This window comes from Aulonocara sp. 'chitande type north' Nkhata Bay, linkage group LG23 (assembly GCF_057382095.1).
Source record: "Aulonocara sp. 'chitande type north' Nkhata Bay isolate Kocher_YH1m ecotype deep benthic linkage group LG23, A_spYH_male_GT1.1, whole genome shotgun sequence".
In the NCBI taxonomy this organism is placed as follows: domain Eukaryota; kingdom Metazoa; phylum Chordata; class Actinopteri; order Cichliformes; family Cichlidae; genus Aulonocara; species Aulonocara sp. 'chitande type north' Nkhata Bay.
The window spans coordinates 4,693,794-4,795,819 of record NC_141365.1 but is presented as its reverse complement, the minus strand read 5'-3'; the positions used below and the strand labels follow the sequence as shown (position 1 = coordinate 4,795,819).

The following is a 102,026-nucleotide window of genomic DNA, read 5'->3' as shown; positions in this document are numbered from 1 at the left end:
CATGTAAACAGCACCAGCTTATAGGTGCGTTCATTTTTTTCAGTCTTTCACCATTCTTTTGGCCCGCTTCCTGTATTTTCCCTGTTCCTTTCTGCATGTGTCCTTCTCTGGCTTCGGGATGGAAGTTCTAGCTGCGTCGTCATGGGAGATGACTCTCTCCATCTGCCTCCGCAGCCATGAGCCCATCTCCATCACGCTTTATCCGAGGGACTTCCACCACCCCCACCCTCCTGGACCCCTCTTCACCATTCTGACAACCCCTGCCCCCTGCTCAATAGCCTACATAAGCCTGCGATGATAAGTGTTCTCCCTCTTTGTGCGGGTTGGGATAAGACAATGCCACAGAGCACTACAGAACATCATCCATCTCATAGCTCATCAATCTGGCAGACAAAAGATGAAATGTAGCTCAAAGTCCCTTTCGCAAAAGGGGTTTTCTCTTTGCTTAGAAGAGGCTTGTAGCCCAACTTTCTCGCTCCTTTTCACTGCTAAGTAAAGTTCTTCTCCTCATGGCCACAGAGGAGGAAAGTATGGCTGTCTTTTCATAAAACACCAGTGCATAATTACAACTGCACAAAAACCCAATCAAATATGTAGACACAATTTCAATATCAAGTGACAGATGTACTCAGTGGCAGCAAAATTATCTTTTAGGCATGAAAAGCCTGACTGGAAACATGCTGTTAACTCACTAAAGCATGAGGCCTCTGCCACATTTATAGGAATTTGTTTTGTGGTAAATGCTAATTAAAGCCTGCTGTCAAATAAATGACACCATCTACTTTTGGTTCCTTGATTAAGTTTACATTGTCTCATGGCCAGCGTGGGGCTCTTTGTTCACTCACTGTGGTCTTTGTTTTATTTATGTGTTTATTTGTTTCAGCAATACATTCCTAACAAGATACTCCTTTTATGAGTAAATGTAAATTTACTTATACAGCATTTAGATCCATGTGAACAATAGTGTGTTGTTTCACCTCTTTAACCAGCATGACAAATAACAAGAGCATCAGAATGTAACCACCAAAGCATTAACTGTAACAAATTACTGTAAACAACCAATAAATTGAGTATAGTAACGTGCTGTAATCAACTTTTTCTTCTTTTTCAGTCATCAAGTCATCTGACTCGAGTCTTGCTCTGTTGCTTGTTTCTCATCTCATCTGAGCAAAATCCTGTTAGAGAAATCATGGGCACCGTCTACATCATAGGTGTCAAACTCTGGCCCGCGGGCCAGTTTTGGCCCGCAGCCTACTTACATTTGGCCCACGAAGCCATACCAAATTATTATTAGAGCTGGCCTACTGGTATTATACAGCTAATATATATATATATATATTGTTTAGTATTAAGCTTTGCTTGTTCTATATTCAGTTTTTCAGCAAAACGTGTTTGAGTCCATAAGAAAAGATTCATTCTTATATCTGGAGGAATAAATATATTTCAATAAATATATTGTTCCAGTTTTGAATTTTGGCCCATTGTGTATTTGAGTTTGACACCCCTGGTCTACATCTTCCGTTATTGGTCTAAATGGAGTTTATTTAACCCTGTTTTCAAAAGTGTTTTGAGGAAGCAGTACGAGAGGAAACTTATCTTGCATTTAAAAAAAAGAAAATGAACTGAGAGACAAGAACACAGACTGAAAACCTTTTCTGCTTAAAAAAATGGCTTTTTTTCTACTTACTGATCTACAGTACAGTGAAACATCCTAAGCTAACCCTCGTTTTCCTTTATGTTGCTAGGGAAATTAGAAGCACTTACAATGATTTATTGAAATATGTTTCAATATAAATTGAAATAAAGTATATAAGGCAAAACCAGAGTTTATGCAATTCTAAAAGGCCTGAAAGTCAATATGTGGTATGACCACCTTTATAATCCACATGGCCTGAACTCTCATAGGCAAGCTTTCTTGTAATTTCTTTAAGTAGTCTTCAGGAAAAGTTCTCCAGTTTTTTGTTTCACTTTTGTCATCTTACATTGCTTCAATAATTTTTTGGCATACATCAGCCTTTTCTACCCATTTCCCTTCCTTAAGAATGGCTTTATGACAGCCACTTCTCCACTGAGACCATTTATGGTGACCCTTCAGTGAACAGTACATGGATGAGCTGAATGGCTAGCATCTCTCTGGTACTGATTTTTTTTTTTGGTCCACTGTTCCTTTGTCCATTTTCCTCAGATTTAAGGAAACATTGCACACCATGCTGCAATAACAACCCGTTGTGCAATTCTAATAGCCAGTGGGAATTATTTTTATAGAGCAAAAGTACTATTTTATGTCTGTCAAGTTGTGCAGTCTTTAGCTTTTTTTTAATGAATTCAACTCAAGAGATGGAAACAAAGTATGTGTTTCACAGGCTGCTAATAGTAAAGTAACAAAGACTGGTTTCATAACGGGTTATTGTTTTATTCTAAGGGATTTTGTGAAGAATTAACAACAAAAAAAGCTTGTTGTGAGTGTGTTAAAGTGGGCATAATATTCAAATAACATAGTGTTCCTATTCTGCTGTGTGTTATTTATAGTGGCAACATACACTGTTTATATCAGCTGTTCATATTTGTATAAAATATATGTAACTGCTTTACCTGTCCCAAAATTACACAGGGCACCCTTAATTATCATCATTTCTACTCTGGTGTTCATTTAAAATTACTACGAATATTTAAAAAAAAATGTATTAAGTCTGTTTCAAACTTTAAAAAAAATTAGCAGAGCATCAGCATGAATGGTGCATTTCAGACAAAGGGAGGAGATGTGTTGTAGCAGCTTGTACACCAACAGCAGCAGCAATATGACCAAAGCCTCTAATCCATTTTACATAAATGTTCTGTTAAACCATTCAGCCAACATATCAGGTTAACCTGTTAATCTGCTCTTTGTGTCTGGCTCTCAGGGGCTTTTCTCACGATCAATATTATAAGTCCCAAACTGTCCACAGACTCCAAACAGACATGCTTGCATTGTTACCATAATCAAGACACCACAAAGTTAGCATTTTGAGTTCTATTAATAGTAAAACCCTAGACTGGAACCATAGAGAACTATATCCTGCTAAGTAAACACAATATACTTTTAGACGTAGATGACCTCAATGTAAGTCTCCACCTTGAAGTATTAGGTTAAAACCAGTGGCTATTTCTTGTTGAGAGAAGCTTCAAACCAATCCAGCAGGGAATCAACCAGACCACCTCAGGTTAATCTCACTACGACCTGAAATGCCCATGAAGGATTAAGTCCAGTGTACACCTGCCGCTGATTTTTAGCACACAATGTCACTTAAAGTGACTGCGTTATTTTAAAATCACAAATTATAAACATAACTCTTAAGAGCTGATTAATTACCCGCGTTATTCAACGATACATAAATCTCTGATGCAGGACTGCTTAGAGTTTAGCTACAGAACTGATGACCCTTAACTTGTCCATATTTGCAGAGCACATTTTTAATGTCTTAACATGCTTTTTTTCCTTGTAAAATTGGAATGATTTTATATGATCTGATTTACGTCCACCTCTAAAAATAAAGTTTTACTTACAAAACTAGAAATAGGACTGAAAATGCACTCTAACATCTAGCAGAGTCTATGCGTGTCCAGCTATTATTGTAGCAGATATAATCTGTGTGAAGAGTTGTGTAGCTGTCAAGGTGTGTATGTGTGTTTTAAAAAAAAGCTTCACACCAAGATGAAATCTCTGACACTCAAGTACAGTTCACATCAGAATGGACCTGCACAGCAGCACAGAACCCCAGGAATTGGACAGAGTGGATAGATTCTGTCCATGCAATTCACACCTCCTCTGACCATTATTACAGCCAAGTTTGGTTGTCTTAAGAACGCTGCCCTATCAGTAGCTAGCTGGGGTAAAATGACCAGTCTAAACTGAGGAATCTGTCTTCAAAAAAATACCTTTATGTGTTTGTTTGTTTTTTAAAATTTCTCTCCCACAAAACTGACTCTGGCTTCAATAAGACCCAACATATGGGAAGTATCAGTGAAAATCTGGTCTGATTAGATATCACTTTTCACCTTATTTTTTGTGTTTCTGACAACTCTCATGTGACTACCATGTGCATGTGGCCTTAATGACTCATGGTGAAACATCATCATGTGCATGAGGCAAAAGGTTCCAATGCCTTGCCTCTCTGTCAAAAAAAGAGGGGGGAAAGCGAGAAAGCTGGCGGTGGATGTCAACTTAAAGTAAAGAACTTTAAACTAAGACGAATTACTGAGAAGAATACACTGGTGTCTACCACAAAGCAGACTGCGTTTTGTATATACACTTTGATGAACAAGATATTTTTGTCTCTTAAATGACCCCTTATGACCCCTTGCCAAAACATTACCTTTATTTAACCATATTCGGCCAATACAGGATTTTTTCGGTTTTTTTAAAACTGCAGAAATGCAGGTGTAGTCTTTAAAATTACTAGTTTGCTTTAGAACTTAACATAAGTGACTTACTCAACTTCTGCCTCATGATCTCAGCTCCTCCGTGTCGACAGAAATCAGCGTTTGAACACTAAACATTTCACGCCGTACCGTGGAGCCTGCAGTACGATCCTGCTGCCTAGTGGCGCAGTTAGGAACCACAAGCTGCGATGTAAATTTTCCAGCAGCATTAAAACGGTTGCAATTTGTAATACTTTTAGTGTCTTTGTTTAATGTCACTGTCGCTCTCGCATTGTTTGTTGTTGTTTTTGTTCATTTTTTCTTCCTATATATGTGTGTGTGTATTTATATATATACATGTCTTACTTGTAATTCTTTTAAGATCTCTTATTTTGCTTACTGTCATTTAGATAGCTATAACTCAGTCTTCTGTTCTGTGTATCTGTTACTTTTTTTCTGTTTTGAGAATCAGAGAGCAATAAAATAAATTATTACAATAAAATTCCCAGCTGCGCGCCCATGCTCGCTGCGCGACGGGTCCCTCGGCGGCACCCGTAGACTGACGGTAAAGTCAGACGTGTATCTAAATGGGAAGTTCATCCCTAAACAGCCGCTTGATCAACAGTGGTATGATCGCGCTTTGTTACAGTGTGATAATATACTAATGAATTCAAAAGAGGATGTCATCCGACTTAACGTTAGACTTCGAAAATCATCGGCAATACCCTGCGATGGATAGTGAGGCAGGCATCATCTCCATCGATCAGGAGGGAGAGTGGGGTAAGCAACAGCGGAGCTCACATATTCTAGAAAGACCTATAGAGAGAAGCAGTGTAGCTGACCCAGGATATCAACAGAGACAACACGTATAAAAGAGGAGTGTTTATAAGTCGGTTGTTTTAAAGACACAAGTAGGAGGTTTATGTGTTGTGCTTGTTGTCACACTCCTAAGTCTAAGTTAGCCATTTAGCATTAGCCATGATGCTGTGATGATGTAACAGCAGGTAATTGGAGTTATAACCAGCACTGTAACTGGAGACAGGGCACACTTCACACTGCATTGTCTGATCATTATTACAGATATGTAATACTAAATATTGATAATATATAAAGTGCACAACTTACCCTAAAAAAACAAAAACACGAAGATTGTAGATTTTTTTTCTCATTTTTACTGATTTATTTTAATAATCGCTTTTAAGGTCTCGAAAAGTACAACTTGTTAACAATTTATATATTTATTGTTATCTATTATTATCATTATTAATGCTATTTTTTATTAGGTTACTAATAATAGACTTGCTGTTTGCACTTACTTGTGTTTTATGCTGAATTGTGTAATAACCCGAGGAAGAAAATGTAGAAGAAACAAATAAGATGTTAAAAATGAAAGTGAAACAGATTTGTTAAAGTGTGACCATAATAAACTTGTTTGGCCTGTTAGAGTTTATGCTTTGAAAAAGACAAAAAACAAAGATACATTTTTAAGGGTACATTTTTTGGTGTTAGTAGTTTTGTCTGTAATTGTGTTATGCTGTGTTGTGCGTGTTGAGCATGCATGTTTTTGTGGCACAGTCTGAACTGTATTGATTACTTTTCCAAATTACACATTGCCTGTATGGGCTATTTATTGAATATGGCAGAACTAACCAAATACAGTAAATTTGATCATACCAGCTTGTCTCTTTTACTGGCAGTTAACCGCAAGAAAAAAGCAAAAGCCAAATGTGCCACTTACTTATTTTGAAGATATTTTTTGTAATTGTTTTGTAATTGTCTTCTTCAATAATCTCATGATAAAGATTTCTAATGGAAAGCAATTGTCTGTGTTCTGTTCTCATTGACATACAGACTTAAGCCTGTTCGATGAGCTGGAGAAACTAGGCGATGAGCTGCGGGATGCAGATGAGCTGCTTGAAGCTCTTGATAATGCTGGCTATGTGAGTAACTCATCCTCTTAATATGCAAATACACGGGGAAGTGAAAGATCAGCCCAGTGGAAATCTGAAAAAAATTGACTGTGTGGTGCTGAAGGTAGAGCCTAAGATGGCTACAGCCACATTTTGTTATGCAAGGATAGATCATGCACCAAAAAAAAAAAAAATTCCACCTACATCGTGCATGCAAAAAAAATACTGTAGACTCAAATAAATGTCCCAGAATTCAAACGTGTTTAATTTTATCAGCTATAAATGACACATTGATTGGATTTCCCTACATGCATTTGCTTCCATTCTGCTTTCTCAGGAAGTCCATTTTTTTCAAAACCATATGTTTGATTTCTCAGGCCAATGGTGTTCCAGTTCTGGACTTTGACATCGACATTCCTCCATGGAATGAAATGGATACATGCAGCATTTCCACAGGTACGTGGTGTCACACTGCAGCACAAAATAAGGACTATATAAATAAATCTAAAAGGGATATTACTCAGGGATAATATAGCTGTTTTACTACATGCATGTAACATTGGTGCGTCATTATTTTTCAAACTTGTCCACCATGCAGTAGGTTTAATGGTCCAACAATACAAAAGTATTGAATGGTTCAATACTTGAGAGACGCATTGGCTTATGCTGAATAAGACTCGCACATATTGCCCATTGTTTCCATGTCCTTGTGCATCCAGATGGTGAGGTGAGCGTGGACTCTCTGTCACCTGCCCACACTCTGAGCTCGGTGCCCTCTCCTGCCTCAGTGGAAGCTTTGTCTCCGTGTTCCTTGCAGGTAAGACACGGTTTTCAACTCTTTGTCCTTCCTGGTTTTTCTGCATTTGAATTTCATTTCCAATGCAAATTGCACTTTGTTTCACAATGTGATTATTTACATGCTTGCCCCTCCTTTGAGCAGTTGCAGCAACAAAAATTTTCATCCAGATGGCGTTCAAACAATGACAGCTGCTCTTTCCTTTTGGATGGTCATGCACACACTTGAGACACTTATTACCAAAAGCCTTAAACACCTTGTCAGATTAATAATTTGCCATCCATCTGAAATGTGCTCCAACGTCTCGTTAAAAACAGAAAAAAAGGTGCTGACAGCTTCAAGCATATTAGCATAATTTAGCAGGCAGATGTTTTCACAGCGTGTCAAAACAAGGACAAGGGTTACATCTTTTTCTGGCCTCAACACAGTCTGCACGCATTTGTCTGCTAAAAGAATCGTCCTGACTTCTCCAAGGACACATTTGTCTGCTGGAGTCTTTGAGTACTGATAAGGACTCTATCTGTTTTTATCTGGCGTGCCTTGAGCACACATAGAGTACAAATGGCTTCACAAATTAATTTATAGTGTCACGGGTGAAACGTATTTAAACAGTGATGTGACTACACTGATCATGTCCTTGAAGATACACGATCTAAATCTCATTTGTTTCTTCATTCAGGATGAGGCCCTGTCTCCACAATCGCAGCCGTCTCCTCTTTCAGTCTGCTCAGAGTCCAGTGGCTTTTCTGAAATCTCTTCCCCACCTCGAAAAGCTGCAAAGAGGACCAATCAGGTTGTACGAGGTGAGGCAGCTTCTGCCACCACACGTCTGCTAGCTATTCAGCTTTTCTCAATATTTAGATATTTGATTACTAAAACAGGGAAGATTTGCTATTTTTGCACCACAGTATGGGTTTGCAAAACTCTGGGATGTCGAGTCCTGAAAAAAAAAAGTCCTTTAAGAATAACTTATAACTGTAAATGCATATTTGTTTTCCTGAGCTTAGGATATTTATATGAATACCGTTTCCTTGTCTAACTACTTCCATCCCTGTCCTTTGACATATGCACACATGCACACCAGCCAAGCCAGTGCAGCCGGTCAAGAAGCCGATTCAGATTGGCCCAAAGGTTTCCATCCAGCCCAAACCACTGATTACAGCTGTGCCATTGGCTCAAGCAGCAGCTCCCATGCAGGCCAAGACAATCATCATCCAGCCCCTGCAGACCACTGTGCTCCCTGTGGTAAAACCAGCTCCAGTCAGCATCAAACCAGCACCCCCTGCAGGTCAGGGCTCACACTGCAACACATCAAAACATGCTTCTCCCTCCCTGCACTGTATTGCATCAGACCAATGCATTAGTCATATTAACTGGAAATTTGATATGTCTTACTCATAATACTTTGTAACTCATAATTTAGAGATGATATTCAGGATTATGTTGTCAGTGCTACTGAATCTTTTGTAAGCAATAATTTAATTGTTGTATCTTTGCCAGTAGGTGGTGCTTTAACAACAGTTTTTGCTCTGTGTGAGGCTGTTTCTCACTATTTTGCTTGATGATCAATACATAAGAATGAAATTAGACAGTAGATTATCTTAATCAAAATATGTCCATATTTGCCTAACATTTGGAAAAAAATATGCTCTTTTTAAATCATTATTTTTTAATAAATAGCCGAACAAACTTGCTTTCTAACCAAAAAGTGAGACTGTTTATGGGCTGCTATGTGTTTCGTGCATTAGAGTCATTATTGCTGTTGTTTCTTTCTGGTTTAGCCTTTCTGGGTGACCAGTCAGGCCCTCTGTGTTTGTTACATCAGCAGCATCTAAGCCAATGTAAATACTTATGTCATTGCTTGGGTCCCAAATGGGTGGAGCATCTGACCTCTCTCGAAGTGAATTTGAACTTGGCTCCGCTGTCTGCCTTGTAACGGCCAAGATGGCAGATGGTTAAGGCCAAGACATTCAAATGCAAAGCCCCAGATGGAAATTTATTCAAGCGTGCTCAGTGCTATGAAGGGTATTGTTTTATGAGCTCATCAACATTCGCAGCTGAGGAGTAAACCTCCTCAGCAACGGGACGATTTGAAAAAGGAAAGAAAGGAAATGAAACTGTTTATTGATTATTTTCCAACAAACAAACATGCTGAACCAAACGTTTGACGTTTTTTTTTAGGCCTATGACTTCTTACACATGGTGAACTTGGGCGCAGGACTTGGTGTTGGCACTGCACACATTCATTAGCAGAACTGGCAAACGCTTGCACAATTAGCATTGACAGGTTTAGCATTAAAGGGGAAGGTGGCAGGGTCAGCTTGATGAGTGGTTCCTGGCACACCGCTCTGGGAGGCTTCTGCATTAGTAAGACCTTAATTTATAGTGACAGTCTCGCATTATGTTTTCCTTGTTTATTGCATTTGAGCTATGTTGTACTTCAAGTGTGGGGACACGTGCACATTTATGTCTGTTTAAGCTGATAAGCATCACAAACCTATCACGGTGGAATGTGCAAGTTTAAGACCATGGGTCAAGATGGCAAACACCTTCTCCACCTGTAATTTAACAAAAAAGTCCTGTTAAAGAGAAGGAGGTGTATGTGGGTCACCAGAGGCAGGGAGGAGTTTGGAGGAACCTGCATCTGCATCATTTTTACAGGGCACATTGGGCTCATCTTTCTTTTGTGTATTGTCACTGTACAAGACGAAGGCTGGATGAAAAAATAAATGCGAAAGCAAAGTAATCTTCATTAGTCTATGTTAATCACACAATAAAAATATGATTAGCGTGGTTAAGACCTTTAATTTGAAAAAGCCTGTGTCTCTCTCTCAGGTCACCCTCTTTTGCTGTCTCAGCCAAGCCAGCTACTGCAGATCCAAACACCACAGGCCATCTCTGGGAGCGTGGTCACTATGCCAGCACTCAGCCAGGACTGGTCTGTACCCGTCGCTGCTCCACCAGTGGTTTCGGGCACACTTTTGACCCCATCCTCAGAGGATGATGTGAGTTCTGAGCATTCTCTAAGAATCTTCTTTTATGAGAGTTTCTATATATCACCCAACACTGAGATGTTACCACTTCTGGTTTAAAAGCTCTTATCCATAAAATATACAGGGAAAAAAAATTCTTTCTTATTTTGTGTGTCATGATTATTCATCTTTCTCTGTATGCTGACTGTTAACTTGTTTTTGTGGGGATTTGTTGGGTGTTTACTCTAAAATCAGGTGCATTAAATGCAGGCACATGTGGTGATATAAGTATAAGTAGTATAATTCTTATTTGTTCCACTTTTCATCGACAGGTTACAAAGTGCTTTACAAACTATACAGAGTTGGAGTTAAAAGTAAATATAAAATTAAAAGAAAGCACCGGAGTAATATATCTGATTATCGTTCAGAGCAAGTTTACCAAAATAAATAAATAAATTACAAGCTTGTAAAACATTTTTATTTTTACCCTGTGTGTTTTAGAAGCATGCAGGCCTTTAATGAGTATTTCAACGACAGTGGAGGAGTATCTTAAGGATAGGTAGGATTTTTAAGCTCACGAAACGCTGTGATGGTCGTAGTCTTTAATTTGCTACCTAACTAGCAATGTGCCCAAGTTATTCACAGGAATAAATGGTGCCTTCAACACCTGTGTTTGTGTGCACGTGTGTGTATCGACATGCAAGTACTTGCCTGTGTGCGCTTGCATGGAGCAGCATTGTTTTGCATCGTGAGTGTGCGTGCAGTTGCTCACTTTGTGATGCTGTGCTCCGGGTGTTTACGCTTGAACTGGATCCTGTCCAACCCAAACTCCCCCATTTAAACCTTTTTTTTTTTGTATTAATTTTAATCTCACAAACCATTAACTTTGATTTTTGGCTAAAATGGTGGAAATGAAAAAGCATTTATAGCTGTTGTTTATAATAATGAATCCATTTTTCCACACTGAGAGAAAAGTTATTACTCTGCATGGACCATGCCAGTCACCGAAGACACAAATTGCTGCTTTTTTTTTGCATAGAGAGTGAGTACCAGGCACGTTCATTTACTTTATACCAGGGGCACTCAAAGTGCCAGTGTAGGGAGCCAGTTTATGATGGAGGGCTATAGAAATCCACACGTGAAACACTTACTTTGCAATGTCACTGCTCAGAGGGTGGTTTGTCTTGGTGGTTGTCATTTTTGTGCGAGTTTTGTAGTTTTGGAGGGTTTTGTTTTGTTTTGCGGGTTTTTTAAACCACTGATGAAGTGGCATTTCTTGAAACCAACTCTGTTTCTTAAGACTTATGGTGGCTAGAGCAGAACTGAAAGTTACATGAACTTTTTCTTATGCAGCTCTTTTCTACTCTACATGAGCATTTGAAGTGCTTTATAGAACATGCATTCGCACAAGCACCTTTTTCTGTGCCTTGCCTCTAGACTAGTGCTTTCTCTCTAACGATCGCATACACCTACACTCTGGTGAATGCATCGGGAGCAACTCAGGGTTCAGTATCTTGCCCCAGGATTTCTTGGCATGCAGATCAGTACGCTTGGGCAACGAACCACCAACCTTCCCATTAGGAGACCACCTACTCTATCTCCTAAACCACAGCCACCCCTAAGAAGTTAAAACAGAAGAAAACTGTTCCTTTTGTCTCATTTTGCACCATTATACATAGTATGAAATGTAGAGAATCACATTCTTTCTTTGTTGTGCGCAGGGGCCGAATAAAATGTTAACAACGGCCACCATTTGTGACCACAGACCACACTTTGAGAACCGTGGCTTGAGACCACGTTATGATCTGAAAGGAATGATTTTCACTTTGTAATCAGAGATAAATCTTAAGGAATGCTGCAGAGCACTGAGACGACACAAACATGTAAAAATACAAATAGATGATGAGTGGTTTTTTTTTTAAATTTGCTACAGTAGAACAGATTAGTTTGAAAAGGACGGGACATTGCTTTCAGTATTAATGGCAGAGGGTGTATTCTTTCGTGTGATGGGTTCAGGGGTGATGCCAGGACAGCTGCGCTTTCCCCACACGCATTCGTTTCTCCCTGGTTGATTTTTACGACAGCGTATACATGCAACCGAGGCCCCGTTAACTGCAGCAGAGACTGCCCCAGCAATTTAAAAGACATAAAGTAAACTTGTAGTATTTTTTATTGTTTATGGCACATTTTCTTGGTCTCTTCATAAAGGGTCACCAACTTTTACAAGTGCTTGTCTTATTTTGTGTGGGCATGTTTGTCGTGATCTTTTAAAGACCTGAGGCTAGCGACTCGCTGGGACTTTTAGCAAATTCGCTGTTGTTTCGGGCTTCGGTCTCCAGCACAGCAGTTACTCATGTCTTGTTCTCATCTGACCTTTATTGGGTTGAGAAACATGTTCTCGCTCTGTCTCCTCTTTCAGACTTGTTTGTTTTGTTAGCAGGACTTCCACATTCCCAGCATGTCTCCTTAGCATTAGGCTGAACAGCAAAGTTGCAAAATTGAAAAGTTAACATATTTTGAACCTTTGTTAATTATGGAAAACCATGTGTCACATTTGTGGAATGTCTCTAAAACCATGTGTAGTGATTTCTGTGGTGACAGTGGGAAAATGTATCCAGATTTCTGCTGTTATTATCTCATGGGGCAGTGATATATGTGAACATGGAAAAACAGTTCACTTCATCTTAATTAATATTAACTTGGTTAATCGGGTAATTAAAAAAAAAAAAGATTCTGAAAAGCGTCTGGGTTTGTTGTGTTTTTTTTAAAAATAAAATGTAATGGTTGACCTCTAGCTGTAAAAGCCGCCCACCCCTAAAAGGGCGTAGAGGAACTTGTCCAATTATCGCGGGCATAATTCAGTCGAGAGAAGCACTTTTTGTGCCAGACATCGAGAGAAATGTCGAAGAATTCCAAACCTCAGAGGCCAAAACAAATACTCCTCTCAGCCATTTGTAAACCCAACCAAGTCAATAAAGTTTATAATAGGTGATTAAAAGAAAGGGTCTGTAAACATTTAATTATGCTCGTTTTGAGCGAGGGAACCCCACAACCACAACCAAAGCAGACATGACGCCAGACCACCAACCTATGACTCTCTCCCCCACCGATGTAGGAGCGGTGCTGAGCAGGATCAATGTCCACAAGGCTGCAGGCCCTGATGGCATCCCCGGGCGTGTTCTCAGAGCGTGTTCTGGGGAGCTTGCAGGAGTGCTCACAGACATATTCAATCTGTCCTTGGCCCACGCTGTGGTACCGGCCTGCTTCAAATCCACCTCCATCGTCCCGATACCCAAAAACTCCAACCCATCTTGCCTCAATGACTACCGCCCAGTAGCACTCACCCCCATCATCACTAAGTGCTTAGAGCGACTGGTCCTAGCACACTTCAAATCCTGTCTCCCCCCCACCCTGGACCCCCACCAATTCGCATACCGCCGGAACAGGAGCACAGAGGATGCAGTCTCCATCGCAATGCACTCTGTCCTCTCACACCTGGACAACAACAACACCTACGCCAGAATGCTGTTTATAGACTTCAGTTCAGCATTCAATACAATCCACCCCTCACAACTCATCAGGAAACTGACAGACCTGGGTATCAGTTCCCTCATCTGCAAATGGTTACTGGACTTCCTGACCAACCGCCCCCAACATGTCCGGCTGGATAACCGCTGCTCATCTACCATCACAATGAACACCGGTGTACCACAAGGCTGTGTGATGAGCCCTTTCCTCTACTCCCTCTTCACCCACGACTGCAGACCTGCTGATGGTTCCAACACCATCATTAAGTTTGCAGATGACACCACGGTGATTGGCCTCATCAGTGACAACGATGAGGCCGCCTACAGGGAGGAGGTGGATCGTCTGGCTGAGTGGTGCGACAGAAACAACCTGCTGCTTAACACCGAGAAGACCAAGGAGCTCATCGTGGACTACAGGAGGAATGCTGACCCACATCCACCCATCCACATTAAGGGGACGGCTGTGGAGCGTGTGAGCAGCTTCAAGTTCCTGGGAGTCCACATCTCCGAGGATCTCACCTGGACGACCAACTGCTCCAAGCTGGTCAAGAAGGCTCACCAGCGCCTCTTCTTCTTGAGGACTCTGAGGAAGAACCACCTGTCCTCAGACATCCTGGTGAACTTCTATCGTTGCACCATCGAGAGCATCCTGACCAACTGTATAACAGTCTGGTACGGGAACTGCTCTGCCTCGGACCGGAAGGCGTTGCAGAGGGTCGTGAAAACTGCCCAGCGCATCGCCGGAGCACCACTTCCTGCCATAAAAGACATCTACAGGAAGCGGTGTCTGAAAAGGGCTGGGAAAATCATCAAAGACCCCAGTCACCCATCACATGGACTCTTCACCCTCCTGCCCTCTGGGAGGCGCCACAGGAGCCTCCGGACTAAGACCACCAGGTACCGGAACAGCTTCTTCCCCACAGCTGTCAGACTCCTGAACTCTGCCTCCTGATATCTGACCCACGTTAACTCATGGACTGAACATACACACACCCACAATGGACAACTGTACCCTCAAACACAATAATAACATGGACTGAACCACCACTCACAACCACTAGCACTTTATATAGCCTCTGTAGAAACTATCTACACCCTCACTTATCTTAACTGCACTACTGTATAGCTCTGTGTAAATAATCATTCTGTACATTCGATAATCTTTAATCCTACAACTGTTTACAACTTGCATAGTTCCCATTTCTGTATAGCTGTATATCCCAGATTCTGTAAAGTTATTTATTTCATTTCATATTCTGTATAGTTTTTCATATTTATATCCTGTTCATATCCTGTACATAGCTTGTACTCACTACAGCCTGTACATACTTATAGTTATAGAATATTCACAACATACTTCATACCGTGTACATTATAACATACCATAATAGACCCATTTCTGTAATATACTCACATATCTATATTATTGCTAATATATATTGTAATATATCTATATCACTAAAGCACTTCTGGATGGATGCAAACTGCATTTCGTTGCCCTGTACCTGTGCATGTGCAATGACAATAAAGTTGAATTCTATTCTATTCTATTCTATTCTATTCTATTCTATTCTATTCTATTCTAATTGTGAGCAGGACAAAGAGATCCAAAGTTTTGAAGTTCACCTTATTTACCAAGAGAAAAAGGTAGTGGAAATTTAAAAAGCTCATCTGAAGAGCCTTTTAAAGGACAACTGGGGCAGTTTTTACACATTTTTGTTAAGGATGGAATGTTTTTATATTTAGAGCAATTTCAATGGAGTTGGTTGTTTCTGTGGCACAACAAGGAGAATGTAAGAGGCTCGACTCTTCGTGAGAGAGCACTGCAGCTGCGTTCACTCATCGTGGTTTGGCTGCAGCAGAGTGGTGGACTTGATAGGCTTGTGGATGTGTAAAATGCCTGTTAAAGATGGCATGCTTGTGCCAGGTGTTGCTGCATGTTGTACAGTAAGTCTGTGTGTGTGTCGCTGATTCTGGTCTCCACAGTGCTGTATTTTGGCCTGCGTAAGCCTGGATGTTAAACGGCTGCAAAGGATTACATGCTTCAGACAGGTGTTGTGCAGTGCGACAGCTGTAAATAGCCATCAGGGATTGGGTCAGTGTAGTGTAATGGGCTCCCAAATGGCAAGGGATTTAGATGTATGTGAGTGTGTGTTTGTGTGCATGTGCATGCATGCAAGGGAAACCAATCCCGTCTGAAATTGCAGGCCTCAACAAAGGTTCCCATTAGTAGGATGGAAGGATTTACAGGGGTGGGCCCCAGGAAGGCCTGGTGGTCCCTGCGTACAGCTAACTCAGATATTTAGGCATGTTTAACTTCTTTTCATCAGAAATATTTCTAAAGCTGGACAGCTGAGACTGAGCTTGATTAAAAACATTGAATCCACTCGCTGGCCACTTTTTTTAGGTATACCTTTCTAGTACTTGGACCCCTTTTTCCTTCAGAATGGCCTTAATTCTTCATGACATGGATTCAACAAGGTGCTTGGACCTATTCCTCTGAGGTTTTGCAGCAACATCACACAGTTGCTGCAGATTTGCTGGCTGCACTTCAATGTTGCAAATCTCTTGTTCCAATACTTTACGTAAGATGCATACACTGTGGTAAAAACATGTTCAGTAACAATAGTGTGGTAGGCTTAGGCATTCACACTTGGTACTAACAGGCCCACAGTGTGCCTCTGGCCTCTGACATTAACAGGGCATTTCCACCCAGAGAACTGGCACTCACTGTTTTTTGGACCATTCTCTAAAAACTCTAGAAATGGTTGTGTGGGAAAATCCCAGTAGGTCAGCAGTTTGTGAAATACTCAGAAGTCACTTAAATCACCTTTCTTTGCCATTAGCAGTTGAAGAAAGTAGGCAGTGAGTGAATAACACATGAACACTTAACTTAAGACCCCTTTTTGTAGTCTCACCGTCCAAGCACTGTGCACTTCACACTGCATACTGCTGATGGGGAAAAATAGTAGTAGCTGTTATATTTTTTTCAGAAGCACAGCACGGTTAATCGCTCACTGTTTATATATAATTCCAAAATTTTGTCCTTAAACTGCCAGAACTCTGATCCAGGGTTATTATAGTAACTAAACTAAAATTGATGTGTTCATTGAGAGTCAACTGAGTTCCAAAGGTTCTACTGCCTGTACTAATTTTCCTAAATCTTGCCTCTGGCTCATGCCCTCCATACAATAATCATTACTAACTAAATTAAAGCTAAACATTTTTAAACAACAAAAAATCAACTGAAACAACCAAACGCACTCTGGAAACGAACTCAAACTAAACTGAATTAATAGACTTAAAGAAGTCAAAACGAAATAAACAAAAATCACATTAGAAAATACACAACATAATAATGATCCACTCGCATCCTATTAGCAAACTTTATGGCTGAAGTAGGTTCATCATTCTGCTTGCTCTTTGCTCAACATATTGCAACCACATTGGCTACGACAGATCTGTAACTCATCACCTCTCTCTCCCGGCTTCCTCCTGCATTAGCAAAGATGTTTTCTTTGTTGGTACTGTGCGCATCCTTTCGACTGTTGGGGGACTTGTGATCTCGGCGACTGTCTGCGTCACGCTCGACTGAAATGTCACCTATGGAAACCATTTCACAGTTATGAGGGTTTATGACTCACAGTAAAATCATGAAACATTTACACCCTGACCCGTTAGAGGAAGCCACTATCATCTGGATAGATTAATGGTTAATCACAAACTTCCTTTTGGAATAATCCTTGAACTGTTGAACTGAATGAGGGGTTCCTCACTTGCATTGTGGCGATCAGACTCCTGTATGCTTTTCTCTCTTCACCCATATTCATCTGTTGAAGTGCTGTTGACCAGGAGTTGGGATGATCATGCAATTAGATGCATTCACACGGCGCTGATCAGTAAACCAACAGCTGTCTGCAGCTGTTGCTGTATGAGCTGTGCTTTGCTAATGGGCATTTTCCCCCCTTGTTTGCATTTCCCACTGGCATTCAAATAGTTTGAGTGTGAACAAGTATCACTGTTAGCCTCTCAACCCGCCAAGCTTCTTGAGAAATGCCACTCAGCCCCCTTTTTTTTGCCCCTTGCCCCACATCTTCCTCCCCAGCCTCATTGTGGACGCGACGTGAAGTTCCCCGTGCTCTTCACTCCCTGGTAACTGCTTACTTGCAGTGTTCCCAGGCTCGGGCTAGTGGCACGGCTCCCAGACCTCGGCTGGGAGACAGAAGAGTTTCTCAGGAGACAGAACACAAATACAGGGATCCAAATAACTTAATCACCAGCGGGGCTATTAGACCCTGGATCTTAGAGACTTACCCTTAGGAGGACGTTTGTGTTTGGAGAAGAGGGGCGGCGAGATGGCTGGGGAGTGGGTGGACAATGAAGGTGTTTGGGTAATCTGTGCCACTGGTTCTGCTAATTTGAGAGAGGTCATGTTAACATATGCACTATTTGGGTTAGCATGCGAGACTTTGATTTCAGTTCTCATCTTACTGACGTCAAGTGGAAAGAATCTAACAACTTGAGCGTGTCTTTATTTATTTATTAATTTGTTTATGTTGATATTTTTAAAGTCTTGATTCACACAAACGCCTCAGATAAACAAATCTGAACTGAAAAAAATGCCAGAATTGTATTTATTTATTTATAGTTTACCTTGAGAGTTAAAACAATAGATGCTGGCTGTGGCCGTTCTTATGTTTCCACATTTAGACCACTAACATATAAACTGTTTCTGTGTTTATGTGCCTGATGTGAACCCATTTATCAATGAGTGACACCTTTTCTAAACACACATATAGAATAGAAGCATTGCAGGTGACCTTTTATGCCCCTAGACGATCCTGGTGTAAATATTTTACTTAAAGCATACACTTAAGGGCTCTTTGGAGCGATGTTAATGCCAGGATTTGCTGAAGAATTGTCATTAACCTTACAATACATCCTTAATGTGTCTGTTTATTATTCTATCACTGAGGTAAACTAGAGCACCAGCAACAGAGGGAGTCTCTGGGTGAGAATAACACAGTCGGCACCGGCTTTTATGTTGGGTTTATCTTTCCTGCTTCCATTTATTTTCTGCGTTTCCTGTGATTTCTTTTTTCTCATGCCAATCTCTGCAATTCAAACCTCTGCCTTCTCCCACCTCTCCTTCCTCAGTATTTTTCAATATACCTCATGTGTTCCAAGTGTTAATGAATGAGTGTTGGTTCAAGAAATGGACAGAGCAGATGTCGGAGCACATGTATGTGAAATGAAATGGCAGTAAATACAAATGAATATAACATACGTCTTTAGAATTGACTGTAAAATGATGTTTAGTTTCCCAGAGACGCTGTGGTCAGAGTAATTATGTTTATGGGCAGTTTTTTTTGTTTTGTTTTTATTTTGTGTGGTTTTTTTTGTTTCTTTTTTTGTTAATCCCATCCTCGGTTCTTGTTTGGACTTGATGGTCGACGTCACTGTGAAATCACAAAGCACACGTTCACACGCTTATTTCCCATAATTATCAAAAAAAAATACACTCGAAAGATTAAAGATCAACTACTCTGGGAAATAATAATGTTTTGCCAGCGGTATTCAGCATGATCACTCTGGAACAGAAAGTAAGTTCTGTACTGGTGGTGACTCAGTAGAGATGTAGTGATTGAGTGAATCTCCTCTGATGCTGTATTTATGATATCTGTAATGCATATTGGATGAGACAGCCGTAACCTAACTTTTTGGAAGCACGAGATGTTTCTAGTTTTCTCCTCATTCCCAAGACACTTTTGGATCATTTTACTAAAAACAACTGCTCATGTGATTCAAAAGACTTTTTATTTAAGTCAGAAGAACCTGTGGTCTGCAGTCCAACGGGTGGCTTAGGAAGTAACTGCTTCTCTTTCCTGTTTGGAGTCGAGGAAGGATAAAATATTGGCGTAACTTCAATAATAAATGATGTCCTTGTTTCTGTTTTTTTCTCACATTCCCACTGTAGTCCAAGTTGTCCCAGAGACAGCAGCGCATGATAAAAAACCGCGAGTCAGCATCCCTGTCTCGGAAAAAGAAGAAAGAGTATTTGCTTTCGCTGGAAGCTCGCCTGAAGGTGGCGCTGTCTGAGAACGAGGTGCTCAAGAATGAGAACGGCAACCTAAAGAAACAGCTGGAGGGCCTTCTGAGCAAGGTGAGATACGACCAGCGCTTCCCTCACAGTACAGGCACATGTGCACGTGTTGGAAGTCGTTTTTACTACAATGGGTTTCCTCGCTTTCTCTGCAGAACACAGTGCTGAAAGCAACAGCACCCAAAAGGAGAGCGGTGTGCCTCATGGTGGTCGTGGTGTTCCTCGTTCTTAATGTTGCACCAATGAGGTGAGCGTGGGACACTGAACAGATGAATGCTTTCACTTGCCATAAAAAGTCATTTGATACAGTGATCGATGGCTGAAATTCAATTCAAACCAAATGAGTGCTGATGACGCTGATATTGTCAGGCTGCATGAATATTTCTGCCATGATTATTGACTGAATAGAAATGGGAAGCCCCGTGACTCACAGTGGGAAGCACGCCCTACATGTAAGATATTATGCAAAAAACGTTTTCCTTTTCAGACGATGTCTTCAACTTTTTAACCGCCCCACTCCCTCAAAACGAAGAAAAATCTCTTTTATCAAGTATATTGAACAAAAAGTAAAAGGTGATCATCGGTTGAGCTAATATTTGTGTATATTAAAAGTCATTGACTTTGCATGGTAATACTTTTGGGGGTTTCCCCGTAAGACTTTACTACTATGCTCTGGAGCCAAGCACCAGAGCATAGTACTGAGTAGTATGTAGTCCATTAATGCACATGCTATAAAAGCCCACCTTTATCCTGACCAAAGCCAATCTCTTGGAAAAGAAAGTGGCGATTAATAGTTCATATGTGCCGTATTGTTCTTGTGTGTACAGTTCAGTCCTCTGATGTTGCTGCCAGAGTTTATAGGACTTCTTGACTAATGGATGAATAACTCTCAAAACACTGTGATGGGCTGGGGCAAAAGTAAACTGTTACCACTTGTGAAAGTAAAATAAAATCATTCTGGCTTCAAACATAAGAAAGAAATGCAAAAAGCATTTGCACATGGTCATTTTTCTTATCTCTGCTTGTAATATTAACAATTGGGACAAATTGTAATGAGTTATATAAAACTACACCAAAGGGGGGGGACTTGATTCCTCTCAGCTAGCAGATGGAGGGGTTGTGTAACTCAAGAGCGCAGTTCACCTCCAAGTATATTGAAAAATTTTCTGTTCTCATTTTATAAAAATGTTTATTTCCTACTGGGAATTTCATTCTCCACGAGGATCCAAGCATATCTTTTCTGGATCTGAAACTTCTCTTTACTAAAATCCACTTTTTTCTTTCCTTTTTATCTAGAGGTTAAACATGGAAACATGCGAATGAGTTTGCTTTTGCGGTTGCATTCACAGTATCTGAAGTGTGTGTGAGCCTCTACCTGTGCTCACATCTGTGGCTTTTTGTGTTTGGGCTCTCCTCTGGAATGTAAAAAATGCCCGCTTTGAGGTTAGATCCCTTTGAAATGAAAATGCCACACAGCGTAGTAATACCACTCAAAGTAACTGTGTGTATTTTTGCTTGTGTGCATGCGCCCTTTGGGTAGTGCAGTCGAGATCAGAGTTCAGATTCTGCTCATGGCTAAAAACAAAAATCCCTCCTGTGCACAGGATGTGGGTCACGTGCATTTCAGTCCAGCACCAAGTTCTTTTTTTTACATTTCTTTTCTAACTCAAGTGTCCTGATTTTACCTCACCTGCGGGTTTTTTGTTTTTCTTAACTGACTTTTTTCTTTGTCATCAGTCTGTTTCAGGGTGGCCCGGGCTCTTCGCTCGAAGTTGCTTCCACGCAGCACAGTGGCAGACACCTGTTGGGTTTCTCACCAGAGGCAGAAATTGAACGCCTGATGGGTCCTGACACTCTTGGCAGCAGGCCGTCTGAGATGGGCGACAGGTAATGAGCTAAACCCCCTAACTGCCTTCACAACAGCATGTTTATCCAGTATGTAACTAGACCAGGATGCACCTGTGCTCAGTCTGAACCGGTGAAGCTCATTAAGGCCCATGTAAACACAAGTGGCAGCTGATCACCTACCTTGTCCAAACAGCCGTTTGAATGCCTCCAGCGTCCTTGCTGTAGTCTAGTAGTTGCGCTTTGAACTGCAAGGTGAGAAATTGGGGTCAGTTCTTGTTTGACAGAAAGCTGTATATTGTTAATAGTTTATTTTTCTATGTGCTTATGTATATATTCTTTGTTTTTTCTAAATGCACTCCAGATCCTGCAGTTACATTTGTAAATTGCATGAATAACATTCCTGTTTGGTACCATACCTGACTCCCCATGTCATGAAAATTATGTTTTGCAAGGTGGTCAAACATCTAACGTCTCCAAGGCATCCTGCGTTGTGTGTTAGATCTCTGCCTAGGCTTTGTCACATGTTAATGCAGACTGTTCTTGTGTAGTATCAAGTTTCTCAGCAGCATTAAACACAGCGCAGGCAGGAAGGAACACATTAGCCTTTGAAAAAGGGGTGACAGCACCAAACCCAGCAGTGAGAAGAATGATCTAATCTTAGGGTCCCACTGAACAGGAAGCTGCTCATGTGCTTGAAGGTTAAAATGGGCCCCTCTTTTAAACTTACTATCAGGCCTCTTTGGTCTGACATGTTGTCTCATGGAACCATTTCCAGGACATTAAGAGACGGGAAAATGAGGCATAGTCAACAAATTGGCTCACGTTGGTGAGGCCCAGGGGAGGGATTACGTCGCTGACTTACATTTTTCTTAACAAAGCCCCGCACAGGTGGGCACTTTCTTTGGGTAGTCTACATCGGCACCTCGAGAGTTACATTCACTCTCTGTAACTCTCCAACCAGAGTCAGGGAGTAAAATCTGCAGAGTAAAGTCAGGAGGTGCTGCGTGGTGCTAATCATTTGAACTTAAATGTGGTAACGTTTGATTGTTTTCATCTGTCTGTGCTCAGAGTCAGACTATATGTGACCATTTGGGTGGCAGTGCTCAACTCTGTAGCATGTTTATGATAATTGTGCGCAGGATTTACAGCAGCATGCGTCGCTGCACTCGCCCCTTTGATGCAAGTATATGTCTTCATGCATGCATTCAGCGATTGGATCACTGCCACCTCTGCACATGTTGATCAAAAAGAACCAAAAAAATTTTTTTATTAGTTCCTAGTGTAATTATCACCACATTAAAGCCAAGATGAATTCCAATTTGGTGCCACTTTGTTCCCTGTTACTTATTCCACCATGGGTACTTTGCCTGCAGTGAACTGCATGCAGCCGTATTAGTTCTTGCTCTTTATTCACAATATTTTTAGCAGGTTGACGTAGATTTTTGAGTATCTTAGTGGCTGTGCAAAGATTTGGCTCTTTGGTTATTTCACATCTCTGTGCTTTTTATTCTGTTTTAGATCTGAAGATAAAGCCCTGATGGTGGTAAAGGATCCCATCTTTGTCAGACCGTCTCCGCCCTGCCAGCCTTCTGTCAACAGGACCAAGTGCATTGAGTAAGTAACTTTATTTCATATACAGCTTACTGTCCATATGTTTCCCCTCATGCTAAAATGCAAAGACGCACTGTGTTAATTTGGCAGGCTGGCCCATGAGTTGAGGGGTTGGGTCCACCGTCACGAAGTTCAGCAGACCAAATCGAGACGAGAGAATAACAGCAACCACAAACCCACCAGGACGATTCTGGTAAGTCACAGCAGTGTGTTTTGCAAAACAGTAAAACACACGTAATGGTCCGTGCACAAATTTACGTGATATTTGCTGCTGGCAATACATATTGCAAACTAAACCTCATTTGGATTTCAAGCCATTCCACTTTAAAAGTCTCTTGGCAACCCAGAGCCTGTCTTTCACCACTGTTTCACCTCCAGTCACACCTACCCCTTTTTCTGCCTCTCGTTTCTCTTTATTGGGCTGAATTTAATCCGGCAGCCCTGAGAAAGTAAACATAACACTTAGAGGGGAGCTATGGGATTAGTGCCCCCTGCTCCTTTTTTCCATATTTTTTCTTTTTTTTTCAAAATCTGTCACAGCAGGTCCAGTCTACTAAAGCCAACCATCTGCCCACTTCATATATACACACATTGTTCTTATCTGTATTAACAGAAAAGGTGGAGGTGTTTATTGCCTGTCTGTATTCAGCTGTTTTACCCTTTCGGCCTTTGGAGTTGAACAGTAAATCTGCTCACTCTGATGTAACATGTGCCTGTGGATCACCACCTGAGTCTTTATTTCTTCATGACAGCTGTAAAATTTCTGAACGAGATGTAATTTATCAGGAGAAAACCTTGACACATGTGTGTGTGTGTGTGTGTGGATCTCTAGGAGTTTTGAAAGGATAGTCTGCTTTTATGTAGGCAATACTGTTTATTTTTACTGTTCTCTTTCATGGGCATTGATGTGGTTGCACAGATTATAGCTAATTGTCTGGTTTTTCCCTGACAGAAAACAGGAAATAAGGAGGATGAAGGCAGCCAGATTGTGACAGTTCAATACACAGAAACTACTGCGGAAAAGTAAGTAAAGGCCGGCTACAGAAAATTTCAGGTGTTTGTGTTTTGTTTTAATGAAGGTTGATTAGTTGATGCACCTGTAGACATAATAACCTGCCATGTTTTGGTGTTTTAGTAGAATTTGACCAAAGCGTTGCTTTAAATAGAAACTGGAGCGTTTTTGGCATTTGTCCCCTTTTTTTATATTTTACAGTTTTATAATATTCGATTTATGATGCAGTGATTTTTAAAGGATGACCCTTGCACACCGCTTTAGAAGTTTGGCGATGAACGAGAAACTTTTCTGCTGCACAGTTTAGATCACACAGATGGTGTCAATGGCTTTTTGGCGCTTTTAAATCTGGCTACAAAATATCTGAGTTCATAGGAAAATGAAAGAAAATCACTTTCAGAAGTTAACCTCTTTAAGGCCAGATGAAAAAAACATAACACCAAAAATAGGAGGAAGTACTCAATGCTGCAGTGAGATAGCGAAGTAGCAGTTTTTAGGCTTTACTTTGTGCTCCAGCAGCAAATTACTGGGCAAGTCTGTTATACTGAGGCACAGACCACTGGGATGTTTTAGTAGTTGCTGTTTGAGTTGGTGTTTGAACAAGCAGAAATCAAATAGGACGCTGTGATATAAATCATATAGTTGAAATATGGATATATTACAGATTATCCTACATTTACTATCTGCAGTTAATTACAAGTATGCATGCTTGAATGTTTGTAGGTTTCATTGCTACCATATTCCTCTGACGAGTGTTTTCATAATTATCTGCGTTTCTTCCACAGGAGTCCTGGCAGTGAGCTGCAGGTGTACTACGCCCCTCGTCACACGTACACCGACTTCTTTGATGAGCTGAACCGCCGCGGCGACACCTTCTATGTCGTGTCTTTCCGTAGGGTAAGTTTGGACTTGTTTCTAGCTGAGGTGAATGGGGGAATTAGGCACATGAAGCAAAATGCAGCTGGAAGTTTTTACACATCAACACTAAACCGATTTCATTCTGTTTGAATCTGGTCAGATTTGTGATTAAACCAAAATTAAGCAAGGGATTCAAATTTAGTGCAATGTCTCTCTTCTTCAGCAGAGAGGTTTCTTTTGAACCAAAGGCCAGTTTTGAATTTGCAATATTTGTTTATACTCAAATATTACTGTCAGTTATCTTGATCTTTATTAATTGTTGCGCATTTGAGACTAAGTGCCAGGGGGGTACTGGTTATTACTGTTACCTCACAGCAAGAAGCTCTGCTCAAACCATTCTGTGTGGAGTTTGCCGGTGCCGGTACGGGCTTCCATCGGCCATTCCAGTTTTCTGGAAAGCGTGCTTGTTTGGTTTTATTTGTTTTAAATTGGCCTGCAAGTTTATAGAACAAAGCACTATATAAATGTATGGTTAAATGTGGCTTGTAGTCTTATCTTGATGATATTCATATCTGCCTTTCATCCCTTCGTTCTAACCAGGAAAAAGGGAAATTAGTTTGGTTCACGGTAAACTTTTTGCTTTGAGTTTTACAGGAGTTTTATTCTTTGCCATCTCACTGAACAACAAAAACGCACAGCGGCTTCCAAAGTGATAGCGCTGAGATATTATTAAATTTGCTATCAAAAACTCTTTTGAAGCTGGAAAACACTTTTTTGTTCTCTCTTTTCATTTTTTTCTTTTTTCTGTGGTTGGTGATAATTAAGCTGGACTGAGTCTAACTGGAAAGGCTAAGAATGTTCCTGCTCTAGACTGCTGGATAATCTCGGTGAAGGTAAGCTCAGGGTTAGTCAGGGCGGTGAGAATTTTGACATATGTATCCAAAGATCGAGACACAAAGGTTCGGCTTTAGGTTGGCATAGTGACGACAAGGACAAAGGGAACAATGGTGTACCCGAGGTGAAGGTCTTTGCAGGTCAAGTAGCCAGCCTTTAGTTTGTAGCAGCTTTGTGATGCAGGGGGAGGAGGGTGGTCTGCTTTCTCCAACTTCGTGTCAGAAACCATTAACATTACAGGTAATAATCTCTCTCCCTCTCTCTCTCTTTTTAACTTTCATTCACAAAAGTTTTTTGGCAAAAGGAAACTTTGTGGATATTTTACAAACAATTGAATAGTTCAAACGTAAATTTAGGGCAGCTTTTTAGTTTGATTAACCAGTCATTCCTTACAAAAAAAAGGCATTAAAAAGACAGAAAATAACAATAATGAAGCGCTTCAGTGGATTTGTTAGATTTAGGAATTTGTTTCTTAGATTTTGAACTCTTTAAAGGTGAATTGCACTTTATTCAGGTGTTTCTCTTACACTTGCATTTTCCACATTTTAGCCCGTTCCTCTTCTTTCTGTGTGTTATCTGATCTTATCTTGATTTTATTCAACTGGAGATAGCATTCAAAAATACTTTTTTTAATGAATATGACAAAAACATAAGGACGAAATGATAAATAGACACTTCATGTAAAGTCTTTAGTTACAGGCCAGGTATTCACTGTGACCTTCTTTTAATTCTCACAGACCTCGTTAGCTTTTCTCTCTCCGTTTATTTGCCTGTATTTGGTTTCCTGGGTTTCGGGGTGTGTGTGTCTGACAAAGCAGGAATGCTTTTTCTTTTTTTTTGCTCCAGTTGGTATGATGTTATTACAAGACTGCCAAAGTTCTGGATTAAATTGTTTATATTTTAAAGCCAGTCACAAAATTTTTGAGTTTTGTCCCTTGAGACAAAAGTATTTTTTCATTATGGTCTGTTCTTGCACCTTCCAGCAGTTGAAGTCACTCTGTGCAGTATGTTGCAAAAAGGTCACGTTTCGATCAAGGCAGCTTACGGCCGTGCAGATGCGTTACCACCTGTGTCTTAATTTAGGTAGTAAATGAGGTAAGACAATGGAAAACACAACTCTCAGCGAGCTAAAGAAAGAATCGTCCAGGTGTGTCTTACTCTGCCGTCATTGTGTGGCCCTGTGTCACTTCTGATGCTGTTGTGGCGCCTGTGGCTTTATGTAAGTGTGCATTGGGGCGACGTGATGGAAACACTGCCAGCTTTCAGCCATCGCTATGGCAGCATCAGCTGTCATGTGGACTTGTCAAGCCCCTGATGAGGAGCAGTAATGTGGCTGGTGTTTTCTGTTTTTCCTTCCACTCTCCAATCACAGACACGCCGTCATTTTAACACATAATTTCACCTTTTCAGCTTATATTTAGTTCCCATGAGCACAGATCACAACATACACTTAACCGAAACAAAATTCTTTATGAATTTTTGCACCATTTTGATGAAACGTTACAGAAACTACGAAGCACATTCTCGTATTCACTGTTATGAAATAGAAACTGTCATTGCCCTATCCTGTTTATTTTCTGTAATCCATCTGCTGGACCCATATTCCTGTCTACCGTCACCTTAGCAACCTTAATTCTTCATGTCACTCACACCAGAACCTCACAGTTACCTGCTCAGGTTCACTGTTGTTAACGTTACACCGGTCACATGATATTGTCTTCAGCAGGCGTCGATGCAGCTGTTTAGGTTTTCTCAGCCTCTATGGGTTCACAAATATGTTTTTGCCCCACAAACTGGGAAAAGAATAAGAACCATCTTTTGTCATCCTGTTTCATTCTTAGACTCTGTTTTGTCTTAATCTCCTCATTTTCTTTGTTTTTGTTATCATTATTATTAATATTAATTAATTAATTTGCTTTGCTAGTTTTACTCATCTGTTAAAATGTGCACTGGATATAGATTAGTTTTACACAGCAGTGGTTCTAATAGCTTTAAAAGTTTCAGCTTGGAGTCATTTTGTGGAACAAACGGCTTCATGCTCTGATAAATAATACAAGCAACTTGTAACGTCTCCCAGCTTCTTCCACCTATTATCTTGCCCGTGATGACAGAAGCCTCGTTAAGCTGCTGAAGCTGATCGTGTGTATTCTTTAAGAAAAGGCTCTAAACTCATTGTGAAAGGCCTCTTTATCATTAAACACATACAAGTCGGATGTTTTGTTTGCTTTGAGTTTGTTGCGTTCTCCAATTTCCAACCTTCTCTTCTTTGTTCTCAGGATCATCTCCTACTTCCTGCCACCAGCCACAATAAAGGAAGTCCACCCAAGATGTCTGTCGTGTTGCCAGCCATGAACATAAATGGTAAGAAGTGCAGCACAGACACAGTTTGGAAGTGCAGCGCGATGTGGCAGATAAAAGGCAGCCCAGGTTCACATTCTCAATCACGTTTGCCCACAAGAATGCATTACTTGTGGCCTCAGACATTTACAGAAAAAAAGGGTTAGAAATTCTATTAGAACAAGAGTTTTGTGTTTTACTTCTGTGGTTGTGTTTTCAAGGGTTTAGTTTAGAAGCAAATTAAACAACAGGCAGCAGTTAAGCAAAGAAATAAGTGAAGAACATTGGTTTCTTGCCTGGAGTGCATCAGTTGACTATTAAACCTACTTGAAAGTCTAAGCACTTTGCTCAGAGTACACTGGTCAATTCATTCATTGTTACTGAGTCACATAATAACTTGTCATTTCATAATCAAATAACTTAAAGCAAATTTCATGTCCGCTTCAGATGGGAGAGCAGAGACACAGCTCATCTGACTCAATTTACTCTTGAAAACGCTCTTGCGGTCCACAGCTGTGGACAGAGTGGGTGGCAATCAGAGCGCGCTTGGTTGCGTTCTGGGGGCTGCTTTCCAGCTCATGTAGTCGCTCATTTATTCTCACCACCTGCCTTCAAAAACAAACACTGGATCAGCAGAAAGCGTAGACTTGCACTTGTGCATATTCTCAAATGATTGACAATTGGTGTATGCGTGTTTTTGACATCCATGACGTTATCGAGACTTTGCTTCACGGCTGTCAGATCTGCAGGATTATCAGTGCGTTCTATCAAAGTCAGGTCATTAGATGCTTCAGTAACAGGTGGCCTGATTTTCACAAAGCACGTGTAGAAGTGAGCTGAGAGAGAACACGCTCAAGAGGGGCTGTGTTTATGTCTGATGTAAGCAAATAGGAAGACACCACACTGTTGTTAACAGTTGAACTGTCATTTTTATTTGAGAACCTTTTTGTTTTCCTGTTAACTTCATACTTGTGAGTGGAGAAGCATCCAATTTGGTTAATGTTTCAGCAGCTAACCCTGGGAGGAGTGAGTGGGTGAAATGTGAGCCGCTCACTCAGCAGGAGAGACGAGGCCATTTAGATTTTTTTTTCTGTGAGATGGGTGTTAGGTGAAGATAGATGAAGGTAAACATTGTTCTCGGTTGGTCTTGTCAGGGAGGAATGTTAAGGTCCAGGCCAGTCAAATGAAACCATTGAAATAAGCAGTAAATAGTGAAATCCAAGATGTGCTTGTGAGCTAATTGTTGAAATGGCCAAACAAAGGTGGCATTTATAAAGAAACGTCAGGTCTGGAAAGATTCTCGATTGCTCAACAAAGGTCTCAAATTTGCATGATCTGTCATGGACGCTTGAATTGAGTTACAAATTCAAAACAGCGGGTTAATGCCTGTCTGTTCGTGTCTTTGCGTGTAATAAGTTGGCTCGATGATGTGGTAGTTCCTAGGGAGAGGGCTAACACCCGTTTTATGTTCAGAAATAACACAACTGCTCCTGCCTTGTGACTGAAAAGTTAGGACTAATGCAAAACCAAGACAGGGAAGGCTGACAAAGCAAAGGTTGCAGTAATTCTCCTGAAGCACAATCTCCACACGGCCCTCTTTCCTTTTAGATATGGAGCCCCATGTGCTGCACAGATAGCAGCCTTCAAGTAGCATTTTAGATTTATGCTGTCCTTGTTTGGACCTTTGAAGTGATTAAGTGCAAATGTATGCATATTTAGTTGGGTGAGACCCTTAGAGAAGGAGAAACACTGTCCTCTTACTGGAGAGTAATACTGTACTGGAAGATAATTCTTTCCAGCTCCCTGTTGCTGCTCTGCTTTAAGAATGCCTTCCTTCTCTAGTCACTAAATAGTTTTCATCTGGAGGAGATGGAGAGGCTTGGCTAATCTGGAGTGATCATTTAGTCTGTCTTGGTCAATAACTGAACATTAAAGATGGAGTTTTTGATCTAACGTCCACACGTCATAGAGTTATTTAATCTAGACATATTTGGTTTTCTCTAAAAATGTATCAGCCACAGCAGTGGCTCCTTATAAGGGCTGTGGGGTGTGTTTATTCAGTAATCCTCTGAGTTTGAAAGTAGCTCAATCAATTGAAAGCGACGTGTTTGAAAGGGGGGAATTTTTCAGGGTTGACATCACTTACAGGTGGATGGACGTATGAGACGCACTGCAGTCTATTTTTACTTCTGTGAGATTATACATGCGCACTGTAGCCAACAGGCTGCCTTTCACTGGGGGTTCAATGTACAGCTCTATACTGCTGATTGACTTGAGGGTCAGATTTTCCTACTTCCCTAATCTAAACAGCAGGGCTCAGAAATGGAGTTCACTCTCACCAAACCAAATGTTTAACTCAAGCCACTCCAGAAAAATAAGACTCCAGTGACTATAGTGATTATGTGCCTTTAGAAATGACTTGTTTGGTCCATCATTGAGCGCTGCGGTTCAGATGAATCTTAACCACTTGTTGGTTGAATTCAGTAAGGCTTCAGTCATAGAGACCAGTCAGTGATCCCCCTGGAAACCTCTGGTTGCTAGGGAAAAATGTGGATTCCCCAACTTGAAAACTTGAAATATTAGGAAATGGAGAACATTTCCCTTCAAAATAAAAGTTTTGCTGTCCCACAGCAGCCAACACATTTTGAAAGGTGCAGCTTTTTTACTTTGAATGCAGACAGACTCTGTATCCAGGGCGGTTGGCAGAAATGGCATTTTCTATGGAAATGACCGCAGCAACCTGCTAGCGGGTTAAAAAGGAGGATTTCGCTGCAGCACCACCACAGCACTACCAGCAACCACTCACAAACCAGTTGCAGAATATAAACGTTTCCCTAGTGATCAACAATGGCCAAGGGCTCACAGACTGCAGGCCTCCGTGATCGGGGCTTTAGCAATTGATTTTGCAGCTACTGCTAGCAACTTCTCACCAGACAGTTTTTCCCCCTCACAACTGGCAGTTACTAAGTCAAATCTAAGCGTATTATTCTTTATTTCTAATGGTGAGCATTACTTTTTTTGCTTCTAATTGGCTCTTACATTCTACTGTAGAATGATAGCTTGTAGTTTAGTAAGTTAAAGCCGAACATACTGGAAAAGTTCATTAAAACTGGACTGATGGTTTGTGTGAATGTGACCCTCCATTTATTTTCATTGTCCCAAATCACATTATTTAGTTTGGGACCATACTTACTGATGAATAATGCTTCCTTTTGATGTAAACAAAATAAAAGGCCTTCCTTCATGAACATATCCTTAGAGTTTGTTCCAATCTGGCAGCCAACGTCCTCCTGAGATGCACTCTCAGGTTTCCTCAGATGCACCGCTGCCAGACATCGGGCCTTTATCAGCGTAGACCAGCTCGCTGTGACGCTGAAGGTTTCTGAAACAGATCCAGATGGTACCAGTATAAGGAGGAAATGAGACCACGCAGAGCAGGATGGCAGATCTGGCAGCCTCTTCAAAGACTTGCTATTTGAAAGCTGTGTGTTTGTGTGTTTCCTCTTTCACTGTTCAGGCCTCACAAGCTGTTAGTTAAAAAGACGTTACACAGTTTGGCATTCTGGTGAAAGACTGATGTAAACAGAGTCGAGTATTACATGTAAGTCCTGAGTTTGGATAATGGTTTAGGCAGTAGCCCAGAAATGACAGGGTCATTGCTGTACACTTAAAAAGTATTGATTTCATTAAGGAATAACAAAGTGCGACTGAAATAGTGAGTATTTGTATTTACAGGAGCACTATTTGGCAAATAGAACTAAAATGGTAAACACAGCATGTTAGCAGGCTGTTTTTAGCATTTAGCTCAAGTAACCGCTTGGCTGAAAAAAAAAAAACTTTATTTATTCATCTAATGTCTGCTAACAGCAGCTGAACTCTGCAAGCAAGTGGTCACATAAGTCCAAGTGTAGCAGCAAAAGCCGCGTTCCTTGCCATGGGTGGATTTTATTGCTTTTGAACGTAAAAGGCGAAAAATGTGTAAACTCACTGTGATAAGTCCAGCCTCTCAGAGGCACGGGACCTTGAACCGATCCAGCCGCAATATACATGATTCATTTTTCCAGTCTCCTTCAGACCTAAATTGAGAGGGTCATAAAGCGACAAATCCAGATGCAGAGAATGACTTCCAGAGATGTCTGCTGAAACACTGAAGCTATTGGAAAAGCTCTGGTTTCAGTGCAGGTGCAAAATCGGAGGTTTATCAGCAGATGAAGTCAGAGTTACCGGTACTAGCTGTCTAATGTTATGAGCATCAGTGGAATCTTCCGTCTTGAGAAGGAGCTATTTTATAGCCTCTGTACAATCAGATGAACTCCCACTGCCTCCAAATGTATGTCCTGATGAACGATTAGGAAGCTGATGGCTTACACGGGTATCTGGAAAAATGACCAAAGCTTTTTAAAAGATCTTTGCAGGCTGTTTGGATTGGGTGTGATGCATATGGGGAATTTTATCTCAACCCCCACACAAAAGAAGCCGCAAGTTATTTGTTAGTGTGAATATATAAGCGATCCTTCAACATGTTTTAATTCCCATTTCTCCCCAGAAAAAGTTTATAAGAATGTCCACTTTAAAGGGTGTTTTTTCCGCCCCAGGCTGAGTGTAGATATCTTGCTGGATACCACAAACCATGAACCACTTGTGTGAAGTCCAGTATCTTTTTCCAAGTTTAAATTTTCCAAAATAAAAGCAGATTGCTTGTTTGTAGGTCAAGCTTTCAGATGACTCTGTGAAACATACAGTATTTAACGTTGTCTGCACTGTACACCATCTGCTTTCCCCGGGTTTCTTCTAACACAACAGCCTGACTCATCAGCGGCAAAAACTTTCTGACTTTTCAGCTTTGCCAAACTTTCTCTTCGTCTCTCAGCCCAGCAAGAAGCATAATGACTCATCATCTGCAATCACTCTTTCTTTCTCCCACACTCTCGCCAGACTTTTCTTCTTTCCAGTTCGCATGTCCTGCTCTTGTTTAGAGATGTTTTGTTTATCTCCACGATGGAGAAATCCAGCGTGTGACTCACCTCTGGACTCCATCTGTGTAGCCCAGCCTCCACCCAAACTCCCTGCAGTTATCCCCCCTACCTAATGTCAACTGTCTCAAACAATACTCGGTACACTTCCACTCGCTCCACTCGAGCAAACACCAAAATGAAGGTACGCTAACTTTATTTGCAGATTTATTTCACAACCTTCTTCTCCCTTTCTTGCCTTACAGACAGCATTATAAGGGACAAAGACTTTGAGGTGATGATGCAGATTGACTGTGTAGTAACAGACACCAGGATCCTCCACATCAGATCTTCCACCATCCCGCCTCTGCTCCGGGTGAACCGCTCTGACACGTTTTACCAGAACTCCCCAGCAGAGAACAAGGTTGCGCCTCCTGTCGGCGTGCTAATGGGGTCTGCGTAAGATCATCAGCGACTCCTGCGTTCTTTACACCTCCTCATTAAAACTCATAAACGGAAGCACAAGATAACACCTCAGTTAATAATTTTTCTCATTTTTATTTGTATGAATGTGCTCTGCAGAAAACTAGTCATTGGAGGTTACAGAGGAAGCTCAATTTGTCCTCACAGTTCAGCCCCTTCCTGGCTGATTTCTGGAGCTGGACTGTAATAGGGTCCAAGCAGCAGCAGACTAGCTCCTTGTGTGGCAACATTGACTTACCCGTGTAACCCCAGATGCTTTATGTAAGGGTAATTGTTTAGCGGCAGGGGGCAGAGCATTGAACCTTGAGTTACCCCATCATAACACAAATACTTTTACCCCTTACAGCTTACTTTCAGTCGGCTCTCTTTTTCTGCACAAGCTCCAAAGCTCTGTGTGTGTGTGTGTGTGTGTGTGTGTGTGTGTGTGTGTGTGTGTGTGTGTGTGTGTGTGTGTGCTTAAAAAACATTAAATACATTATAAAAATGCATTTTTATTTAAAATGACCTGTTTGTTTGTATCTGATTGCTATAAAATGGAGTGCTATAATCATTTCTTTCTGTCTCTGAATAAAGCAAATCTGATCAGTGATGTATCAGACATGACAGATGAGTTATCTGCAGCAACAGAGGCACAAACTCAGGAAGTTAAGTGATCTTTGAACCCTATCTGGCTAATTGTTCTGTTATCTGCTGGTTTCTATTGCTGTTGATGAAGATTTTCACTAGTTAATTTTTTCGGGTCTTCGCTGTGTTTCTATATTCATGGACAGGTTTGGATATTGTACATATTTATTGCTGTTATTATGTAACAGCACACATCTGTGGTTTAATCCAATTCCCTCATTTTTTTTCCTTTGAAAAATTCAGTAGTCAAGTTTTATTTTCTTTCATTTTTATTTTGGTGATTTTTTTTTAAAATAGCTTTTTTTGTTATTCCTGTTGACTCCAAAAAACATGTTTTTTTTATATATGAAATAAAAAATAGCAGATAGAAAATCTATTTATGCATAAAAACTAGTTTCTATTATCCCGGAGCATAAAAAAAAGCTTCATCATATCTTATAAAAGCTCGTTTTTGCCACTGAATTAAAAAAAACATTCAACAAGTTTCAGTTTTCTGTATCAAAATTTCAACTTACTAACTCGAACTTATGAGACGATAAATCCTAATTGATATAATGGCAAAAAATGCCTTTTTCAGTTGCATAAACACTTAATAGTTACACTAAAGGCCTGATGTTTAACCTCTGGTTTCAAAAAACAAACTGTGAGTACTTCTCCGTCCACACAGCTCCTGCTTTTATTTACTGCGTTTGAGAACAGTTGCATTTTTGTGCAGAATTATGATGGTCTATGATCTGTTTTGCTAATTTGAGGGTAAAATTTGCACTATTAATGCAGAACATTGGATGTACTGTTCTGGCTTTTAATTTCTTATTTGTTTTTTGTCAAGCTATGAATAGAGACAGATCTTATATAATAAATCACATATAATAAATATGGCGATAAAGCGAAGTCGTCTCTGTATCGCTGTGCGTTTCTTGTCGTTGCAGGATTGTGCTGTGCTTCTTTTCTTTCTTTCTTTGCAAACAAAGGCCTTCTCTTTGTCTGTAAATTCCTTTCTGCTTACAGAAGTACATTTGGGTCACCACAGTGTTTTCGCTGCATCTCTGCTGTATATGGGGGCAAAGAAAAAGTACAATAAAAAAACTTGTTTTATTTTTATTTTTTTGTATGTGCAGAAACCAAAATAAACACTGGATTTTCTGTAGCCGTGTGTTCGTACCTGTTGAGCTGTTAGGGAAACCCTAAACAGAATACGTTTGATTTTTTTTCCTCAGGTAGAAAAGCTGTTCCAGGGTATTTTCGCCCACAATAACTTTACAACCAGTAACAGTGGTTTAAATTACAGGTTTGAACAGTCATTCATTTTATGTCTGTATTTATGTTCTTTTCTTTTTAGTCCTTTCCTGCCTGGTTTCCTTCTATCCTCACAGCATTTGACTTTAATTAATACTTGCAAGCTATGATTAGAGCCAATTAGGTGTTATCCGTGTTTAGCCAGACAATGAAGACATTTTCTGTTAGCATCTCAAAACTTTATTGCAGTCTCCTCAAAGCAGTCTGATATGGAGGGAGTAAGCGCTTTCATGTGAGGAAGGATGTGTGGCGTATAAGGCTGAAAGTTCAAAAAGGATACAAAACCGTGTATGAATTCTGTTTCTTTGAACAGAGCTGTCGATCAGAAACATTTCGACATTATTCAGCTACTCTTTTATAGCATCCCGATGTTCATTCACCGGCCACTTTGTTAGGTACACCTGTTCAGCTGCTTATTAATGCAGCCGATCAAACTGCAGCAACTGAGTGCATTTAGGCATTGGGGAAACGACCCTATCCAACTGGTGAAACTGAACATTACAATGGGGAAAGGTGATTTAGGAGACTTTGCAGAACTTGGCGTGGTTGTTGTTGCCAGGTTGGCTGGTCTGTATATTTTTGCTGAACTACTGGGGTTTTCCCACATAGGCATATGTAGGCTTTATAGAGAATGCTCCAAAAAAAGAGGAAATATCCTGTTTGCAGCAGTTCTAAATGCCTTAGCGATACCAGAGATCAGAGAACTGTATGAGCTGTTGGACGGCATCAGTAACTCAAACAAACACTCATTAAAACCGAGCTATGCAGAAGAGCATGTCTGATTGCACATGTTGTATTTTGAAGCAGATGGACTACAACAACAGAAGACCATGCTGGGTGCTGTCAGCAAGGACCAAGAAATTGAGGCTACAGTCTCCACAGACTAATCGACATTTCACTATAGATAAGATTGAAAAGAACATTTCTTAGTCTGAGCCTCCATTTCTGCTGGAACTTTCAGATGATTGGGTCAAAATGTGGTGTAAACAACATGAAGGAGCCAAAAGGCTCTCTTCCACAGCTCTCTTCCAATTATGTGCCCCTGAGTATTATTACTCACCATATCCATCTCTTTATGACGCAGTGTACCCATCCTTTGGTGGCTGCTTCCTGTCGCAAAGTTCAGATGAACTCAAAGTAGTTTCTTAAACATGACAATGAGTTCACTGTTACTTCACTGCTCACTCGTTAACTTGAAATGGAATCAACAGCCACCAGATCGCAATCCAATAGAGTGCCTTTGAGATGTGGTTGAATGCCATCATGCAGGTATAGCTAATAAATGTTCAGCAACTATGTTGCTACCGTGTCAATATGGACCAAAATCTGAGGAATGTTTCCAGCATCTTCTTGAGTCTGTGCCATGAAGAATTAAAGCAGCAGTGTATACCTAGTAAAGTGGCTGATGAGAGTATAGAGCGCAACTTAATGTGTCGACTGAGGAGTAATTCTTATTAATTTATTTTAAGTAGAAATACAAAAAAAATCTTAATAAGAACAATTTTGAACACAATATATTGAATTTTATACATTTGGCCCCTCGCTTCTCTCCATACATGAAGCCATGTGGACTGATCTACAATCCATAAACCATAGTATTAACAATTACACTTAAAACAGATCCTTACTGAGCATCAACATAGGCAAACTTTATGTTGTATGTGACTTGGTGTCCATTGTCCCATGCGTACAAAACACCCTCCTTAGGATTGTAGTCAATCTGTGTGGTGTAGGTGTAGTTGTTGATGAAGGGCATTCTGGGAATCATTTGAGTGTTTGTGTGTGTGTCGAAGGCATATTCCAGGTTGGCGTCTCTTTGGTTATAGCTGTCAACAGCATACAGGACGCCACACACAACGAAGCAGTTCCCGAAGTGGTTTCGCTTGAGCCCCGTTCTCCAAGTGGTCTCCCTTTGCATGCTGAGGTCTGAGGGGTCCAGTCGACTTAGGACAACCACTTCCTGTAAGAAGCCCTCATCATCCAGTGCCGGGTAGATGATCCACAGGCCGCTCTCGTCCACAGCAAAGTCGATGTCCGAGTGGCTACGCCAATCCCAAGGCGACGATGAGTCTTCATACAGGGCATCGTGCAGCATGGTCCAGGCAGCCACGTAACGCTGTCGTAGGTCAAACTTGATGATGTCACGGGAGAAGGCGCGATTGTAATAGAAGGCCCCGCCATAGACCACATGGCCTGTGCCAATCCAGTTGTAAGGAAGCTTGTAGGAGTTACTGAAACGGCCTTGAAAAGATACGTAGACGATGAGATTTATTACATCTTATCAAAAAAATGTAAAATTAAAGCTAGTTCTAACTCCAAAAAGCACACATTCTTACCTTGCTTGAAAACTTCCAGGTTGCGGAATTCCAGAAGGTTGTTTCCGTAATAGAAGTTTGTCACATAAATTTTGCCATTATCAGATTTTGGATCCTTCATCCATGCTCCCTCGTTTCTGCCATAGGTGTTGTGAGTGACTGGCTCGGAGATTGTTGCCAAAGTGTCCTTGCACTCCTCTGTAAAGAAGACAGAGAGCTCTGAGGGAAGTTTTAAAGGCACTTTAACATCATCCAGACCTACGTCAAAGGGTCTGAAAACAATTAAAGGCTTTTGTTTTAACCAGCTTGAATCACGGAAAGGGGAGGGGTAACACAGAGAAGAGAGCCCTGTCTTGTAAAGTTCGGTCATTCACAAACAAATATCAGTTTCTGTTTCTCTAAATGAAAATGTGAGGTAAGTCCGTACATTTGAAGTGACATATGCTGACAATAATTTCTGGCTATACTCTGGCTCTGGCTGCAGGTGGACACAGATGGCACAACGTTCTTTATTATTTACCGGGTTTCTTTGGCCTGGATTCCTCATGCCTCTGCATCGGTTCGTCTAGTTCCATGTGTCCTTCCTCTTCCCAGCTGATTTTGTATCTCTGTTTGACCTGAGCAGCCTGTTTGGTAGTGGTAGTGGTGGTAGTGGTGGTAGTTGTGGTGGTGGTGGTTGAAGACGAGGTAGTTAATGCTGCAGGAAGCAAAGCTGTTGGTGTCTGTGGCAAATCTGAGCCTGAGAAGTTGGTGGATGTTGTTTCTTCTGGTTGTTTTGTAGTAGCAGCCTGTGTGGAGGTAGCAGTTGTGGCAGCTGTTGTGGGATGTACTGGTGCTGTGGTCGGGTCAGCGTGGGTTGTGAGGGTCATAGTAGACTCCAGGCTGGTAGTTAAAGGCTTTGTTGTTGGATTTAGTTCAACAGAGCCTGGATTAGCTGAAGTACTGCCAGCTATGGTTTGCAATTGGTCTTTTAGCTCCAGACCAGAGGGTTCCTTCACACTGGTGGGTGTATTTGTTGTTGTGAATGCTTGCGCATTTTCCTCCATCGTTGTATTTTCAGAGGCTTGGACTGAGGTTTTGTTCTTTTTCTGCTGACTAATACTTAAAGAAATGTTTGCTGCTTCAGTCAGCGAAGGGACTGGTCTGTTGGTGATTCCAGCAGTGACTGTTTGAGTGGTCTGAGGCACGAAGTTTGTGGTCCTTTGTTTGTTTTCTGCAATAGGCGGTCCAAGGCTGATGCTTCTCACTGTGGATGTGTCACTCGGTGCAACTGAAGACACATCCACTGATGTGGTTCCCATGGCACTGATAAACCTTTGATGAGTTTTTAAGGGCTCAGTTTCTTTTGTGTTTTTTGATTGGCTGGTCTTCTTAGGTGCGTGCAAAGGACCTGTTGTTTTTGTTCGAAACAATCTCAGTCCTTCTCTGGTCCAGGGCCGAGGAGATCTGGGTTGAAGCAGATTCTCTTCGATAAAGAGGTTATCTGGGCCGTCACCGCTCAAACCATGATACTCAAAAACTAAAAGAAAGAGAGGAAAAAGATTTGAGTACCACAAGAAAATGTTAGAAGCAGAGTTGAAATACAATCAGAGTTCTGCTGTTTGTTAGCTGAGAGCCAGCAAAGCTTCTGTGACCATCTCTCACTGCTACGACACATCCTGAACTGTACAAATGAATATAATTATACATCCAGAATAAACACTTCTCTCTTTAAACACTTTAAACACTAATAAACACTTCTCTCGTTGCTTTAATGCCGCTTAAGGTAACAGACAGATTGCACTCACAGTTCTCTCCAGGCTCCCCATCATCTGCCACCATCGGATCAGGCTCAGATTTATAAAAAGTCATTCCTCTGATAATCATTCCAGATGATCCAGCCTTTGACACCTGAGAAGCCTCCTTATTAGCGCTACTTTTGAGGGTCACCTGAGGTCTGACCTCAGTGATCTGACCAGAGCCGTCTGTGTGTAAGAAGGGTTGATTTTCCGCAATGACCTTCCCGTCAAGCTTTTCCTGTTAGACAAGGTACACACAACTTCTGAGGAAATCGTTCACTCTGTATTAAGAAGAGATCAATTACGACCCTTTGGCTATAAACTGTACAAACAGCTGTCAAGAATTTGGATTGGTGTAAGAAAGACATTTGTGAAATCTTGAATCATAACATGTTATTCAAAAAGTACGTTATGTTTTTTATTTTTTACTACCAGCAAAAGAGAATTTGGAGTTGTGTAAATAATGAGTCGGTGTGTGGCAAAGAAACTGTGTTCAGATCTAGTGAGGAGAATAGCATAGAAGAGCTGAAACTCCAACAAGCTACAATGATCCCAAATGATCCCACAGTGCAGAGGAAAGTTTTAATCAAAAACCTAATCTAAAACATTTGCCTTGTTTTACTGTCACTTTAATAACCTTGTTGGACGTTTCCTGTAAATTTTCTAGTGAATCAACTGTGTTTAAAGTCCAAGACCATGCAATCCTCCTGGATGGGCTCTCAAGTTTATACTCAAGCTGTCAGGGACCAGGGCCCAGCAGTATGCTCTGTGGTCTGAGGTCTGCTGTCGTCCTGCCAATCCTTTCAATTACATCAATAACTTTCTTTTACACGTTTCTGGGCCTTAATCATGGAGACAATGATTTTTATGAAGGACTTTGTGGAAAGAACACGTAATTGTTCCTTTTGCTTTGGAGGAATGTTAGCAGGCTAAACAGAAACATCTGACTGTGATCACTTCTTTGATACGTGTTTCCTTCAGCCAAAGCCTTGCATTCAATATGAAATATCAGTGGTGCAAATTAAAAGTGACTCCTGATACAATGTTATCTCAGTATATTACCCATGATGGCATGATGTACTGCAATCATGCAGTACTTGATGCAATACTTACTGAACCATGTAGGTATTCTCATTTTTAGTAACAAACATTTGCAGTTGAAAATAATTTTATTGTAGCTGTATTTAAATAGTTAATAAGAAAACAGTTATTTCACTAAATACAGGGAAATAATTACCTGTAGAACCCGGTAATTGTTTAGTTGCTACTATGTTATTACAGCGTCTCCATAGATTAAGCCTGTGATATCAGTATTGTCACACTTACCTCTGGGTCTTGATTGGCTGCTGCCCTGCTGACCTCACCAACTGTCTTCCCATCCTTATGCTGATTTGGAAGAGGAGTAGGTGGGCTTTCAGTCACACTTCCTTGAACAGAAGTACTTTCCCAAAACTTCACCTCATCCACAGATGGATTCAGAGACACCAACTGCATGCAAACATGGTGAAAGGTAAACAGACTGGTTCTTATAGAGCGCTTTACTCTCGAGTATTCAAAACACTTTATACACTTTGCCTCATTCACTTTTCTCTATTTTCTAACATTTACACACATCTCTCTACAAGTGACCTATTCATTTGCTATAAATGAAAATAATTGCTATGAATATAACATTAGATGTGCCTGAGTATAAGCCATCAGGCGAGTAAGCTGTTTGGGGCTGTATTTCTGGAGGTAGAGCAGGTCATCTAATTAAAAGGTTGGTGGTTTGATCCCTGGCTGCTCCAGTCTGCATGCCAAAGTAGTCTTGAGCAAGATACTGTACCCCAAGTTTCTCTTCGATGGGTTCATTAAAGTGTGAATATTAGACAGAAAAAAACGCTTGTGTGAATGAAGCACATCGTATAAAATGCTTAAGTGGAGTAAAAAGTGTTAGTTAGAGATAAATGTACTTTATGTAGGCAAAATTTGTTGTCTAATTTAATGACAAAAACTACAAACTTTCTTGGTTTGTGAACTGAATAGGGAATAGTTAGTTACAGTATTTTGTTTTCCCTTCGATAATATTCACATTTTGCACCAATTGTTACCAAGCAAAGACAGAGTTTGCTATGGTGCTAAAGACAGGCAAATACTTATCTGTGGAACTCAGTAGTTATGTAGTTACTATGTTATTACAGTGTCTCAATAGGTTAAGGCTGTGATATATCCATGTTAAGATGTTACACTTACCTCTGGGTCTTGATATGCTGCAGCTCTGCTAACCTCTCCAACTATCTTTCCATCCTGAGGCTGATGGGGAAGCGGAGTCGGGCTTTCAGTTAAACCTGTTTGACTAGTAGGACCTTCCCTGGGCTTCACCTCATCCAAAGGTGGATTCAGAGACACCGCCTAAATGCAAACATGGATACATCAAGCTACTAACATAAGTGTTATATTTTTGTTAACGATCAGCAATCATAACACTAGCAGAGGAAGAAAAAGTATTTTGTTAATATATTAATATGAATTAAATCAGGAAACCAATCAAAGTTTTAAAGCAGCAAAAACAATGACACACATAAAAAAACATCTTGTAGCCAGTTGTAGACCTCGTTTCAACTCTGTGGTTCAACTTTGGTAGGTGCAGGCTCCTATCTTTATTTTTTGGCGAACAGACTGACAGCACGCTCTGACAGGTGTTTTCAGTTATGAGAGTTGTACTCTCGTCTGCATAAGCACGCAACCCTCTGGTTCATTTTGCTGCACCTGTTCGAGGGGAAAAACTTGATGGTTTATGTTGCTATTGGCTCATTTCAGTATATGGAGTTCAGTGAGTTCAACAAACTCCCAACTGCTTCACTCGAAGTCCATGTGAGAAGAGCATAAACATTCAGGTAATGTATTAAATGTGCTGCTTTTAGGTAATTTGGAACTTCTATATGTTCGTGCTGTAATTACAGTTTTGCTCTTGTGTAAGTTTATAGACTAAAGCCCAACAAACACGTACTGTATAAAAATCTCTGGTAATTTACTGACTAAGAAAAAGGATCCAAAGATCCAAAGAAAAGCTCTGGCAGATAAAGTTCCACATGTAACAGAAACTCTGAGCACTGCTTCCTGGTCAAGCTTCTTGTAAATCTGAAAACAGCACCTAAGGGAGTCTTTAACAGGACCTCCAGAAGCCACCACTACACGCACACCTGTTGTGTTTTCTGTTGCGCTACCTTTTCGATGTGATCCACGCGATCAATGAGCTTGTTGGTAACGGAGTGCAGCTTCAGTAGATCCATGCCATAGAAGGATCCCTCCAGCAGCTCAAGTATGGTGGACAGCTAAAACAACAACAACAAAAAATGATCAAGTGAATTCCGTCAAAGTTAAAGAATTCATAACATAGAATGCATGAAGTAGGTACATCCCCAGTCCATTCAAACTCTGGTTGTGGTAAAATATTGATTATCCTTTTCGGAAATTGATAAATATCAGACATCCATGCCACCAGGGGTCCAGGTCCATCTACAAATCAACAGTCAGATGTCGCTGGAGCATGAACACCTGCGGGGAGGCTCTGGCATGATAAATGGTCAGGAGGAAACTTCACCTTGACATTTTCGTTCCCAGCTTCCCTAAGCTTTTTTAGCCTGTACTCTCCCTCGCAGGGGTTGACCGCTGATGGTGGGGCGATGCAGGCGCACTTGCACTCCGGTCCAGAAGTGATGGTCTCCACGGTGTAGAAGTCCTGCGCAGAGGCGCTCCCTTCTTCTATCCGTCGACAGGCGCTCCTGCTCAGGGGTCTGACAACACATTTACACCGACAGTCAGAGCCTTCCGACAGGGCTTTCACTTTGTCATAATCACCCAGCAGCTATAAAGAGAAGAGGACGGATGTATTTTCCACCAGCAATCGGGAACTTTTCAATTTTTGCGCACAAAGTGTAAAATGCAGGATATAAGGAAACACATTAAATGAGCTATTTATCCTACCTTGGAGAGAATGTTCTGTCGGCCTTCTATCTCCTCTTGCAGTCTGTCATTTTGCTCTGCACTGCTCTCAAGTTGGGACCTGGGATTTTCAGCCAGGGGCTTTGGCGCTCCAGATCCCCATGGAAAAAACGCGCAGCTTATCACGATGACAAAGCCTAACTTGTACATTATGTGAGGCTCACAGTGCGCAGATAAAAGAAATAACAAATAGCCCGTCACCAATAAATTCAGGTGCACGAAAAAGTCATAGCCTACCTCTGATTTTAAAAATCAGAGAGTGCGTGAAAAAATGACATCAAATATCCGGATTAGGTTCTATGGGTCATCTTTTTCAGAGTCACAATGAACGCAGACTGAAGAAAGAGTGCACCCTGTGGGAGAGCAGCCGGCATCTGGTGCTGGAGCTACGCTGACAGGAGGCGGGCCTGATCAAACTGGCGAGGAGGAGTTGAACTGCTTCAAAAGACTTCAGAGACATGATGTGCAGCTTGTTAGTGTTAGTCATGATTAAAATGCAACCCCCAAACTCGGATTTTATTTCAGGTTCAATTTAATTTGCAGTTCCAGATTAAAGAAGGTGTAGTTTGACTTCATATGCAAACTTTATGCTGCTTTTCAAAATGCCACCAAGCCTTTTCACAGACGCTGGAGACAAGTTTCAGATGTGGATTTGCTGCCCTCTGGTGGCAACAGTGTTCATTCCAGTCACAAAAGACATTTAAAATTCTTCAGCGTTTATTTTTTACTTTAAGGCACATATAATTTATGTACTTATCTTCATTTTTTATCCCGTAGTGTAACGTGTACATATACATATAGACAAAAAGGACTTTGTATGTTCAGTTAAGGCATGTTGGTGCCATGCAAGTTTCCGAATCACAGAAGACATTTGCAATAACAATTAAAAACCCCATTGCCGTGATACCAAAAGAATTGTTCTTCCTTCTATCTTGTGACTCCAAGTATTTATTAAAATGCAGAAATTACCTTCAAAATTTTAAATATAATGCAGAGACCAAATAAACTTACAATTATCTGTTCATAATTACATCTGATCAGAGAAATTACTTTAAATCCCATACCATAATGATTCTCATTCATTCTGAAAGTCCACTTCTGTATATTCAATATCCTTGAGGTCTACTACCTCCCAAATGATGAATTACCCAGCTTAGTGCCCAGATTAAAAGTTCAGACTAGAATGAATGCTTCTGCTCTCTAGCACCCTTCAAGCTCTATTCTCTGCTCTGCTGCCACGGGGAGGATAAGGTGAGAAATACGACTCCACAGTCCACCATATTTGTCCAGGTCCATCATGTCAAAAGACACTGGGTGGCCATGAGTGAGGAATTTTTTTTGAAGGTGGTCATCCACCATCTCCTCAACAGCACACAAGCTAATCTTAGCAGGAATCTCGTCTTCTTCCCCCAGCAGTACAGTGAAGATCAGAAAAGTTTTCTTGTATGCGGCATTCTCGTGGTCGCAATAACGATAAAAAATTAGCGTGGAGCCCGGAGGTAGCTCTTCAAAGCGATGAATGACGGCTACAGGTTTGTCTCCATCAAAAGCTCCCTGCAACTTCCTGTCAATGTCCAGTTTGACGTGGTCACTGTCCTGGCTGGCTTTGCTGGCTCCATCTATGTGGAGGACGGAGGCGTTCAGGGCAGAAGAGTAGGCGGAGGCCAGGTCCCGAGCTAGGCAGTTCAGCGTCTTCTCAGCTCTGAGGCCTGCAGTGAGAATCAGACTCACGGGCTCCGTGGGCTGTGTGGTCTGAAGGTGTCTCTTAAGGTGGATCCTGCCCCTATTCCAGAGCTCAGCACGCTGGTTAGGAAACAGAGTCTTTACTTTTTCCAGCTGCCTGAGGAAGACGTCTATCTTCGGTACATCATTCGTCTGAGGCGGAGATTCTGGCTGAAGAAAATGCAGCGCGATAGCAACAATTGCCACTACTATAGCAACTGCTAGCAAGTATTTTCCACTTCCTACGGAGAAAAGGCCTGTGTTATTTAAACATCTACTTCATAACAAAAAGAATTATTAAAAAAAAAAAACTATTACAAAAAAAAAGAACAAATGTACTCAGATTACCGCTAGTAACTTGTGGATCTTCAGTTTGACTAGCCTCTGGGGTGGTAGGACCGATGTTTTCAACATTATTACCGTGGTCATCTAACTGCTGTGTTGGGCTCTCAGGTTCTTGCCGTCTTTCCTCTGAAGCTGAAAAATTGTTCACGGGGAAAAAACAAGTTTACACAAATAAAAGAGGGTAAAGAAAAGAAAAAACTTACACACTTCCAGTTTCCTCGTGGAGTCATAGAAAGTCAGCAGACTGAAGCAAAAAGTTTAAGGAACAAATTCTAATCCGTGATGTTCCAAAAAGTTCTGACTCACCATCTCCAAATTTATTATCTGAGTTGTTTTTCTTTAGCTCAGGTTCCGGTTCATCGCCCTGGTCATTCGCTTTGTCATTTGGGATTTGTAAAGTTAATTCTGATGGTTTGTTCGTTGTGACGCGACTTTCATCTAACGAAATAAAAACAGTTTAACTTTCACAACATCCTAAGACTTTGGATCTTTAAATATTTCTGATTCTTGTGTCCCATAAGATTAAGCAAGTGCTTCATCTTTAAATATGACTAGAAAACTTTTATTACAGCAGTAGTTTCCTTTTTAATCTTAGAACAACGAGGCTAAATGTATGTTTTAAACCAAAGTAAATATAGACTTTGTCTTTCAAATAAATCCATAATAATATGCTGTCCTTATCGGGAGAATGTGCTTCTGCAACAGGTCGCACCTCTTTTTTAGACAAATCCCTGTCTGCAATAAGCACGTGACTCATTTATGTTAATTGCCCATGAAATCTGTCATATCTATTCAAGATCCCACACGTGGTCTCTGTAATATTCCTTCCTTACCTTGAATAGTATCGCTGAAGTCAGCAGGTTGAGATGATAAAGCTGTGGCTGATTAAACAGGATCAAAGCAATTTTTGATCAGTAGAAACATTTGGTAACAAATGTTCTCTTGACTCTGAACGGTTGAACAATTTACCTGCTGTAACTGTGTGTTCCTGAAAATGAGCCTGATCACTGTCTAAGTTCTCACAGGATCCGTCTTCACCTTCACTGAACTCTGTAAAAAAGAAATCACAGTTTTGTTTGTGGAGTCACAGAAAGTTAGCTGACTGAAGCAAAAAAGAATTCTAATCAGTGATGTTTCAGAAAGGTCAGACTCACGGTCTCCAGGCTGACAGTCTGTGTTGTCCTTGGCTGAGATTTCTTTTTTCTCACTTTCGCCTCCATCTATCCGATCATCTTGTTTATCTTGGGTTGGTGGAACAGTTGTTTCAGATGCTCCCTGTGTCGTGGTTTGACTTGTGTCTGTTGAAATAAAAATAGTTTAACTTCCATAGCAACCTAGGACTTCCGATCTCTACATATTTAATATTACTGTGCCCCAAAAATCATCTTGGATCAGGCATCTGCAGCATCCTTAATGGAGATTTCTTTTAACAAAGCCCAGGGCAACAGTAATTCCCCTTTTAATCTTGGAACAATAAGACTGACAATAGGTGAGATATGGAACATTCTCAGAAAACTTGACCTCCGACCTTGACCTTAAGTTGAGGTCACTGAGATTCAAACTCATCCAAGGTTTTATTAGATGCACCTATGGTACGAATTCCAAAATCCTATGTCGCCTCATTCTCGTTATCACATTCAAAAACCTGGGTGCTAGCCCCGCCCACCCGGCAGGGTGCCGATGATACCCCATTAGCTTTTTATGGCTGAGGGATAAAAATCATCCTGATCATTGAAAATCTGTTCTAAGTCCAGCAGCAACAAAAAGAAAAGCTGCGATATGTTGGAACACAGGAAGACAGAGTCCTGCTTTTTCTTCTTTTGTCTTCCACTTCTTCACCTTACAAGAACACACTACACACCATGCTGAGTATGCCAAGTTTGATCTCAACACTTCTTTGGGAATCACCTGTTTTAGTGCAAAATGCCCATCTTTAGCATATTTTAGAGCTCAGGTGGAAAAAAATTATATATTTTTAGCAAAGTAACAAAGATCCTAAAATACAATTCAAAATCAGTTCTTTGTTGTCTGTTACAACAGCGGCTCATCCTTGAAAATGAGTGAAAAAGCACTCAGTGTCCAAAGAAACGTTTTAAAACTCCTTCAGAAAGCCCGGAAAGCTCTGTCATTGCTATTTAACAATAAAGTCTGCCTCATTGGAAGAAAAAAGAAAGGAGGAAAAATGAGGGGTGGCTCAAGACTTATGTCTATAACAAGATTTGTAAAATGAATATGGCCATTTTAGGAGCACAGCAGTAACAAAACTTACAAATGACTAATAACTAAGACAAACAATGCTGGTTGATGATGTTCCAAAGTGGGGTATATAATATAACTGACTGTTGACTAATATCTGAATTATGTGCTGTAACACTTGGACAGAAACACTGACCTGAAGCCTCTGGGGTGGTAGGACCGATGTTTTCAACATTATTACCGTGGTCATCTAACTGCTGTGTTGGGCTCTCAGGTTCTTGCTGTCTTTCCTCTGAAGCTGAAAAATTGTTCACGGGGAAAAAACAAGTTTACACAAATAAAAGATGGTAAAGAAAAGAAAAAACAACTTACACACTTCCAGTTTCCTCGTGGAGTCATAGAAAGTTAGCAGACTGAAGCAAAAAGTTTAAGGAACAAATTCTAATCCGTGATGTTCCAAAAAGTTCTGACTCACCATCTCCAAATTTATTATCTGAGTTGTTTTTCTTTAGCTCAGGTTCCGGTTCATCGCCCTGGTCATTCGCTTTGTCATTTGGGATTTGTAAAGTTAATTCTGATGGTTTGTTCGTTGTGACGCGACTTTCATCTAACGAAATAAAAACAGTTTAACTTTCACAACATCCTAAGACTTTGGATCTTTAAATATTTCTGATTCTTGTGTCCCATAAGATTAAGCAAGTGCTTCATCTTTAAATATGACTAGAAAACTTTTATTACAGCAGTAGTTTCCTTTTTAATCTTAGAACAACGAGGCTAAATGTATGTTTTAAACCAAAGTAAATATAGACTTTGTCTTTCAAATAAATCCATAATAATATGCTGTCCTTATCGGGAGAATGTGCTTCTGCAACAGGTCGCACCTCTTTTTTAGACAAATCCCTGTCTGCAATAAGCACGTGACTCATTTATGTTAATTGCCCATGAAATCTGTCATATCTATTCAAGATCCCACACGTGGTCTCTTTAATATTCCTTCCTTACCTTGAATAGTGTCACTGAAGTCAGCAGGTTGAGATGGTAAAGCTGTGGCTGATTAAACAGGATCAAAGCAATTTTTGATCAGTAGAAACATTTGGTAACAAATGTTCTCTTGACTCTGAACGGTTGAACAATTTACCTGCTGTAACTGTGTGTTCCTGAAAATGAGCCTGATCACTGTCTAAGTTCTCACAGGATCCGTCTTCACCTTCACTGAACTCTGTAAAAAAGAAATCACAGTTTTGTTTGTGGAGTCACAGAAAGTTAGCTGACTGAAGCAAAAAAGAATTCTAATCAGTGATGTTTCAGAAAGGTCAGACTCACGGTCTCCAGGCTGACAGTCTGTGTTGTCCTTGGCTGAGATTTCTTTTTTCTCACTTTCGCCTCCATCTATCCGATCATCTTGTTTATCTTGGGTTGGTGGAACAGTTGTTTCAGATGCTCCCTGTGTCGTGGTTTGACTTGTGTCTGTTGAAATAAAAATAGTTTAACTTCCATAGCAACCTAGGACTTCCGATCTCTACATATTTAATATTACTGTGCCCCAAAAATCATCTTGGATCAGGCATCTGCAGCATCCTTAATGGAGATTTCTTTTAACAAAGCCCAGGGCAACAGTAATTCCCCTTTTAATCTTGGAACAATAAGACTGACAATAGGTGAGATATGGAACATTCTCAGAAAACTTGACCTCCGACCTTGACCTTAAGTTGAGGTCACTGAGATTCAAACTCATCCAAGGTTTTATTAGATGCACCTATGGTACGAATTCCAAAATCCTATGTCGCCTCATTCTCGTTATCACATTCAAAAACCTGGGTGCTAGCCCCGCCCACCCGGCAGGGTGCCGATGATACCCCATTAGCTTTTTATGGCTGAGGGATAAAAATCATCCTGATCATTGAAAATCTGTTCTAAGTCCAGCAGCAACAAAAAGAAAAGCTGCGATATGTTGGAACACAGGAAGACAGAGTCCTGCTTTTTCTTCTTTTGTCTTCCACTTCTTCACCTTACAAGAACACACTACACACCATGCTGAGTATGCCAAGTTTGATCTCAACACTTCTTTGGGAATCACCTGTTTTAGTGCAAAATGCCCATCTTTAGCATATTTTAGAGCTCAGGTGGAAAAAAATTATATATTTTTAGCAAAGTAACAAAGATCCTAAAATACAATTCAAAATCAGTTCTTTGTTGTCTGTTACAACAGCGGCTCATCCTTGAAAATGAGTGAAAAAGCACTCAGTGTCCAAAGAAACGTTTTAAAACTCCTTCAGAAAGCCCGGAAAGCTCTGTCATTGCTATTTAACAATAAAGTCTGCCTCATTGGAAGAAAAAAGAAAGGAGGAAAAATGAGGGGTGGCTCAAGACTTATGTCTATAACAAGATTTGTAAAATGAATATGGCCATTTTAGGAGCACAGCAGTAACAAAACTTACAAATGACTAATAACTAAGACAAACAATGCTGGTTGATGATGTTCCAAAGTGGGGTATATAATATAACTGACTGTTGACTAATATCTGAATTATGTGCTGTAACACTTGGACAGAAACACTGACCTGAAGCCTCTGGGGTGGTAGGACCGATGTTTTCAACATTATTACCGTGGTCATCTAACTGCTGTGTTGGGCTCTCAGGTTCTTGCTGTCTTTCCTCTGAAGCTGAAAAATTGTTCACGGGGAAAAAACAAGTTTACACAAATAAAAGATGGTAAAGAAAAGAAAAAACAACTTACACACTTCCAGTTTCCTCGTGGAGTCATAGAAAGTTAGCAGACTGAAGCAAAAAGTTTAAGGAACAAATTCTAATCCGTGATGTTCCAAAAAGTTCTGACTCACCATCTCCAAATTTATTATCTGAGTTGTTTTTCTTTAGCTCAGGTTCCGGTTCATCGCCCTGGTCATTCGCTTTGTCATTTGGGATTTGTAAAGTTAATTCTGATGGTTTGTTCGTTGTGACGCGACTTTCATCTAACGAAATAAAAACAGTTTAACTTTCACAACATCCTAAGACTTTGGATCTTTAAATATTTCTGATTCTTGTGTCCCATAAGATTAAGCAAGTGCTTCATCTTTAAATATGACTAGAAAACTTTTATTACAGCAGTAGTTTCCTTTTTAATCTTAGAACAACGAGGCTAAATGTATGTTTTAAACCAAAGTAAATATAGACTTTGTCTTTCAAATAAATCCATAATAATATGCTGTCCTTATCGGGAGAATGTGCTTCTGCAACAGGTCGCACCTCTTTTTTAGACAAATCCCTGTCTGCAATAAGCACGTGACTCATTTATGTTAATTGCCCATGAAATCTGTCATATCTATTCAAGATCCCACACGTGGTCTCTGTAATATTCCTTCCTTACCTTGAATAGTATCGCTGAAGTCAGCAGGTTGAGATGATAAAGCTGTGGCTGATTAAACAGGATCAAAGCAATTTTTGATCAGTAGAAACATTTGGTAACAAATGTTCTCTTGACTCTGAACGGTTGAACAATTTACCTGCTGTAACTGTGTGTTCCTGAAAATGAGCCTGATCACTGTCTAAGTTCTCACAGGATCCGTCTTCACCTTCACTGAACTCTGTAAAAAAGAAATCACAGTTTTGTTTGTGGAGTCACAGAAAGTTAGCTGACTGAAGCAAAAAAGAATTCTAATCAGTGATGTTTCAGAAAGGTCAGACTCACGGTCTCCAGGCTGACAGTCTGTGTTGTCCTTGGCTGAGATTTCTTTTTTCTCACTTTCGCCTCCATCTATCCGATCATCTTGTTTATCTTGGGTTGGTGGAACAGTTGTTTCAGATGCTCCCTGTGTCGTGGTTTGACTTGTGTCTGTTGAAATAAAAATAGTTTAACTTCCATAGCAACCTAGGACTTCCGATCTCTACATATTTAATATTACTGTGCCCCAAAAATCATCTTGGATCAGGCATCTGCAGCATCCTTAATGGAGATTTCTTTTAACAAAGCCCAGGGCAACAGTAATTCCCCTTTTAATCTTGGAACAATAAGACTGACAATAGGTGAGATATGGAACATTCTCAGAAAACTTGACCTCCGACCTTGACCTTAAGTTGAGGTCACTGAGATTCAAACTCATCCAAGGTTTTATTAGATGCACCTATGGTACGAATTCCAAAATCCTATGTCGCCTCATTCTCGTTATCACATTCAAAAACCTGGGTGCTAGCCCCGCCCACCCGGCAGGGTGCCGATGATACCCCATTAGCTTTTTATGGCTGAGGGATAAAAATCATCCTGATCATTGAAAATCTGTTCTAAGTCCAGCAGCAACAAAAAGAAAAGCTGCGATATGTTGGAACACAGGAAGACAGAGTCCTGCTTTTTCTTCTTTTGTCTTCCACTTCTTCACCTTACAAGAACACACTACACACCATGCTGAGTATGCCAAGTTTGATCTCAACACTTCTTTGGGAATCACCTGTTTTAGTGCAAAATGCCCATCTTTAGCATATTTTAGAGCTCAGGTGGAAAAAAATTATATATTTTTAGCAAAGTAACAAAGATCCTAAAATACAATTCAAAATCAGTTCTTTGTTGTCTGTTACAACAGCGGCTCATCCTTGAAAATGAGTGAAAAAGCACTCAGTGTCCAAAGAAACGTTTTAAAACTCCTTCAGAAAGCCCGGAAAGCTCTGTCATTGCTATTTAACAATAAAGTCTGCCTCATTGGAAGAAAAAAGAAAGGAGGAAAAATGAGGGGTGGCTCAAGACTTATGTCTATAACAAGATTTGTAAAATGAATATGGCCATTTTAGGAGCACAGCAGTAACAAAACTTACAAATGACTAATAACTAAGACAAACAATGCTGGTTGATGATGTTCCAAAGTGGGGTATATAATATAACTGACTGTTGACTAATATCTGAATTATGTGCTGTAACACTTGGACAGAAACACTGACCTGAAGCCTCTGGGGTGGTAGGACCGATGTTTTCAACATTATTACCGTGGTCATCTAACTGCTGTGTTGGGCTCTCAGGTTCTTGCTGTCTTTCCTCTGAAGCTGAAAAATTGTTCACGGGGAAAAAACAAGTTTACACAAATAAAAGATGGTAAAGAAAAGAAAAAACAACTTACACACTTCCAGTTTCCTCGTGGAGTCATAGAAAGTTAGCAGACTGAAGCAAAAAGTTTAAGGAACAAATTCTAATCCGTGATGTTCCAAAAAGTTCTGACTCACCATCTCCAAATTTATTATCTGAGTTGTTTTTCTTTAGCTCAGGTTCCGGTTCATCGCCCTGGTCATTCGCTTTGTCATTTGGGATTTGTAAAGTTAATTCTGATGGTTTGTTCGTTGTGACGCGACTTTCATCTAACGAAATAAAAACAGTTTAACTTTCACAACATCCTAAGACTTTGGATCTTTAAATATTTCTGATTCTTGTGTCCCATAAGATTAAGCAAGTGCTTCATCTTTAAATATGACTAGAAAACTTTTATTACAGCAGTAGTTTCCTTTTTAATCTTAGAACAACGAGGCTAAATGTATGTTTTAAACCAAAGTAAATATAGACTTTGTCTTTCAAATAAATCCATAATAATATGCTGTCCTTATCGGGAGAATGTGCTTCTGCAACAGGTCGCACCTCTTTTTTAGACAAATCCCTGTCTGCAATAAGCACGTGACTCATTTATGTTAATTGCCCATGAAATCTGTCATATCTATTCAAGATCCCACACGTGGTCTCTTTAATATTCCTTCCTTACCTTGAATAGTGTCACTGAAGTCAGCAGGTTGAGATGGTAAAGCTGTGGCTGATTAAACAGGATCAAAGCAATTTTTGATCAGTAGAAACATTTGGTAACAAATGTTCTCTTGACTCTGAACGGTTGAACAATTTACCTGCTGTAACTGTGTGTTCCTGAAAATGAGCCTGATCACTGTCTAAGTTCTCACAGGATCCGTCTTCACCTTCACTGAACTCTGTAAAAAAGAAATCACAGTTTTGTTTGTGGAGTCACAGAAAGTTAGCTGACTGAAGCAAAAAAGAATTCTAATCAGTGATGTTTCAGAAAGGTCAGACTCACGGTCTCCAGGCTGACAGACTGAGACTGAGATTTCTTTTTTCTCACTTTCGCCTCCATCTATCCGATCATCTTGTTTATCTTGGGTTGGTGGAACAGTTGTTTCAGATGCTCCCTGTGTCGTGGTTTGACTTGTGTCTGTTGAAATAAAAATAGTTTAACTTCCATAGCAACCTAGGACTTCCGATCTCTACATATTTAATATTACTGTGCCCCAAAAATCATCTTGGATCAGGCATCTGCAGCATCCTTAATGGAGATTTCTTTTAACAAAGCCCAGGGCAACAGTAATTCCCCTTTTAATCTTGGAACAATAAGACTGACAATAGGTGAGATATGGAACATTCTCAGAAAACTTGACCTCCGACCTTGACCTTAAGTTGAGATCACTGAGATTCAAACTCATCCAAGGTTTTATTAGATGCACCTATGGTACGAATTCCAAAATCCTATGTTCTTCATTACAACATTGTACCTTTTTTTGCACCCTTTCTGCAAAAAACACGTTTGAATTTTCATTAATTATTTTACATTGGTGCAATAAATATATGTGCTATCCTTACAATGCTTACTCACTCTCTCTCTCTCTCAATCTTTTCAAAAGGTTCAAAAAAGTAAAACTTAATAGTGATAAAAATGTTCAAGATAAACATATTTGTTCTATACAGATCTTGGTTATAACTGATTTTTTTGTATTTATTTACATTTCATCACGAGAAACAAATAACATTTTAGTTCAGAAACATGCTATAACTGAAGTAAATGCCAAATATTAACCGTACATGTGTTCAGTATTTCTTGAAATAGAGATAAACATTAGTTATGTCTGTACTGCTTTAATAATGCAGCGAGTCGACCACCAAACAGCAAACACTGGCTGAGCAACGTAGAAATATTAGAATTTTACCTGCTGCGTTCGGACTGGGGACTTCCATTTCCATGTCTTTAGGTAGATGGTCTTCCTTTTCTTCACTTAGGGTTCACTGGATGGTTCAAGCGTGAATAAAACAAATAAACATTACATGTTTTTCTTTTTTATGCGAAGCCACGAGTTACAGTTTGTCGTCACATGTTCAAAGGTCCAAACAAATAATGTAAATCTGCTTACGTGCATGTCAACAGAGCCAAGCTCAAAGGCAGTCTCGCTAAAGTTAAAGAAGAACGAGAACAACCATTACGCTCCTGAACTTTTCAAACTGTCACTAAATAAAAAGGAAATATGTACATTGCATTTTGGAAGTATTAATTTGTGGCTGTGCTTTCGTGGATTTGCTAAATAACGTTTTGCTACTAAATCGAAACTGAACTTGCTGCGAGGTGACAGTAAGCAAGCCGAAGAAAAGCTAGTATAAATTATTGCGAGAGAAATAACTACTCGCCGGGAACTAAGCTCTAATGACATGCACGAAACGTAAATTGTTGGTAACCATAATTAAAGAGAACTAGCTATTTAAGTGACAAAAGATAACTAAGCTAGCCCAGCCAGAGTGATGCTAATTTAGCCAACAGTTACCAAAGCATTACTTGGGTGTTATTGTAAAAAAAAATGCCTTCGTGTAACTCAAAAGTCATAACGATACGCTTTTCTGATTACTGCTCCATACCAAATATGTCACGGATCATATCGCCGTAGATCATACGCTTCCTTAGCTTTCAGTTAGCATGTGTGGCACTCATAGCAGACTAAATTCTGAAGCGGAACGTTTAACAGTGCCTTTGTTTCTATCGAGATAACTAAACGTTGCACTATTTTCCGGGCGGCAACGGTGTCCTGTCAAGAAATGTCCCCCCAGCTACAGGGAAGTCCAGTGATTGTAGCTTGTTTGTGCGCGCGATGCTACGTCGCATTGTTTAGTTGAAGTTGTTTGGCATTGCTCAATTGAATTTGAGTTACAAATGGATACCAGAGACTCTGAAGATAAGCTCTCTCGTCCCATGACTAGATCGACACGACGGATGTCAGGTAAAGGTGAGCACTGTTCGAGTGGTATGTCAATTAACTAGCTTAGCCATCGGAATTAGCTCCCTCATACTCACAAGTTTAAAAGAAAATCAGATTTGGATCGGTGCTTTGGCTAATGTTAGCAGGCTTCACCGGTGTAAATGATCCTCAGATAGGAATCTGTATTAAAATTAACTTAATGTTTCAGTTCCTGGTACGAGTTCAGGCACAACTTTAAAACCAATGAGTTATCTCCTTACATTGAAATGCTTTGCTACATATTAGCCATTATCTGTGTGAGGGTTTTTTTGTTGTTGTTGTTTGTTTGTGTTTTGTTTTTTAGCGCTGTGTCTCGAAACAGTTTACAGCAGCAGCGAAATTAAAATCACAAACTGACTTTCGCTTTTAGCACTGGCGGTCAGTGACAGGGATCAACGTTTCATTAAGCCGCTAAACACACTGATATATGGGCAAACTGTGAAAAGCAAGGTTGGACTGACTTGATATTGAGTGCAACTAGTCTGTGGAAATATGAGTTTTCCTTTTAAGAGCATTCTGAAGTCAATGACAGAGTAGTTCAAAAATGAAAATTCACAGGCTTTTACTGTGAAATCCAAAATAACATGGCATTGACGTGGCTACTGGAGTACACGGGTGTGTCATTTGGATGTAACATTAGAGTGTGTAAACAAGACTAAATGATATTTGTTATTATGTACTTAACATATCTGCAAATTAACTCGAAGCTTTTATTTTGCAATTAGGTTTCGAATGCTTTTATTTTGAAATGAGGGTTAATGTTGAAGCTACATTTACTTGAAGGTGGTTTTTATTTTGAAATCAGGTTTCCGCGTCTCTTGCCGTAATACTAGAATACATAGGGAACACAAAGCAAAATGGAGGCTGGCTGGACACCAGTTCTGTTTCAGGGTTTTTTCTTCTTTTGGCTGCTCCTGTCAGCGGTCCCCACAGGGGATCATCTCCGTCTTTTTCGCCCTGTCCCTAGCTCTGCATGTCCTCCTTCACATCATCCAGGAATCTCTTCTTTTGTGTTCCTCTTTTCCTCCTGCCTGGCATTTGCATTTTCAACCTCCTTTGCCCAGTATATTCACTATCCTTCCTCTGCACTTGTCCAAACTATCTCAGCCTTGCCTCGCTATTTCTCTAAATAACTTATCCTGAGCTGTCCATGTGATATACTCATTTCTAATCCTGTCTTCCAAAGGGTCGAGTTTTGAGGCAACTCCTAGGCAGCCTATAAAGAGGACCAAAAGAAAAAAAGCACAAGCTGACGCTGCTGATGCTCCTACATCAGTTAATGGTACCAAAGATGGGGAGCCTGACTTTGAAGATGGAGGTTAGTTGCTGGAATTAAGTATTTGCCTAATTTTAATGGCTGATTACCCTTAGTTACCCTCACTGTTCAAGGCACTGTTAAAAAACAAACAATCCGTGTCTATTATTTATTACCTAACAGAGTCCCCTAGCAAGAAGAGCCGACTGGATGCTGAAGAAGCAGTGTTTGACGAGAGCGCTGAAAGTAAGATGGATGTTGAGGAATCATCTGGAGACATTCAGAAAAATGAAGACCAGGAAATGGATATTGAACGGGATTCCTTTAAAGTCACTGATCTGCCAAACATACACAAAGGTTTGTACTACAACTAGTGAACATTCATTATGAAATAAATCATAGAGATTAGATAATATTCCCTTTTAATTTATTTTTATTAAATGTAAAGAACAAATGGATAATACAGTAACTTAAAACATAGGGAGGCTGTATAAAGTGTAAATAAAACAGGACTGAATTAAGTTATCAAAACACCACATTTAAATGTCCAAAGATTGATTCTGTTCATCAACCTGTTCCAAAATCTTCTACACAGTACATTTGCTAAATGACTGAAACTATGACTATGCAAATGTACTGTTTATAAGGTTGGGGAAACCTGCAGTCAGCTGAAATTGGAGATTCTCCCTCTGAAAACACTACGTCCAGATGAACAGAATCAGACTTTGGAGATTTACTTACCTGGATGATTGAGAATGCATCACATTTAAATAAAAAAAAATTAAAATAAAAACAAAGGCAAACATCTTGGACCAATACTTTATTTTCACTATATAAGCCATATAATAATATACAAATACACTTTGTGTTAAGTTACTTTTCTTTTATGACTTTATTAGGATTCTATCTTAAAAATCTTCTGCTTAACACAGATGCTCTCGGAGATAGGAACTTAAATCCCCGTGTAGTGCTTGATGAGCTCTACAGACCCAGTCTTAAGACTGAGGATCCCAACTTGATGAAATCCAAGAAAGGTAGAAAAATGCTCCATCTTCCTTGACATTCAGAGTGTTAAATTATGGTCTAAGTTATTTGACCTAACCTATTTTGTTTAGTTTCAGCAACACCAGCACCTAAAGCACCTGCACCCCCCACCAAGCCTGTCGCACAGATCAGCGCGACAGTGAACAGACATCATTCACCGGCTCTCAAGCCGTCCAGCATGGCAGACTACAAGAGGACGATGATGCTCAAAGCCCAGAGCGCTGGTATTGTGCTGCTCATATTCTGTATAGAAAGGTTGAGCGTCTGCGTGATGACTTTTGATCTTTGAAAAGATGTTTTCTTTTCTAAATTTAGCCTCATCTTCAGATTTATCCAAAGTTAACCACCTTACCCCAAGTGTGCATCCGAGACGTATGAATAACGTTCCAAGAAAAGAGACTATTCATTCCAAAGAATCTGGTATTGCTGCTTTATCTCAGTATTCTCTCTCTGCAACACCTGCTATAGTGGTGACATCTGTGCATTAATATAATCATGTTTTCTTTTATTAAAAGACAAACAGAAACCTGTTGCTACCAAGACACGCCCCAGAAATTCCTCTAGAGGTAAGTTTGTCATTTTAATTATTATCTTTAGACCTGATGATGCTTTTTAAACATTATTTATTAACTTTGTGTGTTCTTTTGTTTCTGTGTTATTAAAGGGTTCACGTGGTGTTTGTGGGGTTTAGTTCGGCTGGTAGTTCTCCTGTTAGTTCTCCTGGTACTATTTGTGATCGGGACATTGCTGATATACAAGATCATCCCATTACTCCAAGACATGAAACGTGGTGGAGGGCAGTCATCCAGGGCTGTGAAGCCAGAAAGGTTTGCTGATCAATTGTCTGATCTTCAGACTCAGTTCCCCAGTCAGCGGCCTGAGTTGTGGAAGTTGAGCAAAATCCACCTGGAGAAGCACCTTAAAACAGCCCATCCCTCTGAGCCAGTCAGTCTGATTTTCACTGCAGGACAGAAGGCTGAGAGGACACTGCAGTGCCTTGCTCGGGGTCTGGCTGCTTCCTTCTCATCTGCCCTCAATGCCTCTTTCCTTGACATTGATGGAAAAAGCAAAGCAGGCCAGGACAGTGATAAGGTGAAGTTAGACATTGACAGTCAGCTGCAAGCAGCGTTTGAGGGAGAAAAACCTGTGGCCATCATTCATCGTTTGGAAGAGCTGCCACCAGGCTCCACTCTCATTTTTTATCGCTACTGCGACCACGAGAATTCCGCATATAAGCGGGTTTTCTTGTTGTTTTCTGTGCTGCTGCCTCAAGATGAGATCCCGAAGGAAAAGGGTTTAAAAGAGGTGGAAGAGATGGTGCAAGACTATCTTAAGGAGAGGCTGGTGGACACCAGTGGCAAAACGTATAATATAATGAATAATGATATGTTTGGTGGTCTGTGGAGTCGCATCTCCCATCTTGTCCTGCCTGTGGTGTCTGAGGTGGAGAAGAAAGGATGCTAAAAAAACCAAGCTGCCTGATTCTTCTTTGCACTGTAGAAGGAGCTACGAGAAAGGAAAAACGTGGAAGTATGATGTGTGCTGTGATAATTCATTTACAGCATTCGATAATTGTGTTATTCTCTTTCTCTCAGAGATTACATTGTACTTAAATTGAAGTCAAACGCATATGATTTGGTTCGACTGCACAAAAATTTAAACAGTTTTTACTCATGCATGCATGTTAAAAGAGGTTACAGTGTTACACCATCATTCCACTTCACAAGTGTGGCGATAATCTTTTCTCATGTGCATGCAATCTACGAAACACAGACTGACTGAGCTGTTTAATTTTTTGTTGCCTGTTAAAGCCTGCATCGTTTCTCAGCAGCTTTTAATGACCATCTCATTTTTTCCGTCATCCTCAGCTTTTCTTTACTGGAACTAAAAAAAAAAAAAAAAGTTTTGTTTTCAGTGAAAATTCATATTTCATCTTTTATTCTGCTGTCCAAGACAACCAGGTGACTTCATTTAATTCTTTATTTTTTGTGTGAGTGCTGGAAATGCTTGGTTTTGACTTAAGTGTCTGTCTTTTTGAGCAACAGCTTTTTAAGGTGAATATTTTATATTCTTTGCTTTTTTCTAAATATGTATATTTGTGTCATGTTTCCTGGATTGAGGTATTTTTTTAAAGCTGTGTATATGTGGATTTGATATTAAATGGTCTTTTGAACATGTTGTCACTTCACATTGTGAGCTACTCGCAATGTGGTTTATATCTGTAAAAATATTTTGGATAAATACTGATTAGCTCGTCCCAGACTGTGCCTTAAACACATATGAAGAATACACTGTATTTAATTAGAGTAAAAACTTTCTCCAGTCATTTATACTAGCGCACATGACAACATGTGAACTTGTTTGTGCTGTTTCCTGTCATACATCTCATTCCTCTTGTTATTCTGAGCACTCATAAACACCTGAATATTATCAATAAAGATAATTTTGATACATAGAGGAGTGAATTGTCTAATTGTTTATGTTAATAATGAGCTAGGCTACTACTGTTAGCTACAAATATGAAACTGAGGCTACAGTTCTTACAGGCTCAGCAAAACCAGACAACTAGACTGTAAAAATGGTGCCTGGTCTGATGAGTGTATTGTAATGTTGTGACAGTAGGGTCAGAATTTGGTATAGACAACGTGTGAGCATGGATCCATCCTTCTTTCTCTCAACGGTCAAGGTGTTGGTGGCGACATAATTCTTGGCATATTTTAGAGTCTTAACACTTGTTGAGCATTGTTTAAATGCCACAGTCTACCTGAGTGTTGTAACTGTTTATGACCACAATGTAGCCACCTGCATTAAAAAACACAACACACCATGTAACAAAGCTGTTAACCTCAAACTTGTTTACTGTACTCAGATTGCCTCCACAGTTACCAAATCCCGATCCAGTCCAGGACTTTGAAGGTAAAAATGTTCTAAATGCAAGAATGTGTGGGAGGAAAGTGAACTTTCAGTTTTCATCTTCACACACTTGTGTTTTAAATTTACAGTTACAGAAAAAACATCCACAAATGTTTAGATTGATATCTACACAAATATACCGAGAGCTGCAAACTGGTAATTCAAATTAAATATTTGGGGGGATGTGATGAAATGAAATTTAGATTATGATAAATGTGTAGCAACTGCGTGAGGCTATGATGTTAATATGGACCAAAATCACAAAGAATTAAGACAGCAAGGACTCTAATAAAGCATCCACTGGGTGTAACCTGTCCTTCTGTTTACTAAAAATTAAAGTCTCCAGCTGTGAAACGAGGACTTGACATCTATTCAGCACATAAGAAGTCAAACATTTACTAAGCAGGAGTTACGACTCACTTCTTAAGAAACCTGACAGTTCAAAAGTCCATTTCAAGATTATGTTTACAGACACTGTTTTGTATCGATAACATTAAAATTAGGTTTGACACAAAGTATGAATATGTTTTTACATTTATTTAAATGTGTCCAGATGAAGATATACATTGTAGCTGCTAGAAGAGCATTAGTACGGCTCTAAGAACAGGAAGTTACAGCAAGTTTAATCATTTTCTAAGCAGTTGATAAATGCATCTCTGTAGCTTGGCCGAGTTTAACTGAGTGAGTCACCAAATGGACCACAGACATAAACAAAGGCTACCTTTTACACAGCAGTGGGTTTATTGTTTTGAACTCAAAGTGAAATACCACAAAAGAAAAGCCATTTTACTGCTGAATCATGAGACATCAGTTTGCAGCTCATGCTGTAGTTTCATGGGGACGAAACTTGTGAGTGAGTGCTCCACTTCCACTTCCTCAAGTGGTCTTGATGAAAAGAGCATTTATTTGAAGTTTACACAGCTACATTCTGGCCTGAAAATATCGTAAGAGGTTTTTTTTTGTGATCCAGACAGAGTAATATTAAAACTAAGTAGCTGCCGCCATTGTTGGAAACTGGAATTGGCTGAGCCGCGCTATGAATTCTGAGATATGGTGGACCACGAAGAATACACCCAACCCCTCCTTCAAACCTGTCAATCATACACAGTACAACATGCAGTGAAACGCTTACTGCTGTGCAATTCTCGACCATTAAAAATACAAGAATGACCTCAAATTAAATATGGAAATTAAAAAGGTTTGCAAATCAGCAGTGTGCAGATTTACAGTGAACAGTAAAAAAAATTATTGAAATACATTATTTTGTTATTGAGTGCATGTACAGTGATGTGATATGCAGTGTTGGGAAGGTCACTTTGGCTCTGGATGGTGAGTAGAAGTTCTTGAGCATCTTCAGAGTGTTTGTGTGACAGGTCCTGTGTGATGTCAAGCCCCGGGTATGTGAAATTGTCTTCTCTCTCCACTGTTAAATATACACTGCCTAATAATGTCTGTTCTGTGTGGCTTTTCATTAGGCTTTTTTTCTTAATCTGACTGCAAGAAAATGCCTCCAAGACACGGCAAGGCTTTGAAATGGCAATACACAGGTGGATCTAACTTCATCCTCAAAGTACTGCTTAACTTTGATGAGAATTAATTTAACCTACGTTAGGAAAACTTCCCTTGAAAATGAAAAACAAGCTATATAGTGTGCCAGGGGCGTTTTTAGCCCAAAGATTTACTTTTTTTTGCTGTTTGTCTGTCGCACTACTAAAAATATAAAAATATTTTAAGGACTCTTCTATTTTTGGAGTGTATTTTTTTATGTATCTGTATTATATGATACACACACATTAAAAGTGAATCTCTGTCCAGAAAATACACTCAGTTTACTTTTTGCTCACTGTGAGCATCATTCATTATTCTCCCCAGTAATTAAGGTTAGGATATTTTTTTTTTATTCCAATCCATTCTTCTTTTGCAGCATTTAAATAACCTTTATCAGATTTGTTACAGACATTTCAAAAAAGTGTTTTGCTTTTCTTTTACAAATGTGGGGATTAAATTGAGTTAAAATGTACAAAACAGTGATGTCATGTTTTGTGACGAGGACCCAGGCACAGAGAGACTTGATGAATTTAAGAATTTCATGATTTAATAAAGAAATTTGCAGACTTGCACAGAGATGGTAAAATTATGATGACTGATAACAGAGACGAAGACAACAGACGATGAGGACAGGGAGGAACAGGGGTTTAACTGCACCAAGGAGACAGTCAGAGAGAACTCGGGACAACTGGAGACATTTAGGGATGCAGGGACTGACAGAGACGGGGAAGAAGTCTCACTGTGACGAGTAAAGTTTATCTTGCCTGGCTGGGCAGCTCTCTGGGTGCTCAGCACCCCCAAAGCTCTGATCCTAGAATCGCCCCTGTAGTGTGCTAAAGCAATATGCAGTCTGTGTAGTCTGCCTGGTGTATTGAAAAATTACGAGATACAATAAATAAGACCCTCAAGCACTACTTGCATTAAATGAGGAAGCAGCAGGTAAACAGTGTGATATGATCAGTGTGATGTAACCATACTATATATAAACTGTAAGAGAAATCTGATTGTGATTCAAACAAACCACAAAACTATTGTTTCTGACAAGTAAATATACCAACAATGATGGCTATAGAAAAAGAAATGGCTCCAGCGAAGAGGATTACTGACACAATATTAACAACAACATCTCTGAGTCTCCTCTGGAAATGAGAAAAACAGACATGAACTTGCTGCTTGTTTCTCTCGCTCATTCCTAAATGGCCTGTAACAGAAAAATACTAATATTATTATTCCTCATTAGATTTGATGCTGTATCTGATGCAGATTTTTATATTCAGACAGGCACAAGGCATTCACCTCGTTTTTCACTGCTCAAAATGACAATCCAGATTACATTCAGGAAATCCCATACTGTGAAAGCAATCATCACTTTCAGAAGCCAAGAGTCCCTCACGTTATTTCCGCACTCATTCTCCATAACACCAAGAAATATGACAGCAACTGGCCCAAAACAAACATGGAAATAATATCAGAGCAATGTAAAGGCAGTGGCAACTACTTCCACAAAAAAAGTCCAAACTCTTTTTTGATGGTGTAAAGTTAATACTCTTAAATTTACAAGTATAAGAATTTTCTTACTTGTAAATATATTATGGATAACAAAACAAACATTGGCAGCGTATTCACAAATCTTCCTTCTTGAAGAGAACGTGAAAAATGAAATAAACATTTTGCACAAATGTCAGTTGATATGTTTGCACATGCAAAGTGAAGTTAAACGTACCTTTCAGGACCACTTCTAATCCCCAGAGACAAAATTACTGTTCCAGTGAAATTAATCACTATCATCACACACACAAGAGCAAAGAAGATGACCTAAAAAATACATAAACACACACATTAAAAATACATGTGGGAAAAATTAAACAGATGTTGTTAATGAGACGGGTTTTACACCACCAGTTGTTCTCACCTTGGAGGAATCACCGATACTAAACAAGATCAGGGATGAGATTTCAACAGCCACACAGAGGACGTTGCCTGCTACCTTACACACCTACAAAATTTAAATAAAAACAACAGTGCATATAATAAGTTAGACAGTCTTGAAAGCCCTGAAAATCCATATTTTACCCTATGAAAGCAGGGGTAAGTTCCAGCACCCCGTGAACCCCCGGCTTTCAAACTAACTACATACTCAAAGAATTCTTGGAAGCAATACAAAGATGCAGGACAAGAAGAAAATAAAACACTGTGAGCACCAAAGGCCCCCAGCTCTTACCTTATTTATATGATGAAAAACAGCCTCACTGGCCAGTAAGACTTTGCCTATATTGGATATTACCTAACAAGACATGAAGTAGAACACAATTACATTTCTTTTTGTTCTTTTAAGGTGGGGCTGAATAGCATTTAGTGCGTGTCTTGAGTATCGTTAAATATGCTACTTACTTTCATCTCTGCCACCAAAACACAATCAAAACACATCAGTGCAATACCTGCTCGCTGAAAGTAAATCAGAAACAGGGAGCAGTGTTGTCAAAAAAAGCTCTTGCAAGGTTAATGAGTCACTTTGTGTACAGTGTTACAAAATCAAATCCACCTGTGGGTTCTTACTTCTTCTATGTTGGTGTTGCCCTTTGTGGTGCTTGGTGTAGTAGTTGTTTCCGGTGTAGTAGCTTTTTCCGGTGTAGTAGTTGTTTCCGGTGTAGTAGCTGTTTCCGGTGTAGTAGTTGTTTCCGGTGTAGTAGCTTTTTCCGGTGTAGTAGCTGTTTCCGGTGTAGTAGCTGTTTCCGGTGTAGTAGCTGTTTCCGGTGTAGTAGCTTTTTCCGGTGTAGTAGCTTTTTCCGGTGTAGTAGCTGTTTCCGGTGTAGTAGCTGTTTCTGGTGTAGTAGCTTTTTCCGGTGTAGTAGTTGTTTCCGGTGTAGTAGCTGTTTCCGGTGTAGTAGTTGTTTCCGGTGTAGTAGCTGTTTCCGGTGTAGTAGCTTTTTCCGGTGTAGTAGCTGTTTCCGGTGTAGTAGCTTTTTCCGGTGTAGTAGCTTTTTCCGGTGTAGTAGTTGTTTCCGGTGTAGTAGTTGTAGTAGTAGTGCGCTGAGGTAAGATGATATTCACATTTTCCCAGAATTTTACCCTTTGCTGAAGAAATGTTGCTCTGAAATATGTTAGAAGGGAATGAATGCTGATATAATTCATTTTCTGTTGCATTGTAATATTACAGAAATCTGAAGCAGGTCAGGTTCGATTTTCACCGTGGACGTCAGCCATAGAATATCAGAAATTTTAAAGTCACCTGAACATGATGTCCTGCTCTGCTTCTGTCGCAGTCCAGTTAACTCGGATCAAAGTTCTTTTGTGATTAATTGTGTGACTAACAGCTGAATCCTGAGAAGAGTGGCAAAACATAAGAGAGCTTCAGATTTACAAAAAATGAAAACAATAAATCAAATTCCAACTACTTACTTCCAAAACACCGCATTTCAGGAGTTGAGTGTTGTCAGGCTCAAGTAGAACAAATCTTCCAGTAAGACGTGTTTCATCTGCAACCTCTCGAGCCTCTAACATAAACCCTCTAAAATATGTGGATTCCTCGCTCTTGAGCAAAACTTGAAAATTGTTTCAAAAATTCATCCGAGCAAAGATTTGGGAAAAAGAGAATGAAGAGAGATTGTAATAACTTGTAAAAAAAATGTAAATTATAATTACACCAGACATTGCTGTGATAAACAAATTTAACAAAATAAAAACTACAGCGTTCCCTGTACCTGTAACAGGCTCTCCAGGATAGCTGCCGGGCACATATTCAACCATGAAGGGGGGGTTTGTGGTTTGAGGAGCTGCACCATTATGATCGGGTAACATTGAGTCACATGCTTCTGGGAAGTAACCCCCTGAATACCCATGCAGCTTTGAGATGATGTTAAGACTAATCAGAATCCACATCCACATCTGTCAAATAAATATCACAGTGATACCCAGGTCATCCATTGGCACTCTAAATATTTATTTACTTCTGCAAGTATTCATATACTTCCAGCATGTAGACTTCTAGTGGCAGATTACACTGAAAGTGTTTGCTTTAAAGATGCTTGAGAGTATAATGTCATTGTCATTCATAGATTTGCGAGTATTGAGCAGCCGACACATTGCTGGACATAAATGTTAGGTTAAAACTTTTTCGCCTTTTAACTACTGTTTGATTACAAATGCAGTTTTGGTGGACAGAGCCAGCATGAGGTGTATGTGGATTTCTCTAGGAAAACTATTAGGGGGGAAAGCCGTTTTAGAGAGCTCTCAGTTTTATCCATTAAACTTTGATTTGATTTGATTTGATTTTATTGATTAGCATTCAAATTCAAATCTCAGTGAAAACAGTGAGAAAAAAAAAACAAAAAAAAACAGTGAAAACAGAACAAAAATCTACCATAAAGAAAGAAAGCATGAGACAAGGCTAATCAAAAGGTATTGGCTGAAGCATTTGCTTATTACGCCAACCCTTTTCACAAAATATCTTTTTGTATGCAGCTCCTGTACACAGGGCTTGAAGAAAATAATAAAACAAAGCAAAAACCAAACAAACAAACAAACAAACAAACAAACAAACAAAACAAAGAAAAAAAACCTTTCCACCTTAGATAAGTAACTACATCAAAGTAAAGAATCAAGAGGTTGTTGTTTTTTTTCTCCTTTTTGTTCTTTTCATTCTTGATATTTATATTTTTCTAATACTCTATTTTTAAACATGTTTTTAAACAAGGAAAATGAACTACACCTTTTTAAATCACTGTCATAACTATTCCACAGGTTAACTCCTCTAACAGAAACACATCTCTGCTTTATATTTGTCCTCATCTTGTTTTTCTTAAAGAAATCTGTTCCCCTTAAGTCATATTGACTCTCTCTGACTTTGAACAGCTTCTGAGTACTGGGGCAAAGCAAGTTATTTTGTGCTTTATACATTATCTGTGCCATTTTATATTCAACTAAATCATAAAATTTCAGGGTATTCAGATTAATAAACAAAATGTTAGTTGGTTCTATATAGTTTGATTGGTTTATAATTCTTATAGCTCTTTTTTGTAACTTGAAAATATGAAGAGTGTTCGTTTTATATGCATTACCCCATATCTCCAGACAGTAAGTCATATATGGTAAGTCATATAAACTTGAAAAGGATTTCAACATTTCTCTGGCAAATATTAAACACAGACTGACAAAAACAACTGAGTAAGAACAGTTTCTTACCTTAAAGTAAATGTTTGCACACCACATCTAATAATGTGAATCAGAAAGCTAAGAGAATCAAAATAAACCTGAACATCTGAGTTGACAAAGAAAAATATCTCCTCTTTGAAAGTCCCTCTAAGAGAAATAGAAGAAACCCTGCAAATGTCTCAGAAGAAATGAGTCCACCCTCCAGGACAGTTACAGTTGTTGCAATGTGTGTTAGTGGGCGGTGCTACAGCTGTAATTGAGGAAGCTGGAACATTGTGATAAACAAAACACATTTCCCTTCACTTGTGAAATGAAAGACATATCCTGGATTATTTTCCTAGTCTCTTACTTCCTCTGTGTGTGTCACCATCCATATCACTAGTTCAATTAATCTGGCTCAGTGAGCAGATATACTGTGATGTGTAAGGCTTTGGATTGACGTTATTCAGTCCCATTGTCTTTAGTGGACCCTACTGGTCTAGGGTCCATATATATTGTGCTATTGTACTACAACCAATCAGAAAATTATGAAGGATCTGAGCTATGTAAATGTTGTCATTGTAGATGTGAGTCAGCCAGATTATGATTATCAGTGTGACTCATAGTTAATCATGAACAAAGACAGGACCATACAGGTTTCAATCTGAGGTACATGAAGCTTCTTGATCCACACCTCAGATCAAGCAGCCGTCCAGTTTAAAGTTAATCCACAAGAAGAAAGAACAAACAAAAAGAAACATCAAAAAATGTTTGGCATGAAATTTCCTTTATAACAACCCAAACATACACCGAAGCATTTTCAGGAATACAGCAGTGCTTTAAATCATAACCCATCTAAAGCAGCAGTCTCCAACCTTTTTTGCGCCACGGACCGGTTTATGCCCGACAATATTTTCACGGACCGGCCTTTAAGGTGTCGCGGATAAATACAACAAAATAAAACCAGTACCGGTACCGAAAAAAGAAAATTTATTCATAACACACGTGAAAAGACCCAGGAAAACCGAGTTAACGATAAAAACGATAACAAAATAACTCTGAAAACCGATAAAAACCCTGAAAACTATACATTTCACACCTGAGCCTCAACTCTCGCGGCCCGGTACCAAACGACTCACGGACCGGTACCGGTCCGAGGCCCGGGGGTTAGGGACCGCTGCTCTAAAGGTATTTTTCATGATGTGGTAAAACATGAACAAAGGGCAGAAAAACACACAGATTGCATTTTGTTTGTGATGTGGAAGCATAATAGTGGTCAATCAAAAGTGATTATTGTGCAGTCGAATTTCTTTGGAAAGGGTGTGTCGAGATCATAATGAACACTGAGCTGTGACTTGAGATGGTGCCTTCAAATGCTACAACATGCCTCGGTGTTCGCCTCGGTGTTTGGGGGTGACATCCCTTGGCATTGCTGACTGTGGATATGACATCCTCGACATTTTGTGGGTGATGCCTGTGGAGGTCATGCCGCTGCATTTGTAGATGATACCACGGGTGTTTAAAATGGTGCCATTATGTTTGGGGATGATCCCATTGCTCTTTAGGGTGATGCCACAACCTGCTGCAGTGTTTCGAGGTGAAGCTATGAGCTGCGTCTTTAACGTGATGACACAACATACCATTGTTGTTGGTGCTGTGACTTTCCATGTCTGTTTGAGTTGATGTCACAACCTGCAGTTCTCTTACAAACAGAAGTGACCTCGTTTTCTCATATGCTACAAATACTGCTAAATACTGTCACAGAGTGTCACAATCAAACCTCTGCCTGAAAAAGCCATTAATATTTTTTCTCTAAATAATTTAGTTGCAATGAATATTTAATTTTCAAGACAGCCAGATGCAGTGCCATGATTTGTGTTATTCCTGGCAATACTTTTATGCAGTTATAGTGTCTTTTAAACAGAAATCTAGATCCACTAGAGAACCTTTGTGAAGGTAAAAATGTTGTAAATGGTAAATGGCCTGTATTTATATAGCGCTTTACTAGTCCCTAAGGACCCCAAAGCGCTTTACATATCCAGTCATCCACCCATTCACACACACATTCGCACACTGGTGATGGCAAGCTACATTGTAGCCACAGCCACCCTGGGGCGCACTGACAGAGGCGAGGCTGCCGGACACTGGCGCCACCGGGCCCTCTGACCACCACCAGTAGGCAACGGGTGAAGTGTCTTGCCCAAGGACACAACGACCAAGGCTGTCCAAGCCGGGGCTCGAACCGGCAACCTTCCGATTACAAGGCGAACTCCCAACTCTTGAGCCACGATCGCTGTAAATATGAGAATTTATTTTTAAAATTTCACTTTCAAATTTCATCTTCACACACTTGTGTTTTAAATTTACAGTTACAGAAAAAACATTCACAAATGTTTAGATTGATATCTAAATATACTGAGAGCTGCAAACTTGTAATTCAAATTTTACTCATTTATTTTTTGGGGGATGTGATGAAATGGGAGATTTAGATCACGACAAATGTGTAGCAACTGCGTAAGGCTATGATGTTAATATGAACCAAAGTCTCTGTTACACGCACCTTGTTCAGTATGTTTCACAAAGAATTAAGACAGCAAGGACTCTAATAAAGCATCCACTGGGTGTAACCTGTCCTTCTGTTTACTAAAAATTAAAGTCTCCAGCTGTGAAACGAGGACTTGACATCTATTCAGCACATAAGAAGTCAATCATTTACTAAGCAGGAGTTACGACTCACTTCTTAAGAAACCTGACAGTTCAAAAGTCCATTTCAAGATTATGTTTACAGACACTGTTTTGTATCAGTAACATTAAAATTAGGTTTGACACCAAGTATGAATATTTCTTTACTTTTATTTAAATGTGTCCAAATGAAGATATACATTGTAGCTGCTAGAAGAGCATTAGTACGGCTCTAAAAACAGGAAGTTACAGCAAGTTTAATCATTTTCTAGGCAGTTGATAAATGCATCTCTGTAGCTTGGCAGAGTTTAACTGAGTGAGTCATCAAATGGACCACAGACATAAACAAAGGTTTCAGTTTGCAGCACATGCTGTAGTTTCATGTGGATGAAACTTGTGAGTGAGTGCTCCACTTCCTGTTTACACCATTTATTAATACTTGAGTTATAAGTGTTTGTCTAACCACACCGTGACTTTCAGGACATAGAGATGGGCTGGCTGTTATAGCTAGAAACTCCTTAAACATGTCATCTAGTGAAGACCCCTTCTTTTAACTAATTTGATATTCAGATGAAGAAGACAAATAGCACTAACCTTTTCTATCTGATATTAATCTATAGACCACTTGGATTAGCTAGGATTTTCTTTGTGGAGTTTGGGGACTTTTTATTGTCCACCATCAAGCTGGAAAGAATCCTGCTGCTAGGGGATTTTAATTTCCATATTATTAAATTTAATTTAGTGACAGAATCAGATTCACAGAATCATCTGATTATGTCACCGGCTCTGGATATCAGACCAGTCTGTCGTGAGGACATTTTTATAAGCGATCATAAACGTCTTTTATTTGATCTCTACTTTATCTGTGATCTGAAGAGAAAGAAGGAAAATAAAAATATATTTCTATTTCCTGTGTGCCCTTTGTTCATGTGAAGCATTTACAACTAAATACTGACTCTGTGGTGAAAGAATTTGGAATTATTTGATAATAATCTACCTGAAACTGATGATATGGAACAGCATGTGGCCTCCTTCAGTTCACAATGTCTAAAAATTCTTGAAATCAGGAAAGGTGGCACTGTTAAATCCCCACCCTGGTTCACAGAAACTATCCCCAGCTTTAGGTTAATTTGCTGTAAAACTGAGCACCAGTGGAAAGCCACAAAACTTGAGGTTTATAAGCTCCACTTGAAAGAACTATTATCTACCTTTAACGACATAGTGAAAGATGCAAGAGCCACTTATTTCTCTAAATAACCTGCAGTAGGAAAAAGAAACCCTAAGGTTCTCTTCGATACAGTGAAAAACATCATCTCTTCTCCAACTTGCAATGACTTTTTAAGCTTTTTTCAAGATAAGATCAGTAGCCTGACAGGACATTTTACTCCCTTAGATAGCCCCCTTCAACTGTGATCTCCCAAACCCCATAATTATGGAATCTTTTCACCCAGTTTCTTTAAAGCATCTATTGAGTACTTACTCAAATTAAACTTTCAACGAGTCTGAAGAAGATGCTGAAACATTTTTCTAATTTTTAACCTTAGAGAGCTTTGTATCACATCTTGTGAGCATCTTAACAACGGAAAATGATGAAAACCAAAAATCCCACTGTTGACATTTAATCCTGATATTATATACTTTTCTTTTTCATTTTAGTTGTTAAGGGTTCGTGTTTTCCTTATAATCTCTCCCAAGTATTAGTTCATCAGTCTGTGGTTGTGGTTTCCACATCAATGGAAAATTGTCTTCTGTTCACCAAGCCATACACAAATCAGTCAAATCATATCAACCCGGATTCATACATATACACATTCAAAACAACAACAATAAAACCCATCACAGCATCTCATTATTCAGTATGTGGGGAAATGAAAGCTAAGTTAGGACTAAATAAACATGAAACCGATACTGATCTGGTGATCATATTTTTAAAACTATATTAAAGCATTCCAGGGTCTCGACTATAACCTTTAAGGCTACTGTGAATATTTGAAATGAACTTTGACTGTACTGTTAGACTTTAGTGCAACCACTGCTTGAATTGTAAATGATGAGTCAGTCTTACTCGAATCAGGCAAAAATTCCTTTTAGACCAAAGTTCTGTGAGAAGGTTCTAATTGTCCTTCATGATCACCATCCCAGTTCTGTAGGCCCTTCAGAGTTTGTCCCTCTTTGTGATAGCATAACAAGATGTTGGTAATTTTCCCATTAAAACAGTTATTTTAGCGACAGCCACGCACACAAAATTTCCTATTATTTTGACTTACTATCTAATATTTAATATATAACAAGTTGCAACAAATCTCCTGTCAGAGCTCCAACAGTATATTCAAACTTCATGTGTCCCTTGAGTGCAACAAAGCTTTCATGTTTTCTATATTATCCTTTTTTACATTTCTGTATGTTTAACATGTTCTTTCACTTTGGCATTATTAATAATTAATTATACTTTACATGCAAGACATGCTTCTTGCAAAATAATCACTTAAAAAAAATCATGTAAGCTAGCCTCAAGGGTTACCATTTTATTTTAAAATGTCTTGTTTCTGCTCAACTTCCACCAGGTGTCACCTTTGAGCACGACAAATGAGCTCTGCAGCAGCAACAACATTGCAGGTGTTGTGCGTGTCATTTTAACAATAAAAGTGAATATTTTTTTCATCAAAAGAGGTTATTTTTTTGTGTTGCAGAGAAAACATTAGTGTTTTTAGTGGGAGAAATGTTTTGTCACTCATTCAAGAGACTTATTCACTCTCAGCAGACTGCAGGTTTCCCCAACTTTATAAGCTTCAACTGTGGCTTCTTCCCAGAGTCTGAGACATGCGTGGGATTAGGTTAATTGATGATACTAATTTAAGGATGAATAGTTATCTGTTTCTATATTTTTATCTAATTTTTTTTAAATCTTTGATGCTTATATACCTCATTATTTTATATTCATAATTGCCACATCTTTTTTAATCACACATTAATATTATATCTTTTATTACACAAATATGTATTATACTTTATTCTTTCATGAGTTACTTACAAGTTTCTCTTTGTTCACAGCCATTGACATGTCAAAGAGGTTAACACGTGAGAAGCAGATCGAAATTGTGTTGATATCTGGTGAACGCAGTAACCGGGTCATTGCAGCAGATTTCAATGCAAGACACCCTACGAGACCACCCATCTCCCATGCTACAGTCAGCAAACTGCTTGCTAAGTTTCGTGAAACTGGTTCAGTGTTGGATTTGCCAAAATGTGGACGCAAGAAAACTGTCACTAATGAAGAAACATCAGTGGCTGTCCTAGCTTCATTCAGCAAGAGCCCACAGCGTAGCACTCGCCGCATGTCACTGGAGAGTGGCACTAGTCGAACGTCCCTTCGGCGGATATTAGCTACTCACAAATGGCACCCTTACAAACTCCAGCTACTGCAGCATCTCAACGAGGATGACCCAGATCGGCGCACAGAATTTGCAGAATGGGCAAAACAAAAATTGGAACAGGACCCTCAGTTCACGCAGAAGATTTTGTTCAGTGATGAGGCAAACTTTTATGTGAATGGTGAAGTTAACAAACAAAACCACTGCTATTGGTCTGACACTAACCCACATTGGATGGATCCCTCCAAGACTGTTGGACCAACAAAAGTGATGGTTTGGTGTGGTATATGGGGTACAACGACAGTGGGTCCATTCTTCATCAATGGAAACCTCAAGGCCACTGGATATTTGAAATTGCTACATGATGACGTGTTTCCCTCTTTATGCACTGAAGCTGGCACGTTCCCTGAGATTTTCCAGCAGGATGGTGCACCACCACATTATGGGTGCCAGGTCCGAGCATTCCTAGATGAACAGTTTCCTGGAAAGTGGATTGGTCATCGTGGGCCAGTTGAATGGCCCCCAAGGTCTCCCGATCTGACCCCCTTAGACTTTTATCTTTGGGGTCATCTGAAGGCAATTGTCTATGGTCTGAAGATATGAGATGTGCAGCACCTGAAACTACGGATACTGGATGCCTGTGCTGGCATTTCTCCTGTGGGGTTGCTATTAGTGTGTGAAGAGTGGAAGAAGAGGGTTGCATTGACAATCCAACACAATGGGCAGCACATTGAACACATTTTATAAGTGGTCAGAAACTTGTAAATAACTCATGAAAGAATAAAGTTACGTTGAAACCAAGCACACCATTATTTTTCTTGTGACATTACCAATAAGTTTGATGTGTCACATGGCCCTCTTCCTATTGAAAAAACAAAAGTTGTATCCAAGATGGCCGACTTCTAAATGGCCACCATGGTCACCACCCATCTTGAGGAGTTTGGCCCCTCACATATACTAATGTGCAAACAAAATGCCACACCCATACAACACAAGCCCCCGCCTTAGGAATGTTTGGGGGATGCTTCCTGCGCTGCGCTGTAGATGGCACAGCAAGGTACAGGATATTTAAGGTGTTTGGTAAAGGCCAGCCAAGAGGAAAACATCTCCATAGAAACTGCAAAAGTAGGGAGGAGTCGTTTTTGTTCTGATTACGGGGAGATGTCCGCTCCAGGAGATTTAAGATGACCCAAGGGCCGGACCCAGCTCCAAATAAGGGGAGAAGCCAAGTCTGAACCATGACTTTTAACCATTCATATTACTATTCTGTTTCTGTGTCTCATAATAAAAGTGTTTACTGCTTGGGTACGGTGCTCTTTTTCCTTTTGGCATGCTGAACAAAGGAGGAGACACAGTGCTGTTATTAACTTGAACCTTTATATTAATACATTTTGAAAATGTATACTTTGGGTTTACTCATTTTCTCTCATAAGAAAAATTAACCCAATTCAGGGCTCCAGGATGGATGGATGGAATCTTGATATTTGTTTAATTATATTATTTGCTTTATTATTAGGTTATAGCATCACCACAAAACTACAACAGCTGCTGGGGCAGCACAGGCGTAATGTTACAATACAACCATCTGTCTCACCTTCCATTCTCAAACCGTGGATGGTTCACTTGTTAGTTAAGTGAGCTAAACATTACACTATGGACCCACTCACCAGATGTCTTGAGGTGATGATTATATCTGCCCCTTTGTATTTCTTCATATTCATTTTCAAATTAAAAGTCCTTTACTGTTTTAGTGAACAAAAGCTCTTAGTTTTGTAACAGTAGATCTGTTTTGTGTATTTGTCAAATCCTTTTTACTGATAAAACGAAACAGTACATATAAATATCTAACTACTTGCTAGTTGCCATGTTATGCCATGTATGTATGTGGGTGTGTGTGTGACGGGGGAAACCAACAAGCTCCAACTTCATCAAGTGAGTGGATATAGTCATATACATGTGCTTCAGAGACATACCTAATCATTCTTCGCATTACACCTCAGCTCACCAGGTTATGGCCTTACCTTAAATTGGTGTCTAAGTCTAAACAGGAAAAGAAATAGTTTTTGAATCGTTTCTGATTTCTAAGAGAAGTCCAATGATCAGGCTCAGATGTGGGTTTAAAAAGTTTGTTATTTACAGTTTTCAGTTTTAAACAAGTTTTTTTGCTACAGATTTCTAAAATATTTGTGTTTTCTTGTTTTTATGACTGGTAGTCTATTGCATTAGTTAAACACGCTACTAAACTCTGTGTTTTTTGTGTTTATCAATGAATATTTCTGGAAAGTTAGATATCATTTGAGGGAAATCTGTGTAATTTTATTTATTATTCTAAAGTCATAGATATAATTGACTGACCTACACAGGATTTCAGGACTAACTCTAACCCCCGGCTTCATCACACTCATTTTAATTTACCTTTTGACTTTTTGATGAGCTGCCTCAGCGATGTACACTTGTAATAAAATTATGTCTGTAAAAACAAACAAAAGAACAAACTAAGGTATATGTAAACATTTGATGGTTACATTCACGTGTTCCTACATTTCTAGAGTCTGAACCGACACACGTATTGTCTGTCTCACACAAAAATATGTAGAATCACTTTATTTCTTCCATGTGTCACCAATAGGTTGGATGCCAGTTTATTTTCAGGGACAAGAAGTAAATGTGCTGAATGCTTTACCTCTCTATGGTGAAAATGAAAAGTATTTTTCGGATATCAAAAAATGTTCTGTGTGATGATGTGGCAAATGTATTTATTTTTTCTGTGGATGAAAATACAGTAAAATAACTGCAGTGCTACAACAACAACAGTCTTTTTAAGACTCTTTTTTTTCCCACACTCTTTCGAACAGGAAGTCTGCAAATCTTGAGATGCATCACCTTTCAAAGGTTAACTGTATACCACAGACTTCCTGGACCTGAGAAAGGGATGCGTACTTGACTCCACAAAGTGCTGAGATCACTTCCACTTCAGTGCTATTATATTGACTTTTCCTAGACTCTGAGATTCAGCTCATCAAGCTAAAGGATATTTTGGCCATGGTCTTACAATTTTGTAATACTGAGAAAATACAGATATTTGTGGATAGTGGTTTAGCAGATATAATAACAGAATATATTATGTATATATATATATGATAAAAACAAATATATGATTAAAATAAAGAATTATATTGGTTAAACATGAAATAACGTAAACTGTTTCATGGTAAATTAGTATGAGATCACAAATTATAACAATACCAAATGAAAAGCTAATGTTGACTCAACCTAACTTTGTGTCATGGTCCTGAGTCTGTTGAATCAGTGTTTTTGTTTGGATTAAGAGTGTCTTATGTTATGGATAAATTCTTATTCGGAATTGCTATTACTTAGGTTCTGGTTTCTGTGCTCCCTCTGTTTAGTGTCTGTGTCTCTGTGCCTGCACTGAAGTTATCCCTGTCCTTGTGTTCCCTGTGTACTGTGTCAGTATCGGGTCTCTGAGTCTGTAAGTTCTGTTGGTGTGCTTCCTGTTTTACTTTGAAGGTACGTGTCTGTATTCTGTGTTGCTTCCCTTGTCTCATCCTGTGCAATTAGTCCCAGCTGTGTTTCCTTTCTGTGTCCTGTTTGATCACCCCACTGTGTATTTTAGTCCCGTCATGGCCTGAGATTCAGTTTCAAAGCTGCTACTACATCCCTTGAGTTTTTGCAGCCTCAATAAAGCTGCCTTCTTTAGTTCACTCCTTCATTGTCCATGAGTCCAGCATTTGGGTCCAATCTCCTGCCTGTCACACAGCGATTCATGTCCCTTTCTGTCCAATTGTTGTGTGCTTTTCATTGTATTCCAGCAGATTATTGTTTTTCACTTTATATAATGTCTATTCAAACGGTTTTTGTTTTTTGTTTTTTACAGAAAAGATGTTTCTACATGACCATCGGTCATATAAAAAGTTTCTGGGCAACTGCACCTCATTGTCTTAACTGGGGAGATATGAGTCGGAAATTTCACTAAGAAACAAAACACAAGGATACAAAATGCAATAACTAAGTTTACTAATAAACCCCACATCATAAAAACAACACAGGGTCAAATAATTACTTCACACTGTGTGACACACGCACACACACACACGATAAAAGCCTTGAAATTGATTGCCGGGTGCAACATATGACACATGGAGCAGTTCCTATTTTTTTTTGTAATTAGATAAATTTGATATGAGATATGCAATTTTACTAAAGGCACACTGGGAGAGAAAAACAATTAACAGGGCAAATAACATATGCAAGAAAATCAACTGAGTAGCTAGTACATTGTTCTTTTTTTTTTTTTTTTTTTTTTTTTTTTTTTTTCATAAATGACATCAGAAACAGCAGTATGCGACATTACGTGATGGCAGAGCTTCAGTTCATCCTTTGTCATTTTTTTTTTTTTTTTTTTTTTTTTTTTTTTTAATAAATAGGACAGGGGGAATGAATGAGAGAGAGAGGGGGAGAGAAAGAAAGAAAACCCAAGGGGAGAAGAGACGGTGAGAAGGGGGGGGAAGAGAGACAAAAAAAAAACAAAAAAAAAAACTCCTGGGTCACCTGTATGGAGAAAAAACAAACAAACAAACAAACAAACAAACAAACAAACAGAGGAGACAGCAAACAACAAAGAGCAACATAATAATAGAGAAAACAAAGCACCATCACAATAAACTAGCTAATCATAGATATCAGTATTTACTAAGTAATAAACGATATTGTGCAGCACGCAAGATAGACAGCGCACAGTGTGCTTTGAGGCAGCAGCCAAGAAAGCTTTAGTCCGCGTCTGTGAATACCCATGTGTGCATACCTGTGTGGATCAGCATGCTTGCTAGTACATTGTTCTACGTGATATGAGGTTTTCCATTCTAACCTGCAATAACTTTAAATGACTCCTAAACTTCACATCAACAAATGCATAACAGATGGGATTCAGGCAACAGTGGGAGAAAGCAATGAGCCTGCAAGCATAGAATGCATAGTCAAGCTGGGTGCTTGCTTCACATTCAACTAATGACGGGACCACATGAGCAGGCAAGACCCTCAAAAAGATTACAACATTGTACGGCACCCAGGCACTGAAGAATAGAGCAACTCTGCAGAAGACTAATTTGACTGCTTTGTTGCTTGTGTGAGATCTTGTTCTTGTGATTCTCACAATTATTATGAAGCAAAAAGTCATGACTGCAAAAGCAACTAGGAAGAAACCATTCTGTTGGATGACACCAATGGTTTCCCACAGTGGATCAATATATTCACAGCCCTGTGACTCTTTATCTTTGTGGTGGACCTTGGTGATTGAGCTGAAGAGGAGGGAGGGCATGGCTGCTCCAGTGCTGATTATCCAAATCAGGACAGACAGAAACACCCCGATGGAGTGTTTCGGTGTGCTGAGGTCAGACAGAGGATGGACCACAGCCAGGTATCTGTAGATGGTCATGATGGTCAGGAAGAGAATGCTGCTGTAAAACCCAGTGAAGAAGATAAAAGTCACAACTTTGCAGAGAATTTCAGAAAACACCCATCCCTGGACGTGGTAAATGGCCCAGAAAGGAAGACCGATGGTGAAGACGAGGTCAGAGATGGCCAAGTTGAGGATGAAAATGTTGGTCAGAGATTTAAGTTTTTCATACAAAGCCAGGATTATGAGGACAAGAATGTTTCCGACCAGGCTCAGTGTGATCACAACAGAGAAAATCGGAATGGCAAAGGATCCAAATATCACCACTCCACTCTTATCACAGATTTCATCCTCGTAGTAATAGTCATAGCTGAAGTTACCATAGGTTAAATTGGCTGGATTTGCCATTTCTGTCACACAGGAATCTAGGAGACAAGGGTATGACTTTAATGACACGTTGCAATGGATTTCTCTTTATAAATACAAAAGAGTATTGTAAAGACAATAAATAAATAACGTACCTCTTGCTTGATGAAATGCCAAACGTCTGTTGGTTGAAACGACTTCTGCGGTTATTTTATTATGTATTTATTTATTTTTTGCAGTAGTACGTTGGGATGAGACACTCGATGCTGACGTTTCTGCAGTGTGTCGAGCTACTTAAGCGCCGATGTTTCTAAACACTACTTCCAAGTGTGAGTCAAACACCCGCATCACGTGACCGTGTGGCGACGTGGTGCTAAACGCAGATTTTGGTGCGTTTAGCCAGGCTTTCAGCAGATGACTTACCTTGACATGAATGACTGAATTCACGTTTTAATACCATCTCAACTGTTTGCACACGCGCATGCATAAGGGTAAATAACTGTGTCGTTATCATTTTTGCCGTGTTGTGAAAACTAGTGTGGACTTTCCGCCCACTTAATTACACAAATTAGTACAAATGAGAAAAAGAGGCGAACTGCTGGGTGAGCGGAACGAACTCAGATCAGCGGAGAGAGCGAGAGCGGCACATTCATTAAGTTACTGTAATAGAAACCTGCTGTGCTTTCAAAGAGCAAAATAAAGCAGGAAATCATTTTCAGCTCTTTATCCCATCTATTCTCTTTTTCTCGACTTTCAACAGAAAATATAAAATATTTTGCTGCATTAAGCGACTTCATCTTGAGCCAGAAACTGTTGGAAAAAAGTGTGAAAGCCTAAAGACAATACAAGAAAAGACACATTAACCTTCACATACACCTCCTTTTTTAATTGTCACTGACACATGTGTTGTAAATATCTCACAAACAAAGGTAGGTGAAATCAAAACCTGAAACTCAGACTGAGTCTGGTACAGCATCCGCGGCAACAGAAATGACAAATAAAGTGAGGGGAGGCTTCTTTATCCTCCGATGAGCCACTTCTGCACCATTCAGATTTAAAAAGGAATTGACCAGTGTGAAATGGACTGTTGTAATTGGTCAGAATAAGCATACCATAACATAATGAAACGGATCTTTTAGTTATTTAGAAGGAAAGCAAATGTAGTCTTGTCTATTTAAATATTTATCTTTGAAGAAACTGTGACCAAACTAATAAAACCAAAAAAATAAAACAACAGGGCAGCTTCTAGTTTTATTTAACAGTGTGAGGAACAAACCTAACGAAACTACCAGAAAGCTTCAGTTAACCATTTCTTTGAGGATTGCAAAGTTCGGGAGTTAACAGCTGAAATACTGTTTTTTTTTCTATCACAAAACATATAGCAGTGTTTGTGCAACTGAATTACTAAGCGACTGAAACAGCCTCTAATAGCGGGAGAAAATAGTATTTCTGATGCACATTTTCATTACAGTCACAGTTCGTTTTCTTTAACAGTCTCATTGTTTGGTGCTTCTCCAAAACATCTGTCAATCGTTATTATTTAAAGCCTGTTTTTTTTTTTGTTGGTTTTTTTTTTTGGGGGGGGGGGGGGGGGGGGGGGGGGTTAGCCCTCTTTAGAATTATGCAACGCTTAAAAACCACACCTGTGTACAATGGCGTGTCCAGCGGGGTGGCCTGGGGGGGCACAGGCCACCCCCCCAACCAGACTGGCCACCCCAGGTGCCACCCCAAAGGCAAAACAATAAAATTCAATCAAATATCAAATGTCCGATTATGTTTTCACGGTGACGCTCAGATATCCGAGTGTAAGTGAATGCAGCATCGGCTTCTGCGCTATGTGCATCACGTTAGCAAAGGTAGGAGAGCCAAGCGCGAAAGACGTCACTGCAGGAAACAATTTTTCGGTGAAAGAAAATGAGGACAGAATAAATGTCCCGGTAAGTAATATTAAGTTTGTTGAGTTCAGTAAACTTCGGTGAAATTAGAATACCAAGGAAAAAATAACACTTAAAGAATTATCGCAGCCGTGGAATATTTCAGACAGTATGCTACTGAGGGCAGCTAACATAAGAGTTATGAGTTATAAGATGTAATCTAAGTCGTAACATTGCTGTATGGAGCTGCAGATTTGGTTGCAGGTTAACATAGCTGGACTGGCCATCGGGCTTATTTGACTTATTTTTTATTTTTTTTGTAACGGCATGAACAATGAGAGGTGGTGGATTGGCCAGATGCAGGTCGATGTGTAGAAATAACTCCGTTGTTTGGTGGTGGCTATGACGGGGCTTCCACAGAGGCAACAGGTGGATGAGGGAAGGGGAGGCAGGAGGAGAGCCCCGAGGCAGCCGCCAGTCCGAGTGTCAGGTGAACTGAACTTCAGGTAAGAAGTCATGACCTGCAGTCTATCTGGGTCAGATATAAACTAAGTTTAGGTGGAGTTTATTTCCGTTGTGCTGACTTTTTACTGTCAGTTGCAATAACTCATACTGCGTTCTAGCCAGTTTGACGGAGTTTTTATACAGCTGTTCGGTTGCTATGATGTTACTGATAGTGAACTTTATTTTATTCATAAGGTTAGTAGAGTTGCCAACGGCTCCTTAAAAAAATGGAATGGTCCCTCATTCAGAGAAAATATTACACGTTTCGTATTGAGCTGAGAAGAGATGCAGTTTGTCCCGAACTTCAGCTAGGATGGAAAAAGACACAAAGCTGGATTTATTCTGTCTTTACGCTGCACAGCTGCCTCTTCTCTCATTCTCTCCCCCTGCCTCTCCTGTTGCTACTTCAATCATGAAACTGATCAATGATCAGCTGATCGGCTTTTCTCTCTTGTTTATTTATCGCCCACTTTGCGCCAGAAACAGGAAACCAGCAGATATTGCGCTAAACAACAGCAGCACGTTTAAGCTTGATCAGCTGTTGTTAGAATTTATTTAATATTAATTTCTAGTATCAGCTGATGTTTGCTGGAGCCACAGCTGTAAAGCTGCTGGTCATGATGTCTGTTTGTATATGTGGTGAGAGGGAAACATGAAACCAGGAGATGTCCTTACTGAATCATCAGAGCTGAACAGGTGATGGAGAAACAGGTTTACCTTTTAGGTGACATGAATGAGTTGAAGGGAAGTTATGAACTGTTTCTGAGAGACAAATAACACCAGGATCCTTTTTATGTAGCTGACAGCTGGTAACTGTGCAGGGGCGGGTCTAGCAAAGTTTTGCCAGGGGGCCAGGTAGGGCATTAACAGGGAAAGGGGGCACAAAGACATACTTTTCTTTCTTATTCTCAATTTAAATATCTAGCTTTTATTAAATAATTATCTAAATCTTACAACCAAAGTTTTTATCTGACGTAAAATGTATAGAAATCATACATATACCAAAAAGACTGTACATCACTGTCACCACAGCGTTTGTTTTCATTCAAAGTCTTTATGGCTTTACTACCTGGTGGGCCGGTCAGTAGTCAAAATGCCCGATTTTCTGTCCCAGTCCAGCCCTGCAGGTTATACTGGCAGTGTCACCATGCCAGCTGACTGTATTTCATCATCAGCCAGTGCTGTTCTTTATCAATATTACCAAAGTTTACCATAAGGCAGCATAGAAAGTATTTACTTGCTTTCAGGTTTTATTCAAATGTTAGTCTTTTCAGTTGTTTCTCCACTTTTTTCCTGTTTCAAAATCAAACACCAGTTTGTGAGAAGATTATCTTCTTTTTTTAACAGGCAGAGAAAGTTTTACATTGGAACTGGCTAATTTGTCAATTGTTTGTTACAAATGTTTGTATTTTAATATTCAAAAATGTTTTTGCCCAAAACATATGTGCACTATATGTCAGTAAAAATACTATGCAAATATTGATGTCCTTGAATGCTGAGTAAACACTGACAAAGCACTGATTGTATCTCTTGTACTTTATCATCTAAAAACTTTGCACCGTAGTGGTTAAAATCTCATTCTAATAAGAGTTAAAAGTGCATTTGGTTATTAGGTTTATAGGATTATTGAATTATGGTTAATGGTTGGTAGAATTTTTTTTTTTAAACATGATCTGCCAATTAAATCTGCCACCCTTCTCCAAATCTGTGCCCCTACCTGGCCCCCCCAACAAAAATTTTCTAGACACGCCACTGCCTGTGTAAACTGAAAATTCTAATTGTAACTCTTAAGCGTATATTTATTATTTTCTTCTCTTTTTTTTATATCTAGCTTGTTTTGCACTGATGTAACCGGAGGCTCGTCATCTCGTCTCTCTGTATGCTGCACTGGATACAGCAGAGATGACAATAAAGTTTACTTTGACTTTGACTTAGCTTGTGTGTGTCATTGCTTCACACAGCAAAACTGGCCAGTAGGTGTCACTGTGGAAATTGATTTCAGATATTTGGGAAACCTGGATACAACTTTAGCTTTAAATGTTTCGTTGTTTTACAAAGTCTCTCTTTGCCCATCACTGCTAGTTTGATTCTCATGGCCACACCAGCTTTGCCTCCAATCCAAAACGATGATAAAATCAAATTTTCTTGTATGAAAAATTAGGCATATATGGTGGTGCTGCTTTGTCTTCCCATATGGAGTTTTTGGTAGTTTTTCGATTTATGAAATTAATCATCCTCAATTTGCAAACACTGAACACATTTTAATGACCACCAAATGACTTTTATTTTTAGCAATAATTAGTTAATACAACTAGTTTTTGTGTATTTTGAAACTGTTTTGTTATATTGTAAATAAGCCTGTTTCTAATGCAGTTTGGATCAACATTTGCCATTAAATGTGGTACAGGCTATAAATAAAAACAACAAAAAGGTTTTGACATTTTTCACAATGCATGTTTGAGGTATGCTTTATTATTTTCAAATAAATTATTTTACTTCACGCATACTTCAAATGCAAGTTGCTATGTACAATGAGATGGGAGGCCATTTCCATCTTCTTTTAATGTAAGAAATTTTTACTAAAGGCACATGTTGGGAAAAAACAAAAAACCAATACATGCAAGAAAACAAATGAGCAGGCAACACCCTGCTCATTTGGTCATTAAAATGTGTTCAATGCAGAGAGAACTATTAACTTATAGTGAGAAAGGTGACTGGAAAGGAAAAACGCAATGCATCATGGGAATCCCCGGCAGCCTACATCTATTGCAGCATAACTAAGGGAGGATTGAGGGTCACCTGGTCCAGCCCTAACTATATGCTTTAGCAAAAAGGAAAGTTTGAAGCCTAATCTTGAAAGTAGAGATAGTGTCTGTCTCCTGAATCCAAACTGGAAGCTGGTTCCACAGAAGAGGGGCCTGAAAATTGAAGGCTCTGCTTTTAAATACTCTAGGAACAACAAGTAGGCCTGCAGAGCGAGAGCGAAGTGCTCTAATAGGGTGATATGGTACTACAAGGTCATTAAGATAAGATGGGGCCTGATTATTTAAGACCTTGTATGTGAGGAGCAGGATTTTGAATTCAACTCTGGATTTAACAGGAAGCCAAAACAGGAGAAATCTGCTCTCTTTCTAGTCCCTGTCAGGACTCTTGCTGCAGCATTTTGGATTAACTGAAGACTTTTCAGGGAGTTTTTTGGACTTCCTGATAATAATGAATTACAGTCGTCCAGCCTGGAAGTAATAAATGCATGAACTAGTTTTTCAGCGTCACTCTGAGACAGGATATTTCTAACTTTAGAGATGTTGCGCAAATGGAAGAAAGCAGTCTTACATATTTGTTTAATATGTGCGTTGAAGGACATGTCCTGGTCAAAAATGACTCCAAGGTTCCTCACAGCGTTACTGGAGGCCAAGGTAATGCCATCCAGAGTAAGAATCTGCTTAGATACCATATTTCTAAGCTTTTCAGGGCCGAGTACAAATACCTCAGTTTGATCTGAATTAAGAAGCAGAAAGTTAGCGGCCATCCAGGTCTTTATGTCTTTAAGACATTCCTGCAGTTTAACTAATTGGTGTGTGTTATCTGGCTTCATGGACAGATAGAGCTGGGAGTCATCGGCATAGCAGTGTAAATGTATGCTATGTCTTCTAATGATGCTGCCTAAGGGAAGCATGTATAATGTAAACAGAATTGGTCCTAGCACTGAACCCTGTGGAACTCCATAATTAACCTCAGTGTGTGAAGAGGACTCTCCATTTACATGCACAAACTGGAGTCTATTAGATAGATATGATACAAACCACTGCAGTGCAGTACCTGTAATACCTACAGCATGTTCTAATCGCTCTAATAGGATATTATGGTCGACAGTATCGAACGCTGCACTGAGGTCTAGCAGGACAAGCACAGAGATGAGTCCACTGTCAGAGGCCATAAGAAGATCATTTGTAACCTTCACTAAAGCTGTTTCTGTGCTGTGATGAGCTCTGAAACCTGACTGAAACTCTTCAAATAAACCATTCCTCTGCAGATGATCTGTTAGCTGTTTGACAACTACTCTTTCAAGGATGTTTGATATGAAAGGAAGGTTGGAGATTGGCCTGTAATTAGCTAAGACTGCTGGGTCTAGAGATGCTTTTTGAGTAAAGGTTTAACTACAGCCAGCTTGAAGGCCTGTGGTACATAGCCGATCATTAGAGATAGGTTGATCATATTTAAGATTGAAGAATTAATTAATGGCAGGACTTCTTTGAGCAGTTTTGTAGGAATGGGGTCTAAAAGACACGTTGATGGTTTGGAGGAAGAAATTATTGAAGTTAACTCAGAAAGATCAATTAGAGAAAAAGAGTCTAACTTAACATCAATGGTACTAAGAGTAGCTGTAGATAATATTACATCTGTGGGATGATTATTGGTAATTTTTTCTCTAATGATAAGAATTTTATTAGTGAAGAAGTTCATGAAGTCATTACTAGTTAACGTTAAAGGGATTGTTGGCTCAACAGAGCTCTGACTTTTGTCAGCCTGGCTACAGTGCTGAAGAGAAACCTGGGGTTGTTCTTATTTTCTTCAATCAGTGATGAATAGTAAGATGTTCTGGCTTTGCGGAGGGCTTTCTTATAAAGCAGCAAACTTTTTCTCCAGGCTAAATGATGATCCTCTAAATTTGTGACACGCCATTTCCTCTCCAGATTACGAGTCATCTGCTTTAGGGTACGTGTTTGAGAATTATACCACGGAGTCAGGTACTTCTGATTAGAGACCTTAGTTTTCACTGGAGCTACAGTATCCAGAGTCGTACGTAGTGAGGAGGTGAAATTATTAACAAGATGATCGACCTCTGTTGGAGCAGCGTTCAGGTAGCTGCTCGCTCTATGTTGGTACAGGGCATTGAAGATGATAACAGTGGGTGGATTATATTCTTAAACTTAGTTACAGAAAGACATCTACTTTGATAAAGTCTACTCTCCACCGCTGTGTAATCAATTATTGTAAAAGTAAATGTTATCAGGAAATGATCAGACAGGAGAGGGTTTTCAGGAAACACTGTTAAATGTTCAGTTTCTATGCCATATGTTAAAACAAGATCTAGAGTGTGATTAAAGTGGTGGGTGGGTTCTTTTACATTTTGAGAGAAGCCAATTGAGTCTAATAACAGATTAAATGCCATGTTGAGGCTGTCACTTTTAGCATCTACATGGATGTTAAAATCACCCACAACAATTATTTTATCTGAGCTGAGAACTAAATCAGATAAAAAGTCTGAGAAATCAGAGAGAAACTCTGTGTAAGGCCCAGGTGGACGATAGATGATAACAAGTAAGACTGGTTTCTGAGTTTCACAGCTGGGGTGGACGAGGCTAAGCATCAGGCTTTCAAATGAATTAAAAGTCTGTCTTGGTCTTTCATTAATTAATAGGCTGGTGTGAAAAATTGCTGCCACACCTCCCTCTCGGCCTGTGCTTCGTGATTTCTGGTAGTTAGAATGACTCGGGGGTGTTGATTCATTTAAACTAACATAATCATCCTGCTGCAACCAGGTTTCTGTAAGGCAGAGTAAATATATTTGTTGATCAATTATTAAGTCATGTACTAACAGAGACTTGGAGGAGAGAGACCTAATATTTAATAATCCACATTTCACTGTTTTACTCTTTGGTTCAGATGTGGATACTGTATTGTTCTTTCTTTGTAATTGTTTATGTTTAAGTTATTTATTGCTGGTTTTTAGTTTGTTTTTTGTCTGCTTGGGAGCTCTTTTCAGGAAGAGAATGCTGCTGTAAAACCCAGTGAAGAAGATAAAAGTCACAACTTTGCAGAAAATTTCAGAAAACACCCATCCCTTGACGTGGTAAATGGCCCAGAAGGGAAGACCGATGGTGAAGACGAGGTAAGAGACGGCCAAGTTGAGGATGAAAATGTTGGTCAGAGATTTAAGTTTTTCATACAAAGCCAGGATTATGAGGACAAGAATGTTTCCTGTCAGGCTCAGTGTGATCACAACAGAGAAGAAAATCGGAATGGCAATGGATCCAAAATTCATCACTTCACTCATATTACAGATTTCATCCTCATGGTAATCGTAATAGCTGAAGTTAGATGGATCATAGCTGAAATTGACTGGTTTTGCCATTTCTGTCACACAGGAACCTAGAAAATAAACACAAGTGTTTGTTTAAGTGACATGTTACAACAGATTTCTGTTTATGAGTACAAAACGTTACTGTAGAGATGAAACATGAACGTACCTCCTACTAGATGAAATGGATAGGCTGCTGGATGAGACTGTAACTTAAAGCTTAAAAAGCTTATAAAGTCATCACATTTTCAGTTACGAGTTATGTTTTTGTTGCCACACCTGTGTTGTTCACATGGTAAACAGGTGGCCTGTGGTTCTTTGGTTGTAGCATTATCTGCATATCTGTGAAATAATACTTGCCAACTTTGTGATCATAGAGCCAAAATTATGCTTTTTATCTTCTTCTTTTTCTCCTTTATTTTAAGAATATGTAATTAGGTAACTAATTACATACAGCAGGGAGGAGGAGACAAAAAGCTGCAAAGATCAAAACTCTGACAAAAAAAAACGTTTGGAGCTTTTTATCTTTGCCGTTTTTGCCAAAGAAATGGAAACAAACAACTGGTTTTGCAACAGGAAGCTGGCAGCAAAGTTCCTTAAAATTTAAAATCTTTTCTAATTTGTCTGTTGTAAGTTTTCCCAAAGTCATCTAAAAATATAAGAACATTGTGTTGAGAAACAATTACATGTAAACTGCTTTGGTGTTGGAAAGGCTGTATGTATTACACACAATCTGGAAATATACACAGAAAAGGGTAAAACAAATGTAAATTAGGGTGTACCCCGCCTCTCGCCCTATGACAGCTGGGATAGGCTCCAGCGACCCTGAAAAGGATAAGCGGAAGCGAATGGATGGATGGACGATACTGAGACTGAGTTTATGTTTTCATTTATTTATTGCAAAGTAATAGGTTTATAGGTTATATTGTCATGGTCCTGGGCCATGTTGGCCCAGTGTTCTTAGTTTTCTTGTATGTTTGTATTTTGTTCCTTGCTTAGGCCATGTTTTCTGAGTTGCCCTGTTGTGTTGTTCCCTAAGTGTTTTCCCTTCATGGCTTTTACCCCCTGTGTGCCCCTCTGTGTATCTGTGAGCCCTCGTCTCTCCTTATGTTTTATTCCATGTTTCCCCAGCCCGTTATGTCTGTGTTTTCCCCGTGCTCTCTCTCCTCCTGTCTGAACCTCTGTGCACTTCCTGTTTACTTTGTGACTCTCACGCCCGTACATGTCATGTTCAGTTCACCCCGCCCTGTCTCGTTATGATTATCAGTGTCACCTGTGTTCCCCGTGTGTTCCCACTTTCCTCGTTAACCCTCTGTGTATTTCTGTCTGCGTCTCCCTCTGTTCGGCGTGACGTCGTCCCCCATGCTGTGTGTGGATCTCCCGGTGTCTCGCTGTGAGTTCTTAGTTTGTGGCTTCCCAGTTTAGTTTAGTTTGTATGTTGGTTCTACCGGCAAATAAAGCTGTGTTTTGAGTTCATTCCCTCGAGTCTGTGAGTCCTGCATTTTGGGTCCAACTCCCGCCTGCCGCACAGCGATTCATGACATATATAGCTTTATGAAACCTGAAAATAGGCCAATGCTCCCACATCTAAAACAGCTGGTCCTCTGATTACATCAAACAGAAAACAGACAACCGGGGTTTAGAAAAAAAAAAAAAGTCAGAGCACGCAAACCAGAGGCAGCCACATAACTTGATCAAGAACCCCAGGGCATGTGTAATAAGTATATTCATTTATTTCTTGATCATAGTGACTGTTTTTTATGCAGTTATATCCACATACCTAATTATGATTATCTAGATATCACAACTTGAACTAACTCATCTCATGATTACAAAACGTTTCATTAACAATTTTAAATTAGTCTTTTTCCATAAATGCATTTTGAAGAAGAATGTGATGTAGTAAAACTGTCACAAAGCGTCCTGGGTCCTTGATGTTAATCAAACCTGTTGTGGAATTGGGTGATTAAAATTTTGAGTTGTTTTGATACAGATTTTAGCAATTATATAAAACAGCATCAAAAATAACAAGAATATGACATCTGTGTTTATATCAACAGAAGACTCCATTGATCTAATTAAATATCCTTTGTTCTTTTGCTGTTGGTGTCTGTAAATGCCGGCAAAGCCACTTTACTTTGCACTTTTATTTTGAAGAGTACCTTAGCACTTCCTCTTTTATTGTGTCAGACTTCCTGTTCTGTTCTCGGTGAGGCGACGCAAACACGTTGCTTCAGAGTGAGTAAAAGCGTTTGTTTTTGAGGGTACTCATGCAAAACTATGTGTTTTATTTATCTGTCACATGCTATAACTTTGAAAGTTTACTCAATGTGGTTGAATTCGTTTTTTATTGTGTATGCATGTCATTTGTTTGTGGTGTGGAAAGACTGGCTAAGAGATGCGCATGGAGGAGGTTGGCTAGCTGATTCAGCATGATTAGCACCCTTGGAAGCAGAAAGAGGTTGGTTAATGATTGCAAACGATTGTTTATGTATTTAAGACACAGAAAGGTTGTTGTTAATTCATTTTATTAAATGCTGTAACATAAATAGTTTAAAAACTATTGATTTATGTCAATATCACTATTTGGGTTAATCAAAATAATTTTCTATAGTAAAATGCGAACATTTCTGCACTTTCTACTTGAATGTTTAATGGTATTTGTTTGTGCATCTTTATAGTTTTCACGGTGCCATATTGTCGGTGGTTTAAAGAGGAGAGAATAAAGTTGCATCAGTCGAAGCTCTCTGCGTCACGAGTGGTAATTCCAAGTGGGCAGCTACAGTGAAAACTCTCTGACTGCAAGAGACCTGCCATCCCTGCAGAGAACCTGACACCATTTCATCAGAGATCCAGCTACCAACCTGTTACCAGCCAGCTGATTCCACTCGCATCCACAAACTGCACTCGCAAGGTTAGAAAGAACAGCATACTAAAACTCAAGACTCCAGATACTGAAAGAGACATTGACTACCAAGAAGAAACACGGGACTGCTTACACACATGCACAAGCTTAATGCATAACTAGAAACTCTTTAAATAATGTTACGAGGCCAAATTAATTCATGGACTGCCAACACATAATATTCCTGAATCTGGTTAATGTTTCTTGGTGAGCGAAATGTGTTTTTTGTGGAATAATAATTCACAGGATGTCTGTTTATGAAAAGGTTTAAAAGGTGAAGCTCATTAGCTAATTTATGAACATTTGTTGTTGCTGTCTTACGCTAAACATACCTTTTGAATGTCCATAATCAGTAAATGTTTGACACAGCGTTACTCTGTGGTAAAGATTAACTACAGCTTTAAAGTATAGTCAGGCAGTAAGGCAATCAAAGCTACAATCAACTTAAGGCAGCTACGGAAACAAAATGTCACTACCAGAAGAGCAAACAGACAACCCCACAAGCGCACCATGCGAATCCAGCTCATCAGAAGAAGAAACAGGCAACCCTATGAACGCACCATGCAAATCTAGCTCACGTGAGAGAAAATTAACAGAGAAAGGCCTAGAGATGCAAAAGCACGATATCAGAAAGCGTGAAAAATCATTCAACAAGACTTATGACTCTTGGAAGCTCGTAGCAAGGGAAACTAGAACAAAACTAAAATCCCTCTGCTCAGCAGAAGACCTCAATAAACTGCAGCAAGACATTGAAGCAAAGCACGACGCTGTAAGTTCACAGTATGAACCTATCCTGCGTAACAGTAACACCACACCTGACATTGTCAACAAAATGGACGCCTGTGTTACGCTAACAAAGGAGGTATGTAACCTCATAAGTGACCGTCTAAAGACCGTTCATGAGGAATATAATAACCATCTTGAGAAAGAAAGAGTAAGAGAAGTGTTAAGCAAGAACGAATATGGGTCTGTTTTTGGCAACAGCATGACAGAAACTGCAAGCTCTATAGAGTTGTCAGAGCAATTGAGCCGTCACTCTGGCTCATCCTGTACCCGCAACAGTAGAGTAGATGCAGAAGCAGAGCTTGCTGCCAAGCTGGAGCAATCAAAGGCTATGGAAGAAATTCAAGCACAGCAAGCACATCTTCACAAGTTAGAAAGTGAATGGAAACTCAAAGAGGCAAAAATGTTGTCAGAAATTAAACTAAAAGAGGTGGAAATGCAACAACAGTTGGAACAAGAAAGAGCAAAACTACAGCAGTTACAAGCAGACAAAGAAGTTGCTATAGCAATAGCTCGCGTGAAGGCGTACAACAGCCTTGAAGGGTTTGAGAACCACAACGGGGAAATTGATAGTAAAATTAGCTCTGCTTGCTACAGAAGGCAAATTGAACCTCAGCTGAATCTAAATGCCGCATCATTCCAACCCCACCAAGCAATTCCAGAAATGACAACGACCCAGGAGTCTGTCAGCTTAGCACAAGCAATCGCTAGCTCATTAAGTATGAATCGCTTGCCAGTTCCTGAGCCTGCCACATTCAGTGGGGACCCTTTGCAGTTCACCGATTGGAAAATGTCATTCATTAATCTGATTGACCGAAAACCCCTTCCAGCAAGCGAGAAGATGTTTTATCTGAAAAATTATCTCGCAGGAGAAGCACGCAAAGCGGTAGAAGGTTTCTTTTACCAAGATTCAGAAAATGCATACAAGGGAGCATGGAAGGTCTTAGAGGACAGATATGGGAACCCATTCATTATACAGAAAGCATTTCGTGATAAACTCATGAGATGGCCGAAAATCAGTGCAAATGACCCACTAGCGCTACGAGAGTTTGCTGATTTCCTCAAAGGATGCTCTGAAGCAATCCCACACGTCAAAGGACTAGCTATCCTAAACGATTGTGAAGAAAATCACAAATTGCTCAAAAAACTGCCAGAATGGATCGTGCGCAAGTGGAGTCGAATTGTTGTAGATGAACTTGACGAATGTGGCACCTATCCAAATCTTGCATGCTTCACAGACTTCCTGAGTAGAGAAGCACGGATAGCTTGCAACCCGATAGCTTCTCCACTGTTGATGAATTTCAAACCTGTAGATGATCGAATCCCAAAGAGAGCCAAAGTCTTCAACACAAACATGCAACCAAAGAGTTCCGCTCAGGAGAAACAAGACACAAACATTAGTAAACCAAAATCACCTTGTTCTGTTTGTAAAAGTGAAACTCATGGAATCTCAAAGTGTCCCATCTTTACAGCTAAGAGTGTTGAAGATAAAAGGGCATTCATCCATGAAAACCGGCTCTGCTTTGGATGTTTAAGAAAAGGTCATATCACCAAACATTGCAAAAGGCGACACACGTGCAACATTTGTGAACGTCGTCATCCAACCTGCTTGCACGAAAACAGAAAGCGAAACCCTGCAGAAGCAGTAACAAATAGCTCCACTCCCAAGGAAGAACCTGTAAACCAGGAAACACACAAGGTCATGTCTCATACATCAACACAACGCGTTTCGGCTACCTCAAGTATTGTCCCAGTCTTTGTGTCTTCTGTACAAGAACCACAGAGAGAAATACTCACCTATGCATTGCTAGACACACAAAGTGACTCAACATTTGTCTTGGAGGACATACTTGATAAGCTGAATGTGGATGTCCAACCAGTAAAACTGAAACTCAGTACCATGACGGCTATTGACACAGTCATCTCGAGTAAGAGTGTTCATGGTTTACAAGTTAGAGGACTCCACTCTGAGAGTTGTATCCAACTACAACAGGCTTATAGCCGCGACTTTATCCCAGTGGACAAGTCGTACATCCCAACAAAGGAAACAGCATTACTGTGGCCTCATCTCAGAAGCTTGGCGGAAAAGTTGCCGCCTCTCCAAGATTGTGATGTAGGGCTCCTGATTGGATATGACTGTCCATCTGCGCTGGCTCCTCTTGAAGTCATCATAGGTGACAAGCATGAACCCTTCGCACAAAGGTCAGAACTAGGATGGAGTATAATTGGCTCATCAAACCCCCACCTAGACAGACAAGGAAACCAAAGCTTTGTGCATCGGCTCACAGTAAAAGAGTTGCCTGTTCCATCAGCGACAGATGTTCTAAAAGCCCTGGAATCAGATTTTGCTGAGAGAACCTATGAGAACAAATATGTGTCCCAAGAAGATGTCCATTTCATACAGTTCCTCAGTAATCACATCACACAAAGGAAAGACGGACATTACGAAATGCCTCTCCCTTTCAAAGGGAACAGCCCACCCAACCTGCCAAACAACAAGAGGTTAGCCACGGTACGTCTACAGTGTCTCAAGAAAAAACTAAAGGCCAACAAACAATACTACGATCAGTACCGAACATTCATGGAAGAAACCATCAACAGGGGTGATGCAGAGCCTGCTCCAACAGCATCTCAGGGGCAGACCGAGTGGTACCTACCACATCATGGAATCTATCACCCCAGGAAGCCGGACAAACTAAGAGTTGTTTTTGATTGTTCGGCCAAATCCCATGGTGTCTCTCTGAATGATACCCTATTAACTGGACCTGATCTTATCAACCCTCTGGTTGGAGTGCTTTGCAGATTTCGGAAAGAAGCCGTGGCCGTAATCTGTGACATTGAAAGAATGTTCTATCAATTCGCTGTCACCCCTGAATCCAGAAACTATCTGAAATTCCTCTGGTGGAAAGAAGGTGATTTGGAGAAAGAACCTCAGGAGTACAGAATGGCAGTTCATCTGTTTGGAGCTGCATCATCTCCAGGATGCGCCAATTTCGGTTTAAAGCATCTTGCACGACAACATCAAACCGACTATCCTCTAGCATCAGCCTTTGTGGAGAAAAACTTCTACGTTGATGATGGATTAGCCAGCGTTTCATCAGTTGAGGAAGCCAAAGAACTGATCATTCAGTCACAAGAGTTGTGCAGAAAAGGAGGCCTGCGCCTTCACAAATTCAACTCAAATGAAGAAGCTGCTCTCTCCAATTTAGACCCTTCTGAAAGAGCAGCAACCATTGAACCTCGTGGGTTTGACCCATCCCCTTCAGAACGCGCTCTTGGCATTCAGTGGTCGATAGAGGACGACACCTTCAGTTTTAACATCAGCCTGAAAGATCAGTCTTCGACTCGCCGTGGTTGTTTGTCCGTCATTGCCTCACTCTACGATCCACTTGGATTTATCGCTCCATTCAGCCTAAGTGGAAAACTTATCCTACAAGAGCTTTGTCACAGAGGCATTGGATGGGACGACCCACTCCCAGAAGATGTGAAGCCACGGTGGGAGAAATGGATAAATGGTCTTTTCAAGTTGAAGGAGGTCTCAATTCCAAGATGTTACCACCCACACGACTTCCAAAACATTGTCAGAGTAGAGCTACACCATTTTTCGGACGCCAGCTGCTTAGGATATGGTGCATGTTCTTACCTGAGATATAAAAATGACAAAGACGAGGTTCATTGCAGCCTTGTGATGGGAAAGGCAAGGGTGGCACCCTCAAAGGTCACAAGTATCCCGAGGCTTGAACTCGCAGCAGCGGTGGTTTCTGCAAAAGTAAGCGTCCTGTTAAAGGCTGAGCTTGACATGAAAATTGATGATGAGTTCTTCTGGACCGATTCCCAAGTGGTACTTGGTTACATCAACAATGACGCTCGCAGGTTCCACATATTTGTCGCAAACCGTGTTCAACTCATTAGAGACAACAGCAATCCCAATCAATGGTATTATGTGGACACCTCAGAAAACCCAGCGGATCATGCATCCAGAGGGCTTCATGTTTCAGACATCCACTCTACAAACTGGCTGCAAGGACCAAAGTTTCTCTGGGAACGTGAGTTACGTCTAACACCTAGCACTCCAGCTGAGTTACTTGTTGGTGATCCCGAAGTCAAGACAATTCAGGTGCTCGCAACTGACGTCAGTACCTTCAATGATATTCTCGATCGTCTGAATCAGTTTTCATCTTGGACAAAACTCATAAAGGTGGTTGCAAGAATCAAAAGACTGAGATCTCAACAAAAGCATACTGAACATGTGACGATCGAGGAGCGTGAGAAGGCTGCTGAAGCAGTGATAAAGATCGTACAGCAGCACGCCTTCCCTCATGAAATAAAAACGTTTCAAGCCAAAGGTGACCTTCCAAACTCAAGCTCTCTCTTCAGTCTTGACCCCATCTGGTCTGATGGACTCTTGCGCGTTGGTGGGAGATTAAAGTGGTCGTCTCTTTGCCACAAAGTGAAGCATCCACTCATCGTACCAAGCAACAGTCATATAACCAAGCTCATTGTGTCCCACTACCATGCTAAGACATGCCATCAAGGTCGAAGCCAGACACAAATGGAGCTTAGAGCAAATGGATTCTGGGTCATTGGTGGGAGCAAGCTGGTGGCCAAAATGATACACACCTGTGTGCTTTGCAGGAAACTTCGACGACCTACAGAGAGCCAGCGAATGGCTGAACTCCCTAAAGAACGTCTTGAAGCCTCAGCACCCTTCACATTTAGCGGCATGGACTGCTTTGGCCCGTTCATTGTGAAGACAGCACGCAAAGAACACAAAAGATATGGTCTGATTTTCACGTGTCTGTATTCAAGAGCTGTCCATATTGAGATGCTTGAAGATTTGTCAACAGACTCTTTCATCAATGCATTGAGATGCTTCATCAGTCTTAGAGGAGCTGTCCAACAATTACACTGTGACCAAGGTTCTAACTTTGTTGGTGCCAGGAACGAATTCAAGGAAGCACTTAAGCAATGCGACGCCAAGCAATTGGAGACCTTCTTATCTGAAAAACAGTGCGAATTTGTCTTCAACGCCCCTTCTGCCAGCCATGCAGGAGGTGTCTGGGAAAGGCAAATAAGAACGGTTAGGAATGTGTTGAATGCAGCCTTCGCAAAGTGCCCAGGTCGGCTTGATGATGCCTCCCTCAGAACGCTGCTATATGAAGCCATGGCTATTGTCAACAGTCGCCCATTATCAGTTGACGGAATCAACGATCCTCATGCACTGGAACCTTTAACGCCGAATCATCTCATCACGATGAAAACAAAGGTTGCTCTTCCACCCCCCGGAGTGTTCATGAAAGAAGATTTGTATGCTACAAAAAGATGGAGAAGAGTCCAATACCTTATTGAACAGTTCTGGGGCCGCTGGAAAAGGGAGTATCTGCTCAACATATCAACAAGGCAAAAATGGCACTTACCTCGGCGTAACCTCAAAGTCAATGATATCGTTGTTATCAAGGACGACAATCTCCCACGAAACCATTGGCAACTAGGTCGAGTTGTGGAGACCTTTCAAGACCATGATGGCTTAGTCCGTCGAGTTAAAGTGCGAGTTGGAGAGAGAAAGCCTCAAAGAAAGCAAGATGCCCCTTCTAAACCTTCAATTATTGAGAGACCAATCCAAAAACTAGTACTACTCCTTGAGAATTAAATAAAACAAAATATGTTAAGACAATAATAGTTATGTTTATACACTACCTCAATGCATAAAGTACACTTACCTGTATACCTCTAATAGTTCAATTCAGTCATCCATCTATTAGTATAAGAAATCCTGTACAACTCACTTGCTTTGTGAATTTGTTCGTTCATTGTATCAGGATTTGGTGGGAGTGTAAATGCCGGCAAAGCCACTTTACTTTGCACTTTTATTTTGAAGAGTACCTTAGCACTTCCTCTTTTATTGTGTCAGACTTCCTGTTCTGTTCTCGGTGAGGCGACGCAAACACGTTGCTTCAGAGTGAGTAAAAGCGTTTGTTTTTGAGGGTACTCATGCAAAACTATGTGTTTTATTTATCTGTCACATGCTATAACTTTGAAAGTTTACTCAATGTGGTTGAATTCGTTTTTTATTGTGTATGCATGTCATTTGTTTGTGGTGTGGAAAGACTGGCTAAGAGATGCGCATGGAGGAGGTTGGCTAGCTGATTCAGCATGATTAGCACCCTTGGAAGCAGAAAGAGGTTGGTTAATGATTGCAAACGATTGTTTATGTATTTAAGACACAGAAAGGTTGTTGTTAATTCATTTTATTAAATGCTGTAACATAAATAGTTTAAAAACTATTGATTTATGTCAATATCACTATTTGGGTTAATCAAAATAATTTTCTATAGTAAAATGCGAACATTTCTGCACTTTCTACTTGAATGTTTAATGGTATTTGTTTGTGCATCTTTATAGTTTTCACGGTGCCATATTGTCGGTGGTTTAAAGAGGAGAGAATAAAGTTGCATCAGTCGAAGCTCTCTGCGTCACGAGTGGTAATTCCAAGTGGGCAGCTACAGTGTCTCTAATGAGGAAAAGAAAGAAATAAAAAAGCTCTTAAAGAAAATGAAATAAGACTGCCTCATTCTGCTGAGACCGTGGAAAGAGTCCCTTCACAGGCCGGTGGCAGTTGAGAAACCAAATCCCACAACTTCAGAGTCCTAGCTTACGCATTAATTTTTAACCATAATGGACACTGGGTGCCGTTATTTTGCCACGGCCCTGCTTCAGCTCCTCTGACCTTTCACCTTCTTGCACGAATGACGTGTCACTCCTCCACGTCACCTCCTGACAGCACTAAGTATGACGACACTTCCACAGTTCTGATTAAAATCCTCACCCAACCTTGGTCATACCAGCCATGACCATTGTTAGTGCTGTGGATGGCATGACCTAACAACCCAGGTTTAGGTGACCATTATATTAGGTGTGCTGGATGGAGGGTGTTTGTTTTTGTTTTTTAAAAGCTATGAGAAGTTGTTTGATAAAATTATGTTTTAAAATTAAGTAAACATGTTTGTTCAGTTGCTTTCCTTCACCTATTTTAATTAAATAAAATATTTTTATGTTATTTTTATTTTTTTTTTACCAGAAATGCAGACACAAATGGAAACAATCCTACATTACATCATTCTGTGATCAAACAAGACCTGATGTCCACTACATGCTTCATGTTTCTTTCAATCCCAATATTTATAAAGCTATAGCAATAAAAAAAAAAATCAAAAAAGACAAAAAAATCTTCTGTTTTTTTAGAGACTATACCTTACTATACAACAGAGAAGATGTCAAAAACAAAGAGAGAATAACAATGCACGCTCAATCATCCAGGTAAAAAACAAAATCCCATAAGTTGATCCAGTTCATCTGGACGTTGTGTTTTCAGTTGGAGAAATGTTTTGTCTCTCATCCAAATGACCTGCTGTCGAAGAGAGGATAAAAGAACTGAGAGACACAAGAAAACAACCAAAAAATCTTCCAGGTGAATTAAATAACTTCTTCAATGAATTGAACACACAGAGAAAAAAATACTTCCTACTTCTTTGGCCTTGAAAGAACATGGCAAGAGAAAAATAGCATAAATGCTTTAACTATTGATAACCACGAATGTTTTGATCCACAATGAATCTCTGAATATGCTTTCAATTTCTTTTCTAAATTATTTTAACATCTTACTCACATGGGAAGACTTTTTACTTGATAGCTTTTAAACAACACATCTCTCAAATTACCAAAGAGTTTAAAGACAGATGGAAACCTGAGTTTTGCATGAAAGAACTGGAAATCAAACTCATGCCAGAATCTTTCAGCATGAATGGACAGCAGAGGGCAGCAACACCAGAGAGGGAAGAGGAAGAGGCGACAGATCCAGAGAGAGGAGAGGTGGCAGCCACTTTGGAAAAAAGAGAGTAAAGTGCTGTAGCTCTAAAGAGGAGGATGGTGCAGCTGCAATGTCAGGAGTCATAGCTTGTGAATGAGCTAAAACACTTTTTAGTATTGCTTAATGTTAAATTGCTTTAATGGCTGTTAAAGTGCAATTATTTGAACATATAGACATAGAGCACTTTTATTTAGATGTTTCCAATTCAGACAAAGACTTTGTTATGGCACTGATGAAATGGGCCACATCATGTGGTATTTCTATGAGTAAGACAGATTTGACAGTATCTGTCGTAGTCTAGTGCCTCAGGTTCATTGTTATGCTAAAAAATGAAGCCGTTGCCAATCATTCTTCGCTGCATACGAGCTGTCGCCACTGATTTCCAGTCCAGCTTCCTTGTTGAGTTGTTTGTTATGTGTAGAGAAAGCGCTGATTTACCCCCAGAGGTGCTGTTTTTATGCTTGGATGACTCATAGGTCAGAGTTAAGTGGCTTAACAGACAAAAAAGACAAAGTCTGGCTCCTTGAAATAAAATATAAAGAAATGAGGGGTTTCTGGAGAGTTTTGCACAGTTTTGACTTTATAATGCAAGTTAAGCATTGGAAAAACTAACAAACAACCTCAAATCCAAAAAATAAGATGGAGGCCACATCAGCAAAAGTAGGAAAACCAGCTGACAGTTGATATTAATTCCACCAACTAGACATGAAAATCAGTGATCTATCTTTTTTTCTATTCTGCAACACAAAGTGTTTGATAAAAAAGAATGCATAACCAATGTCTGTTTTAACTTAATACACCCAAAGCTGAACACTGAATATTTGTGGCTTTGGTTTTATTTTTGCTTCGGTATATTTCGATGTCACGTACAAAAAACAAAGAGGCATAATGTTGCCATGGATACGGTGAGACATACTACTCAACCCCTGTTTTGTATCTTTTAATTAATTAATTAACATTTTGAAAATGTCAAAGATAACACAGTTTGAGAGGCATTAGTAAGAAACACGAGAAAATTCAAGACTTCAGGATTTGTACTGCCTTTTTAGATTTACTTAAATGAAGCGTTCAATGAATGATCATCATATAAGCCACATTGCTAATAATCCTTAGTTTACATGATGGGCAAACCAACAATTTTTAGGTTAATTACGCAAGTAAAATACAAGGCTATTACATTAACAGAATTGGAAAATGATCCTTAAACTTTGTATGGTGTTTAAGGCCATTGTATTATTGTAGGCTCTACCTACGATATCAGAATCAGAATCAGAATCAGAATATTTTATTGATCCCTGGGGGAAATTATTTTTTGTTACAGTGCTCCATTTTAAACCAACATTAAGACAAGACAGACAATACGCTAACTAAGAATAGTACAATATATACATATATATACATACATACATACATACATAAGTCACTTATAAATAAATATATATATATATACATATATATATATATATATATATATATATATATATAAAGCGCATTAAGACAACTGTTTTTGTGATTTGACACTGTATAAATAAAATTGAACATTCAGTGTATAAATAATTAGAGATTATAAAATAAGATATTAAATACATAAAGTAAAAAAAATCCGTCTGTTTAAAGTTAATAGGAACCCTTCGTAGATGATATAAAATACTGTGTGGTAAAAATACCCCAAACATTGTTTTTAGCAATATAACAGTGTTTTCTATTACAATACATGTAAACGTAGTGTTGCTCTTTATTTTGCAGTAAAACTTGAGCACAGGGCCATAGCAAAAAAATATTCATTTTTTTATTTTGAAAGCATGACTGTGACTTGTTTTGATCTTGATATTGATTCGGCTCTATAACAGTCATTAATGGACAGTCCAGTTTCTTTGCAAGTTCAGATTTGCAATCTGAATGTTCTAATGTGATGCATCTTCCCACCTGAAGATCCACAACCTGCAAATTAACGAATCACACATTACATCACACTGCATATTATGGAGTACTATTTAATAGGTTATTTTAAAAAATACTTTAATCTGACATTCAGTCCATGTCTTGTTATTTAAATATCTATGTCATGGTCCTGGGTATTTTGACCCAGTGTTTGAGTTTTGCTGTGTTTCTTGTAATTTTATATTATGTTTAAGTCCACTCGTTGTTCTAAAGGTTAATTCTTTAGAGTCTAGGTTATTCTGTTTAGATTTTGTTTATTAGATTTCCCCCTGTGTTGCTGCCCTCTGTGTGTCTGTGTTTATATAGAAGTGTAAGTCCTTGTGCCCTGTTCCCCCTCCTTGTTTTATTCCATCCAT

The 102,026-nt window shown here is 39.7% G+C and overlaps 7 protein-coding genes across 19 annotated transcripts; 3 read left to right on the top strand and 4 right to left on the bottom strand.

Annotated features, from left to right (window-relative positions):
- The first annotated feature begins 4,949 nt into the window (after positions 1-4,949).
- atf6 (activating transcription factor 6) lies at positions 4,950-35,472 on the top strand. Of its 2 annotated transcripts, XR_015127197.1 has the most exons (17): positions 4,950-5,178; positions 6,250-6,338; positions 6,686-6,764; positions 7,028-7,125; positions 7,784-7,907; positions 8,189-8,392; positions 9,940-10,109; positions 19,581-19,766; positions 19,862-19,953; positions 21,444-21,593; positions 23,073-23,168; positions 23,256-23,358; positions 24,118-24,188; positions 24,963-25,074; positions 25,861-25,928; positions 28,206-28,290; positions 33,485-33,535. XR_015127197.1 is itself a non-coding variant. In XM_086283450.1 (16 exons), exons 1-16 carry the CDS (start codon positions 5,079-5,081, stop codon positions 33,679-33,681), a joined length of 1,956 nt encoding a protein of 651 aa, XP_086139576.1. In that variant the 5' UTR covers positions 4,951-5,078; the 3' UTR covers positions 33,682-35,472. The 2 variants fall into 2 exon arrangements, 1 of the variants encoding a protein (XP_086139576.1); XM_086283450.1 differs by lacking the exon at positions 25,861-25,928 and having other exon boundaries at positions 4,951-5,178; positions 33,485-35,472.
- Positions 35,473-35,778: 306 nt separating this feature from the next.
- olfml2ba (olfactomedin-like 2Ba) lies at positions 35,779-44,259 on the bottom strand. Of its 2 annotated transcripts, none has more exons than XM_086283437.1 (9): positions 43,681-44,259; positions 43,298-43,561; positions 42,921-43,028; positions 41,947-42,105; positions 41,041-41,202; positions 39,724-39,952; positions 38,457-39,455; positions 37,958-38,134; positions 35,779-37,862 (listed from the first exon to the last, which is right to left on the bottom strand). In XM_086283437.1, exons 1-9 carry the CDS (start codon positions 43,846-43,848, stop codon positions 37,246-37,248), a joined length of 2,883 nt encoding a protein of 960 aa, XP_086139563.1. In that variant the 5' UTR covers positions 43,849-44,259; the 3' UTR covers positions 35,779-37,245. The 2 variants fall into 2 exon arrangements, with proteins under 2 accessions (XP_086139563.1, XP_086139564.1); XM_086283438.1 differs by having other exon boundaries at positions 43,298-43,490; positions 43,681-43,791.
- A 138-nt stretch (positions 44,260-44,397) lies between these two features.
- On the bottom strand, positions 44,398-55,751 carry LOC147300984 (uncharacterized). 10 transcript variants are annotated; one of them, XM_086283439.1, is made up of 23 exons: positions 55,616-55,751; positions 54,919-54,994; positions 54,015-54,149; positions 53,830-53,910; positions 53,694-53,741; positions 53,167-53,298; positions 52,888-52,989; positions 51,650-51,793; positions 51,465-51,545; positions 51,329-51,376; positions 50,802-50,933; positions 50,523-50,624; positions 49,285-49,428; positions 49,100-49,180; positions 48,964-49,011; positions 48,437-48,568; positions 48,158-48,259; positions 46,920-47,063; positions 46,735-46,815; positions 46,599-46,646; positions 46,072-46,203; positions 45,769-45,897; positions 44,398-45,662 (listed from the first exon to the last, which is right to left on the bottom strand). In XM_086283439.1, exons 2-23 carry the CDS (start codon positions 54,950-54,952, stop codon positions 44,899-44,901), a joined length of 2,844 nt encoding a protein of 947 aa, XP_086139565.1. In that variant the 5' UTR covers positions 54,953-54,994; positions 55,616-55,751; the 3' UTR covers positions 44,398-44,898. The 10 variants fall into 10 exon arrangements, with proteins under 10 accessions (XP_086139565.1, XP_086139570.1, XP_086139571.1 ...); XM_086283444.1 differs by having other exon boundaries at positions 46,974-47,063; XM_086283445.1 differs by having other exon boundaries at positions 49,339-49,428.
- On the top strand, positions 55,728-60,752 carry LOC147300983 (uncharacterized). Of its 2 annotated transcripts, none has more exons than XM_086283453.1 (8): positions 55,728-55,974; positions 57,179-57,310; positions 57,431-57,604; positions 58,180-58,281; positions 58,363-58,515; positions 58,607-58,711; positions 58,807-58,857; positions 58,956-60,752. In XM_086283453.1, the coding sequence occupies exons 1-8, from the start codon at positions 55,908-55,910 to the stop codon at positions 59,753-59,755; spliced, it is 1,584 nt and encodes a 527-aa protein (XP_086139579.1). In that variant the 5' UTR covers positions 55,728-55,907; the 3' UTR covers positions 59,756-60,752. The 2 variants fall into 2 exon arrangements, with proteins under 2 accessions (XP_086139579.1, XP_086139578.1); XM_086283452.1 differs by having other exon boundaries at positions 55,728-55,980.
- Positions 60,753-61,682: 930 nt separating this feature from the next.
- LOC147300982 (uncharacterized) lies at positions 61,683-68,116 on the bottom strand. Its single transcript, XM_086283024.1, has 12 exons — positions 67,934-68,116; positions 66,454-66,637; positions 66,152-66,294; positions 65,982-66,073; positions 65,309-65,843; positions 65,144-65,197; positions 64,974-65,036; positions 64,665-64,748; positions 64,476-64,567; positions 64,331-64,389; positions 64,049-64,192; positions 61,683-63,953 (listed from the first exon to the last, which is right to left on the bottom strand). Exons 1-12 carry the CDS (start codon positions 67,958-67,960, stop codon positions 63,781-63,783), a joined length of 1,650 nt encoding a protein of 549 aa, XP_086139150.1. The 5' UTR covers positions 67,961-68,116; the 3' UTR covers positions 61,683-63,780.
- A 10,662-nt stretch (positions 68,117-78,778) lies between these two features.
- Positions 78,779-80,002, bottom strand: LOC147300981 (chemokine XC receptor 1-like). The gene is made up of 2 exons (XM_086282611.1): positions 79,870-80,002; positions 78,779-79,773 (listed from the first exon to the last, which is right to left on the bottom strand). Exon 2 carries the CDS (start codon positions 79,754-79,756, stop codon positions 78,779-78,781), a length of 978 nt encoding a protein of 325 aa, XP_086138737.1. The 5' UTR covers positions 79,757-79,773; positions 79,870-80,002.
- Positions 80,003-92,467: 12,465 nt separating this feature from the next.
- LOC147300980 (uncharacterized) lies at positions 92,468-98,316 on the top strand. Its single transcript, XM_086284024.1, has 2 exons — positions 92,468-98,044; positions 98,265-98,316. The coding sequence occupies exon 1, from the start codon at positions 92,527-92,529 to the stop codon at positions 97,510-97,512; it is 4,986 nt and encodes a 1,661-aa protein (XP_086140150.1). The 5' UTR covers positions 92,468-92,526; the 3' UTR covers positions 97,513-98,044; positions 98,265-98,316.
- The last annotated feature ends 3,710 nt before the right edge of the window (positions 98,317-102,026 follow it).

Bases quoted from the DNA above. Each gene is read 5' to 3' on its own strand.
- atf6 (XM_086283450.1), top strand. From the start codon at position 5,079: ATGTCATCCGACTTAACGTTAGACTTCGAAAATCATCGGCAATACCCT. The intron at 5,179-6,249 runs GTAAGCAACAGC...ATTGACATACAG, and splicing joins CGATCAGGAGGGAGAGTGGG to ACTTAAGCCTGTTCGATGAG. The intron at 19,954-21,443 runs GTGAGCGTGGGA...CTTTGTCATCAG, and splicing joins CTTAATGTTGCACCAATGAG to TCTGTTTCAGGGTGGCCCGG.
- LOC147300984 (XM_086283439.1), bottom strand. From the start codon at position 54,952: ATGGAAATGGAAGTCCCCAGTCCGAACGCAGCAG. The intron at 53,742-53,829 runs GTAAATTGTTCA...CTGTTTAATCAG, and splicing joins GGAACACACAGTTACAGCAG to CCACAGCTTTACCATCTCAA. The intron at 45,663-45,768 runs GTAATCTGAGTA...TTTTCTCCGTAG, and splicing joins AGATCCACAAGTTACTAGCG to GAAGTGGAAAATACTTGCTA.
- LOC147300983 (XM_086283452.1), top strand. From the start codon at position 55,908: ATGGATACCAGAGACTCTGAAGATAAGCTCTCTCGTCCCATGACTAGA. The intron at 57,605-58,179 runs GTTTGTACTACA...TGCTTAACACAG, and splicing joins TCTGCCAAACATACACAAAG to ATGCTCTCGGAGATAGGAAC. The intron at 58,712-58,806 runs GTATTGCTGCTT...TTTTATTAAAAG, and splicing joins TATTCATTCCAAAGAATCTG to ACAAACAGAAACCTGTTGCT.
- olfml2ba (XM_086283437.1), bottom strand. From the start codon at position 43,848: ATGTACAAGTTAGGCTTTGTCATCGTGATAAGCTGCGCGTTTTTTCCA. The intron at 43,562-43,680 runs GTAGGATAAATA...TTCTCTTTATAG, and splicing joins GACAGAACATTCTCTCCAAG to CTGCTGGGTGATTATGACAA. The intron at 39,953-41,040 runs GTAAGTGTGACA...CTTGTCTAACAG, and splicing joins CAGCCAATCAAGACCCAGAG to GAAAAGCTTGACGGGAAGGT.
- LOC147300981 (XM_086282611.1), bottom strand. From the start codon at position 79,756: ATGGCAAATCCAGCCAATTTAACCTATGGTAACTTCAGCTATGACTAT.
- LOC147300982 (XM_086283024.1), bottom strand. From the start codon at position 67,960: ATGTGGTGTGCAAACATTTACTTTAAG. The intron at 66,638-67,933 runs GTAAGAAACTGT...TTTATTTGACAG, and splicing joins GTGCAAACATTTACTTTAAG to ATGTGGATGTGGATTCTGAT. The intron at 64,390-64,475 runs GTACGTTTAACT...GTTCTCTTCAAG, and splicing joins ATTAGAAGTGGTCCTGAAAG to AAGGAAGATTTGTGAATACG.
- LOC147300980 (XM_086284024.1), top strand. From the start codon at position 92,527: ATGACAACGACCCAGGAGTCTGTCAGCTTAGCACAAGCAATCGCTAGC.